This window comes from Amia ocellicauda, chromosome 7 (assembly GCF_036373705.1).
Source record: "Amia ocellicauda isolate fAmiCal2 chromosome 7, fAmiCal2.hap1, whole genome shotgun sequence".
Classification (NCBI taxonomy): Eukaryota; Metazoa; Chordata; class Actinopteri; order Amiiformes; family Amiidae; genus Amia; species Amia ocellicauda.
The window spans coordinates 9,980,561-10,124,739 of NC_089856.1; the positions used below are offsets into that span (position 1 = coordinate 9,980,561).

At 42.6% G+C, this 144,179-nt stretch overlaps 4 protein-coding genes and 2 pseudogenes across 5 annotated transcripts; 2 read left to right on the forward strand and 4 right to left on the reverse strand.

Moving 5' to 3' along the window:
• Positions 1-9,717: 9,717 nt before the first annotated feature.
• LOC136753828 (zinc-binding protein A33-like) lies at positions 9,718-10,688 on the reverse strand (annotated as a pseudogene).
• Positions 10,689-10,752: 64 nt separating this feature from the next.
• On the reverse strand, positions 10,753-12,495 carry LOC136753829 (E3 ubiquitin-protein ligase TRIM35-like; annotated as a pseudogene).
• Positions 12,496-14,072: 1,577 nt separating this feature from the next.
• On the forward strand, positions 14,073-17,435 carry npffl (neuropeptide FF-amide peptide precursor like). Its single transcript, XM_066710389.1, has 3 exons — positions 14,073-14,326; positions 16,208-16,326; positions 17,035-17,435. The coding sequence occupies exons 1-3, from the start codon at positions 14,177-14,179 to the stop codon at positions 17,156-17,158; spliced, it is 393 nt and encodes a 130-aa protein (XP_066566486.1). The 5' UTR covers positions 14,073-14,176; the 3' UTR covers positions 17,159-17,435.
• A 15,594-nt stretch (positions 17,436-33,029) lies between these two features.
• On the forward strand, positions 33,030-57,914 carry LOC136752738 (protein phosphatase 1 regulatory subunit 1A). Of its 2 annotated transcripts, XR_010817342.1 has the most exons (8): positions 33,030-33,370; positions 46,665-46,725; positions 49,921-49,958; positions 50,865-50,928; positions 51,069-51,281; positions 52,608-52,730; positions 54,361-56,902; positions 57,678-57,914. XR_010817342.1 is itself a non-coding variant. In XM_066708293.1 (7 exons), the coding sequence occupies exons 1-7, from the start codon at positions 33,290-33,292 to the stop codon at positions 54,432-54,434; spliced, it is 654 nt and encodes a 217-aa protein (XP_066564390.1). In that variant the 5' UTR covers positions 33,030-33,289; the 3' UTR covers positions 54,435-57,914. The 2 variants fall into 2 exon arrangements, 1 of the variants encoding a protein (XP_066564390.1); XM_066708293.1 differs by having other exon boundaries at positions 54,361-57,914.
• Positions 57,915-62,871: 4,957 nt separating this feature from the next.
• Positions 62,872-80,613, reverse strand: LOC136752739 (dual specificity calcium/calmodulin-dependent 3',5'-cyclic nucleotide phosphodiesterase 1B). The gene is made up of 14 exons (XM_066708294.1): positions 80,424-80,613; positions 76,649-76,762; positions 75,936-76,118; positions 75,664-75,730; positions 75,320-75,436; positions 74,812-74,952; positions 73,312-73,412; positions 70,221-70,346; positions 69,533-69,634; positions 69,301-69,421; positions 68,225-68,306; positions 67,500-67,617; positions 66,425-66,561; positions 62,872-63,934 (listed from the first exon to the last, which is right to left on the reverse strand). Exons 1-14 carry the CDS (start codon positions 80,474-80,476, stop codon positions 63,843-63,845), a joined length of 1,554 nt encoding a protein of 517 aa, XP_066564391.1. The 5' UTR covers positions 80,477-80,613; the 3' UTR covers positions 62,872-63,842.
• A 6,789-nt stretch (positions 80,614-87,402) lies between these two features.
• On the reverse strand, positions 87,403-116,367 carry nckap1l (NCK associated protein 1 like). The gene is made up of 30 exons (XM_066708295.1): positions 116,152-116,367; positions 114,295-114,405; positions 111,509-111,601; positions 111,042-111,098; positions 110,752-110,894; positions 109,422-109,512; positions 109,140-109,277; positions 108,625-108,673; positions 107,670-107,826; positions 106,396-106,452; positions 105,708-105,804; positions 104,589-104,698; positions 103,574-103,706; positions 103,013-103,094; positions 100,829-100,887; positions 100,441-100,586; positions 99,846-99,978; positions 99,433-99,552; positions 98,241-98,380; positions 97,781-97,912; positions 96,663-96,881; positions 95,244-95,374; positions 93,892-93,989; positions 93,362-93,455; positions 92,522-92,604; positions 91,689-91,769; positions 91,175-91,385; positions 89,802-89,911; positions 88,469-88,558; positions 87,403-88,371 (listed from the first exon to the last, which is right to left on the reverse strand). Exons 1-30 carry the CDS (start codon positions 116,251-116,253, stop codon positions 88,255-88,257), a joined length of 3,384 nt encoding a protein of 1,127 aa, XP_066564392.1. The 5' UTR covers positions 116,254-116,367; the 3' UTR covers positions 87,403-88,254.
• Between the last annotated feature and the right edge of the window lie 27,812 nt (positions 116,368-144,179).

A 144,179-nucleotide genomic window follows, 5' to 3' on the forward strand; every position in this document is an offset into this window, starting at 1 on the left:
GATGTTCAGACTGTACAATGCACTAGTTAGAGCTCATCTGGATACTGTGTGCAGTTCTGGGCTCCACACTTCAAGAAAGATATCGCTGCTCTAGAGGCAGTTCAGAGGAGAGCAACCAGACTTATTCCAGGTCTGAAGGGAATGTGCTACTGAGAGACTGAGGAACTGAACCTTTTCACCCTGGAACAGAAGAGACTACGTGGTGACTAGATCCAAGTCTTCAAAATCATGAAAGGCATCGACCACATCAAACCAGATGAGCTTTTCCAGATCAGCAGGGACACACGCACCCGGGGACACAAATGGAAATTGAGCTTCAAGGCATTCAAAACGGAAAACAAGAGGCACTTATTCACACAGAGAGTCGTCACAATCTGGAATAAACTCCCCAGCGATGTGGTAGAAGCTGAAAGTTTGGGAACATTTTAAAATAGACTGGATAGGATCCTTGGCTCACTTAGTTATTAATGGACACCAAACGAGCACGATGGGTTGAATGGCCTCCTCTCGTTTGTAAACTTTCTTATGTTCTTATGTTCTTATGTTCTTATGTCTTTATGGTGAGTTTATGTGTGATATTTTTAACATATTCCCAACTAATCGACGATGAAATTCGTTACCAACGATTTTTAATAAAGTTGTATCCCTAAAGTGAAGGGAGTCAAGTTGTGCCATTTAAAATGCATATCTACTAGCACATATCTTTATGATGATTACAATAATAACAATAAAAACAATCAATAGCAAATGTATTTTTATTGTTGTACATGTAACAATGTAATGCTTGTCTGAATATAAAGTTGTCTATACACGTTTAGCTATTCCTTAGATCTCTTAACATAAACATGTATGTATTACGCTACCTCCAATCATGTAAAAAATAAAGAATAAAACAGACACAAAAGTCCTTTCCACATCAGGCTCTATCGCTCATAGTGTTTTCGGTCTTTGTTTTTAAAAAGAAACACAAACCAAACCCACAATCGCTCTGCTCCTCCCACAACAGGGAGGGACTTGCTCCAATGGCCCGGTTTTACAAAAAGCAGGTTTTACATCCGGCAGGGCACGGCCTGGCACGGATTTTTGAGCCAGTAGAACCGAGGCATAAGCCCATTCCAGCCTTGTGTAGGTCTACAATCTTGTCCCTGACATCCTTGGACAGCTCTTTGGTCTTGGCCATGGTGGAGAGTTTGGAATCTGATTGATTGATTGCTTCTGTGGACAGGTGTCTTTTATACAGGTAACGAGCTGAGATTAGGAGCACTCCCTTTAAGAGAGTGCTCCTAATCTCAGCTCGTTACCTGTATAAAAGACACCTGGGAGCCAGAAATCTTGCTGATTGATAGGGGATCAAATACTTATTTCCCTCATTAACATGCAAATCAATTTATAACTTTTTTGAAATGCTTTTTTCTGGATTTTTTTGTTGTTATTCTGTCTCTCACTGTTAAAATACACCTACCATTAAAATTATAGACTGATCATTTCTTTGTCAGTGAGCAAACGTACAAAATCAGCAGGGGATCAAATACTTTTTTCCCTCACTGTATAATATTATGCATGTAATGAAATAGGCTAGTATAACACTTGTCTGTTAGCCTATGTTCTGTTTGTGTGATATAGGATTTGTGCAATTTAGTGTTATTTGTGCGTTTTATGTTAGCAATGGTATAATATTGTAATAATTCAACTTTTTTTTATATACTACAATTTGTTTCTATTTGTCTTTGTTACTACTTTGATATTTATGAGTCTTATTGTTGTGTATATTTTTATATTTATATAGTTTTACATTTTATGATTTACTTGTGTTTGTCTGAATGTCTGAATAAAAGTTAGTTAGTGCAAAATGGTGCTTTTTTTGTTGAGGGGCGAGAGGGGCGCTGAAGGAGGGGTTCGACCAGGGAGCCTTGCATGCTAGAACTGCCACTGCTTAGTACAGACAACTCACACTTCTTGGACCTAAATAATGACTGACTGTCTTGTGCTCCTGGGAGAGAGAGAGAGAGTTTGAGCTGCTTGTGCTCCACACAATTGTAGCACCAGAGTTACTGCAACTCCACCAGCTTCTACAAACAGGTCTGCTCAAAGACAGTTGTAATGGAAATGTGATGATGCTGACAGACACCTATTCCAATGTTTCATTTGTTTTGGAACAATTTAAAATTGTTTGTTTCTATTGCAGCTGCAAGTTATTAAGCACAGATCCCCCCCAAAACATTTTTGCCAGTATTGACAATACATTATGTTTCTCCGTGGTGGTGTGTTTTATCCCGTTTACTGGGACAACCCTAGTGATAAACACAATAGCATTTTTCAGTTGCATTTTTGTGGGGGGGTGAGGGGATGGATAAGGGGCTTAAATTATTGGGTGACTGTGACTGACCTTGTCTTTCTTAAAAGGCAGGACAGTCATCACCGCCTCTCCAGCTGCAAGACGAGGTGACAGACTGGACCAGAGAGCATGTGAGGCAGTGGGTCACAACAGAGCTGAAACAGAGCACAGGGGTTGCAGACACTGTACAAGGACGAGATCAATGGAGACAGGCTGCTATCACTTAAGAGACTATTTTATGAAATACAACATTGATCCCAAAGTAGCAAGAGATTATTTGGTTATGTTGTATTTCCAAACATCGACACAGAGCCAGATATTACTAGTCAAATAGGTGCTTGATAAATAGCAGCTTAAGACAACAATTAACATGGACAACAATCAACAATCCCAAACCCTGCCCCGGCCGTTACAACGCCCAGGTGTACGTCAATTCCTCTCTCTTCCTTCCTTGTACCCACGGCCGAAGATCTTAAGGCACAGCATGGCTTCAGCGGCCTGGCTACTGCAGCAGCATCGGCGCAGTGTCAGCGTGTTTTCTCTGTACCTGCAGCTTTATCAATGTGCAGAAAAAAATTATCACAGCAATAACATCGCGAGGCATCAGCTTTTATTTGAATGGGATATTTGGCGCCAAATGTAAAACAGCGCACACATTTTTTCCACTTTATAAAGATTTCCTTTTTTTTTATAAATAAATAAATGCTTAATCTCCATTTTTGAAAAATAAATATCGTTTGATTAAATATTTAACTAAATTCTAAATCTCTGAATCACAAAATAAATAGATAGCTTTTACAGAAATATTTAGTCTAAATATAAATGTTAAATGTGGAGTTTAACGTTGTTAAAAACCTGAGAAGCATGAGATAAATAAATACTTTTTATGAATTTTTGGAGTGTGCAGGTATTCTTTCCTTTTTATGTCATATGATCTTTCTGGATACCCAGCACCTTGTAAGGTTTTCAGATGTGCGTATGTATAATCTTTTTTCTAAATGTGGAGTTAAATAAATATATCGCTATCATGCAGATGCAGTAACCTGTAATGGGCGCTGCATTGCGGTGCATCGGGGGATCAAACTGTTTGATTATGTTTCGTGATGCGGTCAGGGGAGCTGGTTTTCACTGATCACTGAGTGGACACTGGCTCCCAGTAAGACTGATCCACTGAGTGGACACTGGCTCCCAGTAAAAACTGAATTCAAGACATTCACCCAACTAAGGGTGCATTGGGAGGGTCGGGGCAGGGTATATATACAGTGAGCGGCTAGCGGGGCAGTTATCCAGGGTGAGAAGTATAAACTCGCAGAGAATCGTTTGCCCCTTTGAGACAGTGGCCCACAATCACACCAGCATATTGGATTGATAATAAATAACACACAGTCCTGGTCATCAGTGGTCATTCATATTGGATTGATAATACATAACACACAGTCCTGGTCATCAGTGGTCATTCATATTGGATTGATAATACATAACACACAGTCCTGGTCATCAGTGGTCATTCATATTGGATTGATAATACATAACACACAGTCCTGGTCATTAGTGGTCATTCATATTGGATTGATAATACATAACACACAGTCCTGGTCATCAGTGGTCACTCTGTGAGAGTGGCCGGTCAGGCCTGTAACCAGATGCACTGTGGGACACTCGTGTATAAAACACTCAATATAGGAGAGATCGTGAGATTCAGACAGTTTAATTTAGAATGACTCGTAAAATATGCATTTATGAAGTTTCAACATGTTTTTAATTTCCCCAAAGTTAATTTCATAACAGAAAAACTGAGCTTTGTGAGCTGCGCTTCCTATGCACTGATGAAGCTGAAACGTTTGTTGCTTTTTCTCTTGAGCCTTTAAGACCTGATTCCACAAAAAAATGTCTGACTTTGTTTCCTTTCAGTGCTGTGTGTGGACAGGTTTTCTTCTCTTAATAACAGACACATTATACACTGGACTCGCTGTCACTGCACTACACCACCGCCATTTAAGGGATCACACACCCCCACTGCTGTGAGAGGCTGACTGACCAGAGGGGCGGGACTGGATTTGCATGTTAGCTATAGATTTATTTGACAAACTCCACATTTAACAGTTATATTTATATGTAACATTTAGATTTAACTTTTACATTTAACATTTATATTTAGCATTTATATTTATATTTAACATTTAACATTTAAATTTATATTTTAAATTTATATTTAGACTAAATATTTATTTCAAAGTTAAATGTTTAGTTTGCAAAGCCCATATTTAGGATTTAGCTAAATATTTAATCAAACGATAAATATTCATTTTTCAAAAACAGAGATTTAGCATTAATATAAAAAAAAACTAAATATGTATTGATGTGGAAAAAATCACAAGATTTTCACACGAAAAAAGTGTGCGCTGTTTTACATTTGGCGTCCCATAATGGGATTCATTTAAAAAATACTTCGACACTGTAATGAATGGATCAGTTGTATTAATCACTATGTTTTGTAAGGTTGTAGGGTTTGTATTTCTACAGTCAGTAAAGCATCTATACTTGGATTACCATTAAAATATAGTTATAGCGATAATGAGGGATTACACATATACAGTGCATCCGGAAAGTATTCACAGCACTTCACTTTTTCCACATTTTGTTATGTTACAGCCTTATTCCAAAATGGATTGAATTCATTATTTTCCTCAAAATTCTACAAACAATACCCCATAATGACAGCGTGAAAGAAGTTTGTTTGAAATCTTTGCAAATTTGTTAAAAATAAAAAACAAAAAAAGCACAGGTACATAAGTATTCACAGCCTTTGCCATGACACTCAAAATTGAGCTCAGGTGCATCCTGTTTCCACTGATCATCCTTGAGATGTTTCTACAACTTGATTGGAGTCCACCTGTGGTAAATTCAGTTGATTGGACATGATTTGGAAAGGCACACACCTGTCTATATAAGGTCCCACAGTTAACAGTGCATGTCAGAGCACAAACCAAGCCATGAAGTCCAAGGAATTGTCTGTAGACCTCTGAGACAGGATTGTATCGAGGCACAGATCTGGGGAAGGGTACAGAAAAATTTCTGCAGTACTGAAGGTCCCAATGAGCACAGTGGCCTCCATCATCCGTAAATGGAAGAAGTTTGGAACCACCAGGACTCTTCCTACAGCTGACCGCCCGGCCAAACTGAGCGATCAGGGGAGAAGGGCCTTAGTCAGGGAGGTGACCAAGAACCCGAACTCTGACAGAGCTCCAGCGTGTCTCTGTGGAGAGAGGAGAACCTTCCAGAAGAACAACCATCTCTGCAACACTCCACCAATCAGGCCTGTATGGTAGAGTGGCCAGACGGAAGCCACTCCTCAGTAAAAGGCACATGACAGCCCGCCTGGAGTTTGCCAAAAGGCACCTGAAGGACTCTCAGACCATGAGAAACAAAATTCTCTGGTCTGATGAAACAAAGATTGAACTCGTGTCTGGAGGAAACCAGGCACCGCTCATCACCTGGCCAATACCATCCCTACAGTGAAGCATGGTGGTGGCAGCATCATGCTGTGGGGATGTTTTTCAGCGGCAGGAACTGGGAGACTAGTCAGGATCGAGGGAAAGATGAATGCAGCAATGTACAGAGACATCCTTGATGAAAACCTGCTCCAGAGCGCTCTGGACCTCAGACTGGGGCGATGGTTAATCTTCCAACAACACAACGACCCTAAGCACACAGCCAAGATAACAAAGGAGTGGCTACAGGACAACTCTGTGAATGTCCTTGAGTGGCCCAGCCAGAGCCCAGACTTGAACCCGATTTGAACATCTCTGGAGAGATCTGAAAATGGCTGTGCACCGACGCTCCCCATCCAACCTGATGGCGCTTGAGAGGTCCTGCAAAGGAGAATGGGAGAAACTGCCCACAAATAGGTGTGCCAAGCTTGTAGCATCATACTCAAAAAGACTTGAGGCTGTAATTGGTGCCAAAGGTGCTTCAACAAAGTATTGAGCAAAGGCTGTGAATACTTCTGTACATGTGCTTTTTTTGTTTTGTATTTTTAATAAATTTGCAAAGATTTCAAACAAACTTCATTCACGTTGTCATTATGGGGTATTGTTTGTAGAATTTTGAGGATAATAATGAATTCAATCCATTTCGGAATAAGGCTGTAACATAACAAAATGTGGAAAAAGTGAAGCGCTTGTCATGATCCCCTAGCGGTCCCCCTCTATCTCCACTAGGGGCCGCCATTTCCCTGCCTTCTCCCTGCTCTGGTCACTCTGTCCATTAACATTCCATACACCCTTGTGCACTCGTGCTTCCAACCTCGGTTTCCATTGGCCCTGCACCTGCCTTCCCAGTTCCTGTTCCCTTTATAATCCCCTCACTTCCCTCAACGTGGCGAAGTTTTGCCAGTCCCCACTGCAATCCCGAGCATTGTCCCAGTTCCAGTCTTGTTCCCCGTAGCCCTGTACTCCTCGTGCCTTGGATTTCCCGTGTTCCCTTGACCTCCTGCCTGTCTTCCCCTTTACGACTCCATCTCGCCTTTGCCTGTCTGTCTGCCTGATCCCACGACCATCGCCCGTGACCACAACCACGTCTCTGCTTAGCCTCTATTGCCCTGATCCTCCGGTACCCAACCCATGCCTGTCCGACCATCCTGCGATCCAGCACTGCACCTGGGTCCCCTGTTCCCGAGCTCCCAGAGGGAATCGTGACAGCACTGTGAATACTTTCCGGATGCTCTGTAATTAAAATAATATACGATTATTCATGCGATTGATCACATAGAAATTAGCCTCTGTTTTAAACATTTTCATAGTTTTAAGATAGTGTAAACAGGGGGAAGCTAAAAAACTTTTAAATAACTTTGAGGGAATTTACAAGACATCCAGGACGAATATTTCATGTTTGCTTGTATTTATAATAAAAAAAGCAATGTATTTCATCAGGGCACATTGTATTCAGTCCCTTGCAGTCCTTTCCTTTCAATGACAAACATAACATTGGTTGATATGCTGTTAATTAATCTTTTAACACCATATTAACTTACCTATTATCATAAGGCTTGTAGGATGTGTATTAAGACAGCAACTGACATGGTATTTTTATTTTATATTTCAAAGGATGAGGGCAATATCTCACCAAAATGTGTCGTTGTTTATTAAAGCAATAAGTTAACAAATGAATGAAATCAAATTAATCCTGGAATATGATCAATGTGGAAGAGAGTCTGCCCATATGAGGTACTGATGCATACAGTTTTCTGGATTCTTCTACAACACTATTCTTGTATAGATACACAGACCAGTTTGGGTGGTTTAGCCTAAGTGGTTTCGCACACATTTCCCATTCCTCCACTTGGTAGCTCACTGTATCACTTTTTTTTCTCTTTATCTTTCAATAGGACATTTAGTGAAATTCAGAGCAATTTAACGTAACTCAGCTAAACACAGTAATATACACACAATTGTACCACACGTGAAGTGTAGTAACATACTGTACTGTGTGCAGTACTTTACTGTAAATTATACAGTAAACTACAGGGATATTTACAGCATTTGTTTACAGTGCACTTGTTTTCCTTCATTGCCATTTGTGTGCATCCTCTAAATGCCTGCTGAATAGGTAAAAAAATATTTGTTTTATTTTTAAGGTAGTTCTATTGCATTTGCATGTTAATGTAGCGGCCTTATGGTGTGTTTACAGATATTTAATAAACGATCTAGAACTTTTACAAGTGCACACAACATGGATTCCATATGGCACATCTATAGATGTAGCTAATAAACATTCAAAAGAACGCAATAGCGTGTTTATTGAACACATCGAGATTATGAATTAAATAACTATTACGTATCAATGGATGACACTCAATCTAAAGTGTTACCGTATTTTCTTGCTCTTTCTTTATGATGCATCCTGAAATGTCTATACTAATTTTACAACTGTAAGGCACTATGGGGTTTGCTTAGTAATTCGTAAATAAGTCCATTAATATTATCTTTATTGATATAAATTTTTAATATTTTTCCAGAGTAAAAAGAATAGCAGAAGAAAATGTGACAGACAGAGTAAGCATTTGTATGTGTTTTTAGTTGCTGTTTTAAATGTACAGGTACAACCCGGATCAATCCATTCAAGTTGACGTTGTTTCTCTGAAAGAGCAGTGTAATACATTTGCTGATGCTGTCCTCTAGTGGAATAAGTACACCATGGCACCAAGTAGTTCTGCAGCTTATAATGCTGATAGGCCAGTGATTGAATAAGAAAGAGATAGGTTTATGTCACAGTGTTTAGCTTATATATGATTATTGCTGTTGTGAAATCAGTAAATCTTTATTCCCCACATTTTCTGAGCATTTCCATGACTGTAATTGTTATGGAATAACTTTTGATGCTTGTGTTCATGATTCATTTGAACACCGAATACAGTATTCAAATCCTTATCTTCTCAGCACTCACCCTGTCCATTCTTCTTCATTCTGACAGCTCTTTGTCTTTTCTCCTCTGTGTTTGATCAGGTATCCCTGGAGGAGCTGGGCCACTTCTCAGAGGGCCTAGTGGCCATCCTGTACGGTATGTCTGTGGTTGCCTACACCATGTGTTACACATTATGTTTGCTTTAGTGTTTAACTTAAATTTTGTGTTATCCTGCAGGTTGGTGTCTCACACTCTTTAATGTTACAGTATGTTAATACTTAAACAGATGGCTGTGAGTTCCTTGTGTACTTTCTATACAGTGAGTTTGAATTTAATCTGCACTGCATAGGATAAAAACAACTTTTTATTTCATATGTATATTTATTGGTCGTTTTTGGATATACATTTTAAATCACTTTTCTAAAATACTTGGTTGTCACAATTCATCATTCAGGCTCTGATCTTCTAGTTTGTTGCAGAGTAGTGTTTGTCTAGAGCAGGGGTAGCTATCCCTGGTCCTGGAGAGCCGCAAGGCCTACAGGTTTGTGTTCTAACCAGGTTGTTAACTGCTTAATTGAACCAATTGTGGGGCTTAATTAGGCAAAATGTCCCTGTGTTCATGGTATTTAATGATTGGTGATCTAGAGAGATGTGGAAAACCTGCAGGATTGCAGCTCTCCAGGAACAAGGTTGGCCACACCTTGTCTAGAGAGTCAGGACGTCTTCACTTTCATTATTGTAAAGCAAACAAATATAATGTAATTCAAAAGCAACAGCAGATTCCCAGTATTCACTGAGCATTAGGAAAAAACAACACTGTAAGAGATCCAGGTACAGATTGACCTGAATGCAATACTGGTCCTTCTTTCTCCAAATCTCTTTAAGAATCTTTTTTATGCTAAGATTCTCGTCAAAGACAAACCTTTAACTGGTGGATTCCAGCTTGTCTTTTCACTGACTTTCCTGTTCTGCTGTTTTTCTCAGCTCCACCACCTCCAAAAGATTCGCAGAGGACCACGGTCACCACCAAACCAGAAGAATGGAAACAGCCTCTCAGTCTTTAAAGGTGCAGAGGTGTCCTGTCACTGGGGTCAGAGAATGACACCTCCCCCCTGTCATAGTCCAGCTGATCTTCTGGGGTTTCCTCTTCACAGTGAGTCGTGCCACTGTCCATGATGAGGTCTGTGCTGTGTATTTCCCTTCCCCCAGACATATAGTCCAGAATCCTTGTGTTGGGTGCAGAGTGAATGATTCTTTCCTGTTGCTAGACTGTTTGGCCACTTCCAACCACCAGTACGATCTGTCCCCAACATCAACATCCCAGCATTGCTTTCCTGAGCTGAATCCCTCAGCACCCAGCACACAACAAGACTCCTCAAACCTCTCTGGGTTGTCAGGAAGCTGCCGTCTCTCAGCAGTGAACCTCACAGTGGTTAGCTCCTCAGTGAGAGCCAGGGGTCTGCTGTATTGGGGTCCAGAGTCACAGGAGCTGAAAGAGAGAAAGGGTTAGAAATCAACACACGTCCTGCACAAAAGACATTCATGTGGCTAACTTAATTTGCTGTAATGGTAGTTAAAATAAATAAATACACCAGCACCGAGTATCTGTGAGTTCAGCATCCATGAATGCCAGAGGTAGCTATAAAATTTGAATACTTCAAAAAGCTTTTAGAATGTTTGGGCGATACACGATATATATCTCGATATTTCTTGTTTTTCTCAAAACAAGCTACAGAATAAGACCAAAGACATTATAATTCAAACAAGTCTTTCATTAAATATGCAAAACTAACAAAATATATATATAAATATTTTTTATTGCAAACACTAGTACATACTACTACAATGTTACAAAACTGCTCCAAATGACATTCCCACTCCCGGGTATTCGTGTTGCTCTGCTTTAGTCAGCTGTTGTACTTTGATTTATGTACTTACTATAATTATTCATTTACTATTACGATTTTAACTTAACCATGTTTTCCAAATGAATAGATTAAAGAAAGTGATGGCTATCACAGAATTGTGTCTGAAAGGGATGATATCTCTCTTGTCAAGATCTCAATCTTCTCCTTCATCATGCTTCTCTTTGTTCTTCTTCCTCCCTCAGTGCAGCTACCCTGGCCGCCTGTTCATATCGTAGGAACTGGTGATGTTTCTCAAACTCTTCCTTTATAGTCCTCTATAGACCCCCTGGGTCTGTAATGGAAAACATTTAGAGCATTATGATCATGTCAGTCTGTCATCTTTAGACAGGTTTATTATGGCAGGTCCTTAACACCTTTATTTATTCTGCCTTCTGAGCACAGGTTGTTTTCACTTTATAAAACGTTTCCAGCTTCTTCTGCAGGGGCTCCAATACAGTCCTGAGTTCCTTCTGGAATTAAATGAGAGTTGACACTGTACTAGAGAAACACACCACTGGACAAAACCATTCACTTCATTCAAAAACATGTAGACAGGTCACTTAATTTGTTTTAAAAGTAACTGGTGATACAAGTAGAAACTCCATAAATACCCACTGCATTAATAAATCAGAGAGGGTGTGCCCCCATGCACTCCAGTGTCCATCTAATCAGCTGTATTATCACTGAGAGCAACACTGGTTAAAATGTCAAAATTGGGCAAATTTGTGTAACAGTCTAAATATGTCAAATGTCAAATCCCACTGGTTAGATGTGCCAAGCTTATAGAGACAAATACAAATGTCAGGACAAAGGATACATCTTAATGAGACACACTGCTTTCATGGCTAGAAAGTAGAAAAATACATCAGTTGCCCTTGTAAATAGTGGTGAGGCCCGAAAAGATCTCAGCTGTACTAAACTATATTTAGGGTCACAGTGGTTGTTTAGGCCTCATTACAGGTATACCGGGGTCTAAGAACAGTGGGATATTACACAGATACACCATAAGAGGACTGACAGACCAATTCAACCCTGTGAATAGGAGTGAGTGTTCTCACCTTCCAATCCAGTACAGCCTCCTCTGTGGGACAGACCTCATGAGTCTTATGTTTTCTTGAGGATTGACAGATCAGACAGAAGAGCTTCAGTGTTTCTCTGTGCAGACTGCAGAGCGCTGCACACCCTGCTGAGGGTCTCTGACTTCTCTTCTTTAAGAAGGACTCACAGAGATTCTTTAAAGTCTGACTGAGGGGAGGATGGTCCATAGAAGACCTTCTCCTGCACACTGGACACTCCCGAGAGCCTTTCTGTCTCCACCGCTGCTCCAGACAGGCTGTGGCTACACTTCAAGACAACATGATCCTTGTAGATTTCACAGCACACAGTACAGGAGAGCTCCTCTTCAATTAAGAAGGTCAGTACACTGAGGATTACACTTTTCTAAAAATATTTGTAAAATAATTATAGTTTTAATCCTTATTCACAAACAATGTGATTTAATTTGTAATTTTCCTTTCATTTTTATTTTCCGTCAACCATCAGTTTGCAGAGTAACCCACATACATACTCAAGTGTCTTAGGGCACTTCACCAGTTCCACAACAAACAAATAAGTATTTAAGAAGCCCAATCCAACAAGAATGTCACCAGAGAGAGAAGTTACAAACAGTAACTTTGAAACTGAGCAAACTGTGGTTTCTGTTCTGCATCGATTGTATTGCTGTGGATTCAATCAGTAGAGAATAATGTTTCAGCAGAAGTGCCAGAACTGTACACGCACAATTATATATTTTCAGTATGTACTTTATATTTAAAAAAGCTTCATGTATGCTCCCCTACCCCGCCCCGCCATCCTACCAATACAGTCACACATACATAAATAGATCTTGGCACTGGGCACGCTGTCTGGGTTTTGTTCAGTGACGAGCAGCCAAATGAAGGACGACAGCCTCTGAACTCCAGTCGGCCTCCTCCTGTTTGCAGCAGTCTGGGAGTTGGCTCCAACCCACTAGAGCAGTTCTTAGCTTTCATAACCTCAGGGAAATGGTGGTCAGATGTTCAGCTGTAGGTGAATGGCTCAGAAGGCTGACCATGGATCTTGCAAATGGCTTAACCTCGGCCTTCGAGGAAACAAAACATTCGGCAGTCAGGACGATCCTGTCCTGTTGACATAGCGAAGGGCTCTTCCCCTGCTGTTGTAATCTGTGCAGTTGCCATGGCAAGTATTGTGGGTACCTGGGGTTGGGGGCGGGGGGAGCCTTTAAGAAGATTGTTATACATTAGTCACCTTCACAGCCTCCCTGGAGATGGCTTTTAGTACAGTGTGTGCCTCTTATCAGGACAGCCACTCCACACCGTCTTCATAAAAGCAGGACACAGCCAGTTTTTCAGTGCCAAGAGCCCTTAATCTTACATTTATGAAGGGGGTGCTTATGAAGGAGGTGACTCGTTTTATGATCTGCTGTGTGATGCTGAAGAGGACAGATGGATTTGTGGACCACTGTCTGTTAAGACTAAGGCCTGTGTAAGGCCTAGTCTCCTCTATCAGGAAGTCTACGGTGAGCTAGATCCACTTTCTACCCGTGCCAGTCAAAACCCAGGCTGCTAAAAAGTGGGGCATAACCCAGGTTGGTACACTAGTGGGTGTAAGGGTCTATAGATTTGGGTCACACTGCTGTAGTCTGTGTAACAGTATGGCTAGAGTCAACCCCATTCAGACAACTGTTGAGGATTTGGTGAAGGTCACAATGAGGTGATGAGAGCCTGTGGCCTATTGCTACCTCCGGACCCCGCACTATGAGAAAAAGCACCCGACAAAAGCCCTTGCTTGCCAGACACTGAGCAATGCATCCTTATAGCCCCCTGAAGGACAAGACAGCAGATTGGAGTTGGAGAAATTATTAAATGTGCTTGCGTGGGACGAGGGAAAAATCTGAAACACGCTCCAAACTGGCAGCGCACAATAAACCATCAACAGTTATTTATTTGTATTTTTTATTTAATGGCAGAGATGATGGCTTGTGGGGATGGGGCTGAGCACTAGTGGTGATGGTGGTGGTGTTATTGGGGGGTGGGGGGGGTCAGTGACGAACGACAGTTAATTGCCTGTGTTGGATTTGCCTGCGAGTTGGCTGATTTGCGGTCCATTTGACAGGATTTATCTGTTTAATAAACCTGAAAGTGCTGCTTCTCCTGAGCTCTTGGGAGAGGCAGTCAGCGGTGATGGACTGTACCTCCTGGCCTGGCTGGCCCCCCCAGAGTCCCTGTAAATGGTCTCTGAATGGGCTTAAGCCAACATTTTACAGCATCCTACCCCCCCGCCATGATTTTATTATAATCCCATCAAGGGTCCCATGAGAGACAGGGGGCAGCAGGGAGACATATAAAGAGAGGCGGGGTGCAAGGGGGGGAGATCTGAGCCGTGGACTTTAAGGAGAACAAGCGATATCCGAACACACGCCACAAACACTGCTACAGAGACAGGTATATCTCTTCTTCTTCGTCTTCTTCGACTTCCACCAGCAGCGTTGGGCATGGAGACGGGAGCCTGGCTGACTCTGATGGGGCTGGTCCTGGCTCTGGCCGGAGTGGGCAGCTCGATCAAAGAGGAGGGCTTGGAGTCCATTGAAAACCTGCAAAGCGAACCAGAGGACAATCTGACGGACCGGATAGCAGAAGCATTGGTAAGGACTTGAATGTGGGCTTTTCTTTCCATGTGTCTTGGGTTTTGTTTCTTGATGGGGAGGACATGGGGATTTAGTGGGGGGACTTGTTATGTGAGTGGTGCTAATAATATAATTACCAATGAATTGTTGTCTTTGCATTGTTAATTGATATGAGTGGGGGTCACAGTTGTCTTTATTTTTTGGCTTCCTACCAAAAGAAACCAAGCTTTGAATCGAAAGATTGACTCCATTTGATAGGGCAAGTTAGACATAATATCCTTGATTTATGCTGTAGAACTATTAGAGACCTCTGATTTTCACAGCACAGGCTCTTCCACACATGTTCAGGAAGAGACACACAACCTTCTGGTGTTTATTACCCAGCTGGATTCATTGATTGTTCAATTACACCAATGTAACTCTGTTTCCTAGGTCTGAACCTGTAAGAGGATATATAGACAAGCTGCTGTACTGGTGAATCCCTTGAGAATCCCCATTTTAAGTTATTCCAAAAGTTGTTTCGACACTACTGTGTCTTCATCAGGTAGCCTATCTACCTGATGAAGAGACAGTAGTGTTGAAACGCGTTGTGAGTGATTTAATAAAATGAAATTTGAATAATGTAAAAGTCTGGTCTAAATAACTAATAAGAGAGAGTGCGGCTACAAAATTTAATTTTATATATATATAAAAACAACTATTGTGTTCTGCATAAGCTAAACCTAATTTCTTTATAACTAGTCAATTTTCAGTTAGGATCTTTGTCATCTCAAAAAATGTATAAGGTGTCATTTCAATCCAAAATCGAAATAGGATGCATTGCTGAAAAGCTCTGCTGACTGTAATGCTGAGACAATGTTCGTTAAACAGAGAGATATTTGGAACGCAATGTTGGTGGATGCTGCCTTTTGGGGACCTTCACTGCTCAGACATGTTTATGCAGAGGGTCCCCCTGTGCTTGTCTCCAGCCCAGTGTGTTTTCTGTAGCAGATTCTTAGTGTCGCAGCTGTGTCATATCGGTGACGGCAGAGGTTTGAAGCTGGAAGGCAAGTGTGACAGGATATGAACTGAGAAGGCACAGAAGTGCGCTTTGAAACAGGAGCACAGTGTGGCCTTGGGCGTATTTTAAGGAAACGGGAGATCCATACGCAGGGCGAATGAAAAAGGCTTTTATTTGGAGCCCTCAGTGTGTTTCAGTCATAGCCAGGTGGGTATTGACTGAAGCAAAACATGGCTAATATCTTGCTTCCCCCTGCTTCTATTGCTAGTAGGGGAGATCTATTTAACTGAGCTGGCAGCTAGTTGGTGGAAACTTAAATTGGGTTTTGCAACTTGGGGTAAAATCTTCTAAATGAATTAGTGAATAAGGGAGAGGGGTTGGGGTGTGCATAGGACGATTACAGCCTAGTGAGACTCCATGTTGATGTGTGCTGGGGTTACACTGCTGAGCTCAAGTAGAAATTTCAATCCACAGCTGTTTAGGAAGTTAGCTGAGCTATCTGGTCAGAGATGCCAGCAATGGAGTTAGGAGAGTGGACTGTAGAGTTTTCACAGTGTTATGTGGAGCTCTGTCAGTGAGTTTACATTGAAGTGTCTTTTGCTTCAAACGGAAAGCTGGGGAAAATATTGTCAAGACATTCCTGCTTTAAGGAATTCAACACCAATGAGAACCTCATCTTGGAACATGTCGTCAACTAGAACCTGTAAAAAACAATCAAACAGGACATCATTATCAATCTCCATTTAATCCGAGCTCAGTGTGTTTTCCGAGCCTTCTCACTCACAGCCGCGAAGTGCCTTACCACACCCTCTGTGTCTTGTGTGAGTAAGCTTGTGGCCCCAGTGTTGCCTGGAGGTCCGCAATGCACAAGTGACTCTGCTCTCTCTCCTTGTCTGTAGGATGGTGACAAACGGATGGCGCATGGGGACGAACGCTTACTCAGCACTGTGCTGCGCTCTCTCCTACACGGACCCCTGCGATACAACCGGAGCCCTTCCTTCCTTTTCCAGCCCCAGAGGTGAGCTCCTGAAAAATAACCAGTTAACCAGTAAAATAAATCCCTCAGGAACCAGAGCCGGGCCACTCCTTATGATTTTACATTAGTGGAGCCCAGGGTTATAGGTTGCCCCAAAATTACAATTTTCTGAATCCTGGGAACACGTGTTAGTTACTGATTAATCCAGCAAGTCCATTCAGTGGTTTGACTGGTTTGGTAAATGTGGTCTTGGAGGATTTAAGGATATTCTGGTCATACTTCCAAATCTCTAAATGACTGGATTAACCAAAAGTTGATCTGCACTCTCCAGAACCAGGGATGGAGACCCCGGGCTTAATTTCTCAGTCGCTTACAGATCCAGCAATAAGAGGCTGAAATGGTACATTCCATTAGGAAGGGAATAAGCAGGTGATGAAACCCTGATCCTACCCAAAGTGTTTAACATCAGCTGGGGCATAGACACTTCAGCAGCTGGGCATTTGTGTGGAGCTCCCTTCTAGTTTTCATAGGAAACACTGAAACACTGTCACAGTCTCCAGGAACCCAACAGGTCTCTGTATAACTGTACTAGGCTCTGCTACTCCATTTCCTATCCTGAATAGTACTCTATGGGCAAGGAGATCGCTCATTTGTACAGTCGTGCGTTGTGAAGGGGGTATAGTGAAACCTGTCCCTTTGAGAGGTGGCCATCACAGAAAGCGAAGGACCCCTGACATGTCTTGTCTTCAGGTTTGGCCGGGAAAGCAGAGGAGGCCTGGGCTTGGAGGATAGGATACAGTCCCGGGGCTGGGAGACCATCCCACCCCAGTTCTGGAGCATGGCTGTACCACAGAGATTCGGGAAGAAGAAGTGATGGCACTGCAATCAGAAGGCAGGGATACCGGATGTATCCAACAACAATGATGGCAACGACAAATTCATGTCCCTGCCCCTCCTATGCCCCACCCCTTTACTATATGACCAATTAAACATCCTGACTGCACCCTGACCGGCTTTATCCCTGTCTCCCGATTGGTGGAACTGCGTCAATCTGTCAGACAGACTATAACAAGCATTCGGTAATAATAATGTGCAATTCACTTTCGAAATTTCTGACTGCTAACCCCTCCCTGACCCTGACCCCCATCCCCTCCTCGTCTCCCCCTCTCATCCTTTCCAATAAAAAGCTTTAAAAAAATAAAGACCTGTGTTTGTCTCTTTCATGGAAGACTAATCAAGTTTGAAATATATGAGCTTTATATTTGTTTTTTGCTCTGTATATTCATGCCCTCCTCAAGGGACAATATTTTAAGTGTATATATAATTTAGGATACCGTTTAATTTATTTTTATTTTACACACATAAGAAACATCTACTAATATAACTCATGCCGTGGAATCTTTCAACACATTATAAACGGTAAACAAAGAAATACACGTCTCACAAAAAATGTAACTGAAATTATTTTTCATGGTCAAAAGTTCAGCCAAAATGTATTGCTGAACTACATTACCCACAATGCAAGAGTCACTGGGACGTCAAACTCACGGCGGTGGTGGAGGGTTTGAATGGCGTCCGCATTGATTGATGTGAACGGAGGTAAGGAATTAAATTACGATAAAACTTTAAACCTTACAATTTATTTCATCCTTTAAATTAAGTTCCATTATTAATTTAAAGCTTCATCTTTAATTTAAAAAAAATATATATATTCTCAAATGAGTATATAACATACTTTTTACTAATATTAAAAATTAAACAACTATTAAAAATGCCTTTTCCTTTCGTTCCAGTTTATGTCCTCCTCTATGGGGCATAATTTGTGCCAAAATGAATAAATACATAAATAAATAAAATGCGAAATAAATAGGCCTAAATAAATACATAAATAAATAACGAAAGAAATAGATAAAAAAAGTAAATCGAATATTTGTATTTCGTTATGTAGGTCTATTTATTTATATATTTTCATTTCGTTTTGAATTTTAATTATTTATTTAAAAATGTTGTCACAAATTATTAGTATAAACCTACATGTTACTAGTACTTTAGGGAAATATTGCGTTAGGTAACTTAACCCTTTATTTTTATTTTATCCAACACGATGCAGGGCTACAGTTCATTATCTATTCAAATATGTGTATTTATTTCGGAGCAATTATGCATACAACTCAGTCACCGCTAGAGGGGGATGCAGTGCTGTCAGATTTCCCCGCCAATATGGGAGATTTATAAGTGCCCAGGAGGACATTTGGGGGCAATATTTGTATGGGAGGAAAGCTTGTGGGATATTTTTTGAAATTGGGGGAATTGTATGTTCTGTATAACTATGTTCTTGTATAGATATTGTATTACCCCCCAGTGTACAATTCAGCAGCAGCAGCCCCCGCCTCCCCCTTTATATTCTTTTAACAATATAAAACCAGGTTTCAGTAAAGAGGGGAATTTTCATTCTTTTTGAGTAATTGTTGTCCCTCACACCAAACTATGCTGGCCCTTTGCAATAATTAATTCAAGCGCATGTTTAATCATTTCTGGTGTTATGTATTTAAATGTCCAATACAGTAGGGTTTATAGGCTATGATAATATAAAAAACACAATAAACAGTACTCTTAGCAAGATGGTAATTGCATTTGAGAGTGGCTTGCAATCACACCTAATAGACTGTGAACAAGACGTGTCTAAGGGAAGTCGGTTAACATTTTATTTTATTTTATTTTATTTTATTTTAAAGTTATCCCTTTTCACATCCCTGAAGACAAAGGGATCCAGTCTCGTTTAAACCTGTTGTGTTCTGCGCAGGCTTCAGTAGATCTACAATGTATGCTTGTAAGTAAGGTTTTCCAAAGACTAACAATGTCAGGTAAACTCACAGCTGTATTGATTGTTTAACAGCGATACAAACTGGGGAGTAGAGACTGAACAGACCCCTCCTTCAGCATCCTCCTCCCTTTTAATAAATGGTATCCCCTCTCTGTGCCCCTTCCCACAGCACCCTCTCTCCCCTATTAACCCCTTATGAGGCACGGTGGCACGTTACAAAAACGTAATTTTATCTCAGGTCGACATTTACGTGAACAACGGTCTCTGTAGTGTCAGCCTGAGTTTTACTGTACATCTGATCCAAAAGACAGAGCTTTAAAAGGTTCAATCGTTGGCAGTGGAAGGGCCGGGGCTTGAACTAGGAACCTCCTAATTAAAAAAAAAAACAACCTGTGAAAAATTACATTTAATTGGAAATAATGGTGCACAAAGTATCACAAAATCAATGTGTGAGCTTCATCAAGTTCTCAAACAGAGACTATTGTAGCTGCAGTTTACCCATTTCATTAGTTACCGGAGAGAATCCCTTCAGCACGCGTCCGCAAGAGTTTTAATGTTCCCTCGAGCGACAAGTCTGACAGAACGACGCTTGTTTTTTTCCTTGTTCGGTTTAATTTCCAGGATGCCTTGCACCCTACTTTCAAGAGGCAAAGCGCACATGAGAAACCAAGTAATTGAGATGAATGACATGAAACTGGCGACGATCTCTGATGTCTCCTTCTACATGGGGTGAGTCACACCGTCTCATCCGCCCCCATACAACATATCACTCCTTCAGGAGGCCGGCACTACCTACGGAAGGGTTGTTTGTATTCCACTTCAGTGTTATACACGGCTGTTTATCCACACAACACACAACCTGGAAACCAGAGCAGATTTCTGTGTGAATCAGACACAGTGTTTTGTCAATAATACTGTTCATATTATTATGCAAATATTTAATCCTTTCCATCTCTGGTTAATGGATTAAGCTGTGATAATTTAACTTGTGTCAGTCCTCCGCTGGGAATGGGATACAAGTAATCTAGGAGCCAGGGTCTCTCATTCTTCCTGCATTTTCAGTTACTGATGAGAGTGCACAGCTGTAGTGGGGAGGATTGGGTGAGTGGGGGGGCACAGAGAGATAAAAAGGGCACAATTAAAAGACCCATTTTGACTGAAGGCTCACGAGGGAGAAGACAGAAAGTGAGCCCAGCCATAATGGATCTCGGTCTCCCTCTAGGCCTGTAGAAGCCTTTTACAGTGATGGAGCCATTTAATTAGTTCAGCTCCTCAGCATTTTCAATTTATTTCTTGTTTAGGTCTTGTGTTCGCCGGGTTTCCTCCTTCACATCATTAATCAGCGTAGTTTTCTCAAAAATGATATATTTCAGTGCGTCTCCCCTAAGATAGTTTGGTAGAATTACCCTGATTTGACAATTTGCAGGTAAAGGAAGTGGTTTAAAAAAGTCAAATAAAAAAGGGTGTCTGATTCTTAAGCAATAATCACATTGCATTAGATTAGTGGGTGATGTTAAAAGTCTGCCTTGCCCTGACACCGCAGGGTTACGTGATACCCCTGTGTATACTGGGTGATTGGTTATGTTTCAGTGCTTCTGTTGCCCAGTGGACCTCTGTTCCAGTGCCAGTTGGAAACACTGCAACTTCAGAACTAAGGACCCGCTGCACTGCCGTTCAGTCTTAAGGTGCTGATGATGTAAAGAGACCTATATATCCTGCTTCATAGGTTCCTTACAATCACCATAACAATAAAACATGGTTAAACCAGTCCAGTCAACCCTAATTATGTGCTGACACGGGCGGGGAAGAAATCAGGTGGAATGAAAAACCTAGAGCAACCATCAGCCTGGGAGACTGATGTTTATTATTTCTAATAGGGCCTGATCTCAGCTATGTGCGAAGCAGTGTTTGATGATGCCTGCAAAATAACCTGTTTATGGGAGCTGATGTTAATCTCGCCATTAAGTGTTTGAACATTGAAGCCATTTCCACTCTGGGGCGTTGTGTTGCATTGTGGGGCAGCTGCTAATGGATCCACTTGAGCTGTGTGTGGGTGTCCGCACTTCATGTCAAGTGATTGTTCCTTTGGTTATTTGAGAAGAGTTGCTCAGAAAGGGGTTGTGTTGCACTGCAGGCTGTGATTGGGCCTCCTAGTGTGGGGGAGGCGGGCTGTCAGGGTTCATCCTGAAGTTCTATTGGTTGGAACACTGGGGCAGGGAAAGGAGCTGAGCTGTCAGTTATCTTGTGACCTTCCATGTGGTTAGCTGGTTAGCTTTGCTCACCCTGATTGTCCTTGTCCCATCTCACCCAAATGTGTGCCTCTGATCACATGCCTGTCCCAGGGCACTTAGTTTACCTGCAAATAAATGACATGGAAAATGTTGCACCAAAATATCTTAGCTATAATTGGTAGAGCTTTTGAGTTATTTATTTCTGTATGAAGCCTATCTATCTATCTCTCTGTCTCTCCATCTATCTCTCTATATATATATTTGAAATCATAAGGCAAACTGGTAAAGTTAGCAGTCATTTCAAATCAGATTGTTTTAAGCATCGTATTTAGGATTTGATGGTGTGAAACAGTTTGAATGGGGCTCACCTCGCGACACTGGAATCAGGCTTAGCTGTGGGGTTCCCATAGCCAGGATATTACTCATGTCGCTCCTATTGCCTGCCTTTGTCAGTACGGCTGAATGGGCTGAGGGGCCGGACTCACACTGGGCTCTGTCTCAAGGACGGGGACAGACTGCAAAGCTCTGAGAAGAATCACAGTCTTCAGGGGTGGAAACAGAGGGGGGCAGGTATGACTATGACTCAGTAGTCATTCAGTTTGCATTTTACAAGCTGTTTAAAACCCTTTAGCATAAGCCAAAACCAGATGCTGTTTCCCTTATTTTGGGGTGCCCTTTAAGTTAGTTCTTGGTAAAGGGATATGATTTTATTCACGGAACAAAACACTGTGGGGCTGGATGTAATGGGTTTTTTTTTCTCTTTGGTCCCATACACAGAATAGACAAAACATATGCAGGAAAACATATTAAGAAAATGCAAAATATTCAAGCTATGGTTGCAGATTTGAGGTTTCCCTAGCCAGTTTTTCAACAAGGTTTTCACAGGACTTTACATGTCCAGTCCTAGTGTCCAATAATACCTAGTTGTTGGTTTCTTTAAATGTATATCGCCAACCTATACTAGTACAATGGTGTTTAGTCTCATATACTCCAATTTGCACAATGACCCCCATTTCCCAAAGCCTCAAAAAGATCAGACGGCCAAGGAAAAGTAGAGTCTTATCGGCTTCCCAGTGATCAGTAAAGGAAAAGTTGTGTTTTGGAGAGTGGGAAATCGCGGAGGGAACACAACAGCTTTTTAAATAGGGTTATTGATCAACCACACGCACAGGCACCAACCATTCTTTCTTGCTTCTTTTTCTTGACGCATTTAAATCACACAAAGCAGTATGGCTGTGCGGTACTTTGCTAATTCCTTATGTTATTTATTATTATTTGTATTACTGGGGAGACAAATACAGTTAAAGGCTAAACCAAAGCTGCATTGAAACAGAAAATTGCTTGACAGAAATTGCTTGTCTTACACAACAGCCAGTGTAACTTTGCTGTAATGAGCCGGTTTTCTTTTGCTGAGCTGCTGATGTTCCTGCTGCTAGAATTACTGATAAAAGTGTGGAGTTCATGTTGTCTGAGGCCCTGTTTTTCTTTTCACTGTATTCTTGATACTCCAGCCTTTTCAGCTCCCCTGTGTCTCTATTACAAGACATCTCCATAGACAAAGCTCAGACTTGCTCAGTACAGGGCTCCGCCATTTTTGAATGAGTGCCCTAAAACCAATTGTCCCCATTTTCTATTTGGCAATAACAATCAACATCAACTCTTCTCAGCTTGTATGAATCCAGACCTCCTCCTTTTGACTTTAAAGGTGATTTTATTAAATGTAGAGCACTATTTTGATGTGACGGCATTGTTTATAGTTAACCAGTCAGTCACATCCTTTTAGTTTTAGTTTTGTTTCATTTTTCAAAATGTGGCACATGTTTCAATTGACAATAAAATGTTCGAATTGCAATTAAGTGCCCTCTGAGATGTAATTGAACATATAGACAAACTGAGGAATTTCAGAAAATTGAGAAATGGGGCAAAATCAGGCAGAGCAGAGCTACTGTGCTCATTCTTACACAGTAATAATTCTTACTGGTATTGGTTGTCATGGTGACAGCTGATGCAATGCTAATCATCTGGGAAGGGCGGGAGGGAGTTGGACTGGGGAAGGGGGAGGGTGGGGGGTTTGTCTGTTTTATAAATATCAGCAAAGGAAATGAGGTGGGAGGCAGGAGATAAGAATAACAATGCCCGCGCTAGTTCTTATTTGTGCGCGCCATCAATCAGCTCAGGCCTTGGATTTATGCTGTATCGATCACCTGGGGCCAGGCTTGTGATGGAGAATACCACTGCTAATTACGCAAACCAGGCACTGTCATGAAAACAGGCGCCCTCCTCCTCCTCCGGCTGACACATCTCCCTCCGCTCTCGGCTTCCTTCTTCCGCTTGTAATTAGGAGTTTATGAGTTTGCGCCCACTCCGCTGGCCTGGGTAGCTGTAACTGCCGTGTTCCTGCCCCGTGTCGATAATAAAATGAGTCATGGTTAAAGTGGGCCTGGAAGTTTTCATTTAGTTTCTCTTACAGGTACTTGCAGTTTAAAATCTAACACAGTCACCTTGAATATTATCTATTTCCTCATTACGGGAATATAGTTTCACGGTTTCCTGCAGAAATTAGCATAGGCATGGCGTTCTGTTATGGAATTGTCAAGTCGGGGGGGCTGGCATTGGAGGGGGTTAGCCTTTGCAAACGAGAGTGGGGGGCGTGATGGGAGCATGTGCGCTTGTGCTTGTTGTTTTTTTTTTTTTGGGAGGTCGTTCACACATTTGTTTGGCATGGCGTCAGCGATTTTGGCAGTAACGGCAGCCTGTTGTCAAGGGCGCCACTTTGAGGACCACTGTCGGAGCGCCTGTCACTGCTCTCTCTGTAAACTAATATCTAATGCTCTTGCCGCCAATCCTGTTTTGTCTTCTCTCTGTGCTCTGTGTTCTGTGTTCTGCCGTGCCTGCAGAGGTTATATTTTTGCTGTGATCGTGAGACCAGATTCGAATCCAAACCACACAGTGACACACCCACTGCACCAAAATACCCTGTCCCCCTGGGGTTTGAATACTCCAGCAAGGTCGGAGAGTGATGAAGTCAATATTCACTCTGAGCCCTGTTACACAAGGAACCAATGGGCAATCACGATTCTAGAGCACTGACTGGCCCATCACTTCACATCCTCCATTTCCTTCTAGTCATTAGATCTTGTGCATGTACGCTCTGCACAGTACTACAGTATATATATGTAGACAGATTACTTTGTGTATGTCTTCTGCGTGTCTTTACCTGCCGAGATAATTAAGAAGAGCTTTGAGTCTGATAAGCCAAAAGCAAATCCCTCATGTTATGTAATAGCAATGATTAGAATAATAACATTTATATTTGTAATATATTGGGCGTTTTCATAGCAAAAACCCTCAAGTGAAAATAAAGACAACCAGTTTCAAAGACTCCTAAAACTACACAGTAAACACAAACAAAAACTGGAAAAGTACCTTTTAAGTGACGATTGCAAACAACAAGGCGAACACAGTTTATGCAACCCTTTAGAATTGACATCAAAGGAATCCGCTGAGTTGTCTGGCGGTGACTCGGCTCTTATTGTTTTCAGGAAGCAATTTTTCGGCTGACGTCGGAAGGGTCCAGGTCTCACTGATAAGCCAGCTGTACAAACCAGTTGTTGAGCAGACACTTTTAACAAGTAACATTTTCCTTCAATTCAGCAGACTGGAGACTTGGAGTACAGTGTGTGGGCCTGCAGAGCGAGTTTGATTGACAGCAGTATCCCATCCCCTCCTTCCTGCCCCTCCCTTGTCTGCTGTCGTGTCTCTTATGTTTGGCTCAAAGGCCATATGGCAGAAAATTAATTCAGTGGCGTTGATCAATAAGAGGGCAACACATCTTCTACTGTCCTTCTAAAAATTAAAAAGGGGAATGGTTGGTTCATGTGACTCCATTGGTAACGTTTTAATCCTGATCTATAGGATTGACTAACACGGCCAATTCAACATTCACCTACAGCGTACGTTATTTCAGATATTTTACTCTGCACCACCTTGGTTCAAGTTTCCCCCTCCTGCTCCATTTATACAATTTGAGGTGGGGAGTGGGATCAGAGAGCGGCTATAAACAATATATTATGAGATGGAAAAAAGCTGATGGAATGGGGAAATGATGGACACATAATTACTACATCTGTAACACAAAAGGCACTTATCAACATGAAGCACAACAAACCTTGTGATTGGTCCTCCTGCAGCCCTCATACTCAATAAATGGTGATAATTAGCGAGAGGGCTCTGTGGATAATGACTGTTGTATGGGCACATACAAAGGATGTTCCTACCCCTGGCCCCTTAGAGAGCTCAGCTTGAGTTAAAGCACAAAGTTACATGATCTCCAATTTCCTGTTATATAATGTTTCTGGGCTCAATTTGCTATTTGATATCTGCTGCTTAGGTGTTATTTACCCTTGTCAGTGTAGGCTGAAAGAAAATGACCCTGGGGGTGGGGGCAATCTGGGCTGCACCGCCTGGAACTGTGGCCGTGTGTCTCAAAAGTAAAGATAGCATGAGTGTTTTTGATGGTCAGAAAGAGAGATTACAGTTGAAAGGGCCAGTGGAAATCACCAGAAAAACATAATTGCTTCATTATGATTTAAGGAGTCTTGTTCCGAATATTCTTAACGAGCACGGAAGACAGAAAATAAAAATAAAAATCCTAATTGCCTGACCCCCCGAGGTCGATTTCATTAGCGGGTCTGTGCGATTGTAGTGAGCGTTTGTGTCGGGACGTTAATTTGAGCTGTTGCGTCGTCCCCTGTGCAGAACTAGGCTTGTTAGTTTTAAGGGAGCTGCCTGTTTGTCTGTGCACGTTCCCCTCCACAGGCTTCCTAGCCACATACATGCAGACATTCATGTATGTGCTGCTTTCATGCACCAGTTTTGCTGAGTGCTGTGTGTGATGAGAGAGAGCTTGTTCCCGATTTCTCCCCACACACAGCCTGGCAGCCGTGCCCCCCCCCAATCAGCACAGCTGGAAAAGCAGCGAAGTGCAGCTCATTTGAATTTCAGAAGTATGGGAGTGTAAGAGAGAGCAGGGAGTGGGAAGGTGGTGGGGGTCTGGTATCTGTGTTAGACATAACCGCCGCCGTGACATCCAGTATAGTTTCTTCCTTTCAGTGGCTGCATTTCCCCCCCCGCGACAACAGAAAACAACAGGAGGGAGGGAGGGAGGAAGAAAGAGAGAGATAGAGGAAGAGAGGAGGAGAAAAGGGGGTGGTAGAGAGAAGGAGACTGATATCAAAAGTGAGTGGGAGCAGGAGAACAGGCATCACTGTACTGTTGTCTTTAACCTTTCATGTTAAGATGCTGCACAGTGACAAGCTTCTGTCGACAGCTTCAGACCCCCTGCTGACTCCCATCGGCCCTGCGACGCACAGCGCTACAGCTGTAATTGTCGCTCCGGGGACAGACTGATGAGAGAGTTTCAGTTTTTACGTGAAGGAGTGGTGATGGCGACACATAACCGCACTGACATCCAGGTTTCACTCTCAGCCCCATTCTTGAGCTCTCCTTTCATCGCCTGTTTGGAGAGACAAAACAGAGCAATCATTTTGGCGTTAGAATAAACAGAACTGGTCCCCTTATTGCAGGCTCCTGTTGACAAGACAGAGCACAATTAACCTGGATTTCAGAATAACGAACGAGTGTCAGTATCTCTCCTGCCTGTTTATTTTATAGACCAGTGTTTTGCGCTGTACAACCCAACATAACGCATCTCACAAATTATTCATTCTGGAATATTTTTGGAGGAGTATTGACCCCTTATCTCAATTAGCAAGGACCATGAAATATTTCTGCCGAAGCACAACGTTCTTCTGACCCCACAGAGCACCACACCAATCACCAAGTTGGGAGAATGTAGAATCCATCTGTGTAGTAATGCCAAAAATGTAAAGTGAGCTTTTGGGTTTTTTCCCCTACTTTGGGAACCTGTGCCCTCTTAAAGGACTGCATTGGCTGATTATATGGTGACACTATACCCATTTAATTACCCTGTCTGATGATGGAGGCTTGTGACCTCAAACTGCTCGGGTGATGCGATTAAGAGGTGGAAAAACAGGCTCCTTTTTGTTCTGAAAAAGTCAGTTACATTGGCAGAGCTCTCTCTGGTAGCTATGGGTCAGGGGGTATTTATGGTGAATTGAGCACAGCAGAAGGGATCTCTGTCCGCATGGGGTCAGTATGGGCATTCACCTTGTGAATGGCACAGCGCACAGCAGAGCTGTAGGTAAAAGTGAGGTCCACTCACCTGCAGTCTGGTGTACCACAACCATGTGCAGATGAGGCAGAAAAATAAGCTGCATTACTTTCACTTTGTGTGGCTTTTGATGCACATCAATTCTGCATAAGATCACAGGCTGTAGATATTTTGCACTTGCTGGTATTTTTTTACACCCTACAGCTCGCAAAAGCCTGGTATAGTTCAATCCTCTGTGTTGTGGGATTTGTATGTTTCCATGGGCAATCTGTAATCCTGGCCTGCCTAAGGATGAAGTATATTATTGGGGAGTCTGCTTCTGGCCTCACCCCTTAACTCTGTAAGAAATTAGACAGTGCACACAATGGAGCAGTGGCTTCAGGCAGCTCTAGCCCTAGCATGGCCTAGCAAGCTTCCTATCTGGAATCCTTGGGCTGTTATAATCTGTAATTAATTCTGCCTGCATTATCTCTTCACCTTCAACAGAGCAGAGAGCTCTTCACAGTGGAGGGAAAGTCTGCTTGGTGCTGAACTGTGACTTTTTTATTTTTCATTCCCCCCCCCTTATTCTTGGAGAATCTCGTAGGGAAACATGGTTTTGCTTTCAGGAACCCTCTCCATTAGGCCCTGGCTGCTTTCCACCCCGGCGATCAGCAAGCAAAAAGGAAAAAGCACTCTGGCAGAAAAAGGAAGCTCTAAAAAATACATGTTGAGAGGAGAAAGTGACAATCATATGTGAGCTAAATAAAGCCAGCACACACCCACGCTTTCACTGTTCAAGAATGGGATAAACAAAAAATCACACACACACACATATTCCTCTGACGTCCTTACTAGAAGCGCTTTCAGCAGCAGAGAGGGAGTCTGAAGGGGTCTTGTTATGATTCTGATTGCTGTAACCCTTGAGGAATTCTATAAATTAGGTTTATAGGCAACTCCTGCCAACATGAATTCTGTGTCTGACTCATGCTGTATGAAGATTATAAACCGACTTAATTAAAATTCACCTTCGTTTTCAGCCATCATCACCACTTCTTTTCCAGGCCGGTCCCACAAGATGTGGGTTAAGCGCCTTAAGTGTTTAAGAATTATTTCAAAGTGCCAAAGGTATCGGACTCCAATCCTCCTGAGCAGTCTCAAAATGCCCCCCTTCCCCTTTAAAAAAAATAGACTCAGAGTAATTGTGTTGCACAGATATTCTAGTGCAGGGACGCCCAATATATGGCCAAATTTGGCCCACAGCCATACTAGGTTTTGCCCAAAGAAGAGTATGACATAAATAACCTGTGAATAAAACACATTTAAAAAATCAATCCTTTAATAAATAATTTGGAAATCCTATTACAAAAAATAAATAAATCTGATTTTGAATACCTTTTAGATACTTACACTTGTCAACTTCAAAGATCTGCTGAGGACCATGAAACAAACAAACGACACCTGATCTTGCATAATGAGAGACAGTGGATAGTGTTAAATGTGATTTTGATTGATGAAATTCTGTTCAGTGGACCTTTATTGTTATGTGCGTAATAATCCGCTTTTGGCTTAAGTGGAATTATCTGTGCCATGAACTATCTTTGTGCCGGTTTGTGTTGAGCACTTTATTGATGGGAAACACTGGTAACAACACAAAGCGCATTTGACTTTAAAATTTTTACCCCTACAGGCATCTGCCAGTCTCATTCCTTTTGCCTGGCAGCTGCTCAACAATATGAGGGCAGAGGAGGGGATGGTCAATAATTGATGATTTAATCTTTGTGGCTGACCAAGTAAGAGTGTAAGGGGGGGAAGCATGGCTCAAATAACATGGTGCTCCTCTCTCTCCCTCCCCCCCTTTCTCCCTTCCTCCCTCTGCAGATCACTTCACAGGCACACAAGTGATGCTCTCATTATACCCTGAGATGTCAATATCTTTCGTTTTGTTTTAGTTTTTGTTGTTGTTGTGGCTTGTCTCTCTCTCTCTCTCTCTCTCTTTCCCTCTCAGCATCTGTGTAAAATACATTTTTCACATTTTGATCCTTGTGCCCCAGTTAAAGGCACCAAACTGTCATTCTTGTGTTCCCCACGTTCCCTGTCAGACATTCCTAAACTGTAACCGACAGAAACACCTTTTTAAAGAGATCTTCGGGTGTCAAAAAGTGTTTGTTGTATAGACTTGTCCTGCTGTTTTGGCTGTGCTGTAACGAGGTTTTGACTATATTGTGGGTTTCCCAGGGCTGGCAATTAATATAGCTCCAGCCTGTGTTTAAGATGTCAACCAGTCAGTTAAAACAGAGACTCTAACACTTGGGCAATACGATCTCGAAGGAGTACTTAATGCTACAGACGCTATTATAATAATAATGCTATTGTACATTTGAAATATACGGCATTGTGTGTTTATTTAAAAAAAAAAAGTTCTCTAGTAAACAATCATCATGGCAGTGTTAAAGGAAGAGAATCAAATCCCACAAGTGTGTTAAGTGGAAAACACTTGTCTTGTAACCACAGGGCATGCATGCCACCTAGAAATCTGAACCCATTTCCCAAGTACTGAGGGGTTGCAAGGTGATGTCAGACCTGTTGGCAATGGTATATTGGAATCCATCTCCAGAGGAGGCAGGAGGAGCAATCTTTGAGCTTGATTTTGAACCAATCTTAATGTCACGGCTGTTGAAAGTTCGAGTCTAATGGGTCTTTCTCGGCACCATGCATGCATCCAAACGATTCTATTTTTTTAAGTGGCACAGTCTCCACAGTACAGACTCGAGAGGGGGGATTCCCCTGATTAATACTTTGAGGGGAAACTGCAATGTAGCCTCATAGTGTCAGGCAGTAATGGAAGCTTTTTTCGCCCACTTACACTGATGCGCCAATAGCTTCCCCCTCTGTCCTGGGCTGCGGGGCATCGGTAATTAAGTCAGGGGGTCACAGCGCACTAAGAGCAAACATCATTCCGCCCGCAGCGGGGTCCATGATGCAGCCACTCTCCACCCGTCCTACTGCAGAGATCAATGACTTCTGCTGGGGGAGGGTGGGGGGTGGTTACTGCTGGCAGAGCTTTTATGCAAGCCAAAGTACAGCAGGCAGAAAGAGGCACACAGCATGGGGGACGGGGTATAATGTGACTTAATGTAGAACAAGTGGCCTACCCTGAGTACCCAGTCATGCTGTGATGACCACGGCCCGGGAGGGAATTGTCTGTTTTTTTAGATCTACAGAAGCCATGACATATTAAAAAAATTATAAGGAAATGAAATACTGAAGGCAGCTGTGTTGTTCAGGGCTAGGGAGATCAGGAATGCAGAACAGGAAGTCTTGTAACACTCCCAGAAGGTGCTCCCATTGTTGGTTAGGATTCAGTTTTCCCAGAGTAAGACGTGTTTTGGATTGATTGTAGCTTCAAATGTTTTCCTTGGCTAGTGCTGGGGTCCTCGGGTTTTGATAGAGTTTATAATGGGGTCTTTGTTACATAGTTATAAATAATAGCATGGGCTAAGGTAAGGGCTAAGATCCTCAGTAAACAACGACTTTAGTTAGTGTGAGAGTTGTCTCTCTGTACAGGTAACTAAGAAGGGACACTTAGGGACTCAGCTCGTTACCTGTATAAAAGACACCTGGGAGCCAGAAATCTTGCTGATTGATAGGGGATCAAATACTTATTTCCCTCATTAACATGCAAATCAATTTATAACTTTTTTTCTGGATTTGTTTGTTGTTATTCTGTCTCTCACCGTTAAAATACACCTACCGTTAAAATTATAGACTGATCATTTCTTTGTCAGTGAGCAAACGTACAAAATCAGCAGGGGTTCAAATACTTTTTTCCCTCACTGTATTACTGCCACAGACAATTTGCTTGTTTTTTTGGAGTTGCTTCCACTGAGCCTACGCACTGAGAGTGTCCGCATAGTGCACTCTCTCTCTGGCCTGAAGGCAAGAGATTGCTGTGCAGCCCAGATCTGATGGAATAACAGCAATCAAATGGTGCAATGCTTCCTCTAACCTTCAAATATCCCCTGAAGCTCGTTTTTTTTTTTTTTAATAACTACATTCCATTTCTCACTTGTTTTATTAGTTACTGCAAATGTAGCATGTAATTCCCTCTTGAAGTTCCTGATTAGATTTTCTGTACCAGTAATGTAGTCCACATAACGTAGCCAACAAGGGCCATGGTCATCTTAGCAAATCTGGAAAGGACCAGTGGGATCAGATCTGGGGGTACTTCACTGGTCCTTCACTGCTGAGATTTCATCTTTAACCCGAAGTCTTTGGATGTGCCAATCTGAGATTTGTAACTCTGAAGTACAGTCCATGATGGTTCAGTTGCGTTTAGCAAAACATGAACAGTCTAAGGAGAACCAAAGTGGAAAATGCAAAACAAACCAAGGAAATTGAGATGTTAATGGATTTTTGATTGTAGTTTTTCAGCTTTTTTATAAGGACTTTTAATTAAAATGCTTAATCAGGCATAGGCACACCACATGGAAACCTACAGAACCAGACTTTGTTCTTTAATACAGATAAGTTGTTTGTATGTCATCTATCACAGCACAGTATGAAGCAGACCGGGAATGGTGGCAATCGTTTTCCACCAGCACCAACAGACAGGATGCCAGCTGTACCCAGAGTGTCCCAGGGAAGAGAGTGTGCCCAGCATCCTGCCCCCGCCCCACTCTCACCTGTCCTGGCCTGTGATCTTGGGGGGTTTTCTTCACTGCTGGGAAATAGATGTGCTGTCTATGGCAGCAGAGTGTGCCGTATCATTTCTGCAAATTATGCATTACAGACACTCTGCATAAACCTGTGTTCCTGCTGCCATTGTCAGGCCCATTAGTATTACCAAATTGGTGCCTTTATTGTTAGGCTCATACACAATAACGATCTCTTTGTTATTCTCTGGGACCTTTTCAGTTGCTAACGAGGGGGAGAGGGGCAGATCAATATTAAAATATGAATTAGTGAGCCGTTGCTGTTAAACAAAAGGCAGCCATAAATATTTGCAAAACCACCTTTGATTTCTTTTCACCAAATAAAAAATAAAACATTCTTCTTTTCCTCATGTGAGAGCTAATGTTACCTGTGCAGAAACAAACAGCTCCAGTTACCAAATTAGTTCTGTTTAAACAGATGAAACCAAGAACCTGAACATGTTTTTAAATTATTTTCCCCTAAGTGGAACAAAAAGAAAGCAACCTGCAACCTAAAACAGATTTATTATATGTCTTTCCTGTGTGATGCTGCTGCAAAATGCCGTTGCAGAAGCTCCAACACTAGGACTAGGGATCTTATTATTAAAGCTGTGATTCTACGCCTCCTTCTGTTTAATAACATCCAGCCAACAAGGGGTTGATCTTTTTTATTTTTTTGTGCTGGGTTTGCACTAATAGATATTCCTGGACTCCAAACAACCAATGGAGAGAGAGAGAGAGAGAGAGAGAGAGAGAGAGAGAGAGGGCGGGAGAGAGGCAGAGAGCAATAGAGTGAGTGAGAGAGAGAGAGAGAGAGAGGCAGAGGTGTGCAGTGGAATAGTGTCATAGACTCTGTATTGAGCGCCGAACGCAGTGTGGCAGAGACTGGAAATGAAGTGACTTCCACTCAGGCAAAAGGGCTGACGCACAGAACAAAGGAGAGCAAGGACTGACTGAAAGGGATAGAGAGACTGGGGATAAAGAGACAGAAAGAGAGAGAGAGCGAGGAAGCTGTTACCCAGGAAAAGTGTCCACCAAACCCCTTAACCCCCTCCCCTCCTCCTGCCTCCAGGGCACCACCACGATGGAGACGGGCAGTCCACGCAAGATCCAATTCACCATGCCCCTCCTGGACTCCCATCTGGACCCAGAGGCTGCTGAGCAGGTGAGGAGAGGGTAGCTATAGGGGAAGTGGGGGGGGTTGTGGGAGGGTAGAGGAGACTCTCGGACTATTGCAGCACAATATGATACCGTATCAAAAGAGAGTGCACAGCAGCACTGTTAATTGTGCTTAATGTATATATTTCCCCAGCCAACGTTGATCCGCATACACCTGGAATGTAATCTCCTTACAGGACGTACAGTACATTTCACAATGCATATTCTCTCACATAAACGCATCTACTGGGAAACAGGTTCCCTTGTGTATTCCGAATGATCTTGACTGACACTTTGAGATGCTCGGATGACATTCTAATTTACATCCTATATATTTTTTTTTCTCCCTCCCCTATTTATTTCACAGCCATTTATATCATGCTGTCAAAATGTCCATATTAATTTGCCAGCATGGCCGTAAGACATACAAGCTAATCGTGTTTCTCATAGGCTAACTAACGTCACAGCGTCCGTGCAGGTTCATTTAGAGAGGGGGAGTGAAACAATTTGCTCTGCTGAGGATGTGTACTGTACTTTAGTGCAGACAATTTACAACACATTTCAAGGGGTAATTGGTCTTGCTCAGCCCAGGTGGCATATTTGAATAGACATTTATTATATGAAATTAAATGGTCAAAGTTATGATTTTGTTATATCCTATCTAGGATTTTAAATATTTCTTATGCGATCTAAAAAAACATAACAGGGTTGACTCTTCTACTGCACACTGAAATTTCACAGTGCTTGTGCGGCCTCTTTGAATACTTATAATGGAGCTGCTATGAATGTGTCCTGTTATTGAGTTATTATTAATCTCTAAGCAGACACTCTTCCACCGAACGGCTTACAGTTGTGGCTGAATAGATGCCGTTCATAATTACAATTTGCAAGTTAGTAATATTAGTCTGTGTGAGGCGCACTTCTTCAAAAAACAGTATAGCAATGTGTAGCAGGGTGCTATCCCCCAGATAAATATGTACTGAAGTTAGTGTTTCATTCTTAAGACCACACATACCAAAAATACTTGGCTTTTCATGTGTAAAATCTTTATTGATCTAGTACAGTAAGATTTTTTTTAAATGACAAAAGAGTGTTTTATATAATAGTCTTATTTGAAGTCATTGAAACTGGAGGACATTTTTCTACTGGTGGAGAGCTGAAGTTGTCTGTGCAAGATTGCGCTTATAGGTACATCAGTGCAGTGGGGACAAAGAGCACCTAACGATTGAAGTAACTCCTGGCGTTTTGGAAAGACACGTGCACACACACTGGTGAATCAGGTGATAGGGAATAATGTAGTGTCTTCTCAGTGAGGTGTATGGAGTCTGGGATACATGCTGAGTCTTCAATAACATCATGTTACTTGTGTTGGAGTGGGGGGGCAAAATCACTTTAGTCTCAGTTATTTCTAAGGCTGCTGCCATCTGCAAGGATTGGCAGGAGGAGGGGTGCAGGGGGGAGGCTCTCTGGGCTTTGGCAAATAGCCAAAATAGACGCCCTGTGATTAAAGATGTGTGTGATTGCAGTGCAGATGTGAGTGGAGATTCAAACCCCTCTGTCAGTATAGTACTGCATTTCTCAGATGGCAGGTGGGTTATTCCCTGGGACCAGAGCAGAAGGCACCCCAGACTTTCCTACAGCAGCAACTCTGAGGGCTTGTTCCAATGTTTAGTGGAAAACGCGCCGGCTGTGCCACCTGTTTCAGACCACTTTATGAGTTTGAAAGCATTGCGGATATTCAAATCTGATGTCTCCTGCAGCTTTGTGATGACGAGTAGGTTTCAGCAGTCCTTTTTGTCCACCAGTCCTCATCGTGGCCAGTGCGGCCTAGCAGGGAAAAGACAGTAAGAGGTTACTTCAGGCGTTGAGGACAGTGAGAGTTTACTTCAGGCGTTGACGGTGAGAGCTTATCTTTAATGCATTGAGCAGCATTTGCAATTGAGCAGCTGCAGGCAATTGCTTGAATGAGGGTTTTCACAAGTCAGCCAGACCGAGAGAGGTGTCAGTCCTCTACATGGAGCTTTTGCCTTGCGGTTGGTGCTGCAGACTTATGGTGAGAATGCAAGCAGACAGTCTGACAGTGCATGATCTGGGCAGAACACTGATCTCAACTGTATGTGGGCCTGCCGGGGTGAGCCGACACTGGGCAATTCTAAAATGTGCATTAAAAACAATGTAAACTCATTCAGAGGGGCAGTGCAGTCTTCACGCCCTGGTACCATATTGCGAATGCCATTCATATGACATGGGATTAGTATTAATAAACTCCATAACAGGAAATGCTCTGCTCTTTCTCCCGGCCACCAACAATCAGAACCAATTCCACTCTTATTACAGGAACGGTCTCCGAAAGTGGGACAAGAAATGCCATTTCAACACCATGAGAAGTCTGTGTAATCCAGTCCCTTTCTTTCAGTGGTTGGCGCTCTTGATAGTCACAGTGCCCTGTATTATGCATGAGAGAGACTGCACTTGCAGATGAGTGGTTTTGGTCCTGTGCATTATTCTCGTATGACTTGGGACTTGATCGCAGGCCATTTTGTACCAGCCGTTTATTTTTCTGCTGAAGAGAAAAGGAAAAGAAACAAACAAACAGGAGAATGGGCTTTTAAGAACCAGGGCAGGACCTTCCCTGTAAACAGTCATTGTTCAGCTTTGCCCCCATGTGATTTGTAATAATGTCCCCTGCCTTTAAAACTGTTTGGTGTACTTGGTGTCCTGTTGCCTACAGTTTCTGGGAAACCTATCGTTACTTTAAACAAAAATGAAAAAAGGTTTGTTTTTGTTATGACATCACTGGAATCGAGGTCACTGCATCCAAAACTAACAGCCTGGAGAGACCTGAGCAATATCGATCCCCTGCATAGTCACAACCTTTCTCTGGCCAGAGCCCTGGCTTTCAAAACCTCACCACAGTGAGCGTACTTGCTCCTGATGCACTTGTCCACTATCCTTTTACCCAGTGTAATGAACTAATTAATTGGGATTTAACAAAGACAAATAAGTAGTGTGCAGAGCGTTTCACATGCAGACAAACTCCAGTTGCCTTCCTCTGAGGTTTTGAAAGCTTGAAAGTGTGAAAATGTACCCGAAGAAGCTGAGAAGCAGCTTACTGAGCCCAAGATGTATCAGTTCTTCGGAAAAAGATGTATAACTTAGTGCTGTTGTGTGCCAATTAATTCAAAGCTTGCGGTGTAATGCAGTTTGATTTTGACAGCTTAGTATGCATAAACACTTCTGCCTTTTCAGTTTCATTCAGTCTCCTGATCAATGAAGCCAGTGTATGTGAATACCTACTACGGATTTACCATATGTTGCGTTCAGTCACCACAGATTCACACATACGGTGCAGCGAGAGGTGGGGAGTTTCACTACAGAGTGTGCGTGCATATCTCCAGCTTGTCTGGAGTCTAAATGTGATTCTGAATCAGCAGCAGTCCTACGAAAGCCAATGAGGGGTGATTGGGCATTTCAGACACTTTAGGACATTTGTTCATTTTTAACAGTGTGATTGAGAGTTGGGAAGGGATCCTATCCTAACATGTAAACTGTGATCTTTCTCAAGTTGAGTGAACCGATCTCGCTCAGTTCTGAAAAGCTTTGCCTAGGATGCCTGGCTCTTTGTGATTTCAGGATATTTTTCAAGTACAATGCAATAGCCTGTCGAGTCTGTTAGATGAAAGTGTTTCATATCATACTCTGCCAATTAGGTGTCATAGAACACAAAGTTAAGGGATGTTTTGTTTTGTTTTGTTTTTTATGATCCATCAGGAGGCACAGTATTACACTAGCATTCATTACTCGATTTACCTTTGATATCATTCACTACTAAAATAAGGGATAGTGAATGTGCAGCTTTTTTTTTTTTCTTCCCTCTCTTTACATTTAGGCTGATCTATTTATTTGGCTTGTCTTTTATATTCACTGAGAGTAAAGAAATTGCAGGGAAGTTTCCAGATTCAGAGTTCAGCCGCTTTAAAGCTATAACATGAAAACATAATCTGATCCACAGGTTACCAAATAACATAAAAGACAATTTGTTGTAAAAAAGAAATTAACTTTGTGGAAATAAATTGTCGGTCATATAGAACTGGAATAAACCAAATCTCAAAACCCTTACGCCCCCCTCTCTTTGAGTATTTGGATATTGCAGATTGTTTTTATTGAACTTCTGCTTAACAGTATTATAAAAAGTGTATTACGTTGCACCGTATCGCAGACCTCTTCCAGACTTTCGTGTTCAGTTGGTCAGGCTGCTTTGTGTGCATGAGGACCGAACACACACTGTCAGGCTGCGCAGGAAATTGATTCTGGGTTCCACTGCTTCCTAAAGACCAGAGAAATCAAAACATCTCAACAAGGCTTACAAAAGCAACAATGCTATCTTGAGAAGCAGCCGTTCCTAAAGGGCTCTAAGGTAGGTGCTCTTTTACAAGTGGAAACTGATTGGAAATTGAGATTGTAGTTGTTTTCAGGAGATTTGTCCTGCTATAATTGCCGTGGTAGTTGGTCTGAGTAATATTAGCTTCGCCCTCACCGTACCTGACCTCACCATAATCATGTCTTGTTTGTTTTGCCACTTTTCCTTTCAAGGAAATGCATTAAACTTAATGGTAGTTCTTGTATACATTTTAAATATAACCCTTGGCATTTGGATGTTTTAAAGAATAATCTAAATGGTGGCTTTTGGAACAACTTGCGTTTGACGGAATGCGTGTGAGAGACGCAAAGTCACGTCACGCTGCAGTCTGTAACCCACAGAGCCCTGCCATAGTAAGAATTGGTGGAGTATTTCCTCTTTCTCCATGTCTCTTAATATCAATGACTGTCTGTCATAGGCCCTGCATAATTCACGGCACCGGGTAACCACATATGAATGGATATGTGTCTGCTCCTTTCTATACTTGGTGTTTTGCCCCAGTTGAATTACCTACCTCTGTAGTCAGCCTGCTCATTTTAACTTGGCAGGCCTTTGTACTTTGCCCAGCAAAGAGCATGGCCTATATATGTGGATGTTCACAACAGTTATTCCTTTCTCCTTGAAGATCGTTACATACCCTCTATAAATACATACACAGAACTGTATTTAAAAGCATTCTTCTGGATGGCCAGCTCCTCCCTTTTATCCACTTCCTTTGTCGCTTCCACTGAGAGGCGGGTTTTAGATTTGGCATACAGAAGACGCAAGACATATTAAAGTGCGTCTGACACTCTTTTTTTAATTAGTTCCCTTTCACCGCTCTCACACCAGTAGTGAGGAGAAGGGGATTAGCTGAGCTGTGTGGAATTAGCAGTGTAAGACGTAAGAGCCGCACTGTGCTTGGAATATATGCTTTCACATTATACTGTTATGCTACATCTGCAGACATGCTGAGCTTTCAGTCCTCCTGCGGTAATAAAATAGTTATTTAAAAGGGAATTATTCCCCAACATGATCTGTTTTACATAAAAAATTCCAAAGAACAGGCTAGACATTTCAAGTGTACATTTACAAACACTGACCCCTTTTCGAAGCATCACTTGAGCACTGCACTGGTCAGGACTGAATAACTGATTTGACATATTCTCAACAAACCAAGGAATAATGATGCAGGCCCATTCTCCCAGCTGGGAGAGAAGTGACTCTCATGCACTGCACTGCACGTATGTACTGTGACTCATAGTTTGCACAGTGAAAAGAAGAGTTTAATCAATAATGCCCGGAACACCATCGCATTACAATAAACTACTGTCCATTTATCGATTGACTGATTTTTCAAGCAGCTTTTCCGTAATCCATATTTCCCTGGGACACCAGAAGCTTGCCTCCTGGCTAAGATTATATATCCGAGATGAAAGAGATCTATGCATCTTGGTTGTGTATAGATGTGCTTCCTTCACTGCTGATGCATTTAAGGGTCTTTTGCGGCCCTGCTCATAGAAAGTTTGCATTCACTTAAAGATTAGCCCTTCAACCTTTTTATTAACCTTTTTTAACACTTCTAACACTTCATTTAATACTATGGGCAGGCTTGAGGACTTCTGAATCAACACCTGCATTGGGAATGTTTAAAAACCTCATTCAAAAACAAAAAGGGTTACAAACACAGGGGCAGAGGTCAGGAAGAAATCGGTACCCTGAATTTCCTTCACCTGTTTCCCCTGAAACCATCCAAAAGAGTCTTTCCCCTAGCCCTGCTTTCAATTCCGTGCTGTAGCTTTAATTTGAGATGCAGATACGTCTCATTCACATCAGTGATCAATCGTAGTTTACTCACAGTCCATTGTCACCATTGTTGGGCCTGAGATTAATTATGATCCCTCTTCAGGCTAATTTTGCTTACGGACGATTGCAAATGTCCAATATGCTCATTTGTTGTTTCATCTGTGACCGTTCGTGTTATTGTTATTCTGCAGCCTGATAGTAATTGGACAAAAAACAAATGCCATTGGAAGTGGATTTCAGACTTGCAAACACTACTGTCATTGTCACTTTTTGAAATTCTAAACTGACCCCCAGGCCAGCTTACTTCGCACTTTGTGTCCACTGTTCCTCGATCCATTGCTGAGATTGAAAGGGACCTTTTTTTGGTTGATCATGACCTTTCCTGGCCTTGACTAATTAACGCCACAGCGTTGTGTGTCCAGACAGTTACTTTGTATAGATTCAACAACTGTCACACAGCCTTTGCAGTTTTGGAAACTTCTCACCCTGAAACGTAATCCTGTCATTTTACGTCCACCCCAAACCGGGGGAGTGTAACAGACTCATTACCCGATTCAAACACCTGGACAGCAAATTAGGTCATTGTCCGGCTGTCTGAGACCTAAGCGCAGTGTTTTATTGCACCTCTGAAATGGCACTTCAAATGCCAGCCTCCTTCTGCAATGAAAGTCACAGCTGCAAAACAATCTCAGACTCCCCTGCTCCCCCCTGTTGATTTAAATGGCACAGGAAGCAGGTAAATGTCAAGTGAAACTGTTCTTGAGAAAAGTCCTTATAATCCACAGTCCTTATAACACCGAAAAACAGAAGCTCCCTATATTGTGCGTCCCCTTTTCCAGACTTGTTTCCTTCCCTCCCCACTGAGAAGCAAAACTCCCTTTTTGGACGACATCACCCACAGCAGGTGCCACAGCAAAAGGCCCTCTGCACAATCTCCCTCAAGGCAGTTGAGTTGCTCTCCAACGTGCCGGGGGGCTATGGAAATCGAAATTAATTCCACAAGCACGACAGATTGCTGCCTTTGGGTTAAAGACACAAGCCTGCAGCTGGTATAGCCTGAAATAGATCTTACTCATGTGCAACAGGAGTCTCCATACCATTATGTGTAAGCTGGCCATTTGGCTGTGAGTTCACCAGGGCACTTTTGAGACACCAGGGAATTTTTAAGTTTCAATGGGAGCACATTCCACCTTTGCTACATCGAGTCCTGCTGCAATGCGATAACAATGATGAAAAAATGGCCGGGACTATGACGTTGATCATTCACTGGGGGGCAGGAACAGTGCTGAGTGGATTTAGTGGATTCATTTAGCACCGCTATTGATATCTGCGAAGGTGTAATGCCTGGTCTACATTCATGTCTATCAGTTTGAAGGGCAACTTTCAAATCCCGTCCCGTCTCAGTGTGTCCCGCTGACAATGGAGTCGTATGGTCACCCTGCTGCAGTGCCTGTCATCAGCGAGCTGTCAGCAGGGCTGGCCCGACCACTCCTCTCACCCAGCTACCCTGCTGGGACATCCTCTTCGGCTCAGAGCAAAGTCTGCAAGATCACACCACTATCAGATGTCAGGGCCAGTGACTGGAGCACAGGGAGGGTGCATGTGTCTCCCTTCGTGTGTGTGTGTGTGTCTGCCTGCCTGCCTATGTGTGTGTGTGTGTCTCTGCCTGCCTGTGTGTGTGTGTGTGTGTGTGTGTGTGTGTGTGCCTGCCTGCCTGCCTGCCTGGGTGGGTGCGTGTGCGTGTGCGTGTGTGTGTGTGTGTGTGTGTGTGTGTGTGTGTGTGTCTCTGCCTGCCTGGGTGGGTGTGTGTGTGTGTGTCTGCCTGCCTGCCTGTGTGTGTGTGTGTGTGTCTCTGCCTGCCTGCCTGCCTAAGTGGGTGCGTGTGTGTGTGTGTGTGTGTGTGTGTGTGTGTCTGCCTGCCTGCCTGCCTAAGTGGGTGCGTGTGTGTGTGTGTCTGCCTGCCTGGGTGAGTGTGTGTGTGTGTGTGTGTCTCTGCCTGCCTGCCTGGGTGTGTGTGTGTGTGTGTGTGTGTCTGCCTGCCTGGGTGTGTGTGTATGTGTGTCTGCCTGCCTGCCTGCCTGCCTGCCTGCCTGGGTGTGTGTGTATGTGTGTCTGCCTGCCTGCCTGCCTGCCTGGGTGTGTGTGTATGTGTCTGCGTCTGTCTGACTGTGTCTGCATTTGCGTGTGTGCGTGGCTATGTGTGGCTGTTTCTCAAAATGCAGTTGCTCACAGAACGTCAATGGGGGGCGCGAACGAGAGTGGGGGGCAGAGCAATCGCGCTTGTGCTTTAAAGTTTTGTTGTTGTTGTTTTTTCCCTGATACAGTTAGGTTAAAAGCTCTTACTGGTCTAATCTTTTGGGAGCTCGGCAAAATGATTATTTTGAGCATTCACTGCCTTACCTTATCAGTTTAACCCTACATTTGCTGCTGGATGAAGGCCTCCCCAAGATGCTGCTCTTCTTTCGATGCAGCTCACACCAGAGACGTTTCTTCTCCTTTACCATGTGGTCGTCGTCTTGGTAGTTTTTAATCTCTTGTGATATTTTCTGTAACTTTTTGCCTTGTGTCCAGACCATCGCCATTTTAATATTTTAGCTCATTCCATGTTTTCACACACCTTTGTTTGTTCTCAGATCCATAGATTTTGTTTTTCTGTCTCTTCTTATTCTTCCCAGCTTATGTCTTTTTAAGCTTCTCTCTCTCTCCCTCACAAACACACACACACACACACACACTTACTCTACACTATTTCTGACTGCCTTTAGACTCTCTTCCCTGTTTTTAAATGTGCACAGCTCATGCCAGTATCTTTTATTTACTCCCTGAATGGTCCCTGGATACTCAACAGCCTTTTTTAAATTAAATTCCCGTTGGTTCAGCTAATAAAATCCGATCTTCTCTCTTCTGTGTGATGCAGCCCCTGAGGACTAAGGGGGGTGGGGGGAGAGTATCTCGGAGTATAACAGCTTTTCACTGTCATTCCCATTACTATGCATGGTCTGAATGTGGACAAAACTGTCTTAAGGGATTGGAGGCTTTAAATTAGCTATTGCCTAGTCTGAATTGCACAGGAATTACACTGGACTAATTTAAGAAGCTGGAAAAGTGGGATTTTCAGGGGGGTTTCAAATTAAAATGTAATCCTCGCCCCACCTCTAATTAGGCCCTTTTGAATCATGATTGAGTTCTCCTCGAAAAAAAGGTACTCGGTCAAATACAAAAAAAATGATCCCGTGTTTACCAAGTCTTGTGCTCACCTCTCTGCTCACGCTTCTCACTGGCAGCTGAGGCTCTTTTCTTTAGGGGGATGTCCTCTGTTCCACCTTGCAGTTGCAGGTGTTTCTGGGTAATGGGCACACGGCTGCCTGTTTGTTCAGTTTTACACATGCAGGTTCACCGTGTTTTTAACCAACCTGGGCCCGGGTGTTGTTTTTCGTGTTGACTGTATTCTGGCTCCCAAACAACGTCCTTGTCCCTGTCCAAAAGCCGCCCCCCCAGAAAAAAAGGAGAATATGGCTAAGATTTTGTACAAAGGACTAACCGAATCCTCCCTAATTAGACTGCAAGTGTACAGGGGCTTAGTCAACCACTGGGATCTTCCTTTGTGTGTGAGAAAAATACATTTACCGCCCCCCACCTTCCAGGTAGTGCCAAGGCAATTGTGGGACACCCTCACAGTCAGCAAACTACATAACTCCAAACTATAGGGCCCCATGTCGTCTTTTTGTCTTCCCTTTGATTCCATTTCCTCTAACATGTCTTTCCTAAAGCAGGGACTTCATTCGCAATAAAGATCTCCATCATGCGTCAATAAAACCTTTTTTTTTTCGGTCTTTGTGTGTGTCACTGGGAAATGAGCCGTCACTAAGTCAGCACGCTCAATTAATCTTATTAGAGAGCTAATACATACTAACTCCGCTCCCCAAACAGTGACTTCTGTTCTACAGAAAATGAATGGGAGAGGGGAGCTGGCTCTCTATCATAGGAGCACAGAGGGATGCATCCTTTCTGCCAGTACAACCCTAATGATCTGGTGCCTTGAAGTGAACATTCTGGATCCCATTTTGCATTCTTCAGTTCTTCGTGTGTGTGTGTGTGTGTGTGTGTGTGTGTGTGTGTGTGTGTGTGTGTGTTCACACATTGGGCCTGTGTATCAGTCTGTGGGTGTGCGTGTGTGGGTGCACGTGTGTGGCTGTGTGTGTGTGTGGATGTGTGTGGGGCTGTGTGTGTGGTGTTTGGCAGTGTCTTTGGCTGTGTGTGTGGTGTTTGGTGGTGTCTTTGTCTCAGCCTCGATGACTGCTCTGCAGTGAAGAGAAAAACAAGCAAATTACAGCACAGCCTTCCGATCTTCACACTTGGTCACAAGGAACAGAACCTGACCACTTAGCAGCTCTTTCCCTTTTGGTTTTCATCCCCGTGCTCGTTTGCTGGAATGTTCATTGTTATTTGCCTTCGCCATTCACCCGTAAAACTTTCCATACACTGCGTGCCAATGGACCCCATGCCTTTTAAATGCAAGGTACGCTCTCATATCCTGTGTTGATCTAGGCACAGCCATCAATTGAGAAACACACATGCTACAGGAAGAACACAACCTGAAGTCAGATGTCTGTCTGCAGCTGCTTCAGAAATGATTTCTGTGCTTTGGAATTTCGCTGTTAATAATGAGATTTCTACAGTTGTGTACTCTTGCTCTGGATTCCAGTGGCAGTCATGTTAAAGACTGTGTTATTTATGAAACATCTGTTTAAAAACATTCTTTAGATGATCGGACTTTCCTGATCTGGATATAATGAATATCAATAGAGCTTCCGGTTTGTGAAGCTACAGTGTAATCTTGTGTTTTTTCTGTCTGTGGATAAAATGCTGCATATACACACCAAACCCAAAGTGAACACAAACAAAATGTTCCCCAGTTCAGGTGTTCCATAAAATGAGTCTTTATGATTAGTTGATCTGCCAATAAGGCTCAATGGCGCAGATCCCAGTTTCATTAAATGTATTAAATGTATTTTCTGTCCTGTTGCCTTTATTTTTACACAATGCGCCGTTTTTAACACATTTAAAATTGTAATATGAGTAGACACAATGCTTACAATGCTTTCTTATTGTAAGGTAAGAAATTACTATATGCAGTGTTGTTGTTTAGATTTAATGGATTAAAATTGACCTATTACACTTTTAATACAACTTTGTTTTTTATGGATACATTTTATATTTACCTATAGCCAATGCATTTGTGACACAATGTTGGAATCGTAAGGTATCGTTTACTGGCCAAAAGATCAATTGTAAATCTGCAGTGTTGTCTTTATGTAAATTATAGGTTCAAAAGCTTTCAAATGAGTTTAAGTGAGTTCTATGTTGTAAGGTGTAGGAACCTCCCCTTTAATTCCAGGGGTTGGGTTGCCTAAATTTTAGGGACACCGGCCTGCCCACATGTCTGTGTATGTTTCAAATCTCATGTCTCCTATGTGAGGAGTTGCTCCTCCCGTGCTTGTCTGAAAGCCCTGCAGGAGTTTGCAGCATGGCCAATCTATTATTTACTGCATTTTTATCTGGCAGTTCGTGCAAAAATAGCTTGGCTGTTGTCACTCAAACTGGTGCATTAAGCAGGCCTTGCTTGTCAAAATGTCAGCAGTTTGTGTACTCCCAGGGGGGCTCCCACTCTCTACCCAGTGATGGGCAACATGGTTTTAAACCCCAGAGTGTGACTCTGACAGACGGTGTTCGTTTGTAGAAGCCTTTACAGAATTTTTACCGTATTAAGGCATGGAGTTTATTTTCCAGGGGTGGTGGAAATAGGTCTGCTCTTCTTTTCCACACTGCTTTCATGTCTATGCAGCAGTGGGCTCTGCTGTTGGAGAAGGTGTGTGTGGGAAGGAAAATAAAGTGATTAACAGGATTCAGTTTCAAGTTTATGCCTAGTGAGGCTTTGTTTGTCAGAATCTCAACAGCATTGTCCCTTATTTCTCCTCATCTAAAAGCGTTGATGTTTTGGTGCTCATTTGTACAGTGCGGATTTATACAGATGTTGCCAAGGGTAACGAAATTGTTTTTCATTGTGCAAATACAAATGGAACTAAACAAATGTGGCTTTTGGGGCTATTGACTATTGGATGCTTAGACTAGGACCTAAATAACCTCTGTGCTAGACCGTACCTACTCAAGTCCATTTCAGCCTCTGGTTTGGCTGGCTGAACCACACTGCACAATCCATGCAGTGAAGATGTTTTTATAATGCCCCCCCCTGCAATAGAGTGTATGATTCTTCATTTGTCCACTATAAACCAGTGCATCGGTAACATTTCTGCCTCACACAGGGCTCCCTCATACGTTTGACTGCACAGCTTTCTTGAGAAGTATAATAAGCAGTTGCTGCTGTGTTTGTGATCACAGAGAGAGTAGCCCGGTAACGCTGCACTCTCGCTTACATTCATAACTGTGTCTAAACAGAAGATGCACAGACGAATGACCGCAGAAGCTAGATGGAAAACTGAACAAGGCAGTTATTTGAAATCCCACAGACTGAATCATTCCAGCTAACGGAGCGGAAAGAAGGAACGGCATTGACAAGCATCTCAGTCTTATTTGGCTGTGGCAGGAGCTTTAAAACTGGGTTTAAAGCAGCTCATCAATTTAAAGCAGTTCACAATCCGCAGTGATAGACAAGTTTTAAACGACTGGAATGTGCTATTAACACCGTGTGGAAGACAGGGTGGGGATACTAATACTACACTGAGAAGCATCTACCAGAAAACACAACTTAATTTTCCACTGTATTCCTGGCATTTGTATTTCTTGCTTCACCTCCCTCTCTCGTCTTTTAATACACTTTGTTTTCTGTCTCCTCTTCTGTCTCACTTTCCATAAAGGAATGTTTTCTGCCCCACCCGAAATAGTTAATAGATATTCTATATAAAAGATCCTAATGTTATGCAAATGAGAAGCAGGCTGCCTGTATGGGATTCTCTCTGCCTTTCCTTGGAACTTCAGTGTGGTGTTTTCTTAACAGATTGTGCGTCTCTGCCCCAATGTCATTCTCGCTACCTTTCTCTTTCTTTCTCTCCTCTAATCACTCTCTTTCCCTCTACAGATCAGAAGAAGGAGACCCACTCCTGCCACTTTGGTAGTGTCCAGTGATCAGTCCTCCCCAGGTAAATCTCTCTCTCTCTCTCTCCCCCCCCTTCCCCTCTCCCTCTCTTGCTATCTTTGGCTCTGAAATCATGCATTCAATGCAGTTCAAGAAGCTTTTGTCCAAATGATGAAACCTGATCCATTTCCACAGTGATTTATTGTAAGGTCATTCTAAATGGTGGCCACAGCATTGGTCTGTGAAGTGTGGTCCCAGAGCTCCAATCCTAGCCAGCCAGCTACCGTGCTTTTCCCCAACAGCACCACATTCCAGCTGCTCCTGGGGCATTAAACTGGGGTTACAAACTCATTTTTTTATTTAAATAATTGATCAATTGCAATCCAATTACAGCAGTTTTCTCTTTCACAATTCAACATACATATGCTCCTATACACTACCCCCCCCCCCCCCATTTATAACCATTACAGAATATCCAGCTTCAGTTCCAATACTGTTCAAATGCAGATCAAACCAGTTTATTTTACTTTGTATTTGATCTTGTATGTCAGTGTTATTCTATTCGAATTTAATAAAATATCACTGGGATTGTAATTCAGACTACCAGAAACTCTTGTAATTGTCCTTTTAATTGGGGCCTGGGTCCTGCCTGTGAACAAACTCCCAAATGTAACTCTCCTTACTCCACTCAGATTCACTACAGTTCTGCAATGTCTTGGCTTTTTTTTCTTTTCTTTTTTACAGTTGTTCAATTGTAACACCACTATCAACAGAGATTCTGTGTGTTTGTATGCGTTTGTGTGCATGGAGTTAGTGTGTGTGTGGGGGGTGGGGTTATGGTGTACGGTGACAAGAATCTGTCTTCCTGGTGGGCTTTTCTGAATGAGATGAGGAACGTCAAGAAAGATGAGGAGCAGACATAAGAGAGAGGGAGAGCGAGAGAAAGAGAGCACTCCCAAAGCAGTGACTCAACCGTAGTGTCAGTGTAGACCTCTCTGGGGAATGCCAACCCACTCTTTCTTTCTCTCATCTTTTTCTCTTTTGGAGGGGATTATTTGATCAGGTTTGTTTATTTTTAACCAGGATGCGTGGGTGTGCAGCTATATTCATTCAAGGAAGGGTTGCGTCACTCACTAGATAGAAGGTATGCTTCTCGAGCAAGATGCTTGGGGGGCATAAAAATATACACCGAAAGAAAAGAAAGCAGGACACTTTTGAGGCCACTGTCTCTGTCATAGGCATCCTCACCTGGTTTACAAAGGCCCAAGTGAATGTACACATACATAAAGGAAGAAAATAACAGATGGACTTTGTTTTTTTAATTAGTTCAATGCTCTGTCATTCTTAGCACTAAGCCAGCAGGGGTGGAGTGTGTACATGTATTTTGGAGGAAATTAAAATCTCCAGCCAGTATGCTACAGTGCAATCAAAGGGTGGAGCTTGATCCAGGAACACTCCCAATGGAACAGAGCTGGTTCTCGTTTGAACCGTCTGATGTTGAATATTTTGTCTTTCCCGTGCTTTTGAGTGGATTTGCACAGATGCACAGCAGATTTTGAAGTGATAGTTTAAGTAGACCTTTGGCTGGTGATGATAGGCACCCCTGCGAATATGTGTGATCGTACACAGATGCAAGAACGTTACCGTGTTCATTTGCAGATGAGGACCCTGGAAGAGGCATTCACTACATTATTTAATGCTCCACAAATTAGTCAGTCCAGCTCTCGCTACTCTTCTATTCCCGCTGGCGTGTCTGAAGCCACAATCGTCTCCGTAGTTCTTCCCTCACATCAGCCTGCCCCCGTTTAATCTTAATCCAACATTCCTCCTAGCGTGTGGCAGCAGAATCGCTCTGCCCTCCATGGTGCTATCAAGTCAAGAACACGTAGCTATGGATCAGTGCTTTAAGTGCACGCATCCTTGGCTTTAAATGAGTGAAGGTCGTCTGTCATGTTTACGAACAAGGCTGAACAGCTGTGCTTTTCCTATTGCCTGGAATCAAGTCAGGTGTACAGATTTCTGACGCAGTAAGCTGGTTTAGTTATAGTTTAATAATAACGATAACTTGCTACCAAAAATATCAGCTATTTATTTGGAACTTGCAGACCTTTAATGTAGCATTCTGTTAGTCGTTACTGCACCCTATTCTCCACAATATTACAAAACCTAAAACCAGCAAGGACCCAATCGTAAATTCACAGCTCAGCAAGTCATAGCACGGGGAGGTTTTTGCTCAGCCAGTGTAGACTAGTCTGGGTACTCTACACACATGACAGGACTGTGTTATTAACCTAGCTACCAAGAACACTGCTTCTGTAGGGGGATATTAACCTCCACTGACACTGCCAAGGGTAGAGCTGATGAAATAGCTTTCTGCTCTTGACATTCCTATCCTTCATTGTATCAGAGCTCTTGACCCCAGGACTGTTGGGTAGGAGAGAATATATATATATCAACAATAGACGCATATAACCCCTAATCAAGGTCTTTGTACCAGAGAGCAACTAGGAACAAGATTTGCGAAATGATACTGTAATTCTCTGGTGTCGTTGTGAAAGGTAAACACACTTTTCTTGTGTTTGCCACTGGACGGGTTAATCGGGAAAAAGACACATGCAGACACACGCAGACGTGCGCACACACACACAGCACACAGTATCTGGGGATGTTTAGGTTGCTTGGCAACACAATGGTGTCCTAGAAAAGTTTAAAGGCCCAGAGCTGTGGGGAGGGTTCCACTGGTATTTGTGTGCAGATCCGAAAAGGGAACGGGACGGATTTCTTTTCAAGAGCAGTGTTGGGGCGCACAGAGATTTGCATCAGAGCTGATGAACAGAGCCCCCTACGTTTGTACATTTTGCCTGGCTTACGGAAGTGGGGTCAAGTCAAAAGAGGTCAGGGTGGTGTAATACAGTTTCCCCTTCGTCTTCCCCTTGACATTGCCCCTCACCCTGGGCCTGATGGGAGCTGCGTCAGGGAACAGTCACCATCTGGACCCCCACAAAGTCACCCTCCCACCTCCACTGCCCTTTCCATATTTATTAATGAATGTATTAATTTATTTCTTGTGTGTGGCCCATGAAAAAGCTGAGTGTGTTTTTTCCTCCAGCTGTAACCCTTGGAAAAAAGGCTGCAGGAGGCTTCCTTCTCCTGCCAAAAGCCCCACAGCCAGTCCTGCTGCCAGCCTCTCTGTTCGTATGAGGAGGATCAATCTCACCATCCCTCATTCCTAATGCTTCTCCCCTGTGCTCTTTTGCAGAAATAGATGAAGACAGAATCCCAAATCAGTTATACAAGGTACGGTCCATCTATCTGTTATCTGTCTGTGTCTGTCTGGTGATGCTGAGAAGGGAGATGTGTTCAGCTTGGCAAGGGAAGACCTGAATCACAGTGAACAAAAGAAAATGAATATATTTGAGCTTTCAGGGGAATGCAAATTATGTATTTTTTTCTAACTGACCAAGATCTCCATGGCGATAAGGGCCTATATTTGTGAAAGTGTTTTTTTTTTTTTTTTTTTACAAAAAATGTAACATAAATATCCAAAAGAAAATATATGTAGAAATCTGATTTTGTTAACTGTTTGTTAAATATTTGTTTACTAAGCTCAGCTGTAAAAGTTTAATGGATGTGACCCTGACGGTGTTGTTGATACTCATTCAACCAAATGTAATATCACTGCTTAAATCTTGGGTTCCTTGTTTGCGTCTTCATTTTTTGTAACTTTGGGAAGAAAATAGTGATCTGTGTTTTTTTTTTTTTTTTTTTTTAAATAATTGATCAATAGGCATGTCTTAACTATTTATATCTTGTGAGGATGGAGTTATGAAGCTATTTATGGAGGAGTGAGGATGTGAGTTATGAAGTGAAGCTAACATCTCTTTTGATGTCTGTTAGTAGCTGCACTGTTTGATTTGCAGTTTGTGAATTCAGTGAAATATTACACAGCTGTGCCCTTGATTAGATCGCCACAGTTTGCACATTGAGATACACAGGATATTAAATCAACTTAAAATGTAGATATATAATTCCTTTTCTCTCTTTTTTCTTCCCCCTAAATGATTTTCTGCCAGAGTATAGAGAAACACCTTTGCTCGACACTACTGATTTCTGCTTCACAGTATGAACAAGAGGTTCTTCTGTATGCAAAAAGTTGTGGGTGTGTGGAGCTAACTTGCCAAGTCCCGTGTATCTGTGTTTCAGGCGGCCCTGATGAATTCGCCTCGGCAGCGAAGGAAGGGTGCTCGCGGCACCCCCACCATGAAAGGTACGCTATCGCCACAGAAGCTGCCTTTTATATTATTTGCTTTCCCAGTGCACTCAGATGTGTGTCAGTTCAGCACCGGACAGCTCCTTTGAGAGCTTGGAGGTTCCTGCCTGGCTTGACTCCTCTCTCTCTCCGGCCAGAGCTACAGTTCCTGGTTGAGCACCACCTGTATCGGCAGCAGCAGCAGCAGCAGCACGGAGGGGACGAGTGCTCCTCTGAGAGCTGCCTGTCGGACCGGCCCAGCCCCGAGTGCGGCCAGGGCAGCACCGAGTTCCCAGAGGATGAGGGCGGCTGGGATGCAGAGGAACGGATCAGCCCGGAGAGTTTCGAGAAGCTGCGCAACCAGATGGAAGGTGAGGAACATTTTGTGTTGGCCTCCTGAGGAGAGAGGCGCTGTTAGGTAGTGCCGCTCGGTTTCCGAATTGGGCCGTGGCACTAGCTGGTTCTGGTCTGGGTGGAGGGCCGTGTTGTATAGTGTGTGATTAGGGGTTAGTGGAGTCTGACGCACCACAAGCTTGGCAGCGACCCACTTTAAATACTGTAGGGGTGGAAAATAATACAGGTGTAGCTGCAGTTTTGTACAACGCACATTTCTACTGCGGGAAAGAAGGGATTCTGTAGCCAGCCGCGATGGGCAGACTGACGAAAACCACAGTGAGCAGACAGTTTTATACAGTAGAATAAACAAAATGCTGAGGTTGGTTGCTAATCTAGTTTCCAAGCAGATTCAGGAGAGTAATGTTTTCTGTGCTACTGTTTTTGGAACGTGCGGCTGGTTACACATAAATACTACCTGGTACGGACTGATGTGAGGCTTCATGTATGCTTCCTTGGTTCCAGCTCAGACCAGGTCATCAATAGCAACATTAGCTCTGATTTCTGAAAAAATTGTTCCGATGCATTCAGCCCTGTTTACCTGCTGACAATCACCTCTTGTCTCCTCTCTCTTCACTTCCTTCCTGCCAATCAATTGGGTGGGTAGAGTTCTGCCTCCTCTTTAATAGGTACCTAGACATCCTCAGTCCCTTCCAGGCCCAAAAGCATAGAACTTCAACATGTTAAATTGTCTGCCTTTTTCCACCCAATGGTAGACTTTTTTTTTTAATGAAGCTTTAAAATGCATTAATGCTAATTTTAATTAACATCATTTGTATGTGCCAACTTACTTTTTGATGCATGTTCTTGAAAAAAGAATCAGGAAAAAACTAGGTAAGTGCTAAGGGCACAAGACTTACAAAACTAGAAAATGTGAGAGTTAATTTAAATTCTTATTCTAAGATGCACAGACCCACAGAGACCAGACTTAATTGGCTTAGAAGTAGTTAAAAAACAACAATGCACAAACACAAAAAAACAGATCCTTTTCAATGTGTCCTGAATGTATCCAGCTGGCCAATATGGGCAAGGTTGTGACTGCCTGATTTCACACTGGAACTCAGATTATACTGTCTCTCTAAAGAGGCCACTTAAAATCTGGGCTGTCCCTTGTGTATCGCTTAACCACAGACTTTGCCAAAAACAGAGACAATGTCCTCAATGAAAATCAAACAGGCAGAACAGTATCTTCTTTGTAGCCGAGAGAGACGTATCAGCCTTCCAGGAAAACGTTGTGCTTGTTTAAAAAGAAGCACAAAAACCGAGTAAGCTGCCTCCCACCATGTCCGTCTTTCTCCCTACAGCCCCTCACAGCCAATCGGAGGCCAGTGGAGGGGCGGAGCTCCCGTCCAGTGTGTCACCAAATCAGGAGCAGGAGGAGGGGGGTACCGCCACCATCACCACGGCAACACAACAGACACCAGCAGGTAAAAACCCGTTTCCCTGAACAGTCTGAACTGCACCCCTCACCACAGCACCGAGACCCCAGTGCCGATATTTCTCAAGATTGATCCCAAGCTCCAAGACGTTTGAAAATCGATGCTTCACTGATTATGGGAATGTTTTCTGTTATTTTGTATACAGTCAGGGACAAGTCAATAAGATGATAGTGCTCAGTGCCTTGGGTTGGCTTGCTAGCAGTGCTTAACAAAAAAGCTGTCAAGGCAAGACGGAAAAAGCAGTAAACGGGCTTAGTTTATAACGAACCACCCCTGGTGCCAGATTCAACATGCACAAAATCAAATCACAGTGATGAACTTAAAAACACTACATAGAAGTAATTATTAGTCTCCCAAAAGTAGTGTTCTTAAGGAGTATTTGGCAACCCCTTTACTTTAAAGTCAGTACTGGGTAAGCTGAATAAACAGACCTGTTTACAGTGCTGACCGAGGTTGGGCACTATTTGCCTGGGGCATCTTCACAACAGCCCTGAGCAGACTGTGCTCAGGGCAGCTATAAATGCCCACAGAGTCTGACACAGTCCCCAAGGTGTGCAACTGTCTGGCTCAGCCAGCTAGGCCTCCCTGCGGACATAGCCAATCAGATGTTTACACTACTGGAGGCACGACACGACAGATGAACAGCAAATTAAAGGCCAAGGGAATCTCCCCTGAATTCTGGTACATGGGGAGAAATACACCAAAGCAGGAAATTTGCCATAGTCAGTTCCTGTGATCTGGCCATTTTGAGGTGTGCTAGAGGGTCAGAGGTCCTATATACCAGCAACCCCCTTCCACCCATAGCAGCCTAATCCACTTCTGTAGTTAGCAGGGGACTGTCACTTCAGCTGTGGAAGCACTTTTGGGACTTTTTGTCTTGGTTTCAATGCTCTGGATTAGCTCAAGTCATTGATTCTTCACTGATCCTCTTTTAGTATACCTAATAATTAGAGCAAAAGGGATTTGACTGTCCTCTCTACAGAATCATTGTAATTAACGGTGCATATTTGGGAGAAATGCTTAAAGCACTAAGAAACAGAGCAAAACAAACAAACAAAAATATGGGTTTACATCAAAGGTGACTGGATGTATGCATTCACTATTATTATTATTATTATTATTATTATTATTATTGTTTTTGGCGGTTAAGAAACACCAGGACGGCTGACACATACTCCAAGACAGCTGTTTGCAATGCGTTTTACTGTGCATAGCCATTATTCTTTGCTGTAAATGACAGCTGCAGACAACACAGTTGACAGTGTAGTGGGAAAAGGTGGTCTGCAGACTTTTCTTCTCTTCATTCAGCTCAGAACTGCTGTGTGAATGTGAGGTCAGGAAGATAGTTTGCCTAAAAGGAACAATAAAGATCAGTTCTGTCATACGACAGCCTCGTTAATTTACTTAATTATGGTTTTATAGTTCAGAAGTGTACAATTAAGCTGGAATTAAAAAATAATAACTAGGATAATTCTTAATAATTAAGATAAGAACTTACCTTGCTGTTTCTGAACAAAAGCATGTCACTTAGCAGGTTGTGCGAGCCTTAATGACTTTAGTGGACTGTAGGTAAGGTAAATAAATGAATAAGTAAATCCTTATGCCATTGCTTTGACAGGAGGAACTAAAACAGACTGCCCAGTGTCTCTGGAGGAAGAGAAAAAGAAGGACACACAGGAGAAAGGAAAATAAACTGCCCCTGCATCAGCTTTCTGTTGTACCAAGAAGCAGAAGGAAGATGCACAATGAATGTTTTACAGACTTGGTTTCCGAGAAATTCACCGTTTATCTCCAACCACAGCACCCCCCTCCCCTACCCCCCTCTAGTATTTTCCTGTGGCTGGAAAAAAAAAGCCCCCCAGCTTTGACTCCTGGATCATTTAAGAACCACGCAGAGAATGAATGTGAAGCACTTTTTTTTCCTTCCTTTTAAAAAAATGTAATCTTGGAAAAATGTTCATTATTAACTATAGCTCTATAAATTTAGCAGATTATGAGTTTAAAAATGACAAAACTTAAATAACACAGGAGTTCTTGACGGTCGTGTTTCAAAATCAGCCTCACTACTTTATTTTTGTTATCAGCAATGGATGTGTCCACATTTGTCTTGGAATGGAGGATGCTCTGAACCTGCTCTGAGCAAACATGATGTCATCTATCACTTAAAAAATAACAGAAGAGTTATAATGTATAATGATAATACATATTATGAATGATATATTAGGCTGTAAAAACAATATTCAGGAATGCTTTGCAATAAACACTAGGGAAGCCCGATATGCATGACAAATAAAGGATAGATCAAATAATAATGATCTAGACATAAACCTTCAACACACAGATTATAAATAGACTGAAGTGCCTCTTTGCTACAGTCTGTACACACTGAGCAGCTCTCCTGCCAATGGAAGTTGCTCGTCCAACAGCCCGATCAACACATTCATGCAGCTCCAAGCGACAGAGACTGTCCCCCCGATTCCAATAGTCTCACCGGGGCCCTACCAATAGTGCCCTCTTGCAAAAGCTTATGATACCCCATCTGAATCCCATGAAGTGCCTGGTGAAATGCTGAGTACTGTTCAGACCTGGCTCTTACAGTTGATGTCTCCCAGCTAATCAGAAACGACTGAAGGCATCTTTCACAGCAGGGCCAATTCCATCATTAAAGTGCTGACTGGGATCAGAGTCCAGCAGTGGGACAAATAGGAGCCAAGATTGACGAGCCCTGGAGGGAGGCAGGGTTTGACTTGGAGATGCAGTGGTAGATCTACCAAGCACTGGTGAAGACAAATGTGGAAATCCTTTTTTTCTTTTTACATATTTATGTTGATTAATTAAACTCCAAGTAATACCACTTTCTCTGCCTCTTGTGCGGGGTCCAGCTTTTCTTCACATGCAGTCGCTATGACGGTTCACAGCAGAGCAATAATCCTAATGCAAAATATACAGATATACAAGCTTATATGCAGGAATGCTGTTGCACTACAGCAGCAAATGTGAATTCAATTAGGGGTGGATTACTGCAGAGCAATGCCTGCTCAGTAAAGCTACATTTTACTGTATAGTCTATTGCTTGAATATGCTCCGTGCCATTTCCAAGCGCACACAGGTTTATAGTGGAAAGACGAACAATGCTGTGCCCGTGGGGGAGGGTTAATCTGGTAAAAGCCTCTGTACAGAGATCTGGTGTGCCTTACAGCCTTTAGCAACTTCACCAGTGTGAAGACGTTGGTAGTCTCAGATGTGGTGCTAACTGGCAAGCTCACAAGAACAGTTGTCTGGGGGATTCATTTTTTGTCTATGTAAACAAAACCAGCGATCTCCAGACTATATGGTCCAACCTGCCCTCTGATTAGAAACCTCGATTGACCACCCCCCAAAGTCCTCGCATTGCTTTACCTGCTTTCACCATAAACCTGAGTTTATTTGAGAGCGCATCTCTGTTTTTTTAATGGGATACTGTGCAGACAAAGATCACAGTTCTTCTCGGATCACTCTTTAACAGCAGGAATCCGGGGGAAAATAAAAAAACACAACTGTAAAATAGCCATAGTGACCTCTTGCAGGTTGATTAAACGCCAGCAAGAACAGGGAACAGGGTGTTTCTCTGTGTCGATTTCTAATTACTGACTTTTCAGTGTCTTCGTTTTGTATATCCTTCTGCCTGTATATCTAAAACCTAATGTTTTGAATCATGACATTTAGAAAGTCAAGTGTAGAAGAGGAATAGGGGGGAAACAGAAAATAAATCCCCAACACTTCACTTGGTCAGCCAGTTGACTAACATTGATTGCATGATTTTATAATGCCTTCTCCTTTCAAAAAATAATCGCTCAGAGCACTTAATTTAAAGTAAACTTGGATTTCCACTAAAGTGTTCTGTTTACCAGCGCAATATGTGTTTCTGCTCCTTTTACCATTTAAAGAAAGTGCTCCAAAATGTCTTGAGTTGAAAAAATAAAAAACACTTGATTGTCAGCAATCGAGTTAACCGTGGTAGCTTTCTCTGCAAATATATTTCTTTCTCATTTAGATCACAGATTCAGTCATCCTATCAGAGGTTTAGACTGGCTAGCCCCTTAAACCACATCCCAGTGCAGGCTTAGGGACCATCACAGTGAGCCATCATTACCAACAGAAAACCCAGGGAGGAAGGCCAGGTAAGAAAGTTTTAGTATTAGTCCCTTAGTGAGGACTAGCCTCTCCAGATCTTTAAGAATCCACTTCTAGTGAACGCTAGGTTCCCTGTCATCGTTGACTGCACAAAGCATCGGAGTGTAGAGGGAGAGCTCTCAAATTAATTTTGATATCTAGGGCTCTGTACTGAAGTTCCCAATTCGGCAGGGCAGTGTCTATATGGATCATAGAGTAAAATGTATTTCAAATATATCCCATTTATTTCAAATATACTAAAAGGGGGGCAATTTGGCATATAAAATAGAAGGATCAGGCATTTATGTGATATATTAAAAGATATACGTTTGTGGAATGTTAAGCTTCCACTTTAAACCATTTGGTAAACTGAAAAAGCCTTTAGACCGCCTTGATGCTTCACTACAGCCCACAGATATCCGTCAAGATTGAAATGACCAGCAGAAGAAAGGAAATTGGGGCAATCAAAACAAATAGATCTGGAAAAGCAACACTGTGACAATAAAATGACTCCCCCCCCTCCCTGCCATAAAGTTTAATAATGGCAACATTTTATTTTACACTCGGCAGAACAAACACTGCTTTTACTCAGATCACTATTACAAGAGATTGAGTTATCCCTGACAGCAAACGTATGTATCTTGTTTGCTCTGTTTTAGTTTTAGTGCAGGACTGCTTTTTTTTTTTTTTTTTTTTATGATTTCCAGCATGACAGAAATACATGCGTGTTGTAATTCTTGGGTTTTGTGTTTATTTAGTTCTTGTTTTTTTTCTTTCGTGCAGATGGGGCAAAACCCTTCATTTATATGGCGGTTTATCAACTTTAAGCAGAAGGAGTTTTTACTGTGTCAGGAGCACATAGGACATCCCTGTAATAGATGATAGCAAAGAAAATGTTTGTATGAATTTCTGTATATGTATTACTATAGATACTGTCCAATGATAAACATCTGTATAAAAAAAAGTGTTCTTTTATGATGAAGATTGTTTTAAAAGAAATACAAACCTTAATATCTGTCACTTCTGTCTTGTTTGTCTTCCGTTTGGTCTTTGTGTTCCTGGTTCAAATACAGTTCAGTGTAACACTTAGGTTGATAGCTGACAAGCATAACAATAAAGCGCTCAAACACTCATTTCCTAATGAACAAGAGGGATTAAAAAAATAGCAGAACCTATTGGGTAGTAGTTATTAAGTATATGGTGCCAAATCCAAACAGCCAAATCACCGCTTTGTCTCGTAGGAAGGCCATTATGGATGCTCAAATAAATAAATAAAATCTAGCAGCATGCTTTCAACACATTTGTAACGCTTGAGAACACTGAACCAAAGGCATCGTTCCTCACACTTTGAAAGTCAGTGCTTTTTCTTTTTTTTGGCATGTTTTGGTCTCACTTGACAAAAGACAAGAAAAAACATCCAAAAGCCGTGGGGAATATGTGACTTGGCTGATTTGTATCACCGTGCATAGATTGTAAGTGGCCGCAACAGCATCGCTTCCCTTCTGCAATCAAGTCCGAAATGTACAAACCCACCCCTTGTATGCTTTTAGCTCCCAGGTACACAATTTGCTCAGCAGGCGCAGCGTCCTCGCTTTAGGGTTTCATTGGCAGACATGCGCGGTGTGGGGTTTGATGGCAGGGCCTGTAAAAATAGACATCTGAATTATTGAGAAATGACAGTGAGCTCGGGCACACTGAAGTTGTGACAGGGCTGCAGGTCTTATTGATCCAGTCACCAGCCTCGGAAACAGGATGATTAAGTGCCAGCGTACCAATATACTATTTTGAGTCTTTTAAGTCCAGTTATTCAAGTGGGAATTCGACCGATCACACTGAAGACTGCAGATCCAAATTGATCTCACCCTTCAAGCACACTCTATGAGCCACTGGGAAAGCTTAGTGCAGGTCTTGAAGGCTACTGATAGCTTCTAGGAGAGGTGTAGGTTTTGACTTGAATCACAGTAGCAACTGGCAATAGAACGGGTCCGAGTTGTTAACGAGGCAACAAGGTCAAGATCTACGTAACGCAGACATTTGTCGAAAATGTATTGAAGCTGGTGGATTTCAGCATTGTGCACTGCAGCTGCTTCGAGTTTGCGTGTGTCCTTTGTGTTCCTCCATCTTCTATTAAATTGATTCTATAGAAGCAGTCTTGAGCCAGCTGAACCTGCTTGAAGTAAGAAGTACATTGTCCTCATGCCATGCTGGGGTCCAGCTTCAGAAACTGCAGCTTTGGATCATGTCATTTACAACAGAGTGTCTGTATAATGCCTACTGGAGAAGCAATGAAACCATACAGCTTGGTCACAATAGTAAATTTTATTTGCAGTGTGCTGTATTTCAAAACTTGTTCACTTTTACTAAATACTCCCTGTTGTGTCCTGTGATCAAGGGAGCTGTGCTAATGTTTGTTCTGTCGTTTAAACCCAGACTGCTTCATTCCATCCCAATGTTGTTGCTGTTATTATTCTTATTGTTAATTTGTGTTTGTTTTGACTGCCAAATCATTTTCCACAGTTATTCTCTTAGCATAAAACAGCCACGTGGTCCTTGCTTACCTTGCCTCCATGTTAACCCAAGAGAACTGATGGAACAAACAGATGGATGGCCCGTCAAATCAGGGGCAGAACCAAATCAAAACCTTGACCAACCGGCATATCGCAAAATGACGCAGCTGTGCCCATTCGCGTTGTATAAAGCATAAAGTATAGCGATAGGCTACACTTTGTACTTTTTCTAATTTGCAGGTGGGTCACTGTTTTATTTGCTCTAGGGTCTAAAACAAACTGTTTTTCATTGAAAACTCTAGAATACGCGTAGGGTAAACCCTCTCCATCTCTCCATAGAGACGTATAGACAACCAACCACTAATGCCTAATACCTTATATGTTGGGGGGGGGGAATATGGATTTTACTGTCCCTCCCTTTTAGTATACAGCTGCCTGACCCTCTTTCCCTCTCAGTACAACAATCATTTCATTTCTCATGCTGGCAATTGCCAGGATGTGGCGAGATCTTTATATTAATTACTTAGTGTATCCATTACCTTATCCCTGCTTGAGTGCACGTTGGTGATTGTCTACCCCCCAGCAATACAGCAGGCATTTCCCCGACCAGAGCAACCTGCCTGGCTGAGCTGACCATGATCAATGTCCCTGAAAAGCAGCGTGTGTGCTTTGATGCTTGGAACAACCTCATTTAATGGAGCCCTGGATAACTGGGTAATCAAACGTATTTCTTCCACTTGGGCAGGCAATCAATGGATTTCACCCTTCAAATACCCAGGAAAGAATCTGGTAGACGTACACTCTTTAGGCCAATGTCACCCAGCCTCTCTGTAGAAGTGCTTCCCATTGTGGCATGAAAACCAACAGCGGTTCCTGTAGTACTCAGGATATTTTTTTAAGGTCTAGGTCTCAGTGGCTGAGGACTCAATTTTGAGGCTGAAACTGTGTCGTAAGATCCCACGGTCAGACTACTCTGCAAGAATCAACTAGCCACTTGTTTGGTTAAATTTAAATGCAGAGTTGTTAAAAAAAAAAATTACAAGGTGGTGTGCCTGATCAACATGCTGCCAACATCCGCAGCAATGTGGAGTGGTGGTCAGGGCTCTGTATAAATGGGTAATTGAATGTAATTGTAAATATGTACATGGATAATTATATATAAACATACTTGTAAAAAGTGTTAGTTGCCCAGTATAAGATAAAGAAATATAATAATGAATTGTGGCTGCAGCTTCTTTCATGTATATTTGGTTTTGTAGGTGACCAATCTGTAAAATAAGACCTGGAATTTTGTTTGAAACATTATTTGCTGTTTCTAGATTCTTTGTGGTTTATTTAATTCATATTTCTTGAAAAAAAACACATATCAAATCCTCATTTGTTTTGAAAAGAGCCCTTACTCTGTTCATGTGGTGTATGCATTCCATTACGATTATTACTATGATTAATACAAATAATAGCCTTAATAATAATATCTGTTTTATTAATAACACTATGCACACACTGTACAGTAATATTTTAGATGGTCTTGGTCTCAACTCTTTTGATTTTGACATCTTTGGATTCTGTTTTGACTCGAACTCTGACAGTTCTGGTCTTAGTCTTGACTCAGATTCGGACAGTCCTGGTCTGTCGTACTCCAATAGGGTGGTTTTGACTCCAACACTGCTGATGATTGATGCGGTTGTTACCCTGTGATGCTTGTTCACAGTGAATGTAATGAACAAGGTTTAATAGATATTCAAAATGCTCTTAAGTTGACATTCTACAACATGCCAATTCAAAAGCCAATGGGACATTTTCCTGTCCCATAGTATGAATAATGAAGCCATCCCCTGTATCTCTTACATCCTTCAGTTATAATTATTACAAGCTGCATATCCACTGCGTTTTCAAATAATGTGACAGAAATTCCGTTTATGAGTTTGACCCAAGTTATCAATAAGATACTCACTGGAGAAGAATCAGGAAGGGTTTATCTCTGGTCCTTATATACAGTGAGGGAAAAAAGTATTTGATCCCCTGCTGATTTTGTATGTTTGCCCACTGACAAAGAAATGATCAGTCTATAATTTTAATGGTAGGTGTATTTTAACAGTGAGAGACAGAATAACAACAAAAAAATCCAGAAAAACGCATTTCAAAAAAGTTATAAATTGATTTGCATGTTAATGAGTGAAATAAATATTTGATCCCCTATCAATCAGCAAGATTTCTGGCTCTCAGGTGTCTTTTATACAGGTAACGAGCTGAGATTAGGAGCACTCTCTTAAAGGGAGTGCTCCTAATCTCAGCTCGTTACCTGTATAAAAGACACCTGTCCACAGAAGCAATCAATCGATCAGATTCCAAACTCTCCACCATGGCCAAGACCAAAGAGCTGTCCAAGGATGTCAGGGACAAGATTGTAGACCTACAAGACCATCGCCAAGCAGCTTGGTGAGAAGGTGGCAACAGTTGGTGCGATTATTCGCAAATGGAAGAAACACAAAATAACTGTCAGTCTCCCTCGGTCTGGGGCTCCATGCAAGATCTCACCTCGTGGAGTTTCAATGATCATGAGAACGGTGAGGAATCAGCCCAGAACTACACGGGAGGATCTTGTTAATGATCTCAAGGCAGCTGGGACCATAGTCACCAAGAAAACAATTGGTAACACACTACGCCGTGAAGGACTGAAATCCTGCAGCGCCCGCAAGGTCCCCCTGCTCAAGAAAGCACATGTACAGGCCCGTCTGAAGTTTGCCAGTGAACATCTGAATGATTCAGAGGAGAACTGGGTGAAAGTGTTGTGGTCAGATGAGACCAAAATCGAGCTCTTTGGCATCAACTCAACTCGCCGTGTTTGGAGGAGGAGGTATATTGCCTATGACCCCAAGAACACCATCCCCACCATCAAACATGGAGGTGGAAACATGCTTTGGGGGTGTTTTCTGCTAAGGGGACAGGACAACTGCACCGCATCAAAGGGACGATGGACGGGGCCATGTACCGTCAAATCTTGGGTGAGAACCTCCTTCCCTCAGCCAGGGCATTGAAAATGGGTCGTGGATGGGTATTCCAGCATGACAATGACCCAAAACACACAGCCAAGGCAACAGAGGAGTGGCTCAAGAAGAAGCACATTAAGGTCCTGGAGTGGCCTAGCCAGTCTCCAGACCTTAATCCCATAGAAAATCTGTGGAGGGAGCTGAAGGTTCGAGTTGCCAAACGTCAGCCTCGAAACCTTCATGACTTGGAGAGGATCTGCAAAGAGGAGTGGGACAAAATCCCTCCTGAGATGTGTGCAAACCTGGTGGCCAACTACAAGAAACGTCTGACCTCTGTGATTGCCAACAAGGGTTTTGCCACCAAGTACTAAGTCGAAGGGGTCAAATACTTATTTCCCTCATTAACATGCAAATCAATGTATAACTTTTTTGAAATGCGTTTTTCTGGATTTTTGTTGTTGTTATTCTGTCTCTCACTGTTAAAATACACCTACCATTAAAATTATAGACTGATCATTTCTTTGTCAGTGTTCAAACGTACAAAATCAGCAGGGGATCAAATACTTTTTTCCCTGACTGTATATATATATATATATATTACACATGTAACAGCCACACACAAAACCCAACCCCTTTCAAATTCCCTGTACATTCATATAAAATAGAAATGAGTTAAGAAATGATACACCGAGGTGTCCAAAGCTGGTGAATTTGATAGTGGGTGATGTGGGTGAGGATCATGGTTAATGTTAACCACTTATTGTGGTTGAACAGGGACATCACATAATTTTGTTCATGCAGGATATTATTAATCAGGCGCCCTCTACACCGGATGCAAGTCAGCTCTTACAGCAGTGATTCATCATGTGTAGTGCATCATAATGCGTGACCGGAGATTTGCTCAGCTGGCTGTACTGTACTGACAACTGACTGACCAACTGACCGGCTGAGGGATGTATACATCCGCCACAGGGTTTGGCGTACAGAAAAGTGGGAGAAATCAAATCCATGTAGGTTCTTGCTCAAAGCAAAGCACAAATCCAGCAGATATCAAATAGCCCTTTAAAATCACCTCCTTAACTGGAGTGGATGAAGTGTTATGCTATGAAAATGTGGAATGTATACATAAATGGCTTAGTGAATCCCCCCCGGCCCTTTTTACTTTTTTAACAGTAATTTCATCCCATGCATCACCCCTAAACAACCGCACATTTCTTAGTCACGCATCTGTACCACAAGAGTGTGACACCTCAGTCACGGCTTAATGACCTCGATCCCTACTGTTGTTTTTGTTTTTCCCTAACCAGATTGGCTCGAGGGAGTCGTCCTCTTGACAGCGCAAGGGCGAGTTTCAGTCCGGATTGGCTCATAGACCCCAGTCTGATGTAAAAAGAGAGTGACAGGCTGTTTAATGTCAAGCTGGCTGTCTGTATCCAAGGATGTCTGCCATGCTAGTCTTCGCAGTAGCTCTCTGTGGGATCTTCCTCGGAGAAGTCTTCCTCACTGGGAGAGAGTTCTTCTATGGAGCTCTGGTCTGCTGATCCTTGGGAACAGATCAGAGATGGGTGGTTAGAACCTCTGGCCAGTTGCATAAAACAGCTTAATATGGAAATCCATATTTATTATATATTTATAGTGCGTAGTGTGGATAGTTTGAATGCTTTGTACCGGATCGCTCAGCAGTTCTGTTATGGTAGTATAGAGTTTAATATACAGCTCTGGAAAAAATGTACATTGATTTCTGAACTTGGAGTGGTCTCTTAATTTTTTTTTTAAGGAGTAGTATGCATCAGTAATAGTATGTAACAGTATGTATGTTAATGGCTGTAGTATATTGGTAGGTATATTCATGTTGGATAGGTTGTAAGGGTCTAAAAGTGAGAGGGACAGAATCACAGGCGCCTCATGCATCATATTCCTACTGAACTCAAGTACTTGTCTATTAATTTTATTCAGTACTGATGCAATAGTGGTAGTACAGTTTTGTAGATGAGCTGGGACACTGAGAAGATATGGAACTGGTCTATTTCCAACAGTTCTACCGGGAGAAAAACATTAAAACTATTTATTTTGGAGAAAAGTTTGTCTTAAAGTTGTACAAGTTTAAAATAAATGGTGTGGATATGTTCATAAAGCAGTAGATGTTTCTCACATATATAGGCTAGTGTATATTACAGAAAATAATGCAGTTTCAATATCAACAATAAATTAATAGTCTAAAGCATTAATAATAGGCTAATAATAGTCCTATTGCAGTGGTCACTATTTTTTCCGCGGGAGGGGGCGATTCAGTAATTGGTAATAATGCATGCCGCTCAGTGGCAGGGAGGGGTGGGTACAAAAGTAATGCAGTTTCAATATCGACAATATATAAATAAATAGCATTAAGCTTTAATAATTAATTTAATGCTGTACATTAAAGTTCTGTATTTGCAGTGGAAATGTTTTTTTTGTTTTTTGTTTTCTGCCGGAGGGTGTGCAACAGTTGAGTAATGCAATTTCACTTTCGACCATAAACGAATAGCCTAAAGCTGTAATTAGTAATGTAATCCATTAAACATTAAACACAAAACTCGCCGAGGGGGAGCTCAATCACCCAGCATTTGCTTTAGTGAGATGGAAAATGGCCAATCCTAAGCCCCATTGCCGGCAACGTTTGCCTGCTGTTTTCCTGTTGCCCCCCATTCACAACGGGTTTGAATGCGGGAAAATTGCCGGCAAAGACCCATTCGCACAGAAAACAGAGATCCGGGAAGAGCGCTGTGGCCCTGGGGCCGAGCCGCTGCAGAAGCCCGTGGGTCCGAGAGCAGAGCCGGGCCGGCACTGTGGACTGTCTGTACAAGTGCGATCATCTCCCCTTTAAAGATATGGCAGAAGCAGTAAAATACTCCGAGATGGATATTTAGGAGACGTCACACTACTGTGTTATTGTATATTTTATATATAGGCAAAACAATGACCATTCTGCAGCGCCACGCTGATTATAATATCCACAGATATAGCAGCCTATTGTTGTGTCTGTATAACTGCATACAGTGTGTTTAAATAGACAGTATTCACACTGTTGTCATCTGATTGTGAAAATGAATGGCTTTGCTGGTCAGATCTGCGCACATCCTGCAGCGTGACCACACCCTGTATTATCTGGTTGTATCAGAAGTAGTCAAATGTGTTAGACTATATCCGTAGCAACTTTATTAGTATTATTTATTTATTGGCAGACGAACTTATCCAGGCTGACTTAGAAATAATAACATTACAAAGTGCACAACTACAGTACAGTTCAACGCATAATGCAATTTACAAAATCAAATGTACACACGTGTATAGGAAATATATAGTAAACAATACAATGTAGTCATATGTATTGTTATTGTTCGCGTTATGCTGCAATTTAGTATGCACTAATCATGTAAAATGTAAATATCCGTTGTTTTATCCTCCGCCATGTCTATGAACCCTGTCCTTTTCTCGTTTCGGTCACAAGTTCTTGTTCAAAGGCGGCTGGACCTCGTCGTGCTGTGGTCGCACACATGCGCCTCTTCTGATTGGTTGCATCAGTCAGCTGACCACTGCGTCCACACACAGGGACTCGACGCTGAATTTGCCGGCGGTCATATTCCGGCTCCATTCACACAGACACGTTGCCGCAAAATGCCGGTCATTAGACTAGGACCCTTGCCGGAAAATTGGCGCCAACGATTTGCCAGCAATAATCCATTCACACAGACCTTGCCGGCAATTGTTTCAGGAGAATGGGGTTCTACATTAACAAAGGCTGGGAAAGGAAAATGTTAGTTTTTTTTTTCTTAAGGTGATACAGTATGCAACGTATAATTGTGTGTTTTATTTAACCCCGTAGGCCTTGTCAATCACACAAGCCTGCTTGGATTGGATGACAACACGGCAGGGCGGGCTCTGGTGTCTCACCGATAGAGCCTGGAGAGGAGACGCGTCAACACTGCGCATGTGGGACACACAGTGACACTGACGGCCATCAACAAACTGTATGTATTTCAAGGGGGACACGTACCGTTGGCTGCCCGCTCTTTCCATTTGAACTTGTTGTCCTCCGTGTGTCGAGTCCACGTCGATCGGAAGCTCACCAGCTCGGCCGTGACGTGGGCAAGACTCCACTGCAGGCCGCGGGAGCTCTCCTTCCACAGCGAACTGCCGGGGACACGGGTTTCTTAACATAGCAGCTCGCTGCTCTCAGGGGTTTTGTAAGGCTGTAACCTATGATACCCATTTTTGTCAAATGCCAAACCAAAAGAAACCGAATTGCTGTTTTAACTCATTTAGAATGTCAATGTAATGTAGTGTAGTGTTGGGAACGGACATTAAGGTAAGTAAAATTACATATTTCTATACAAATTCGTGTTTTTAAAGAATTAAGATGCATCATGGTGTTCATGATGAATGCAAAGAATGGTGTAAAAATATACCTCAGTTGTAATTGCAACGCAGTTCCACCTGGTGGCACTGTTTATACAATAATACAGAAAACAATACAGAAAACGGTTTTTGTATCACTCATAGATTACAGGCGGGGACAGAACATCATGACTTTATGTGGTTACACTGTATGTCAATTGAAGTAGTATTAAATAAAGGTAGTTCTTGTTATGTTAGTACGACAGAAGTAGATAAGTTAGTTGTACATTTAATCACCTCCAACTGTTAGAATGATAAAATGGACTTGGCGCTTTCCTAAGTCATGTTAAACTGTGCAGTGACAGCAACCCACAAACGGATATACTAATATCTGTATCAAACAAATTACTGTTTTAATACTTTTAAACCTTTTTTTAATTATGATTTACTTTTTAATACTTATTTGGAATCAATCACTAAACTTACAGTACTTTAACCCACACACTGAAGTACTTTACGTTATTTTGGTGTTAATTCCAGTCTTTTTGTACCCATTTACACATTATACAATATTAACTGCAGGGAAACATGTTATAATTATTATAGGCTTTGGAATATATATTTATGCACTCATTGTTGTGCTTTACACCCGCCCTTTACTCATCCTCACTTCCATAAATGTGATTGTGTAGTAAAAATGTCAAGTGTGGATGTATAATGTGGCATCAGCAGACCTGTATCTCTGGCAGGGGTCAGGCTGGGCAGGATTCTCCTGGACCAATGGGATCACAATCTTTTCAGCCATTTCAGTCAGTAAGGAGAAGATTGGGTCCACGATAAAATCGATAAAACCTGCATAACACAAAGTACAAAATAAACAAGAGCTACACTACTGTACATGCTGTAATCGTTTTGTCCCCCGTCCCCCCCCCCGGACACACAAGCAGTAGCAAGCCCTCCACGCTCCTCCATGTCGAAAATCTTTAACTGAGACAAGGAGCAGTCAAGCATCTTTCTTGCTAGCTGTTACAGAACAGTGCACAAGGGGATTACGTTTATAACAACATTTTGTGAATCTTCATCTGTGCTAATTAACAGTTTGAAAGGAGAGGTCAATACAGTGAGATGTTTTTCATTTTTATTCCACTTATAAATAAATCCCCCCTCCCTTCCCTTCTTACATCAGTGTACTGTTTTATAATGACACTAGTTTATTGTTGTGGTACACCGAGGAAAACCATTTAGTTTTCTCAGAGCAATGTAGGATAAACTGACATGGCCCAATAACAGCCGTGCACGCCACGGATTTCTACCTAATAAGGGAACTAGAGCAAAGGGGATTTTGAACACGGTTGTATAATAATAAATAATGACAATGTATTCAAACATCGGGCTGCTGCAAATGCCAGTTGAAAATGTCTCGCCAAAAACAATGATACTGCACAGGCCGATACATTACCTATTTGGGACTCGGCCACCAAAGTTGTCTTTCGATCGCAGAGGGGAGAGAAAGGAAGGCCCAGTTCAGCCTCCTTGTCCCCCTAATAGAAAAGAACAAAACTGAATCAGTCGCACTTTATTAAAGTTAATATCTTTAATTCCTCAGCATTCTCTGCGGTTGAGCACATGTCCAGGGTGAAGCAAAAGTCACTATACAGTTGTATACATGTATTAATACAGTTCAATACAAATGAATTATGTCTTCAGACACCAGTTTAAACACATTTCTAGAGTGTTCAAACTGCTGGCCGTCAGCGGAAACATACTGCAGACATCTATGTAGTCATTAATGGTTACGAATGCATGTGTCACATGATTCTTAATGGTTTGCAGAGTACGTGTTTGTTTTTGTTTTTTGGCATGAACAAAATCAACCACAAAACATTTATTTAAATGCATTAATTACTAAAAATAGGCAACTGTATAATGACTTTTGCAGTTAATATTGTGTATGTGATACCAGTCCGTTGAAAGAAAGAAGGATTTTTTTATTGTTGGTATTGGTATATTCAAAATAAGTGGAAATGCACTTGAAGTCAGTCCTGGCTGAGGCCTAAGGCAGGTAATTGTTCTGTAATTGCACTGCTTAGTCAGATCCTCTTCTTAATAGTCTATTGATGTCAAACTACAGTACATAGCCTCTTAGGACTTGCTGAACTACAGCAGGGGTTGCTCTGAGTCATAAGGAAAAGACGCTGGCGTCTGGACCGTTTCTCCTGCACGTACAGGGCCTGTTTTTCACTGAGGCGTGAACACAAATTGTGTAACCTCTGCATTCCTCTCAATAGTATCATGTTGGAAATTACACATAAGCTTAAAACAAGTGAAAACTCTGAACTACCCATAAATTGTTAAGTAAAAAGAAAAATGTATGCAATTGTGGTTTAATTTATTCTCCAAGGCCATTTTGGTTCTAACTATTAATCAAACCCATAGGGTACAAGTTTGTAATTTGTGACTCATGGGTAGGTAACTGTTTTGATTTGGTTTGGTTTAGGCCTTTGACCTCATTCATGTGTATCCCTTGGGAGATACCTGTCTGAAGAACTCCTCCATTAGTGACTTGGTCCAGCGGGCATGCAGCGGCCAAGGCTTGGTGGGGTGACTGATGTCGGCCGTGTGGAGCAGAAGAGACAGCGCCTTGGCTTTATCTATCCTGTGGAATGACGATGACACTGTGTTTTACAAGATGTTATTATGATTCCCAACAATATGTTCTAAGGAAGCTAGGCTGTGTCCTGATAACTCCAGGAAGTGAGTTGCTTACCTCTCCTGCTGCTGTAGACACAACTTCATGGCCTTGACCTGTAGGAGGTGGGAGGACATGTCTGTGGCCAACACCATCTCTATCACCAACGCACGCAGCTCCCTGTCATCAGCACAGACAGAGGACATAAGTCATGACCAGGTGCAGGACATGTATAATTACACACTGGAGCTGGCGATGATCCCCTTTATGAATGGGTGGACAGTATTCCTGGGCTACGTGATCTTTGTTTTGGTCTGCTACAGAGGGCATGTTCTGCTGGAAATATATTGCCCAATGAATGTATCGGATGCGATTGTTGAGTATAATTACCTTGTGCCTGATCCCACACATTTACCACAAAGGTGGAGTGTTGGGTGTCACCCAAGAACCATTTCTTGATTGCAGAAGTTTGTTTTTTAGTAGAGATTATTATTCTTATTATTTCTTATTCTTATTATCATTATTTAAATGTATATAGTGTTGGCAGTAGAATTCTTGGGGTTAGGGGAAAGTAAAAATGCATTATGTCCTTCTCATGTTGTGGGGCACTTTTTCTTTTGATATATCCTGCTGAGAAGGTGCTGATGCAAAGCTAGCCGATATGGCCGTGCTGCTGGATTATTTTCACGTGGCGCCTGTGTAGTGGAAGTGTCTGGACTCGATAGGAGGAGAAGGGAGAAGGGAGGAGTACCCCGCTGGTTCTTACACCCATTCTTCCCGGGAGAGGTTGATGAAGATGTTCATGTGGTCTTCCTGCAGCAGGCGGAAGGCGGCGCTGACGTGGTGGCTCTCCATGACGGAGCGGTCGTTGTAGATCATGGCGTAGTCGGACCTGCCAAGGAACAGGGGGAGATGGGGCTCAGTGTGGGCACGTCAGACGTGTACCACTTGGAAGATGAATTTAAATGATTGATTCTGTTTTTGCCTTAATAGAACATAGATTTTATTTTAGATCAGACTGATGATTCCATACACTCTGTGAATTGGGTTTACAGAGCCTTGCTAGACTCCTTCTTTCTAAATACCTTCACAAATAGTGCCAGTATGTGTAATTGTATTGGTATGCATGATATATACAAACTGTAATAATAATTTAAAAATAATAGCAAGCTTTTGGATTGTACAGGGTTGCTTTTTTATTTTTAAGTTCCCCTTTCCTGCTGTCCTTTAAGTTACTAGAAAATTGGATACGACTTGAGAGTGAAAATGTTGAAGGCAACTCTTAGCCAGTTCCTCTTCTTACGTGGGATCTTAGAACTGGAAAACTAAATTAGTTGTGTAATTAGCGGAGGGGGTGGGCAGCTTCCCTCTGAGCAACTGCTTAGCGGAATCAGGCTAGTGACGCTCTCGATGAGAGATGGGCTCAGGGGAACAATTTAATTAGAATCTTAAGCAGGAGTTAAAATAGATTGTTAGATTAAATAGAGAGGCCCTCAAGAAAGAGAACTGAAACACTTGGCTTGTGTTTCACTTATTGGGAACAGGTCCCCCCCTTTGTAAAGCCTTGTACTAACACCCCCCTCTGCCTTTCTCACTGGTAAGGCTCTGGTTACGCTGCGCACTGTATTTGGAGGGTGGTTTCTTTGCTGTCCAGCTTCAGCACAGCGACTGCTCAGACTGCAGAGTGTCATGTCTTACACTGAACTCATCTAAACAGTTCTGTGTGGGCATGTCAATCAATCAATCAATCGTCATTTATTCAGCTCTCACTTGCACACTGTGTGTCTGGAGGCTCTGCTAATAAATACCAATAATACATTAAAATCTAAGAGGAGACTCAAATGCTCAGAAATATCAAAGAGGAAAAGCCTTCTCAGATAACTGGGTGTTTAGGTGCAATTTAAAAGTTCAGTTTTGGAAAGGGCTCTGATGATGCTGGGTAAGGCAGTCCTCAGTCCAGGAGATTCATTTCCCACCCCTTGAAACTTGGGCAACTTGAGTTGAGAAGAGGAACAGACATACATTGTATTTTGTGATGGTCAGAGATTGGAAACCTTGCTCAAGGACTTCAAAAACTACCAAAACTATCCTTTTTGAAAAGGGGCACTACACTGCAGCAGGTTTATTTGAGATTGGGTTGGTTTATTTTTGTCACCTGCATTAGGAACATTAGCAGACACATTTAAGATAAACAAATTAAAACTTCCACCAAACTTCATGTTCTTGTTGACGACTCTTGATTATTTACAATGTCCTAAACACTTAAGAATTCTAGTAGGAAAAAGAAAACACAATCCAGATTTTCTGTTTGGGTGGTAGTGATGTTCTTAGCAGATTTGTGTGAGGGTTACTAGCAGTGACGAATCCAGGGCTTGAATCTAGTCTCGGAAATAACATACAAACACAATCAGCGCCACTGACATGATCTTTGCTGGCTGGTTTTCTTTTGAAGTATGTACAGTAAATAAACCAGAGAGTTAAGTTCCCAGGAGGGAGTCTTCGAAGGGAAGAGGTCAGCTCCAGCCTAACATTTTTGGGACGTTCCCAGTTAAAGGAGTAGAATCCGTGCCTTGAAATGTCCCAAAAGAATGATTAGTCACTGTGCGTCTGTACCTACCTATCCGTAAATATTAGTTTGTTGTTGTTTGTTGTTTGTTTGCAGTGCTTTTCCTTAAATAAACCCAATAACTAGAGGCACTCGTATAATTATTTAATGTGAATTAAAGTATGAAATTTTGACGAGCCTTGATCGAGGCATCTGTGGTAGATCAGCTGGACGTCCTGTAATCATCGATGACTTTTACAGAGCAACTAGAAACTAATGATATGAGAGCCCCCCTTTCACCTTGACATCCACTGAGAATTGGCCTAATGTTTTCTTTCCAAAAATAAAAAGACAACATGCCAAGAGACCGTCATCTTTGTTACAGGACCTCGAAGGGAGAGAAAAACAACAAGACACAAATTCCACCGGCCAGCTATAAATATGCCCTGTGAAAGCTGTTTGCTTAAGCTGAGCTGTTTTTTGGAAAGTTGAGCAAGCTTATTTAAGACTAAATTAATACTAAACATCGACTTAAAACACAGTCTTTGGTAACGCTTGACAATAATGGGCAGCACTTCTTAAAATGTGAATCCCACAGGAATTCATAAAGCATTACCCGATATTGAAATTGCCAGTGTATTCGAGTCGTCGCTTCACATCTTTTACGTGCTCTCATCTTTAACTAAGCTGTACTCTTGTCTGGACAAATGTCTCTGTAGCAAGCTGTAAGAGCACATCGTTATGATTAGATTTGATAATTCTGGCTCCTGTTAATATTCTTCTGCTGTGATAATTGTCTGGCTCTGTGCTGTTTGCTGGGTTGTATATAGTGCACCTATTGAAGGTGGAGTCCAATTGTTAAAGAGACCTGTAAAAAGACCTGTTAAAGAGACGGTGCAAATTGTGTGCAGATTATTCTGAGTATATTAACAAAATGGAAAAAAAATACTCTAAGCAGCCATCTCCACACACTGTACTATTCCTGCAGATGAAAGCTCAAGAAGGCGTTGTCTCGTTTACAGGCAAGCACCTGGTGCCTGATCATGTACTTATTAATTTTATTTTAAGATATGGAAACTTTTTTTTAAATCAGGAAGTGCATTATTATTCTGTGCATTTGCTTTCATCTTCAGTGTTTACAAGCTGCTTTATGAAACCTTAAAAATAAATCAAACGGCTCATTTCAAGTCTCATTTCCATTTCACTGGTTAGTTTCCCGGAGATTCAGTCTCTGCCGGCCACAAGAGGAAGGAGACTCGGAGCGACTGCTGCTTCAGCTTGCCCTGGTGGGCCCAGAGTCTGGGAGTCTTACCTTGTGTGGATGTGAAAGTTGTTGGTGGTCCCGGTGTGTTCGTAATCGTGGATGGCGGCGGCAAACAGCACAGCCAGGACCTCCAGCTCGCTGAGCCAGTGCTGCAAGGGGACGAGAGACGACACTGTCAGGGCCTATTGAAAGGGCTGCTGGGAATTAGTACACGACACTGCAGTACTCATTGAGTTTACACCGGCACTGAGTTGTGAAATTAATTAGCCGTCAGTTAAATCCAAAGTGCTTCTCCAATCGAGCAGTTATGAAATAAGTTAATTCTGAAATTAAATTTAACATCAAATGTTTCAGTTCCCTCCTAAAGTGTCTCTGGTGTTCATGGGTGTTGCACAAAGTCCCTCAGTTCATTAGTCCCAGTTGAGGGAAAGGGTGAACGTATCCAGGGGCTGTTTAATATTCCAGGTGTTTATAAGTGCTAGGCCATGAGGTTTAAGAGGTTTAGACTTTGGTTCAAGATTGTTGTCAATTCACATGGTTTAGTAGAATGGAACTTCTGATAGGGGTGTTACATTTTTGTAATTAATTTTCCCATCTTCCCTGTATGGAATCAAATACTGCTTTGAAATGAGTGACACTGCAGCCATAGAAATCGGACAGCCACTCCACTAACCTTGAGAGACAATTAGTGAATCTGTGGTAATGAGGGAATCGAAGTTTGGGGGATAATTCTGTCCTGTTGATTAACACAGAGAGGTCAGGGACCCTGTTTGCTGCAATTAGGTTTCTTACAAAGAGCCCAGCCTGAGAATAGTTAAAGCTGCTGCAGGTCTTCAGCAAACCCCAACTCTCCAAGACTAGAGACCATAACCCTGCTCTCAGATAGCTGCAGGGTTTTGCACTCATCCTTTCAAATGAACGAGCTAGACCAATTATTGTCTTAATTAGTAAAAATCAACATGTTTTTTCAGATCTCTACTCATTCTTCATTTTAAGTGACCTGTAAAAGCTGCAGGACTGTGTCTCTTCAGGGCCAAGGTTGAAGCCTCTAATCTAGAGTGTTCTTCATTCAAAAAGTAATGTTCTCCTATTGGTAGTGCAGTGTATAATGGAGTTTTAAACTGAAATTCGGGAGAAGTACAACCCTAATCCCGCGCCTGACTTCCCAAACATAAGTATCCGGCAACAAACTCACTTTCCCAGCATTTGTCCCTTGGCTCATTCCACCTAGAGGGATGGGATTATGATGGCCAGGTCATCCTTTCCTTAGTCAAGCGAGTCTGGTCCAAAACCAACACTGTTGACCTTTTACAACTTGCTTCTGAGCTCTTGAAAGATTAACTAGAAGGTTTTTTTCAATAGTACAGTTGGGAATTATTGTATTTGCCTGCCCCCCCCCCAAATAAATAAGTAAATAAGTAAATAAAATAAAGGACACTGGGAATAGCAAGACTTGAATCTTTATAAATTAATCAAACTGCTGTGCAATGGGAGTCTTATTTATAGCCTTGTTCAAGGGGACTGGGAGAGAGGGAGCTGATAGCGTACCACCAGGCCAGTGCGTAATAGCAGGCAGTGGACGGTCTGTGTGACGTCTGCAGCGTGGACCTGGCCGTGGTAGGGGTTGCGGTGTTTGCTGTAGCCTTTCTCCAGGTTTCCGAGGAAGGACATCAGGAATGCGATAGGGATCTGCAGCACAGACAGACCATAAAACCATTTCATCACCAGAACTCTGAACTGAAGTGCCCCCCACTCGGGCGCGAGGGAAAGACTGCATTTCGTTGACAGCAGGCTATTCTCAAGACATTTTGTTAATGAATAAAATGTGAGGCAAAAACTAATGTTAACTGACATGGTTGAGACTTAATTGAAGGGAAAACAACATAAGGATTTTATGCTGGTATCTGGTCTCCTTGGTGCATTGGTATCTTGATAACACTCTTGACATGGTTTCATCTACAGTGGGCTTTCGGTCTGTAACCTCTTGTGTCTTTAAGGTCTTTAAGGTTGTTTTGTGTTAAATGAGGAGATGGCAAACAGTGACAGTGGCACGCACCTTAAAGCGGGTGTTGAGCTCGTATCTGGTGAGCAGCTCAAAGACGATGGTCTGCAGCGTGTGCCCCTTGCTGGCGGCGTTCAGTGCGTACACATCGAAGTTCCACCGGTCGATGTTCTGGAATCGATTAGAACACCTTGTGAGAATCGCTCACAACAAGTCAGCCGAAGACATGGTAGCTATCTTCATGACCGGCGCAGTATTCAACACAGTCGGGCACATGTATGGCTCACAGCGGAAGTTTTTAACTTTGCCCTTTTCAATTTCACGTAAAAGTCTCACACAGTTACTTGCTTACAGTACCTGCTTGTGTAATGGGGAAGACAAGAAATTCATTTCTTTACCCGGAGGCATTGAATGACGGCAGAAGGCTGGTTGGGAATGGCTGCAGTGTAGGCTTTTCTGAACATCCTGAAACAGGTTAAGAAGACTTAATTAAGACTTTGCGAGCAAGTAAAGGTGAAAACAAATGGATTTTCACACATATTAATTGAATGCTTTTTGCTGGAGTTCTAAACAAGCTTGACAAATTCGCAAACCAGTGGGGTAAACTAACAGCACATATAGAAGAGAGTCTTTGTAGGTGTGAGGTCATGCAGTCTCTGGTGTCACTCACCTCTCCACAAAGATGCCAGCCTGCACCGCGTGGACGATACTGCGGAATTTGGGTTTCTCATCTGACCGCCGGGCAGGTGGGCGGGCCTTTTGGGTGAAGGTCGAGGCCAGCCAATCACGGACCTCTGTGGGGACGGACTCCGAGCGGATCTGGTGCAGGTCATCTTCCATATCTAGCATCTGTCTGCCAGCGAGGCCCGAGACAACAGGTGCAGTCAGCATATCAGACAGCCATGGCGTGAGCTTTACTGAAGACTTGGGGATGTTTAAATTAAATGCTATATGTGGTAAATGACTCGGACACGTTTTTTAGTGCCATGTGTTGGAGTAAGAAAAAGGAAGGCAGATTTAATTGTTCAGGAGTCATGACGCAGACGTTTGCCTAGTCTGCAGGGAGTAGTGTTTACAGGAGAAACAAGCATATACAAGCTTGATTTTCAACTTTGATTTTGCAAATGCTTGTGTTGATAAGATCTTATGGTAACTTTTGTAAGTTGTTCTTGGCACAATCTGCAGTATTTTATCTTACCTTACCCTTTCAACTGTGATGCATTAACATTAACTTACAGAAGTTAATGTCAATCAGTAGAGAACTGTTAGGGCAGAATTGATATTGTGCTGTTGCCACTCCTCACTGGTGGTCCCCATGTTTTTTACTTGCCTGAGCCAATAGAGTGTGGCAAAGGAGATATAAAGGGGGAAGAAGGTCAGTACCTGGTCTCGTCAATGTAAACAGCTTCTAGGAGAGATGCAGTGTAATCCAGGTTCTTCTTCAGATCTTCAAAGTCAACATCTTTTTCATCCAGCTGCTTCACCATGCACCGTAATCTGTACACACACAAACACACACACACACAGAGGAAAAACCAATTCAACTATGATCTCTCAGCTCTCTGGTGTGTATCAGTCTGGAAGATTGTTGAAACGTGTTGATCAGTGGGAGGGGTAATTGTTATTAGCAACCACCTTTTTATAAACGAAAGCAGTAGATCAAAAATGTAATCTCAATCTCTGATTGTATTAACACTGAATGGTTCAAAAATGTATTTAGGACTTTAGGAAAATCAGATTGAACATGTTTTACTGTCATATAGGTAAACGCTGACATTTATACGGGAAGCTGACCCACACTGTACTTAACAAAACAAAACAAAAACACATTTATTTGTTTTTTAGAACGGTTCCCTGTAATTTTACCAGCTGTTGTATTTTTGAACTTGACTTGCCTTGGATACAGGTTTTGGCTTTGGGATATGATATCTATGATAATATAACAATTGACATGCAGGTATTGTGAGCATATACAATACATATGAGGGAACCCGCAGAGCTTCCACACAATACAGGCAGTCTGTGATAAGTATTTGTTTAGTATTTTTCCTTTCCAGATGAAAACGCTCTGATGTGAGTGTTTACTGATTACCAGACGGTACGAGAATGCTTTGGCAACAGACGGAAGCAATTTGCAGCTCTGTGGACTCTGTGGGATATTTGCTGTCTGCTCCTCCATAATTGTTGAAGCACTGATTTGGAAGTTATTTAACACTAAATACCATGCTGTGTGGGGAAGGTGGTAGCAGCAATGCATCATTAATGTCCAATTTTCCATGACGGGAGAAAGCTTGCTGTCCAGAAGCAGTACAGTGTCTTTATATCACCATCAGTACTGTACGTGTCTAACGCTGCCAGCCTGCACCAAACAGAAGCTTCTAGAAACGATTAACAAGCTGAATTTGCTTCCGAACTCACAGAAAAATACCGTTATGAAGTATTGCAACAGATGCCATTTTGCCTCCAAGTTTAATAAAACCAACAACATGAATTTGTAGTATTTAATGAGCCATCTGTTTAAGTCCCTGCAGGACAGCAGTTGTGCTAATGTTTGAAGCAAGAACATGCAAGCTTTTATTTCACACCAATTTGTGCCTTAGATGCATCACTCTCATTAGCCCATCACAACCTTATCCTTATCTAAATCAATGACCTCTTTAACTTTAATAAAAAGGAGATGGTAGTTTTGTGTCTCAGTAAAAATGTGGTTACATCAAGGTTTCTCACAGGAAATGCGAATGTTAGTAGCTCTCTGGTTGGCGCAAGTCTTTTGATATTGAAACCACACATTTTACAGCTGACTGACAGAGAGCAATGCGGAGTGCAGGAAGCAGTCTTATATGTTATTATCTTACGTGTTACTTTCAGGACTTCTCATCATGTGTGAGCCAAAATCCCAAACTGATTTAGTTCTGCCCCTAATAATGGATGTTTCTGTTGAATTAGAGATTGGTATGTTATCAATTTATTTATCAATTTTTATTTGTATAGCGCCCTTCGCAGGGTAACCACAGACTGGAAAACATACAACAAAGTACAGCAAAATAAAATACATAAATACAATAAAGTAAAATAAATAAATATAGACCTGTAAACAGTTTACATGATCTAATGTGACCCTACATGACCCTACCCTTGGCACAAAGCTGGCTGGATGGCACCTTTTGAACTGCCTGACTAATTTCTCTCATTTATATGAATTATCATGATTTATTTATTTGCTTAGGGATTTGTATCCCAATGGCTGTCCAGTGCATTAGTTCTTGGTTCTTCAAGTATTGGGCCTTTATCATACTGCTCTGCCTAGTTATGTTATGTTATGTGAGCGAAAGGTTGTCTGCTAATAAATACATTACAATATAGTTAGACGCTTCTATTGGTTAGCACTTACAGTCATATTGAATTGAAATGATTGCATTCATACAAAGAAGGGAGACAGTAATAAGCTCCAAGCAGGTAGTAACCCATTCTTAAACACGATTCAGAGATTGTATACTGGATGCTGTATTAGAAAGCAGTTGGACTCTTCGAGGCCTGATTTTGACTGAGCCAATCTAAAGATATGAAGAACAAACCAAGCAAAGCAGAAGTGGGAGATGAGAGCTGGTGTCTGGTTTTAGTGTAGGTGTGAAGCAGACACTCTTTGTAAATGATGTTCCACTGAGTTAAACAGGAACTTAAAAAATCAAAAACAAAACAAAGCTGTGTGGTCATAGGAACCACCACTGTCAACTGCTGCTGTACTCGGCAGAAAGACAGATTTTCCTCTGAATGAGAGATTGAAAATACGGCATTTGAGATTTTAATGCTGAGTCAAAGGAAAAGCATTCTGTCCTGAAGTTTGCAGTGCACCAGCTGTGTACAATGTACTGAAACTATTACTCCAAATCTGTATTTATGCATCATATATGAAATCATAATTATTCTTGGCAGTAGTAGTAGGTGTAGTATTTGTATAATAATCTCATATTAGCTGTTTGTCTCCCAAAGCGGTTGAAAATCTCATTGCAAGTCATCTAGTGTGAATCTGTTGGTCTTGCAGGGGCGTTGTTTGGATTGAGCCACGCAGGTGCACACCGGTGAGTATCCTGTCCCTACAACATGGGAAATTCCTGGAACGTGTTCCCTTAAAATCAACCGGAAAGCGGAGGGAGGTGTTGCCCGGTGATACGGGTGGAAAGCCCCTGCCAGTGATGGCACAACAGGCAGCGTGCGAAAGTTTAACCCACCTTGTTGTGGAGCGTGAGCTACATAGAAGCCTTCCTCTTTTCCTAAAGCTCAGAATCTTAACCTTAACACTTGCCTGGAAACAAGGTGATCCGTCCATATCCTGAATGCAAACTCTTAATCATCAATACAGTTATCAAAAGCTAGCTGGAGGGGTCAGAACTCTCTGTCCACTCATGTTATACAGCTTAACTTATACAACAAACCGTTATTGAATCCCAGTATTTTGTTCCTTAGCTTTAACCCCACCCCCTTTTTGGGGAAAATATTATTGTCAGTAATCTTGAGTGTAGTAACCAGTGTCTCAATATCTGTCTTCTGTAAAACATATAACTCCACTACGTACATACTCCCCATGTACTTATTGGAGCCACAGCAAAGATAATTTGAAGAAATGTTTGGAGACTTCACCCAGCATAACTCGTACCAAAAAATCCTTACAAGACTGATGCATTATCTCACAGCTTCCTAACAAGGATGTTCATTCACGCCACAAAGTACAGTAGTTGAGTAAATATTTATTGGAGATGGTGCTGGTGGTGAGAGGCGTAGCGACTAATTTATCTATTCCAAATAAATTTATTACAGGGCGAGAAGTCTTTCCTTTAAAGCCTCTTGATCCGAGAGCCCAGTTCACAGAGCTAAACCCATGCAGGAACTCTGATGCGCAGAGCCAACTGTGAGAGAGAGACCAGTGTCATGAAAAATTACAGAAGATTTAGTGACTTTTGTTTTACGAAGCAGCAAAAGAGCTTGGACCAAAGATAGTATACAAACGCACCCCTCCTTCCCTCTATAACTTTTGTCCAAGAACCCAGGAAAGTTAGCAAGATAGGACAGTAGGACAACATGCTGAAAGTCAAGACAGGAGTGAGGTGCTTTGAAGCCCCACTTACCCTAGCGCTAGATTGCCATTCCCTGCTGAACTTACCTGCAGATGGGAGTCTGGAGGTGTTTCTTGCGAACTCTCACAAGCTCAGCCATCAGAGCTGAGAGGAAATGGTGTGCGTCCCGAGTGCGAGAATGTGTGAGAGATGGAGCCGCACAGACGAGAAGGAGACGGAGAGAGAGAGAGAGAGAGAGAGAGAGAGACAGACAGACAGGGGGGGGAGAAAAGTGCTCTCAGGATATGACAAAAGTTGTACAGTCCTGAGACACTGCAAGCACGGAAAACAGCCGCCCACCCCTCCTGGCCCCTGCCCTGCTGTGATTGGTCAGGGGCATGTTTGTGTGTGTCTGTGTTGTGCAGGAGCGAGAGGGGGTGGAAACCAGTCATGCTACTGGGATTTTTTTATTTTGTATTAGTATGTTTATTTTATTTTTTTTAAAGTAACATCTATTCAAAATCTAAGATGCACAGCTTTTCCATCGAAAAACTCACAAAGGAAGTGCAGTCTTGATTAGAGCAATAAAAGAAAAGCCACATCACACCAACTGCTATAAGTAACCTTTAAGAACTCCCTCAGGGCTTTTGTCATAAGCAGGTTGAGGGCAGTTATAAAGAGAATTAAATCTGTTTACTGAGTTGATGGCTCCATTATGTCTTTAAAATCCTCCAAGATATATAGGTAGGGTCAGTTAATCAGTACCAAGGGGTTAATGCAGCATTTTATATTTCAAGACATACATGTTTTGACAGCTGAAGTTTGTAGTTGAATTACTTTCTCTCAGTATCTCACTTCACACATTTTTTAAGATGAATATTTCTATTTATCTTTCATTTATTTGCATATACTTTTAATGATTTTGTGACTCAACAACCGTAAAGGAATGCAAATGTTCAGTTAGGTCAGCCTTCATCTTCCTTCTTGAGAAGGGCCTTTTAATGTATATGTCAAGCATGTATTATTTTCAGTTCTCACAGTTATTTTGTAACATTGTTTTTGTGGCGTATTGTGGTTCTAGATAACAAATTGCAAATTGTCATCTCTTTGAAAACTGGATTTGTGTTTCTTTATTTGATAAGCTTTTTCATCTTTACGATGGTGGGAATACATTTGGGCACCCCAGGAGGCATCTCCTTGTTGAGTATCAAGTCTTTGAAGCCAAAAAAAAAAGGATTTGTTTGTAATGCAAAATTCATGATAAAGGGAACATTTTTTGACAACACATTTGAAGGAAGGTTCAAATGTAATTAAAATATAGGCCATTTTGTGTGTGTTTCTATTTTCATGTTTCATATTATGTAGTGCTTTGCGTTTTGCATGGTTGTCATTTCTACTATACTGCATTTCACAGTGAATTTTTTTTTTTTTTTTAATACACCCCACCGCTGTGATACAACCATTTCCAATCGCACCAGACACACACGTATCCATCCCTCATTGCTTGGACCTGGTGCAGATTACCATGCAGACAGCTTATATCTATTCAATTTAAGATGTCAGTAAGATTATAGTTCCTGCAAAGAGATTATACTTAATTGTGTAGCGAGACAGGGGAATAGCCCCTTACTTTATGAATCACCGGGTGCTGAAGCCAGCATAACCAAGAGATACCTCCTCTAACTAATTTACTGAAGCTGAAATATTCACAAATGTAAATAACAATCTGCCTTATTGGCTGCATGCAGTCACACACAGAATAAACCATCTGTAGAAAGCCAGAAGAGAACTCGATGTGAGAACGCAGACAATGGTGGTTTGTAGTAAGCTTTTAGTGCAAACCTAACAATGATCTCTAATAGATTGAAATGTTGATCGGTTTATGTGTACAATAAAACTTGTGTGGAACATTTTTGTAAGTGTTTTAACATTTAATTTTTAATGATTATTTTACCTGGTACTTTATAAGATTGTGGATGTGGGGGTTTCTGTATCTCTTAACTCAAACATCATGAACAGGGTTTGATAGACTTGCTCTCCATGCATTTGCCCCTGATCAATACTGTGAATTTCTCCCACAAATAACAATGACTTGTCAAGCACTGTACTTGATAACACATGGTGTACATCTTGCTTTAACCAACAATGTATCCAAACTACCCACCACCCTCAAAATAATAAAAATGTTAATGTGATTATTGTAACACGATCTGTACCATATTATTTCAGATTGAATTTTAGTCTTTAGAGTGTTTTTTGAAGTGTTTTCTTTTTTCTTTCCTTTTTTTCTCAGCTGCTAGGTCAAGTTGACTCCAGTTCCCATACTCCCAACTGCTTTTAGTTTAAGGAGTTGATGACATTATTTCAGTCGGAAAAACCTGGTTAAAGCCTAACCTTAATGGCTGATGAGAAAATTCCGTACAGGGTTATTTATAAAAATTCAAACACTGGGAAATTATCTACTCATTAAATGGCTTCCAGTTGCACTTAGTTTCTTATACTTTAGTTTCACATCGGGACCATCGCTGAGCTTCCAGACAAAGCTTTCCATATCCTGGTCCTGGGGGATCCCCGAGTTTTCCTTCCAGGCAAATTTTGAAATGCTTTGGATTATTGAGGCCTTAATCTAACCATTTTCTTAATTATGATATGTATTTATTTTATTATTTTTTTCTTATGCTATTAGTGTACCAAATAATGCTACTTTAATGTGGCCTTTTTCAGTCAGACTGGTGTAAACCTGTATGCCTTAGCTGTGGTGGCAGTAGTAGCCCTGGTGCCATGTAGCAAGGCCTCTTACCCCATATAAACGCCTATAAAGGTATAAACGCCTCATTCATTTCTCCATTGAAGCAGCCATTTCAGACAAGGGTCAGTTATTTTGAAAATACAGTGGCAATGGCTTAAAAAACAACCAGAAGAAAACTTGAGGGCATGCTATATCTGCGGTATCCCCCTCCAACCACTGTCGTGTGACACAGATACTTCTGTGGCTGTCTGGGCAGAGATGGTAAACTTTGCGTTTGTGCTTTTGGTAGAAAAGCTCCTGAAATAATCTCTGGCCTGCTACGTAAGCCTATGACCTCAACGAAGGGCGCTGGGGTCTGTCTCCATGGAGTAGAGTTCGTAATACTGTACTCCAGAAGTCCCCCGGGCACCACACCGGAGAGGCAGGCACGAAATGAGGCCTACAAGGAGAGCTACCAAGTGAAAGAGGCCACCCCCCCGAGACCACCCACACATCCTCTTCCATCTCATCTCAAGAGGTCCATAAATACCTACCCACACTGACATAGACATCAGCCTGAGCAGTACATGTGCAGACAGGGGTACATTAAGTTACCATTCATATGTGGTTACCTGCATGCTGGTGCAACACTCCCTGCTCAGATCAATTAGTGTCTAAAACCGTGCAGTGTTGCTAACTGAGCCCCCCTGAGAAATCGTGCCTCTCTTCATTAGGTGAGATCATTTATGTTCCACATGTCCCCGAATATTATTGTTACCATGTTGTATCCTTTTTTTCCTTCTACTGCTGCCTTCTGCTTGCTTCAGTTACTGTAGGCAAAAGGAAATTATTTGCAACAGTTTTTACAATCTTGTGAACTTTTTTTTTTCCTTAATCCGCTAATATCACAAACACATTGCAGATTATAGTCCTAATTAAAGCGGATTTTAAACGACAGGTTTAGGGGATTTAAAATGGACTAGATCACATAATTATCATCTAGCCTAGGTTTTAGGGTCAATACAAGAGGAAGTCTTATTTGCATCCCCAGTGATGTTAAACCTTGGAAACAATGATCTGAGGAGAAAGTCTGAATCAGTGTGTTTTCAGGTAATGAATGTCTTTCCCCCTTACTTTTGCACCCATACACATACACGTGTGTTGGGTAGGTTTTAGCTGTTAACCTGTTTTTTGAACACACATTTGTAAGCTTCTTCCTCACTGACTATTTGAGGTAATAATGGCCTCCATAAAGGACTGACACTGAATGAGACTTTGAAGGCAAGGGAAAAAGAAAAAAATTAAAAAGAAATGCATCCCAGATTCAAAAGTATTTACAGCTGCTCTTCCTTCTAACACTACTTTTAACATCACATCTTGCAAATACTCCTCGCCTCCATTCTCCCGGTTACTGTGAGAGTTGCATGCCCTCTGGTCTGCTATAAGGGTCTCACTCCAACAGCTGACATAAGTGGTACTATATATTTTGATTTATTTGTATTTGTTTCGTCAGTTTTTGGCCTCTGCTCTAGCTACTTCTGCAGCCAGAAAAGCTCCTTTTTTCCATTCGTAAGCCGATCCACCCCCCTCCCCACTCTTGCCCCACTTGCCATTACTGATGTCACTGATGTTTTTGATATTGAGAAAGCAGCGATGACAGTCTGAGTAGTGGGCTGAACTTGTATCGGGAAGGCATGGGAACCGAGTGAGTATGCCCAGACGCTGTTACTGCGCAAGGGTAACCTTTACTTGGCAAGCAGACCTGGCAGGATCACATGACCCCTTAGTCTTAGTGAGGGAGATTCCAAGCAAGTCCAACATTACATTCATTAAATTACATTCACAGAAGGTTGTGCCCATGAAAAATTATGAAGAAAACGGCCCATTTTGGAATGTTTCTTATACACAAGTATGTTGGAATCAGGTTGAAGGGCAATAATGACAGGAAATTTTACATTTCATTCATAAATAGAAAGCTAAATCAATGAATTTAACATTTGCTTATAAGAAGTATAGTTTGTATTGAGTCCAGGTCTAGTAGTAAAATTACACGTCAGTGCTCAATCACAGCTGATTCAGAGGCGTCCCTCGTTTGGCACACAAGCCCTTTAGTTTTATCTTTTACTGAGACAGCAGCATACGCTAAAGCCCTACAGCAATGCAGGCAGAGCTGTACTTACATAGTGAAGGTGTTCTTCCATGTGCTCAGGCTGATGGCAGGATTCAGGATCCGAGGGCAGCCAAATCTCACCTCCTCCGGAGCCACAGAGTTCATCCCTCCTTCCTCTGTATCCATGTCGGTTTTTTGGCTGCTCGGCGTGCTGTGCTGACTGATCTGCTGGTGAGCTGCACTGCTACCAGATACCGAAGCCTTTTACCACGCTGGGAGACAGAGGTCCTTAATGCAATTAATATGTTTCCTGCTGCTAATTAGAAATCGCAGAGTTACCTCACTGTGAAGTCAGGCAGGGGTTATGGGAGGTCAGCCTGCAGTTCCACAGGGACACAAGTTTTGATTAAAAAACAAAAAACAAACAAAAAAAAAAATCATAAAACCTGACTAATAATTGAACTCCCGCGTACTACCTCCATACTTTCGTAGAAAAACCTCAAGCTAAAGCAAACCACAGGATTAATGACACTATTTTTTCCAGCTGCTTGACTTTTAATGATTACATTTCCTCTAATATGTTTCTCTGTGCAGATTCGGCCACCCCCGTCAGCTGTGCACACACTCTTGCCAGAGCAGCGTGTGTCTTTCTCGTCTCGGCTCCTGAGCCCTGTGTTCTGGTCCTGGGGGAGGCTGGGATGCAACAAGCTATGGCTTACATCACTGTAGACTCAGCCTACCTGGGGAGACCTACCCAGGTTTTGGGGCGCACAAGCCTCTTGCTGTAGGACTGTCAATGAATAAAGACATATAGGGGTGGCGTGCTGTTACAACTGTATCAAACTAGCTATTGCAACTTTTTTTTTCCTAGACATGTGGAATTTATTCCCGTATTTGTCTGTAAAGTTAAAGTGTGGATGTTTTTTCGACACACAAGATGTCCAGGGATACATAACAGGTTATACATTTTTTAAATTTAACAGTTTGTGCTTTTTACACTTCTTCGCCACCGTTTCTATGAGAGCAGGCATCTTGCCGAACCTGAAATGGATAAGACTATGGCGCCATGTCTGCCATGCTAGTATGCTTCTTGATAAAGTCCCCTAATTTTGCTGAAATCATTTTTTTTTTATAACTGCGTGGTGTGTACACATGCCTTCATTTTATCCCTCACGTTGTACCTTCATGGGCTCCTGCTTCTGCTGGTTAGAAGACCCTGATCTCCTTCACCCATATTCGCCACACCTCTGACACTTGCCACTTCATTTTGTTGAACATTTTACCTCTCCCTGCCTTCAGGATGCTAGCAATTTTAAAAACTAACAACTGCATGTTTTAGTCCCCTTTAGATGCACCATTTAGCCCTGAGGTTTATGATCATTATTGTGTTAATAAACGAGTTCGACCCACATTTGTCTATGAATCACAGGACAACAGATGTTTTTTTTTTGTTTTTTTTGCTACTCTTTTGTTTCCGAATGGAGGAAGGAGCAGACTGGGGATTGTGTTTCTTCAGTAATAAATCCCCTCTTGGTTCCTCTCCCTCTCTGCGTCACTCTTCTCTCACTTGGGGGGGCTGGTCTGCTATTTTTATCCCTCGGTAGATATTCAGACAACCTGCTTCCACCCTCTGCACACCTCGTTAGAGCCGAGCCCCTAATGAGCACACACCTGCACAACTGGCACGTTAGCAGCACAGTCCCTGACGTGGTAACCTGACTCAAAGAGGGTGGGGGGACCTGCTGGAGCTACAGGTGCATCCGCTCAGACCGGGAGTTTGATCACCTCGGTGTTAATCAGCAAAAATTATCTTCTTTGTTTACCACCCTGACCAGTGGATTGAGTCTGATTCGCATAGGTGGCAGGGATGGAGTATCGCTGTTCAGAGTGACTGGTCTGAAGATGATGTAGGTCTTTGGCTAATTCATATACACCTGTATTCATGGAAGATGTGGATGCTAATGATAAAGAAATCACATTAAGAAAATGGAAGATTGGAACACTGGGAAATTGTCATTTTTAATGAGGGATTGTTAGATATATGATATTTCCATCCAACGTAGAAATATATTCTGATATATTGTCAGTATTATGTGTTCTTTCAGATGTGCTTGTTAGTCTCTGGAAACAGGAGGGATTTCTTTATACAAAGTGTTGTGCCTGTCCAGAATTAACTACCTAGCCAAGTGGTTGAAACTTTAAACTGTTAACGTCAGTCACTTTTTAGAAAAAAAATGCAAAAACTGAAAACATCACAATACCTCTGTTTATTAGTAAAAGAAAAAAGCTTTGTCATTAACACACTGTGTACAAAAATTGCTGCAGATAAAATTACCAAGACAGTTGGTAACATAAATGGGTAGGCTGTATGAAAATATATTTTTAATTTCTTGGTGCATTTACTATGAAGCTGATTTTGAGAATGTTGTTAGTTCTTCCAAAATTAATTAATCTATAACGTAGATTATATATCTTGCTAGGATTACAGTGATACCAGTGGCAGTTGATTTGGAAAATGCTTAAAAATGCATGGAATGCTTTATCAGAGATAGTAAAGATAGTTCCCCATCAAAAATTATATTGTCTATCATGTGGAAAAGTACATGGGTGTACCTTATACTGCCACAGAAGCAAGACATGCACTTTCTCTTACATTCTTACAAAACTGTTGAAGATTCATTCGAGCTACTGTAAATGCATCTTCACAGGGAGTAAATCATGCATGCAGTTGCAGAAATTGCATAATTCTGCTGTTACCTGTGCAGGGTTGACTTGATCCAGAGGTGCACTTCTTTGGCAAGTTTTTAGGTCTCCTCCAGTTCATGCAGTAGGTTGAACAGGGGCAGGACACTTTTTACTCTCATATCCTTCCAAACTCCAGTTCAGCCTATCCATAATTTATTTTAACTGCTCATCAGCAGCAGGATCAATTAAGTAATTAAGGGTTTTATGCAGAAGGGTGTTCCTGTGCTGCCCCAACGCCCATTAGGGTTAATTCAATGTAGTTTCTCGCGTGAAAGTCCTTCTGTGCACTGGGAAGAAAATGCCAGGGTGGCCTCACCCAGCTCTGGAGGCCGACTGCTGGGGTCTGTGGCTCCCTTCACCCTGTGGTCAAGATGAAGGCCTTGTAGACTTCCCTGTAGGCATTGCGCAGTAGGACATAGGGGAAACAGCTCTCTAACATGTCCTGGGTCAGGAAGGGCGACTCCTCCACAATCTAAGGAGGCAAACACACATGGTTACAGAGATGCATGTATACTTCTGTCGATGTTTAGCTGCTGTGAAAGTTTTAAGATAAAGGAATTGTTTCTCACCAAGTGCAGCAGGAGGTAAACGGACTCTCGGTTCTTGCTCTCGATCCGTTCCAAGTTCTGCCCCAGCTGCAGCAGGGTGGACGATGCCACCTGCCGGAGAAATGGGTTAGTAACCAGGCTGAGGTAGTTGGAAGAATAGGAACAACAGAAAGTCAAACAAGCATCCCCATCTCTCTCTTTGTGCAGTATCTGTGTTTAATTTCTTCTAAGACAATCATTTAATCTGCTTTCTCCCTGTCGTGCCTGTAGACTTTGGTGCTGCTATTGTCAGAGGTTTCACATCACCTCTTGGTTGTAGACAGGGTGCTAAGGTTGCGACCATGCAGACCGACCAGAGTGAAATGGCTTTCTGCTGCACCAGTTTGAAGAGCTGCACCATTTTGAATCGTTATCAAAGATCTGATAGTCTGTGGTAAAGAATTCAGCCAGCAAGGCCTGATAACAACAGTTGAAGTTAGCTGTTGACTGATGCAAGTCTGAGGTGCAAGTCAACCTCATAAGGGCTGGGTTTTTGGACTTTTAAACTCAGATTTGTCCATGTGTTAGCTCTGAGACACATAGGTGATATATATTGAAACAATGTACAGACTGTGTTATCCTAGTTATTTCCTCAGTACTGTGTGTTTCTGTTCTGGTTTCAAACAGAGAAACTTTATATATGTCAAAACCTGACTGTATGTCAAAAATTGACTATAGAGCATAGCAATCAGTTTGAATGTGAGCCTAGATTACATACACCACAAAAGACAAGCCCTATTTATAGCTGGATTGCTGGTCCTACTATTTAGGTGCTGAATAAGAACTTGTTTAATTTTGAGAACGTGGAGCACACTAACTCCATTCACTAGTGTGTGATCTGAGCTGGTGCCATTCTGTCCTGTATACACTGCAATAAATACATACAGACATAAAAAATACCAGCTTTGAAAGTAAATGTCTCTTGTTTGCTCTACCAGTGGAAAAAATAGTAACAAAAAAAATAGATTTAGAATAAAAATGAAGTAGCAGATCCCATTTTCTGTGTAGTTTATGACTTCAAACCCTTTTTCTCCAACTGGAGTAAAGACAAAATAAATGTATGTTTCATACAAATCTCAAATAAGTAAAATAAATCACTGAGAACAAATGTACTCACTGATGATACTACAAAAGGAATTTCTTCTCAAATTGTTCTCAAAACAAATGCTTCCTCAGCTCCCTCACAAAACAACTGTAGTTTTTGACAACCAATTTTAAGGCTTCCTAATCAGGATGTGAGCAATTAAAAGCAGTTTGAGAGTATTTTCTTCAGGATTTGACCCCAGGTCCAGGCCGACCTGTCCTGTGAACCCACCAGCAGGAACTCTTTCAGGTGCTCCTCGATGTTCTTGTTGAGGGTGGTGAACATGGCCGCCACCAGCTGGTTGATTCCTGTGGCCAGGCAATGGATGTTGTTGTGGTGCCCTGTGGAAGAGATGAAAGACAGACTTACTGGGACTGCTTGAGCTGTGAACTACCAAACAATATTGTGCCCATTCTGTGCCCACAGCCAGTGTGAACTAGTGGACCTCAATACAGTATTTCCACTGAAGCCAACAATGTCAACAAAAGCCTTGCTGTAACTGAGTGGGCATTATTCCCTTTATTTATTTATTTAGTGTTGTTTATATGCTTATAGAAGATCAATGACAAGTAATTAAGAATGAGCCCTTCGGTCACTGTGTGGACAATTGGGTACCATGTGGCAGAAATGCTAACGACATGTGTGAAGGGGATGTGTGAAGAAGACAAGGTTAACAGGATATTAAAATAAAAGTATTTTTTGTAAAGCTGTGAGTGCTGGGGGTTTCCAGATTTTTAATCAGTTTGGAGGGTTTGGAGGGTTTCATGTGATGTTTCTCTGAATTGTGAGATTTCTCTCTTGGTAGAAGATTGTTCTGCTTGTCTGGACCAGCGGCAGCAAAATCGATGGTGCTCTAAACAGAGATGATACCAGGAAGTTTGCTTGTGTATTAAAAACAGAGATGCTGAATGCATAGTTTCATAGGAGTAAAACACGACTGTTGGGTTGATTAACTGGAGTTACATTAAAACCCTGTACTGAAAATGCACAGCTGATATGATTGAGAAAGTGGCTAGTTAAAAAGATTAACAAAGAGATTGATAACCTATTGTAGATGTCTTCCTCCTCAAAGCTTTCTCATGCAAATCAGAGGAAGTCCCCCTTAGCCCAGGGAACAAGTGTAAAGTTATTTTCTGTATTTCTGTAATGTGCATCAAAAAATAACTGACCACAGCAGCAATGAGATAAAATCTCTGACTAATATCGATCCATTTTTTCTCTGCACGAAAGCCGTTGCAATAGAGAAGCAATTGCACTTGAATTTAACCTGAACAGAGACATATTTAAAAAAATAAGTAATCACAATTCTTCCAGTTTCCCAACTGAAAAACGTAGACATGGAAGGTGGTTTGTTTTCTGAGTGAGTGGGAAATGCCCGGTCCTATCAAAGTCATGCTCCCAGACTCTGGAACTTTCTCTCTATCAGCAGCATCTGGAATATTTCATGATTTAAGATCAGGATCGAACCAGGCCTGTGATGATTATGACTTTTATTTACCTGGTTTGTAAGTGCCTGGAAACATGTTACTGTGTATATGAGGTGCTGTAGAGGACCTTTTTTATTGATTGATTTGATTGATTGATACATTGAGTCCGTAACTTGCCTCCATATTCCCGGCTGTAGTAGGAGTTGGCGTCCAGCGCAAGGACAGGCAGCGACACGGCAATGTACACGAGCAGAAGGCAGGCCAGCTTATACTCCTCATCTGTAGAAGAGTTGTCTGTGCGCATGTTGGCCAGAGCGGAGACGAGAGCAGGGTCGACTTCACAGGGTACGCCTGCCGCCGAGGCTAGCTCAAACACATTGAGGGTCACCTGCACAGAGAACAACAGAGCGTCACTGCCTGACTCTGTGCCATTCCCTCTTATTGGCACTCCCACTCACTTACCACAAAACTGAAGATCGATTTTTATATATATATCGGAGCATGACTTAGTGTTACTAGGATCTTGAGCTTCCTTCTAGGTATGTGGCGAATGTTGAAACAACCCATAAGTATGGTGTGGCAACAGACTGCTTTAAGAGTGGGAAGCAATATATTGCATTTCTTGTATAATAAAGGATTTACAGACTTTGCAACCTTTTGGGTGGAGAGGAATTTACAAAATATGACTTACCTTGATGTCTGTTTCTGGAGAGATGAAATCCTTCAGACACTCAATAGGTCCAATGAGGAAGGGACAGTGGTTTTGCATAACCTGATGAGAACAGCACAGCATGTGTTTAGCACAGGTAAAGTGTTCCTGTTATTCAGTTCAGTTGTTAGAGACATTTATTAGTGACTTAAAGTTTAAACTTTTTAAGAAGATGTTTGCCTCATAAAAAGTACTTTTTTGACTCTACTGTCTCAATCTGATGAAGACTAAGCTTGCTCATATCAGATTCTGTTCTCCTCTGCAAAGTCAGTTTAAATTAATAGTAAGAGACAGTCTGATGCTCTGAATTTGAGCTCAGTAGCCATTGACCTGTATAGAAAGCAGTTTCTGTAGAGTAATGTCAAATGGTTAAGCTATTGTGATAAGCAGAGCTGAGGAGCATTATTGGATCTTTTCAATTTAGACACTATCAGAATGTGTCTGATGATATTAGAGCCATTTACTAGTGAATTAAAGTTTAAACTTTTTAATAACACTTTTGCCTCAAAATGTCATCTCTTCTACCATCATTTTATTTACCGTTGTGTGGATGAATTTGTTTGTATTGATCTTATGACCATTGTGTATATATGTAGACATTTTTATGTTCGTAGTTGATAAACAACACAAAGTGGCCTTGTGTACAGGGGCTCTGATAAAAAACATTAAGATAATAATAATACCAATTTATGGAGGATCTTGGATGATTAATGAGCATGGTAAAGGGAAGAGGAAAGTCTCTGATTTATGGCTTAGCTATTGTGGCCGATGCTGACGGAGAGTTGAACTGAAGACGGCAGTAACTTAGTATATACCTCTCTGAGTGCATCCTGAGTCATGGCCCTGAAGGACAGGATCACCCCAATGATGGTCATCCTCTTCAGGACATTTTCAGATGCTGCAGGACCAGAGCAAGGGAGAGTCAGGGCCTGCGTTTACATGCTGGTGGTCAGGTCATGACATGGGGAGGGGCACTGCTGATGGTTATGGTTAGTTACAGTCTTAAATAGGTGATGGAAAAAAAGTGACCAGTCTAAAGTAAATAATTGTGAATTACTCTATACTCTATACTCTCAAATTGGAATCCAGGCATACCACCTACAAAGAAGATTTCTTCCCCATATTTCCCCCCAAAGTCTTTTACCTAGCCTTACCTCAGTAAACTGTGTGACAAGTAAATATTAAATCACTATTCAATTATTATTAAATAAACAAAAACAAAACATGGTTCCGCATTGACTATGCAGTGGACCCAATAGGAAGCTCTTGTTTAGGAGTAATTCCTCAGCTTTTTTTGACTCTACTGTCTCAATCCTGATGAAGACTAACCTTGCTCATCTCAGATTCTGTTCTTCTCTGCATTTGTATCAGTCGTTATGAATTAATAACAAGAGACGGTCTGATGCTCTGAATTTGAAACCCCTATTATTTCCCGGACATGACAATCTACTCATTAGCCGCTTCTGTAGAATAACGTCAAACGGTTTAGCTATTGTGATAAGCAGAGCTGAGAAGAACGGGCGGCTCATTCCAATCTAGACACTATCAGAACGTTTTTGATGATATCTCCACACATGCGTTTCTGAAACCGCAGGAGCCAGCATCCTGTTGTCTGTAATGTTTCTCAGGTACATCTCGCCCAGTCCTGTACATACCCGGCAGTCTCTTCTTGAGATCGGCCATTTTCTCTGGTTTGTCAAAGTTGGACCTCATTTGAACCAGGATATCCATGTTCTCAATCACAAGTTTCTGAAATCCAGCAAGAAAAAAGAGGTGAAGCGAGGAGAAGGAAGGAGTCTTTGTTTCTCAAATGTGCACACACACTCTTAGTTGTTTTAACCTTGAAGTGCTACAGCTTAAGACTGTGGGAGATTGTTATTATATAGTTTAGCAAGTGCATCAGTACAATATAGGGTAGGAGGTGTGAAAGCCATTTGTAAAGAGAAGGCAGTCAAATGGCTAAGGATGGGAAACGCGAATAAGTTGTAACAGCATTGCATAAAGGAGACACAAATGCACATGGGACCTTGGTGAATAAAAGATGTGGCAGTGCCTTCTTCACCAGCTGCTGTCCTGAAGTCTAATCATGCCCACAGTGTTGCAGTGGTGGGATGTGGGGGAAGTACCACTGTGGAGCACAAATCCTGACAAACCAAAAGGAAGGTCTAAGGCAGTGAGATCCTACCTTCAGCTCACTGACTTGCGAGGTAATGTGCCACATTAGATTTTCGCTAAGGAACTTCATCCCATAGGGCCCGATCAGTTCTGCCAGGGCCTGCAATTCTACACACACACACACACGCACGCACACACACAAAGTGAGAGGTACAAGGATGCAGTTCAGTCTTTGTGTTTGGTCAGGGGGCAATGTTCAGGATTATAATGAGCACAACGTTGCTAGTGAAATGGCAGCGTTAGTTCAGGGTTTTCGTGTTAAAACTAAATTGATTCATCCATAATTAAACGCACTGTGACAAAGGTAATGTTTTTAAACTAGCCCAAAGATTATTTTGTTGTAAACTAATTGTAACAATCTGTGGGTTTTTAGAAGTACATGCATGTATACATGTATAGTACATATATGGGCAGCCATGTGGAGTAGCAGTTTGGGTTCTGGACTCTGGAGTGGAGGGTTTTGGGTTTAATCCCAGGTGGGGGACACTGCTGTTGAACAAGGAACTGTACCTAGAATTCTCCAGTAAAAACACAACTAAATAAATGGGTAATTGTATGTAAAACAATGAATAATGTGATATATTGTAACAATTATTTGGTGACTACAGGCCTATTGAACTGTCTCAATTTTATACTGGAAGTGAAGTCCAGCGCAAAGCAAAACATAAAGCTGATTTATCTGTGTCTGCGCTGCGGTGCGAGTTTACAGACGTGGCTTTGTTACCAATGCATGCTGCGCTCTCGGCCTAGGAATCGAGCCCGTGTTTTGTAATCCTTGAAAGAAGATGATTAAGCTGGGATGTGTGTTGCTCTGTCTCTGGAGATGGAGGAGTTTATGAATCAAAGCATCGACCCCATACAAGCGGTGTGGGCTTCGGTGCGGATTTGGATGTGGGGCACTCTGAACCCTGCGTGGTTAAGCTTTGTAAAGGGAGTTGCAGTGCGTCCCCAGAGATGCCGTAGCTGGGCTTGGTGCTTAACTCCAATTTATGAATGCAATTTATATCCTTCAATGACTGCCTGAACCAAGGAGTCTGTGGATTGTGAATCACTGGGAGTCGTGAATGTGGGAATCCTCTAGCTGCAGCCTACAGGTTTGTTCTCCAGTTAATGGATGCTGAATCGTATTGTAATTCACTGCGTAGGTTTCAGATACGCGGCCTTTCTTGGCATCCCTGAGCCAGGATGCTGATGCCTAGAGTGTTGTACAGTTCCTGGAAATGGAGTTGCTCAGGCAATTTAGTTTGTACTGTGGGAAGAACATACTTGTAGGAGCATTGTCTCATGCTGGAGCTCACATGAGAAAGTGGGGATTTTTAAACCAAAATAAATAGTGGCCCTACAGCTGCATAAGGCTCTCACCTTTGATGTCGGAGTACTCCTGGGCACTGAAGCTGGTCTCGTTCTCGTTGGACTGGTTCATAAAGCAGCGCATGTTAGGGGAATGGATGATCTGGCCGCTGCTTGCTTGCCGTAGAAGGCCCTCCAGGTACCTGAGGGGACACCCACACGTTAGGAGCCACTACCCCTGGGTCCCATCAGGGAGTTAAACTGGCAGATGAACCTAAAGATGCAGGGGTCCTCGAGAGTCAGGGTTGAAAACCACTTCTCATATGCAACCGTTCTGTTAAACTATCTGTAGTATGACTGTAAATGTAATAAACTGAGTAATTGTCGTATTATGTTGAGTTATTGCTGGAAGCCGATGTTAACACTGCAGAGGATTGGAGACGGAATACCAAGCCAGATAAAGTTTAGTGGACACTGACTGTCCATACAGGTGTCCCAACTTACACCACTGTCCTGACAGCTGTGTAACATTATAACACAAGTCAACAACCTGTGTTCCATAGAAGTTCATCAGTACTTTTTCCAGAAACACAACCTTATAGCTGTAGCTCCATATACCTATAACAACCTAATACATTATAGAGTATGAACCCGCAGGCTTTGTATTTATACAATACAGCACTTTAATTGCAGTTTTGGGATGGGTGGTTTGTTTTCTAATTATGTAAAATACTCCTGCTTTAGCAGATGCTTGAACAGGTGTCAGATTTGCCAGATTAGATGCAACGTCAGCCGAGTACTGCAGATATGAATTGTTCAATTTAAGGACAATTGACATAATAAAAGTACTCCATCTCTTTTATCCCCATAAAGACGTCCAACACTCCTTTAACAGTAAATTAGCCTTTTCAGAGAGATTCAGCTGTTCATAATATATCTTAATTCAAAAACTTCTATCATGCCTGAATTTTCCTCACAAGCCTATTGAAGTATAGTACAGCTTTATAGGGTTCCTTTTGCCCTCCTCGACATAAAGTACTGAATCTCATATCTCCATCAAGACGCCCAGCACTCCTTTTACAGTAAATTTGCCTTGTCAGAGATATGTTCCAGAAGTGTGATGCTACCAAATATGGATGTGTTTGTGTCCATCATATTGTGCTTTTTTCCCCCTGTATATGTAAGTATCTTTATAAGGAAGAGTGACCGCACACGCCAACGAAAGACTTATTATTAAACCGACAAAGTGGTGATAATAGTTTTAATAATTAAGTCATTGGATGGACTTTTGGAGTGTGTGGTCCCTTTTTCTATGCACTTGTTCTTGAAGCTTGGGCCTCTGTAATTTTGGTTGAGCGCAGTCACAAGGACAATTTTTTCCCAAACTGGGATCTAAGGAAGGATATTAACGCAGCAGGGTTTTCTGTTTGTAGCACACGCTTTGAATGCTGGAGAAAGGCAGCGGCGGGAGCCCCAAAGGGAGACTGGTACCAGTTGGTGTACAGGGTTGTGACAGTCTGCTCGCCCTGGCTGTCCAGTGGCTGAGTCTGCTGCAGCAGCAAACTCCTCAACATCCGCGTCACGTCCACACTGATGTAGCGGGTCAGGATTTGCAGGGATGTCATGTAGGCCCTAACCCCTGCCAGCAGGTCAGAGGGCCGGGAGATCGCCTGTGTGGACTGGTTGTAGTCAGTCATCCGCACGATGGTCCTGAAACAAAACATGACAGGCTAGGTTATTTTTCGCGCCTTTTCGTGGTGCCCACTTTTAATTTGTTTATGTATTTATGTATTTATTTATTTAATTTAATGATCAATCCCAGTTACCAACAATCACATTCATTTGACTAACGACACCATATGTTGGGTTTATTTGATTCAGACAAGTCTGTTTCTTCCAAGAACCAAGGTGATAGAAACCTGCTAGACAATAGAAGCACAGGCTGATAAAGAGAGCACTAAAAGAAGTAAAAACTTACTGCATATTGCATTTGACTACTTACTATATACCTGAAGTAATTCAACAGTAAACCTTCTGGAACATGTGGCAAGTGCAAAATGTGAGCCAGGTTCTAAGTGCATTGAAGGATGGCTGTAGTAAGACCAGAAGCAGGTCGAGTGACAGGAACAAGCCAAAGGATAGCCAGAGAAGACAAATTTGTCTTAAGTTTTGACTGAAACCAGAAGAGAGTAGCTGGGCCTGTATAATAGAGAGCTGAGACTGCGTAGCGCAGCTGAAAGAGCTTTTCCCGATTCAGTTCCTCCCTGTGTCTGACTCTTGGCTGTGTGTTTGCACTGTTTTGACTGTAGTTTACCATACCCGTGATTCAGTGAAGAAGATCGGTTGTATATAAGCACACCAGACCATCGTTGCAAATATTTAGATATGCTTTTCATCAGAAAGACACCACAAGGAAGTTTGTGACATTAATCTTCCAGCGTCCTGACTTCACATACGAGACCAGCCTCTAGCAAAGGAAATGTTGGGCCTGTATGGTTTCATTTTCCCAGGCTGTGAGAACAATCCATGTCTTCTGGCCTGGCCCCAGCTGCTAAGACAGGAGAAGAAAAGTGAGGGATGAAGAGAGGAGAAGAGGGAGGGAGCAGTACCTGGCGAGGCGGATCTCGAGCTGAGCAAGGAGGAACTCGGCAGGGATGATGGTGTGGTCCCACACTGTGAAGTGGTGGGAGTGGCTGAAGGAGGCACACAATTCTGTCAGGGTCAGGTGCAGTTTGTCCATACTGTGAAGAACCGTGAGAGAGAGAGAGATTCAGATAGAGAGCAAGATAGAGGGAGGGAGAGAGGTAGAGAGAGGAAGAGAAACTCAATTCTTGCCCACTCCCCTGCTTCACACAAAACTTGAAAACTTGAAAACTTACAGATGTCTTCCTTATCAAGACTTAAACAGTTTTTCCAGCACATTTCTGTGCTCCTGAGGCATAAACACAACAACAGCTTAATTTTTAAATGTCCACTATGGCTGTTGAAGTCTGCTGAGTGTTTCCTGCCATCGGGAGCTCAGAGAGTTTTCGGGAGCCTCAGTAGGTCAGTCACTGGCTGCGTGCTCACTTGGTAACGATGGCACGGTCCTTCCTCTGGCTCTCGGTGCCTGGCTTCTCACTCTGCACCTCGTTCTTCCTGGGGGTCTGCTTCTTCTGCTTCTTGTTGCGAGCCTTGCTAATGGTCTGTGCGCAATGCTTGGGCAGGAGCTATAGAGAGGGGAGAGGAGATGTCGGCCACGTCTACAGGAGACACGGCATTGGGTCCTGCATGACGCACGAAGCCGAGGCACAAGAGACTACTGTCTTTGCGTAGGCCATGCTTATGTTGCGTGCTTGGTGTTTAATTTGTCTAGGTGTTTCTTTATACCCTAAGACCTTATTCCTTTACATGGGAAGCTCTCAGTAGGCTAATTGAGTAACATTGTGCAGTCACATCTCCCTAGCCAGTGTCCTTTCATAGATGAAGACACTGAATCCATGAACTGGTATAGTTATTTGGAAACTGTGGTGGAAATTCAATTCAACACATCTGGGTGAGGACGGTTTGTCAGATGCAAATCAAAAACGAACATACGGGTGGTGACCTTTGTAGAGCCTCAATACAACTCTTTGACTGACACAGTCTTGCCCAGCTAGTATAACACAGCTGTGCGATGGGATACAACAAAAGGTTATTTTGGCAAGTTTTTGCTGACGGCGTTGTTTAAACACGTACGTCACGCAGTCTGCCCCCCCAGGGCCCAATCAAAAAAACAGATTTTCTTTTGATCTCGGTGGCTTTCCTCCTGGTAAAACTTGTTTAATAAACAGAAGCGGATAGATGTTGTCACAACTTCATCCCTTTGAGGAACTAGTGCCCTAGACAATTCCCACCCCAGTTGGCGGCAGACTTGCTCCTAAATGGAGTGTGTGTCTGACTTAATTGGCTCTGTTAAATGAGCGGGGGGGGGGTTGTCCTTTCTGAGAGAGAGTGCAAGGTCTGTTGTGTGAAACGTAGAGGCTGGGGCTTCGAAATTGCTGTCCTAGTAGAGAAATCTTTAGAATCGGGTTTAACTAGTGCTTAATGTGGGTTAACTTCATCTGTATAGCTTTCATTAGATTAGATTGTTATTGAAACACACTCTGATTATGGGAGCCATTGTTTCTCACAGTATCAGAATACAGATTATGACAGTCAGCAATACCCCTCTGAGATGCACAGCCCCTACCCACAACACACACACACACGCACATGCATGCTTCCGACTCCGGTGCCATACCTGGTCACTAAGGTTGCATTGTTCGGCACATATCTCCATGATGACATTGCAGGTCTGCTTGGCGATCTCCTCCAGGAAAGCGATGCAGTACTTCAAGCTCTTCTTCTCCAAAGCTGAGCCCTGTGCACAGGAGACAGCCAGAGAAACACAGGCTATGTGACTTTCCAAGGCTTAAACTGTATTGCACTGTGCTCAGTAAGGAGAGCTGAGCTGCCTTTGGTTTCGTACATGATGGATGGAAGTATAGGGCCTCCAGCATCAGTGAAGCATGATGCTTTACAATATGACTCCATGCCTGAAATTGACTGTGCTTTACTGCATTGTATATTTTAATATAAATTATTCTGTACCATACTGTCCTAAGGATCAGTCACCAAATAGTTGTGCCTGCCTTGCTGGCACTCTCTACTGACCTCCTCTGGACACAGTGGGTCAGAGCACTGGCTGAAGTGGGAGCAGATCCACGGGAAGGCGATGAGATATCGCTGCATCTGCACCTCCTCGCAGCTCTGGTTGAACATCTTCTCCATGATGCGTGGGTAGAAACTGCAACAGGGAGAGCATCCGTTTCACCCCAGCCCAACCGTGAAACCAAGCTTTTCACCTGTTCTCAAGACCATCAACATCTTGCTTTCACCCAGGGCAGATTGTTTGTCTGTCTCCGGCAAAGTGAGCGATTCAGACAAACGAATGTAGTTGAGAGGACTGTAGTACTTTGAAACACGTAGCCCCACTTGCTGGGCCTGTATGACAAGAGACTGGTTTTGCCCCAGTCACAGATGGGTGAAATTAAGATTGGGGATGTCAGATCACTCATTAGCAGTGTTTCATCACCTGACTACGTTTTATTTTTTTATCTTTCTTCTTAATTTCAGTAAACTGACATGGCAGTTTCTTGCCATATGGGCTTAGCAAGTAGCAAGAGTAATCGTATCTGGCAAATATAAAATATTGAAATTGATCTGAAGAAGCTGCTATGGATTTTGTGGGAGCGAAGTGGAAACTGACCATAAGGTGGAAAGGTCTGAGGTTTCCTGCAGAAGCCCCTGTATGTTGTCCATCATCATGGTGTGGAAGGTGGTCATGTTCATGAGCTTGGCCAGGTCAGGGCTCTCCTTGAGGCTCAGAGGGGCCTTGGAGACGCTGGTGTATGACTGAACCAAACCAAACAGCACAAGGGGAAAGGCATATCAATATTAAATTCTTTTTGCTTTATGTACTAAACAATATGTCAAAAAGCATCATAGCCAAGTCCCACGTAAAACCCACAGCTGAATTTAATCTAAATGAACAAAGAAAGAAATAACATGACTTGGAGTAAGCAGAGGTCTTAACAGTCAACAGTTTTGATCCAGAGTGATCACAGGGAACATGATTGACCGAGAATTGATTCTACCTGGAGCCTCAACCAGTCTAGTCTGAGTCCCCGGAAGTCGAATTCCTCTCCGTTCTCCACTGTGTGGACATCAGAGAGTTTAAATTGCAATCAGAGTTAATCAATCAATCAATCAATCTTTATTATGTTTAAAGCGTAATGTGCACAATTCCTTTAATCTCGGTTATGTGTCTTTGTGTTAGTCTATAATGTATGAGTAAGACACAAAACATTGCGCTTCTTAAGCCTGATCCTATCAAAGGCCTTGTTGGACTGGAGAGCTTAAAGTGTATAATGCAAGAATCAGTTATATGCATTTTTGTGTTGATACAATGTAAAGTAGTGTACCACTCTTCCAGTTTGATCCTAGCACACAAGCAACTTTCATAAATAAATACATTTGAAACTTACTAAATACTGGCGGATGTCAAACTCTGGCATGTGGGCTCCTTCAGGGTTTCAGGATGCGTCTTGTTGTAATTTCCTGGATAGTGGAAAAACTACAAAAGGACCGAATTTGCCTTCCAACTACAGTGTTAGTGTTTCACGGTCTTATTCCTTGATAGTAATTATAGTTTCCGTAGAAATTTGTATAAACACGTGTCTCCACTGCGCATTAATCTCCCGTATTGTTAGAAAGGAGTAAAGAATAAGTTAGTCTTATTCTTATGCAGGAAAAACAGTGAAGACTGAGTTATTCTTTACTCCTTTCTAACAACAGGGGAGATTAATGTGCAATGGAGATTTGTGCAAGCAAACAATCCCACATTCAAAAAAGGTGAAAAAACCTGTAATCTGCAGCGATCACTGTGATTGAAGTGTATTCCAGGTTTTACATCACTTGAATCATGCCACGCTGGTTTCTATGAATAGGCTAATGCACCATAATGTGTATTACCCTGTGTGTTTGTAAGGAACATACTAACTTTCTTATTCCAGGCCAGTCTGCACAAAGTAAGGTGGAGCTGCCACCTACAGAAAAAATCTAAAAATTGTAAGACCATTTATATGTTACACTCAATTTCCACATTTTAATAATAACCGAAACCCTGGAGACCCTGATCAGCACCTAAGGAGCTAACTAAAACAAATTCAGAGTAAAGCTTATCTGTAAAGTTGTTTTTTTCTTCTTGTATAGAAAGCGTTCTGTGTGTTACAGCAACAGTAGAGTTCCTTGGTGCTAATAGGGGGTCTCGAAAAATGTATTTACAGTATACTATAAAATGTGTATTGCTTTCCTGCTGCACTTGTTTTCATATTTATAGTCTGTGTCGGTGTTGTCACATACACAACCATCACTTCGCTGGTTTTCCCCCACGGTTATTATTATCATGTGAAAATTGAGTGTAACATATAAACAATTCTGTTAACATACACAAATGTGTACATAGGTCATTTTTGTGCTTCTTTGTGTGGTACCTACAGAAGTACATGTTTTAATTTCAGACAAAACTTGATGAGCATTATAGTCATGCAAAGTGTACTTGAATAATAAAGTTGCTGTTTAGCTTGTGAATACATACAATAATAACAAACATTACTATGCATTAGCTTATTCAAACCTGCGCAGACGAGGGGCAAGATCAGGTGGTGATCATTTTCCAACTTTTTTGAATGTGGGATTGTTTACTTGTTTTCAGCTTTCCAACAACAGAGGAGATTAATGCTCAGTGGAGATTGTTAGTGCAAGTTTCTACAGAAACTATAATTACTATCGAGGAACACTAACACTGTAGTTGCCGCGGGGAAGGCAAATTCGGTCCTTTTGTAGTTTTTCCACTATCCAGGAAATTATAACAAGACGCATCCTGAAACCCTGAAGGAGCCCACATGCCAGAGTTTGACATCCACCATTATTTGATAAGTTTTAAATGTATTTATTGTTTTAAAGTTGCTTGTGTGCTAGAATTGAACTGGAAAAATGGCATATAACTGATTCTTGCACTGCACACTTTAAGCTCTCCAGTCCAACAAGGCCTTTGATAGGATCAGGTTTAAGAAGCGCAATGTTTTGTTGATTATTTTCTCCATGAGATTTATCACTGAAGTGAGACAAGTTTAATTGTTGTTTAGCTGAATTGAGGTGTGTGTGTGTGTGTGTGTGTGTGTGTGTGTGTGTGTGTGTGTGTGTGTGTGTGTGTGTGTATTTTTTATTTCTTACTGAGCTTGGCAGTTATCTGAGAGGCTTCCATAATTCTGACTCACCTTGCTTAATCGTCATTCCAGACAGGGTGGACACGAAGGAGGTCATCAGGACGGACTCTTCCTCAGGACACACGTACAGGGTCTAAGCAGGGACAGATGGACAGACCAGGTAAGTGGCCTGCTCTATATGCTCTATATTGTCCTCACTAATCTTCTTGGGGGGCTCTGTTTTGCAATTCTAAGTGGTAGTTTCTTCAAAATAGCAAAATAGCATGGGACACTGTATTAGGCTCAGCAGAAATCACATTTAAAAGGTTCTTTGTGAAAACTGTAAGTCTGCTAATGAATAAATAAATTAGAATTAAAATAATTAACTCCAGCTTGAGCAATCTGGGCACCTGATGAATACAACTGTGACAAAACACAGAGCACAATCACCCTATCGCATCCATTTTGGGTAGCCAGGCCTAGGATTACATTCTGCAAATACCACAGGTAGGGAAAATTTGAAAAATATCACCACGATCCTGTAACTCTCCGTCAGTGACCGTACAGAGCCCAGAACGCTGTCGCTGTAGCACATTGGTGTCAGCAGTCCGCTCGGTGGCCTCGGTGCCGTACCTGCATGGTGTCGTTGAGGGCCAGCGCGTCGAACTGAGCCAGGTACTGCAGGTGGTAGCGCTGGATGATACGGCTGTGGCGGCGCATCATTGTCCTCAGCTTCTCCATGTAGAACAGCAGCTCCGCCATCTGCCTGTAATGAACAAACAAGCATGTAAAATGCTCTGTGCTGTGATCGGTTGCCCTGTTAAAGCCCACAGAAGCCTTACCTTACACAGTTCCACAACATGCCTAAATTAAACCACTGGGCCCAGGGGTCTGAGTTTCAAATTACTCCAGTGAAATGATTGACTGGACTAAATCAACTCCTCTGCCTAGCACTAAGGAAGGTGGGGGATTTGGACTTGGACAAACCCGTTGGGCTGTGGCCCTCAAAGCAGGCCTGGCGTCTCCTGCCTTTAAATGCTTTTTTTACACAGATACAAATTTCAAACGTCCCCTGCATTCACACTCCACTTCTTTACAGGGTCGACACTGGATTGCATTTAGAGTAATTGGTAATGGTGTGAAATTAAATAAACACTTTTTTTGGAAGGATCTTATTTTATAATAATTCATATCCTCAAATTTGCATAGACTGACAGTTATCTGGTCTGCGATGATTTTAAACTGAGCTTGCACAAAACTGGCATATATTAATTGTGAAACTGTGCCTCAGAGCAGACAGTCCGTCACTCGGTTTATATGGGCTGCAGTACTTGAGGCGATGACAACACTAATATGGAATTAGTGTATCCTCGGATACTGTGCCAGGAATCCTTGGTCCCACCTCCCCTGTCCCCCATGGCATTGTTTAGGAAAACTGTCCCGCTTCTTCAAGGGTTTAAAGCTGTTCAAACCCAAATGCTCTTGTTTGTGCTTTGTTTGTGTTGGCTGTGGTTTGAAGTGTGTTTGAGAACCGGAACGAAACATCTCAAAGACTGACAGAGGGTGCCCCAGACTGGGCTGTGTCTGAGAGAGAGAGGGAGAAAAAAAAAAGCATGCTTTGGGGAGGTGACCGCTGTTTTTCACTCACGAGTCCATGTAGTCTTCTGGGGTCTTGGTCTTGGGGACGTTCTCAGAGTGACGGACAAGCCAGAGGATCTCGTCACGGGAGAATGACAGAGCCATGAAGACAAACAAGGCCTGGATGGAGAGGAAAAAGGGGAGGGAGATGAACGGCTGAGATCACCAAATACGTTCAACTGCTGTGTTACCCGCAGAAATCTACAGCTTGTGGGTTTGTTATGGACGTCCCCTTTGATGATTGATTATGGTTGCCTTATTGTGTGGTGACAGGATGTGCAATATTGGACTTTAAAATTATTTGCAAAGAGTATCACTTCTGGCTAACATTAAAGGTGCCAAACAAATCTAAGGTTAAAAAAAAAGAGAACTGCTCTGAAAAGAGCAAAGCAATAATAATCTTTGTTTTATGTAGCACCTGTCATGAATAAATCTCACAAAGTGCTTCACAAAGGAGTACACTGATAAAATAACAGTAAAAACAGGCATATCATAAATCAAGAAAACCTAGTAGTAGACTGCACCATTCGAGAGTGAATACAACGATGCAGTTGGAATAGGTGAGTTATCAAGCAAGATTTAAAAAGAGACTTGGAGACACGGATTACAGTGTAGCAGCACAGGAGGGAAAGGTCTGGTCACCCATGGTGCACGGCCTGGTCAAGGGAACAGCTAAATTGCCAGCGTCAGAGCAGGGGAATCTTTCCCCCTTACATCTCTGACCTACTCACACAGTGCAGCACAACCAGGAGTATAGTGAGTGAGTAGGTCAGAGATGTAAGGGGAAAGATTCCCCTCCTGGCTTTGAATGTCAGCTACAGCACTTTGCAATAAATACGATATTTGACTGGTAATTCATGTAAGGATTTCAGTAAAGGGGTTAAGTGATCACCAGAGTGAGACCTGTACATACTGGAGTTTCTGAAATGTATTCTTAGACACGCCAGTGGATTAGGCGTGACAGTAATCCAACCGGGAGGACACAAATGCTTGTGGGATGAAACTGTGTCTGGATCTGAGCTCCATTTAAAGTGAGTTGTGCTGCGTGGCCGTGCTCTGGGCTCTGTGCGGATGCTCACAGTAAAGAACAGTGACAGGGAGAATGTTTCGTAGCTTGAACTGGAGTCACCTTGGGTGCTAGAAGCCCTGGCTCGTCTTCCAGAATATTGGTGAGCTCCTTCAGCGCGCCCCGCAAGTAGGTCCGTCTGTCTCGGTGGATCGCCCCACTGCACCCGGTTTTCATATGGAGGAAGGAGAAATTAGGCAAAGGAAAGCATATGTACTGTAACAGTCCAACACTGTTAAGAAGAGAATCACAGATCACTTGTATGGGACATGATTTAAGGTCCATATCCTGTGGCTACTTTTACAAGTTTAATATAGATTAGATTTAGGCAGAATGACTGACTGTTATTGCAATTTCCATATATAGATCCTGGGTGGAATTGTTTCCAGTAGTATATGTAACCAATGCAGGAACCATGTTTTTAAACCTGGACAATGCTCTTCCCATATGGTCTTGTTTTATAACTGGTTTTAATGTATACTATTATATATTATATATATGATTCTAGTTATTTAATACAATTAAAGTATATTGGGCCGGATTAAATCAAAACTTTGACCCACTAATAGAAAACTACAGAACTGTTGTTGGCGTCATTTTCAGTAAGATGACACTTTCTTCTAATAAGAAATGTCACCGCTATGATGAACAGGTTTGTAGTTTGCTGGGTCAAAGCTTTGATTTAATCCAGCCCATTGTAACAATATTTATACTTAGAGATTAAACCATTGATTCCTGTTGAGAGACTCACCAGCTGATTATGACGTTTTCTTTAGCTTCTTTAATATCTGCGATGCGCTTGTTGTATCTGTAACGAAGCAGAAAAACTGGGAATAAGTTGTGTTGCACCACTCTTTATTGTGAGCTACCTCTTGTGGTAGGAAACAGTACAACATCTAATTAATTTCAATATGTTGCTTTACATTGATTTCTACACAAATGTAGAATGCCATGTCAATGGGATTTAGTGTCCCTGAAGAACAAAGCACATTTTTTTCCCTGACATTTTTCACTCAGAGGAGAAAAAGGTGGCAGGGAACTTGTAAGAGACATGCATACAAATTATAGCTTGAATAAACTGAAATGAAATCAATAACTTCAATGGATTTGTATTGTGCCCTCACTTATTAGAACTAATCGAATTGGTGACCCCGGGTGTCCCATGAATTGATGTCAACAGATCTGCTTATTATGGCAGCATAAAACAACTGGCTGATGAAAACAAAAGGAGTTCATGAATTTGTCTGCCTGAAAAATGGATCCCTTGAATATCGCTAATATCTCAGGTGTTTATTCTGCATATACATTATTTACTTCTAGATTAATAGAAGTACATTGTCTGCTTATGGTGGGGTGCGTTACTGTTCCAGATGTGTTCTAAACCAAACAAATATTCAACTAAAGTAACGGCCGCATTGATCAGCCAGATTGTCCGTCTCTGCCCTGAAGCAGTCTTGCTTGAACAGATGTGTTTATTCTGTCAGTAAAGCTGAGTGTTATTGCCATCCGATATGTGCTGCTGAGTCACTGTGCCAACAAGACCCACATATCTCTAAAGAGGAGGTGGTGGGGTGTTTATCACTGATGCTTTGTGACCACATAAGACACCCACAGAATGTTTTGACCATGACTGGAATGAAGGGGCACTGTGTTGCAGCTGTTTGAGCTGATAAATATTTGTAAAAAAGAAAGATTTGAAACTATACCAGATGAGAGAGGGTTCATTTCCAGGTGTTGCAGTCGGGGCACCACTATTCAGGTACAGCTCCGATAGCCCTTCCTGTTTCTGTACGCACGAGCTTAGCTAGTGAGAAGTTCTCTGTCTGACACATTTTCAACAGGATCTAAAGCATCAGCCACTGGCCCTGACTACAGGGGTGGCGGTGGCTGTAGTGTCACCTTATTCTTAGAGCTGAGAGTGTACTGAAGTCATGCTTTTCATTGGCCAGTCAATATAAAGGGTGTAAAAGGGATCCCTTTCAATTTCACAGCATTTACAGCCCAGTTACAGATTCAGTACGGTACCCCTTGAGAGTGTCGAAGAAATCCTCAATGGTCTTGTGGAAGAACAGCACCTCGTCCCGGATCAGGGAGACGCACATGCCGCTGCGCAGCGCCATCTTCCACAGGTCCTGGGAGGGGGGGTTGGTGTTCAGGCTACTGTGGCACAGCAGGAACCCCACTGTGGGGGATGGGGTTGGGGGGGGGAGAGACCAGGTTAAGTTTGTTAAGTTTGTGACAGAGACACTTAAAAAAGTTGTGACTTGGATTTTGTGGAGACTGTAGCTGTCATCCTGTAACTCGTCCATGACAGTGAGAGCTGTGAAACACTGTAGCATCCTCAGGGGTAATACGATGCATTAAAAGGCAACAGAAATATACAAAAGCTGCCTTATTGCGTCATGCAATATTTATTATGGTTTCAAATGACTGGCATTTTTAAGACAATTCTGTGTCAGATTTATTTGGCTTTTTTTACATTTGTACTGTAGGGTAATTTAAATTGTATAAACCTCTTACTTGACCCCATTTATTATCCTCGTTCTATGTGTGCATCATTTAGTGATGCTGCATGGCCCTTATAATTGGTCCAGGTTGCAGTGAGATTTAGCGAGCCTTTAATTGTGATGGCAGGCAGAAAACGCTGCCGGGGACAAGGCAGGTTTGGGCAGAGTTAGGAGATTATTAAAGAGCTGCTTGTGATCCCTGCTTTCTTTCACCGATTTAATGACATGACGCCCGAGGACAGTGGGAAGGATGTTTTTGTGAGTTGCTGCTTCAGAGGAGACTACATTTGCAAATGGATTACAGCAGAAGTAGCAGAGAGAAAATGGGGCAGAACTTGGCTTGTTTTGTGTGAGAGCATGACACCAAGACCCATTGGTTCTGAGTGGGCCAACAGGGCAGTTGTGTAAGCAGGCCAGTCATAGTTCTGCAGCACACAGCTGTGGCTGAAACCCGTCAAAGCTGAGGTACTTACGGATGATCCAGCGCTCCATCACTTCCATGGCCAGGTACTCGCACGGGATCTGCCAAGAAAGCACACATTCACAATGGTGGTCAGCTGAGACCTCCAGAGAAGGGGGTGTACTTGAATAATGGAAGTGGTAGGAGGATACTGTTCTTATGGAGGTAGGCAGGCTGCTAGTTTCCATTTTCCTCTTTAGTTTGTTTTGATGTTTCATTATTTATCACATTTCTATTTCTTATGTATTACCCAGTGCCCTTGCTGACTTACTACACTATGATGGGAGTGCATTTGGTTGGCCATGGCTCTCAATCCAAGTGGACTTTCTTGGATCATAGTAAATCATGCTTTTGACATCAGGTGTAATGGTGCTGAGGAGCATATGAGAAAGCTCTGCATTATTGCTGTACCACTTGGGGTTTCTTTACTGTGTTTCTGCAGGTTGGGACGCATCAAATGGATCAAACTCTTAAGCAAATTGAGTGTCTTCTACCTGGGTGTGTTTTGATCCGATCTGATTGTCTCACCGTTTCGCAGCTGACGGGGCCCAGCATGGTGGCGGGCGCACTGAGGAGGCTGAGGAGCTGGGCACCTCGCCAGGCTTCGGCCGGGAGGTTCCTGCGCGGGTACACTAACTGCAGCGACAGCAGGGCCTCGGTCACCGACTGGGGGGGAGGGGGAGAGAGAGAGTAGACACCGCATATTTCAGTTAGCAAATCAGCCTCTGCTTCCGATGTTACAACTCTGCAACGAAAGGGATTTGAGGAGGGGGGGAACAGGGGCACGGGGATTTGACAGGGATCCCTCACCTTGGTGTGTGGCCCAAACTCCTCTGTTAGCTTCTTCCAGGGGTGATCGTACTCCAAGAGCATCTGCCCCAACCGGGGGTAAGCGGGGTCCCTGCAAAACAGAATCACAGAGGACAGTTCATTGGCCAGTTCCTTTTGCAGTAATAAATAAAAAATGATTCTCATATTATTGGTTGCCATCCACTTTCAGGTCGGTACTTGTGCAAATCAAACCAAGTGAGATCTTTTACCCAAGATACCCTAAGATCTATAGGTGTGATACAAGCTGGCTTTTCTCAAATGATGTATTTAGATGAAAATGTTGCTATGGAGCTCTTCAAGTTCCATTATCTTGTCTTCGCTTCAGGGGGTCATAAACCACAACACATCGCCGAGCTCTGACCGCTCACGTCAACTACCTGTTGACGTGCAGGAAATCGGTCTGACATTTGAAATCTGCCCCCCTGTACTTCTCTCCCTGCTCCACGTGAAAAGCCTCTGTTTGAAAAAAATCTAATCAAAAAAAAAAAATCGTGAAGGAAAATTTGCTACCAAATGTCATTGTGCCGTTTCAGCACATCCTTCGAAAAGGTCACAATGGGGGGATCGCCTCGTGTTGCAGTCAATCATGCCGTAATTACACAGTGGCATTTATGAGTAATGGGCATTTCTGAAAAGTGTGGCCAGCTCAGCATCGTAAACTTGTACAAAGCAGCCTCTTGTTTTTACAACCGAGGTCAGAGCATAGAAGAAGGGTGGCTTGAAAAGGTCTGAGCCTAACATTGAGAGGATACACCAGACTTGGCTAGTTTTGCAGCTGCTTCTCATGTGAGGTGTAAAGAAGCACAGAGAAACTGTTGTAGCACCAGGGAGGAATGGAGATCTGAAGCTATGGGCAAAATAAGGTAATACAGTATATCAGACCATTACTGATATGAGACTTGCTGTATTCAGATAAAGGCTTCCTAACATGACTGAACTGACACGTTCTCCCAAAGCACTTCTGTGACAGTGGTATATGTATTCAGCCTTTCCACTCTACATCAGGGCCTGCAAATCTCTCGACCTCAAGATACCACCTACTGCATTTGTTTCCATTCTGTGCAGAGTCCGCAGATTCCACCCCCTTCGGTTGTATTCCATAAGAGTTCACTACTTTTGTATCCGTTTGAAAGTGTGTGACAAGTATTCTCAAACAGTGTAGTTGCTAGATTTTTGTAAATTATTCAGGCTTTGCGTTTTTGCAGCTAAACCACAAATGTGTAGTGATGCGGATACGCTTGTGACATGAGTTTGACAGCCTGTTTCTGTAATGGCCACCCTCAGAGGGGACTGAGCGCTCGTTGCTCACGTATTTCCGTTGGACATCTCGTGGGCACAGTTGTACATCCCCACCAGCACTTTCTTGTCATCGATGCGAGATAGCATGATGATAACGGAGGTGTAGGTCACAATCAGGTCCAAGTAGTTCTTGGTGAAGTCAAAGTTCAATGTCTGGAAGAAATGACAGAGAAGGGGGAAACGTTTTTATTTTTATTTTAGTTCAATTTCTAAAACAAGTTCTCGATGAGGAACCGCTTGGATTGTTCTCCGCTTGTAACAAGTTGATAACTGCTTAATTAACTGGTCATCAATACTCACAATGTTGAAGAAGCACTGGCACGCATCGATAGTATTCAGAAGTTCATACACGTGATCCTAAAAAAAAAAATTAGTTATAAAAGAGGATAGCAAAGGGAGAGCCTAATGAGGTTATACACTAAGGCATACCTTCTTCAAATATTGTCTGATCATTAATTCTGTCAGGATCATTCTTGTTTATTTAATATTTCACTTCTCTTATGGGTGACTTTTAAGTATCTGCTCATGCCAGATGGCGCACTGTTTGAGAAGCAGGTTGCCTTAGAGAGAGGGGCAAGCAAACCTAAGAAGCGCAGTCCATAGCATTACATACTCTGTCTTCACACCTGGTTAGTGATTCCCATAATGCTAACAGCAGGTGATTTTATGTTTAATATTTTTTGTTTAACTCTGATCACACTGCTTGGATAGAGGGTCCCAACTGAGGGAGGATGTCAGGTCCTACTGAATCCAAAGTGACGCTTTACCCTGAACTCCATCACATCCAGGAAGGAGTGGTAGTAGCTGGTCAGATGCTTCAGCACATCGGATTTGTCCCTCTGGATGTTGCTCAGTTGTTGCTGCGGTGTCGAAACGAAAACAACAGGGGTTAGAGCGCTCGGTGTCTCACCTGCCCCAACACTGCTTTCAAGTCGCCAGAGCTTGTTTCACTTCTGCCCTGAGGTGTTAGTGAAGTCACGGAATGACTGAACATTTACTGAACTGGATAAGAAAATCTATATATCATTACAGCATCATGATCTTTAGGCCCCATGGACAATGAGAAGCCGCCTCTACAACTTCTAGGGTTGTGGCCGCCCAGGACCAGAGGTTCTCACTAGGTTGTAATGAACATTTTCCCCGTTTTTTGTTTTTTTTGTTTCATTGCAGACTGTCACTGCAGCACTAGAGAAGAGCTAACACAGCCTCAGAGTCTGAAGGAACGCTCGGAAGATAGTTAATTACCTGTCCCCAGGGCTTTGGACACAATGAAATTCAAGACCTTATCTTTTACGACTTCAATATATGACTCATCCTTTTTGCGCACAGTGAGGAAAGAAAAAAATGTTTTTTTGGCTGGGAATTGTCTCTGACGCGTTTGGCAAGCAAATGATCACCTCTGCTTACATGAATACAGAAGCACAGCTAAACAGTCTGCCTATAGCCCAGGGGCTGGCGGGGAATGGAGATCTGAAACTATGTCCAAAACAAGGCAATACAGTATATCAGACCATTACAGATGAGTCCGGCTGTATTCAAACAAAGGCTTCCTAACCTGACTGCCTGGACATGTTCTCCCAAAAACAACTGTGTGACTGCGGTGTAAAAAGCAGCCTTTCTAGTCTACATCAGTGCCTGCAAAACTCTCGATCTCAAGATACCATCTACTGCATTTGTGTCCATTCTGTTCATTGTCGACTGATTTTTCTGTCCCTTGATTGTATTTTCCTTGTATTGAAGACACCAGGTGTATACATATTCAAATGCACCTGACTGCTTTGTGTCACTGTGTGCAATGCTGTAGCACAGTATGTCTAATTTGCATTCTAGACTCCAGTGATCTCAGTTGACACACCTGTTTATACTGTCCCTGTAATACCACAGCCAACATCTCCTGGCCATCTCAGCACTTTTATGCACCCTCTGATTGTCATTTGTTATAGCTTGTTTGGACAAGGATAGGTACAGTGAGGGAAAAAAGTATTTGATCCCCTGCTGATTTTGTACGTTTGCCCACTGACAAAGAAATGATCAGTCTATAATTTTAATGGTAGGTGTATTTTAACAGTGAGAGACAGAATAACAACAAAAAAATCCAGAAAAACGCATTTCAAAAAAGTTATAAATTGATTTGCATGTTAATGAGGGAAATAAGTATTTGACCCCTTCGACTTAGTACTTGGTGGCAAAACCCTTGTTGGCAATCACAGAGGTCAGACGTTTCTTGTAGTTGGCCACCAGGTTTGCACACATCTCAGGAGGGATTTTGTCCCACTCCTCTTTGCAGATCCTCTCCAAGTCATTAAGGTTTCAAGGCTGACGTTTGGCAACACGAACCTTCAGCTCCCTCCTCAGATTTTCTATGGGATTAAGGTCTGGAGACTGGCTAGGCCACTCCAGGACCTTAATGTGCTTCTTCTTGAGCCACTCCTCTGTTGCCTTGGCTGTGTGTTTTGGGTCATTGTCATGCTGGAATACCCATCCACGACCCATTTTCAATGCCCTGGCTGAGGGAAGGAGGTTCTCACCCAAGATTTGACGGTACATGGCCCCGTCCATCGTCCCTTTGATGCGGTGCAGTTGTCCTGTCCCCTCAGCAGAAAAACACCCCCAAAGCATAATGTTTCCACCTCCATGTTTGATGGTGGGGATGGTGTTCTTGGGGTCATTCCTCCTCCTCCAAACACGGCGAGTTGAGTTGATGCCAAAGAGCTCGATTTTGGTCTCATCTGACCACAACACTTTCTCCTCTGAATCATTCAGATGTTCATTGGCAACTTCAGACGGGCCTGTACATGTGCTTTCTTGAGCAGGGGGACCTTGCAGGCGCTACAGGATTTCAGTCCTTCACGGCGTAGTGTGTTACCAATTGTTTTCTTGGTGGCTATGGTCCCAGCTGCCTTGAGATCATTAACAAGATCCTCCCGTGTAGTTCTGGGCTGATTCCTCACCGTTCTCATGATCATTGAAACTCCACGAGGTGAGATCTTGCATGGAGCCCCAGACCGAGGGAGACTGACAGTTATTTTGTGTTTCTTCCATTTGCGAATAATCACACCAACTGTTGCCACCTTCTCACCAAGCTGCTTGGCGATGGTCTTGTAGCCCATTCCAGCCTTGTGTAGGTCTACAATCTTGTCCCTGACATCCTTGGACAGCTCTTTGGTCTTGGCCATGGTGGAGAGTTTGGAATCTGATTGACTGATTGCTTCTGTGGACAGGTGTCTTTTATACAGGTAACGAGCTGAGATTAGGAGCACTCCCTTTAAGAGAGTGCTCCTAATCTCAGCTCGTTACCTGTATAAAAGACACCTGGGAGCCAGAAATCTTGCTGATTGATAGGGGATCAAATACTTATTTCCCTCATTGACATGCAAATCAATTTATAACTTTTTTGAAATGCGTTTTTCTGGATTTTTTTGTTGTTATTCTGTCTCTCACTGTTAAAATACACCTACCATTAAAATTATAGACTGATCATTTCTTTGTCAGTGGGCAAACGTACAAAATCAGCTAATACTTTTTTCCCTCACTGTAGGCTACTCATACTCACACTGCTCCCCCTGAAGTCAATGTTGGGGAATTTCTTGTTGATGTATTTGACCGCCGTCTCCATGGACTTTTCTGTGAGACACGAAGGCTTGAGCTTCGGGTCCGAGCACATCTGTGGAAATGGGAAGAGTGGAGAGAGAGCAAGTTCAGAGTGAAGCAATTTCACAGGCTACAGCAGCGTCCGCACTGTTAGGCAATTGAGGAAGATACGGTTGGCTGTTAGTGGAACCAAGAACGAGCCTAAAGGGGCTTGTGATCAGATCTCTCCCAACTCGTGCAGCTGTGTAGCAGTCTGCGCTTTGTCCTGTGAAAGTCACATGGATAAAATGTATAATTTTTAGCATTCCTACAGTGGAATCAAATGACGTACCACAGACAGGGCAGCCACAGCAATTCTGAACTGATCAATATATCATGGTGATCTCAGACAGTACAAGGGCACTGTCTGTGAATTGCTTGCGGTGAGACACTGTAGCTTGGTCACGTTGCTCTATAATGACTGATATATAATTATGTATTAGTGCTTGCGTATAATAACTATAATGTGGTGCGGAGAATAAATACATCTAACCAGACTCCATGTGTAAGTATTAAATACTTCTCGCTTAGCAAGTCATGGAACCACAGACTGCATAGCTGGTGTTTTTTGTTTTTTTTTATTCTCAAAATCTGTCATCCAAAATAGCCTGGGCCAGTATATTCATTTCCTGCAGCAGCAAGACCAATCATGGTTAACGCTGCAAACAGTGCTGGGGGTAATTTAGATGTAGCACACATGCCTACAAGCCTCTGCATTTCTTAAGCAGCAGCTCTGGTGTCTGTCTCATCGCTGTTCTTGTGTTTTGCAAAAAACTCTGAGCTGCAGCTTCCTGTCTTCACTTCCTCTGTGAAGGCCGGCCGCTGTGCACTGTGCACAAGCCCGATCTCAGCCTGCTGCCAAGACACCTGCTCCACTACATCGCAGCACAGAGTAAAACAGCCCAATTCCACTACAGAAGTCAACCTAAAGGGGGACGACGACACTTTCTTGTGGGTCTGTTTCAGGTTAACGGCATGTGATACGTTCTTTCCTATTCTAATAAGTTCAGCACATGCAGGACACAGCACTTGATACAAACTGTATTGAAGCAGAGAGTAAGAGAATTTACAGTATATGGAAGTAAGCTATATATTAAAAAGTACAGATATAGGCCTTGTACACTTATGGCTATAGGCAGGGATGAAGACCATTGGGTATTGATGATAATCATAATAATAACAACAACAATAATGAAAAAAGCATTTCTGCCTGATGCGTAGTCGTATTTTGGCACATCACTATGTATGTGTCCCCTCTGAAGAGACTGAGGGGAAACTGCTGGGCCTTTGCTGTTTAAATAGAGAAGTGCCAGCTGAAAGAGAAACTCATCCGTTTCAGTGTTTGAAGTGTCGGTTTGTGCTGTGCAATTCGGGAGTGGAAGTGACTGTTCCCCCTTTCACCCAGCTTGTGCTGTGCTTGAGCGTCGGCAACTTCCCCTTCAGCTGAGGAGGCCCTTGTCCCGTTGCCCCTCCTGCCTGCGCCTCGCCTTCCCCTTTTTCGAGCCGCATTTACGGTCCTCATACTGTAGTTTGCCCCCCCTTTCACTGTTCTGATTGCTTATCGGAAACAAAAGGACATTCTAATGCACAGCACGCAAAACAATGGGAGCAAGAGGCTTTGAAGTCACACTGAGCCTGAACAGTTTTGTGTTTTGCTCTGTGAAATCAATTGGACATTTCTCCCTCAGAAGGCCACCATCTGATCAAAACTGCCAAGCGAGGGATGTTAGTGACTGAAGTCGCTAACCCCATGTTTATGAAGCAGCGACACCGCTCTCACCTTCTTGATGTAGTTCATGCGCACCAGCACCCCTTGGCCCCTCTCGTTGAGGATGGTCAGCTTCTCGGCCAGTTTGTGCTGGTAAGTCATTGTCCTGGACATGGTCAGCCAGGGCTCCTTCTGAACCCCTCAGGCCAAGCGTCTCACCCTGGGTCAGCAGTGGCTCTTTAGCACGATCGTGTGATTTCACTCCACCCAAATTGGGAGGGAGGGGTGGTGTAGATTGTGTGTGTGTAGGAGGCGCAGGGGGGGTGATAAGCTCAAGCTCAAGCTCTTTCGCTCTCGCTCTCATTGGATGATCATCTAAACAGGATGTGCTCCTTGCTTTTCTCATTGGCTCGCTCACTAACCCCCTTATTGGCCAGTGCGTAAGGAGAAGTGCAGAAAAACCACGGAAGCACAGGGACTTCCTGTTGGTGGGGCTGAAGCTGTCACAATTCGTTCTCCCTTCTGCTCTGCTCTGTCAAAGCATCTCCCTAGCTTGCTGTCAGCAAACACTTGCAGCCATTTTGGGTGCTCTGAAGGGCAAGTGGGTTTGGTTTGACTATTGGCTCAACTGAACTGAATCATTATTAGTCAGAAATCTGGTTAAAACAAATCTCTGAAAAACAAAACAATCCTAGAAAAACTAACACTTGAGAAATCATGAGCTTATTCTCAGCCTTGGAGTCATCCTGCATTACTGTTCTCAGTCCCTAGATGTCACCATTGGCCTGTTTTTGGTCTCAAGGCCTTCTAAAAAGTATTTGTGGCCAACTTCCACCCCTCAAGTGTCATCCTTCCACAGTCCTCCAGGCGATCCCTCTGCCAGGTCACACTCCTGACTCCTATTGGAGAGCCAACGTGCGTTTCAGCTTTTGATCAAAAACAGGTTCTTCACATGAGAGGGACACCCTGGAATTTGAAGGAGGCCACAAGTCAGTGAGGTTGGGTAGACATCTATGAAACAGCCCGCCATGTCGGCATTTACATGCAAGCTGCATATTACCAACACCTAACAGGAGGAGAAATGGAAGAAAAAAACAAAAACTCTCATGTTTCAGTGTTATTTTTTAAATTTATTTAACTTTCCTTGCAATAGGATGAGCTTCACAACCCCATCTTATAAAGAGGAACAAATAAAAGGCAAGACCAGAGACTCCAGATTGAGAGGCAGATTGAAGGGAAGAGAAAAATGTAATTTAGGATAATTATTTATCCCTTGGCTCGGACATGCATGCATCTTATCTTCCACACCCAGCTCAGAAAGGAAGACACTTTGCGTTCTCATGATCTTTAATGCCCACTCAATTCTTGCGGACTAAAGCGGTTGGAAATCATTGAGTTTAAAGCTTAATGGTCAACTCAGATGTTCCGAGTTGTACATTTATGTCCACCTTGGGCCAGGAGAAACCGGATTGCTTTTTATCTTTGTGAAGCCACATCACCAGAGCAGAATGAATAACAGCTTATTAATTTAAAGGGTCTAGGGTCCCCTCATGTTTTCCGTCTGTCTCCCACGTGTCATTCGGGGGGGCAGAGGATCGGGTGGCAAAATCTCTGTTCTCTGAGATTAACACTGTGGACAGAGACTGGCTTCCAGCTTTGCCTTCCCTCTGCTCCTGCTCTGCCAGCCAATGTGGCACGAGGGGATGATTGACAAGCGAGTGACGAGGACTAGATACACCCCCATCTTCGCAGCTAAATGTCCACTAAAAGGACATTTCAAATCAACAGTGAGAGAGTGGGAAGAGAGAGGTGGAGGATGGGTTCACAGGAAGACACTTCTGGGATCCAGATGTGGGGAAGCTGTGGAAAGGGTAAGGGATGGGTACGGGGAGGGGTGGTATTGGCTGATCTCAACTAACAACTCATCCTACCCAGCCCTTGCTATTCAGATGCAATGTATTTATTTATTTATTGAAGGTTTCAATACTCTCACAAAGCCTGCTGGGTTACAATCCCATGTTGAATGTATCAGCTAAAATGGTGCTGCCAGGAAAATGTTATCAGTATAATAACAAAAGCAGATGACCCCCCCCCCCCCCCGCTCCTCATACATGGGGAAACTATAGTTTTTTTTTCTTCTTCCATTTTAAACAATGCTGCAGACCGATCAACCTCTTCAGCCCAAACTCTGAAATTTAATTTGTATTTTGGCCATTAACTACATGACTCGCAAATACTTACATACATTCAAGTTTTTTCCCTGTTTTACTGCACCTCGTAAAAGCATTAAAACTTGTTTTTTGTCTTATGATTTGTACCAGAATTAATGTAATAATAAGTCATAAACTCTTCTATGTGACAATTTCTGTAAGCTGTTGGTGTTGTCCAAGCTTGGGGTTGGTACAGTTTCAGGCGTAGCCTTAAGTTCTGAACATCACCGGGGAAGGGTATAGCCTTGAGTTTAATAGAGTAAGTGATGAAAAAAGAAAAAGGAAAAGGAAAATCATTCCAGGTTGGTCATAATTTGTTTTATAGGGATGTGTGTCACCACAATGCTCTGTCGACACGTGATAACAATATAATACAAAGTTGTACAGTGTCTCGTAAATCCTGATGGACTGTTTAAGTAGGATTTGTAACCGGAGTTTGTCATTCCTTTTTTAATGTTTTGTTTTGTAAGTGTTATTATTTCCAAAACCTGACTTATCTGTTGGTGTTGCTGGAGAGAGCCTTGATCTCTCTGTTTCCCCGGTGGATAAAGGAGGTCAGCCACACAGACTAGCACAGAGCTTTTCACTCGGGGGCTCAGGGTAGTTCTTCGCTGTGGCCCTGCCCCCCTGGGAGTTTGGTATGTCTTCCAGTACGTTCGGTGCGTCTGGAGGCCTGGCTGTGCCCTGTTTGGTTCCGGTCAGCCCCCTTGGTGGGACAGCTGATTGAGCCATAAAAATGTTATTTTTACAATTTCTGATCGGTATCAAATGCATCAGTACATCGGGGACGGGGGGGTGCTGATGTGACCCTGTCTCTCCCACACTGCTCACACCATGCGGGGCTCTTTTTCATGCTCAGAAGTATTTAGGGGGCCAGGTAACAATCACCCTTCCCATTCACTAACTACGTCAGCTTTTGAAGAATTAAAGAGGCTGGCATCGTTGAAGGCAGAATTTGTCATTCATTGCTAGCCAGCCAGTCTGTGCATCTGATTGCAGTGTAAGATGAGATGTCGATTTCTTAAGACCTGCTACTCTCTCTAATCCAGTTGCCATTTCCTGTGTGAATTATGTGTTTCTCACATTTGATTGAAATGAATGAATAAATACATAAATGTCCAACCTTTAAAAAAAAAACAAAAAAAACGCTACTTTTACTGTGCAAGATAAAATAAGATGTATTTATATTTAAAAAATAAAAAATCTCTCTCTGGCATCTTGTTTTCGTACATTTGAAAATCATGGGGGAATACATGGCCTTCGCTGCTTTAGTGGCAGAGAAAGTAAGATCCCTCATAAGACTACAGAGTTCAGGGCCACTCTGCGCTCAGCCCGGAGCCAGGGACAGGTGTGCGCTTGCGTGAAATCTCGTTGGCCTGTCATGACAACAGCCTGTTACCTGGAGCAGTTCTGGCTCAGACGGGGGGCTGCAGGAGGCTTTGTTCTCAGGCTGGTGGGTTTAAACCTCAGACAATCAGCTGGGATCCTACCTTTCAAATACACTTAACGGGAAAACAAAATAAAAGAGTTATGAGAGAAGGAATTTTGTGTCAGATAGACGGCACAAGAAAACATCTGGTTGAGTCATTGCCTGTGAGGTCTGAGCTGAGGCACTCTGGGAAGGAAAAGTTAATCGTTTATCCTTCACATTGTTGTCGCTCCTGGCTACGTTTACATTCGTTTCACAGTGTCCACCCTATTTAAAGTACAGCCTTTCTCAGAGACTTGTATGGAGAGTTTTTGCTTTGATGGTTATACTTTCAGCAAAATAAAAAGAAAACCAGGAGCAGTTTCTTACGTAATGCTACAGATAACGTACTGTACTGTGCAGTGTTGTGCCAATGTGCGGTACAGAGCTGGGAGATATAAAGCTCCTTTTTGTAGGATTCAATCAGGGCTGACAGGACACCGCTGTCCAACATATCACGATACACACTGGCACATAAAAAAAGGAAAAAGAAGAGATCTATGTGACAGTCCATTCCCAGCAGTAACATGTACATAGCAATTGAAACTGCAGCTGCCAGACAGAGCCGAAGCAGACAGGCCGCCCCCAGCCGTGTTCAGTATGGCACATGTGCTGCGTGGGACTGGGTACACAATGGATTTGCAGTGAAAACATGGCACTGCTTTGTTCTAAGCCTGTATTCATAGCGTATTTGTATCGGTTGACAGCGGGGCAAAAACCCTGCTTTTGTCGCTCAATTGCCTTTTTAAAATTGTATTACTGAACCCCCCAGTGGAGCGAAACAATCTGCCCCATGTTTTCTGAGTTGAGGGGGGCAATATAGTGGGCTTTAGGTAAACTGGGTCTGTTTACACAGGTTTAAAACACTCACAAGCCTTCCAGTTTAAAACTAGCTCTGGAAGTGTTTCATGTGCAATATAAAGTTGGTTAGATAAAAAAAAGTAAAAATGCTACTTAGATTAATAAACTGGACATTTGAGGGTCCCTAAGGAGCTGGAGAAACACTTTCCTAAAGTACTTGTAAATCTAATTGAGGTCAGCATTATTTTTCATGTTGATTTTACAATGTTGGTCAAAGTGGCTGGGGAGATGTTGATTGAGTTTTCCCTTCAAATCCTTTAGTTGGTCTTTGTCATTCTCTGAAGATGTGAGCCCGGCTCGTTGGTCTAGTCCTGCATTAAACCTGTACTCAGGGCTCGCAACTGATTTTTTTCCTCACTGTCCTGGTACCGTCCCGAAGTGCAATTTCAATCGTCCCAAACTGAACTTGACCTGTCCCAAAACTCTAACTTAGACAACAATATTCCATGGAGATATTCTGCCCTGTTAAACAACACAACAGTATACTAAAAATAATGTGTTTCAGTGTGTTCCCTTTCACTTTCTCTGCATCACCCTCCCTCTTCAGTCATTGAAGAATGGTCACCTTGACCTTTTTGAGCTCCACCACTTGCTAACGGCCCTCTCTGCCTTAAAGTCCTCAGTATCTGGGCCATGTACGGAGATCAGTAACAGACTGTTCATCTTGCTGGTGGACAAGCTGGATCTCCAGTCTGACTTAATGCGCTTCATGGCCGAGAACCCTCGCTCACAACAGGATGAGTTCATGGGAAAGACCAGCATGATCTCTACCATTACCATTACAGAAACACAGACACAGTATGTCTTCAAGTATTTAGTCTGATGGGCAAATAAATGGGCAAGTATTGAAACTCACCTTCAAGGCTAGAAGAGCCAGCGTGGTTGTCTGCAGTCCATCACACACCATCTGAAGAGTGAGGCCATCACGATGGAACAGCAGACTGAGCTCCTTCAACTCTTGGAGGACATCCATCATCAAATGGATGAAGAGCAGCATCTTGTATTGTTTCAAAGTATGCTGACCGCTTTTGGCCCTCCCCTTCATGGCATCACTTGCCTCTCTGTTGTTGATGTCACTGGCATGGTTCTCAAAGTGAACCACAGTAGCTGTGTAGTTTTGCATTAGAGAATGAAGTGCTCGGGATGTGTGTGGCAGCCACCTGGTGCCGTCCATCTTGCTCAGCTTCAACAGATCCACTGCCATAGCCTTCCCCGCTGCTTGGAGCTCTCTTGTGGCCTTATAAGACTGATGGTATTGTTTGTAGATACCGTTCAGAGAACGTTTTAGGTCTGCTTGCATAGGCAAGGCCTTGACACTGTCCAGGGCAACAAGCTCAAGGTGATGTGCCACACACCAGATGCTTACCACTCGCACAGCTCTTGTTTAATCTTTGCAGCAACTCCATTGTTGATCCCCAACATGACTGAGGCCCCATCGCATCCAAACCCCATCAAGCGTGTCTTCAGGTCCTTCTCTTTAACACCAAGATTCCTCATGCCACTGAGGATTTCATCATTTCTATACGTTTTTCCTATGCCCAGCCCATTCATATGGTGGAGCTTCACCAGCTTGGGAAAACTTGTAAAAGCATCCTCTTCTTTAGCAATATGGTAAGCAATGCAGAAGAGCTTTACTTGTTTGTCTTTAACTGCCTGGTCCATCTTGCCCAACGTCTTTGTCAGAGGGGCTTTTTGCAGATCTTTCTGTGCTGCCAGAGCCATCTCACAATCTTTATGCACTATTGTGTCAGCATGCTCTTTCACGGTTCTCACCCTAATCTTGTTCCCGCTGACACCATGCAACATGGTGTTTCCATTTGCTTTTGTTGGTACTGCTATGCAGGTTTCACAGTACATTAGGGCAGCCTCATGAGCATAACAAGCAAATTTGAAGTCCCTCTTCCAGTCTGGCAGCCATTCACTCCTCCTTTTGGCCTAGTATCTCCTGCTGTTGTCATTGGGCATTGATGCCACCTATCAATAGATAAACAAATTAAATGGCAGCACTGTGAAGTAGTGATTAGGGCTCTGCACTCATAACTGGAAGGTTGTGGGTTCAAATGCTGTTGTACCCTTGAGCAAGGTGCTTCACTTAGATTGCTCCAGTAAAATGCCCAACTGTATAAATGGGTACAAATGTAAGTCGCCCTGGATAAGAGTGTCAGCTAAATGACAGAAATAATAATATTAAAAATGAATATCAAGTTATTCAACTTTAATTCATATACAATAGCTGCTGCATTGGTGTAGCCTAAATTGGCATGCAGTAACTATTAGAATGAATTGCAGTTATGAATTGAGTTAAAATGACAGTCAATTCTGATAAAGTTAATTGGAAAATATAATGTAGGATTATTAACATTAACAAAACATAACAAAACATACATTTTGATTCTGTTGTAACTGCATTGGTGTAGCCTAAATTGTAATTCCTCTTGACACCACAGGGTGGTATCAGTGTCAAATCAAGATGATCACGTTTGTGAGCTATGCTGGTCATTTAGCTACCTTGGCATAGCTAGATAGCTTAAAAGTTAGCTAGCGTGGTAGTTGTCATTACCTTGGTGTATGAATTGTCACGTCGGCAGTTGCTGTCGTAGTGGCACTGGCGGCACTGGCACCTGTCTCCTCTGTCTCTTCCACTCTCACTCTTTTAAAAAATCGCAGAAGTCCACCACTCACCATGGTTGGTTCTCTGATGTTCCCGGCTTGTGGAAAATTCCTTCAGTTTATGAATTGGGCGCGAAACGCCAGAGTGCGTTGAATTGTCGCGTGAGTCTCACAATTGGGTTCCAATAGATTCCAACGTCAGATTCCACTAGCCTGGATGACGCAATCCACATATTTGGACAGTGAGGAACAAGTCAAAATTGTCTGTTGTATGCCACTAAAAAAACTAATGTTGCATATATTTATTACAGTGTGCATTCCTTTCAGGTCAAGTAGATCATACAACCATATTCTCTTGATACTATACAGACAATTCAAATGTCACAACAACTTTCAGAAAATGCAACCTCAGCCTGCAGACAGGCAGGAAGAGAGTGAAATTCACATTGTAATATGCCTATGTCCAACATTATAATGACTTTCTTTTCTAGAATAATTATACATTTACATAACCTAAATAATTACATAACGATGTCTAGCCAGACATTACTGTTTGAAACCTGGATGTTTTACATAGCCTACCTTAGCTTGCTTTTAATAGCCCATAGCCAAAATCTGACCATAGAACTAATGCGGATTATTTTGAAGACTTCCTGATTTACCATTGAAATCTGCATTTCTTTCGTATTCGGTTTACAACATGTTTATTGGACTGTCCAAAAGCAGGAAGGCACAATCCTATAGTTGTATCTTCAGATCTTTCCTCTTTCAAATGTTTTAACCGTTCGCTACAACCTAGGCCTATTCATTTGTCACATCACATTACAAAACCTGCTCCATCCAGTGTGCATTTGAGAATGGTGTTCTCCCGATGCGCCGCCATCTACCCGACAAACACATTGCAGTGCTTGTAATGTCAATTAATTGTTCATAGTTAATGAACTTTTAAGCTAAATGTGATGATCTGTTTCATCAGCCTTGTGTTTAAACATATTAGTATGGAACCACTGGTGTATGCATTTTATATTTTTATGGCCTATCGTCCCGCAAAGTCCCGTCATCCCTAAGTCTGTGTTGAACCGTCCCAGACATATTTTTTATCGTCCCCGGGTTGATGCTAATTTCGAACCCTGCCTGTATTGCGTTTTTTTATCTGCTATCTGCAGACAGGGAGTGTCTGTCTATAAATACAGGAATCCATTTGCTACTCTTTGGTGCAGGATGGGGTCACACAAACACATTGGCGTCGGCTCAAAGGCATGGATCTCTGTTGTTCTTTGAAAAGCATGCCAAGAACTTCCACTGTGGCCCCTTCAGGAGTTGAGTGAACACCTGGGATGGAGTAGCAGCGTTTACGCAGCACAATGGCAAGGGGTCATTTGCCCTGTTTCCACTGGCCACGTTTAGGTGCACCTTGGCCTGTCCCTTTGAGTCCAGATGTTTCCACTATGGCTTAGGTGCACCTCCGCCTGTACCCACACTAGTACCAGGACTTGCTAAGTTAATATCCCTGGTTTCTGAATGGAGAGTTGAAGTTAAAAACAAAACAAACGGGCATGTAGTGTATTTTCTCTCTCTCATGAGAAATTGGATAAATTACCTCATTGCACCTGCAGGCAGGAAGGAAACTCCTTTTTCATTTATGTATATGAAGTCCGATATTAATTCATTGCTTTTTGAACAAATTGTCGGAACTCTGTAAAGGACAAAGTTCAGAATCCTACAGCAGCAGCTATAGCGTTTTATGTACAGATTCAGTGCCAAAAGACTCTGAACAGGCAGTCAAAGTCTGTATATTCAACTAATCCTTCTATTGTTGAAACAGTAGATTATAACACTGCTAAGAATTAGCTCAAATAATTTAAATTTTCCTGTAAAGAGAAGAGCTAGAACTGCAATTTGTGTTTTTGAAAGTAACAAATGCCTCTTTTTATTTTATTTTTTTATTTTTTATAAATGAGTTAGTTGCTGCCAAGACCTGCACTGCAAGAATGATAATGGTTAGCAGGCCAATATTACCGGAAGGGGCCATTGTGTTTCTGCTTGGCTCTCTGCAGGAGGGCCATTAACACACAGGTGCATTGTGTAATTGTACATTGTTCATTCAAGTGTTTTTTATTATAATTATTACTAATGCCATACTATGTGGTAGTATTGATCTCGTTCACTCAGCAAATCACCAAACACCTGGCACGAATATTAATTCTGACCAATTTAATCCAAATCAATCACCAAATAAATTAGCATATTATGGTTTTTCGAGAAAATGAAAAACCAGGAGTGTCTGTGGCAGTCCAGTACCAAGGTTGCTTAACGCTGATAACGCTCTGCTCATGATAACTAGGATGGGCTCTGTATAAAATCTAATTCCTGACCTAGAAAAACCTTATTTTTCCCTCCATAACCCATAATATCAGCACTGCAGTCTGTCTGTGGGTAGTCAGTTTGGGAGTTTAAATCTGCTCCTGCTCTGCCAGGCAATGCCAGGCCAGGCAATGTGGCACGAGGGGATGACTGACAAGCGAGTGACGAGGACTAGATACACCCCCATCTTCGCAGCTAAATGTCCACTAATTACCGGGACATTGCCAATCAACAGTGAGAGAGTGGGAAGAGAGAGGTGGAGGATGGGTTCACAGTCAGACACTTCTGGGATCCAGATGTGGGGAAGCTGTGGAAAGGATAAGGGACGGGTATGGGGAGGGGTGGTATTGGCTGATCTCAACTAACAACTCATCCTACCCAGCCCTTGCTATTCAGATGCAATGTATTTATTTATTTATTGAAGGTTTCAATACTCTCACAAAGCCTGCTGGGTTACAATCCCATGTTGAATGTATCAGCTACAATGGTGCTGCCAGGAAAATGTTATCAGTATAATAGCAAAAGCAACAGACCCCCCCCCCCCCCTTAATACATGGGGAACCTATAGGTTTTTTCCATTTTATACAAACAATGCTGCAGACCGAGCAACCTCTTCAGCCCAAACCCTCTAATGTCATTTGTATTTTGGCCTTTAAATGACTCGCAAATACCTATGTATACATTCTAATTTGGCTTCAGGTTTCAGAGTTATATAAAATCTGCCACTTTTTTGCCCTGTTTTACTGCGCCTCGTAAAAGGATTAAAACTTGTTTTTTTGTATTATGATTTGTACCAGAATTAATGTAATAATTAGGTTGTCAACTAAGATAAGTCATAAACTCTTCTATGTGACAAATGCAATTTCTGTAAGCTGTTGGTGTTGTCCAAGCTCCGGCTGTAGCGGAGGTGTTCCTGCTGGTGTCCGAGGAGAGTTTGTTCCAAGTTCATACTGAAGGTAAGTAATTAGCGCTTTTCCACCAACATGGTGCCGGTGCTGGTGCCAGAGCTGGTGCTCGGCCTGTGAACCAGCCGAACATTTTGCGAACTGGCCTGCATTTCCACCGGTTTGGGAACCGAACGCTGACGTCACTGGATGTGGGCGTTCCCAAGCATGGAGTAGAAGTAGAGAAACACGGCAGTAATAATCAGCACCGAGGTGGACTGTGTCCTTAATTTGCAGCTCCTGTCTTTGAAACCCTATTCAACCATCACAATTAAACTCATTCAGCATCTACAAACAGCACAAATACATTGTAAAAACAAAACAATAAAACGCGAGATCACATGTAGACCGCAGAAACGAAAATACAACTAAACGAATATGCATAGATAACTTTAATTTATTTATAAACTGACACAAAATACGTGTTTTCCCTCTCATTCCTACACTATGAGGACGTTTCCATGCTTCATGGATTTAAAATGCTAGATTAATTTCACATTCATAATCACAATAATAAAATACAGCCTATATAAAACATTAAATTGAATATTATTTATCCTTCCCTTGTTCATAGGAAGTTGTCCACAGGTGGAAACACTGAGGTTTGTGGATTAAGGGATTTACACTGATTCGCTATTTCAGATGCTTTTACTGTATTGAATAAAATACAAGTTAGAGTTAACATGCATTCATCACCGCGCATACAGTTCATTATGAATATACACTGCTCAAAAAAATTAAGGGAACGCTTAAATCCCACATCGGATCTCGATGAACGAAATATATTAAAGATCAAAATCTTTCCTGTACATTGTGTAATTCGTTGAGAACAAAATTACATAACAATGCTCAATGGAAACCAAAATCACCAACTGATTGAGGGCTGGATTCAAACTCACACCGAAAATCAAAGTAAACAATTGAAAGCACAGGCTGTTCCAACTAGCGTGAATTTCATCACAGCAACTCATAATGTAACTCAGTAGTGTGTATGGCCCCACGTGCCTGTATGCACTCCCGACAACGTCTCCTGATGAGACAGCGGATGGTGTCCTGGGGGATCTCCTCCTAGACCTGGATCAGGGCATCAGTGAGCTTCTGGACAGTCTGTGGCGCTACTTGGCTGCGGCGGATGCACTGATACATAACGTCCCAATGGTTCTCAATTGGATTCATTTGCCAACTCCTAACTAGTTAGTTGACCTGGTGAGACCATATTGTTACTAAAGTGTCTCTCTCCTCGACAGACCTCGAGACGACTTTACCCGCCCCCCGGCCTCTGACCTCACAGGTTCCTTGGTTCCCGTGACGCCTGGAACCAGTTTTTTTGCGGTGGAGAAGCGTGGAACGGTTCCAGATTAGGCACCGGCTCCAAACCAGCACGGGCACCATGTCGGTGGAAAAGTGCTAACTGAAGGCCTTCTTGCCAGGGGGTGCGTGGTACAGTTTCAGGCGCAGCCTTAATTACTGAACATCACAGAGGAAGGGTATAGCCTTGAGTTTAATAGAGTAAGTGATGGAAAAAGAAAAAGGAAAAGGAAAATAATTCCAGGTTGGTCATAATTTGTTTTATAGGGACGTGTGCAGAATGCACTCACCACAATGCTCACTTGACACATGTTCTTTGATAAGGTGATAAGAACATAACACAAAGTTGTATGGTGTCTCGTAAATCTTTTTAGTTTAGAGAGCCCTGATGGGCTGTTTAAGTAGGATTTGTAACTGGAGTTTTTCTTTTTTAATGTTTTGTTTTGTAAGTGTAATTATTTCCAAAACCTGACTTATCTGTTGGTGTTGCTGGAGAGAGCCTTGATCTCTCTGTTTCCCCGGTGGATAAAGGAGGTCAGCCACACAGACTAGCACAGAGCTTTTCACTCGGGGGCTCAGGGTAGTTCTTCGCTGTGGCCCTGCCCCCCTGGGAGTTTGGTATGTCTTCCAGTACGTTCGGTGCGTCTGGAGGCCTGGCTGTGCCCTGTTTGGTTCCGGTCAGCCCCCTTGGTGGGACAGCTGATTGAGCCATAAAAAGGTTATTTTTACAATTTCTGATCGGTATCAAATGCATCAGTACATCGGGGACGGGGGGGTGCTGATGTGACCCTGTCTCTCCCACACTGCTCACACCAGGCGGGGCTCTTGTTCATGCTCAGAAGTATTTAGGGGGCCAGGTAACAATCACCCTTCCCATTCACTAACTACGTCAGCTTTTGAAGAATTAAAGAGGCTGGCATCGTTGAAGGCAGAATTTGTCATTCATTGCTAGCCAGCCAGTCTGTGCATCTGATTGCAGTGTAAGATGAGATGTCGATTTCTTAAGACCTGCTACTCTCTCTAATCCAGTTGCCATTTCCTGTGTGAATTATGTGTTTCTCACATTTGATTGAAATGAATGAATAAATACATAAATGTCCAACCTTTAAAAAAAAAACTAAAAAAACGCTACTTTTACTGTGCAAGATAAAATAAGATGTATTTATATTTAAAAAATAAAAAATCTCTCTCTGGCATCTTGTTTTCGTACATTTGAAAATCATGGGGGAATACATGGCCTTCGCTGCTTTAGTGGCAGAGAAAGTAAGATCCCTCATAAGACTACAGAGTTCAGGGCCACTCTGCGCTCAGCCCGGAGCCAGGGACAGGTGTGCGCTTGCGTGAAATCTCGTTGGCCTGTCATGACAACAGCCTGTTACCTGGAGCAGTTCTGGCTCAGACGGGGGGCTGCAGGAGGCTTTGTTCTCAGGCTGGTGGGTTTAAACCTCAGACAATCAGCTGGGATCCTACCTTTCAAATACACTTAACGGGAAAACAAAATAAAAGAGTTACGAGAGAAGGAATTTTGTGTCAGATAGACGGCACAAGAAAACATCTGGTTGAGTCATTGCCTGTGAGGTCTGAGCTGAGGCACTCTGGGAAGGAAAAGTTAATCGTTTATCCTTCACATTGTTGTCGCTCCTGGCTACGTTTACATTTGTTTCACAGTGTCCACCCTATTTAAAGTACAGCCTTTCTCAGAGACTTGTGTGGAGAGTTTTTGCTTTGATGGTTATACTTTCAGCAAAATAAAAAGAAAACCAGGAGCAGTTTCTTACGTAATGCTACAGATAACGTACTGTACTGTGCAGTGTTGTGCCAATGTGCGGTACAGAGCTGGGAGATATAAAGCTCCTTTTTGTAGGATTCAATCAGGGCTGTCAGGTATGGTGGCTCGTTGAGGACATGAAAAAAAAAAAAAAAAAAGCCCCTCTGGTTATCTCGTGATCGCGGATTATTTGAAAGGCATAACACAATTTCTGTCTGCTTTAGCCTTGATGAAAATAAAACCGAATGTCTTAACTCAGCACTGCCCCAGTCTCAGCGTTGTCTCATGAAAATGTCAACACTTCCGTTTTCTCTGATAGCAAGAGGTAACGTTATCTCCAGAGGGGCTTTTTTTAGTTTTTTCTTCATATCCACAACGAGCCACTGTAGACAGGACACCGCTGTCCAACATACATGATACACACTGGCACATAAAAAAATAAGGAAAAAGAAGAGATATATGTGACAGTCCATTCCCAGTAGTAACATGTACATAACAATAGAAACAGAGCCGAAGCAGACAGGCCACCCCCAGCCGTGTTCAGTATGGCCCGTGTGCTGCGTGGGACTGGGTACACAATGGATTTGCAGTGAAAACATGGCACTGCTTTGTTCTAAGCCTGTGTTCATAGCGTATTTGTATCGGTTGACAGCGGAGCAAAAACCCTGCTTTACTCAATCTTTAGGTAAACCGGGTCTGTTTACACAGGTTTAAAACTAACTCTGGAAGTGTTTCATGTGCAATATGAAGTTGGTTAGATAAAAAAAGTTTAAATGCTACTTAGATTCATAAACTGGACATTTGAGGGTCCCTAGGTAGCTGGAGAAACCCTTTCCTAAAGCACTTGTAAATCTAATTGAGGTCAGCATTATTTTTCATGTTGATTTTAATTGAGCATTGTGGAGCCCTTGGTCCTTCCCATAGTGATCTCAGTGTGGTATGATGGGCACGCTGCCCTTTGCCGCTAATCTCCAACTCCAGGCAGAAAGGAAGGTTTCTGGGAACTGGTTCAGGGAGGCATATGGGAAGGTACTGAGGAGGGTGTGGGGTGCAGCAACGGTTGACTGAAGACCAGCATTTTTTTATTTTCATTGCAAAAAATGGCAAAGTGTCACAATGTTGGTTGAAGTGGCTGGGGAGATGCTGATTGAGTTTTCCCCTCAAATCCTTCAGTTGGTCTTTGTCTTGCTCTGAAGGCTCGTTGGTCTAGTCCTGCACTAAACCTGTACTGTGGTTTTCTATCTGCTATCTGCAGACAGGGAGTGTCCGTCTATAAATACAGGAATCCATTAGCTGCTCTTTGGTGCAGGATGGGGTCACACAAACACATTGGCGTCGGCTCAAAGGCATGGATCTCTATTGTTCTTTGAAAAGCACACCAAGAACTTTCACTCTGGGCCCTTCAGGAGTTGAGTGAACACCTGGGATGGAGTAGCAGCGTTTACGCAGCACAATGGCAAGGGGTCATTTGCCCTGTTTCCACTGGCCACGTTTAGGTGCACCTTGGCCTGTCCCTTTGAGTCCAGATGTTTCCACTATGGCTTAGGTGCACCTTCGCCTGTACCCACACTAGTACCAGTACTTGCTAAGTTAATATCCCTGGTTTCTGAATGGAGAGTTGAAGTTAAAAACAAAACAAACAGGCATGTAGTGTATTTTCTCTCTCTCATGAGAAATTGGATAAATTACCTCATTGCACCTGCAGGCAGGAAGGAAACTCCTTTTCCATTTATGTATATGAAGTCCGATATTAATTCATTGCTTTTTGAACAAATTGTCGGAACTCTGTAAAGGACAAAGTTCAGAATCCTACAGCAGCAGCTATAGCGTTTTATGTACAGATTCAGTGCCAAAAGACTCTGAACAGGCAGTCAAAGTCTGTATATTCAACTAATCCTTCTATTGTTGAAACAGTAGATTATAACACTGCTAAGAATTAGCTCAAATAGTTTAAGTTTTCCTGTAAAGAGAAGAGCTAGAACTGCAATTTGTGTTTTTGAAAGTAACAAATGCCTCTTTTTATTTTATTTTTTTATTTTTTATAAATGAGTTAGTTGCTGCCAAGACCTGCACTGCAAGAATGATAATGGTTAGCAGGCCAATATTACCAGAAGGGGCCATTGTGTTTCTGCTTGGCTCTCTGCAGGAGGGCCATTAACACACAGGTGCATTGTGTAATTGTACATTTTTCATTCAAGTGGTTTTTATTATAATTATTACTAATGCAATACTATGTGGTAGCTACAGTTGTGAGCTATGCATGGTATTTAGACTTTAATGGATAGTAGAAGACGGAAAACATTTTTATATATACATTATATTTGCAGAATTACATATACATACAGTGGGGGAAAAAAGTATTTGATCCCCTGCTGATTTTGTACGTTTGCCCACTGACAAAGAAATGATCAGTCTATAATTTTAATGGTAGGTGTATTTTAACAGTGAGAGACAGAATAACAGCAAAAAAATCCAGAAAAACGCATTTCAAAGAAGTTATAAATTGATTTGCATGTTAATGAGGGAAATAAGTATTTGACCCCTTCGACTTAGTACTTGGTGGCAAAACCCTTGTTGGCAATCACAGAGGTCAGACGTTTCTTGTAGTTGGCCACCAGGTTTGCACACATCTCAGGAGGGATTTTGTCCCACTCCTCTTTGCAGATCCTCTCCAAGTCATTAAGGTTTCGAGGCTGACGTTTGGCAACTCGAACCTTCAGCTCCCTCCTCAGATTTTCTATGGGATTAAGGTCTGGAGACTGGCTAGGCCACTCCAGGACCTTAATGTGCTTCTACTTGAGCCACTCCTTTGTTGCCTTGGCTGTGTGTTTTGGGTCATTGTCATGCTGGAATACCCATCCACGACCCATTTTCAATGCCCTGGCTGAGGGAAGGAGGTTCTCACCCCAAAGCATAATGTTTCCACCTCCATGTTTGACGGTGGGGATGGTGTTCTTGGGGTCATTCCTCCTCCTCCAAACACGGCAAGTTGAGTTTATGCCAAAGAGCTTGATTTTGGTCTCATCTGACCACAACACTTTCACCCAGTTCTCCTCTGAATCATTCAGATGTTCATTGGCAACTTCAGACAGGCCTGTACATGTGCTTTCTTGAGCAGGGGGACCTTGCGGGCGCTGCAGGATTTCAGTCCTTCACGGCGTAGTGTGTTACCAATTGTTTTCTTGGTGACTATGGTCCCAGCTGCCTTGAGATCATTAACAAGATCCTTGTAGTTCTGGGCTGATTCCTCACCGTTCTCATGATCATTGAAACTCCACGAGGTGAGATCTTGCATGGAGCCCCAGACCGAGGGAGACTGACATTTATTTTGTGTTTCTTCCATTTGCGAATAATCGCACCAACTGTTGTCACCTTCTCACCAAGCTGCTTGGCGATGGTCTTGTAGCCCATTCCAGCCTTGTGTAGGTCTACAATCTTGTCCCTGACATCCTTGGACAGGTCTTTGGTCTTGGCCATGGTGGAGAGTTTGGAATCTGATTGATTGATTGCTTCTGTGGACAGGTGTCTTTTATACAGGTAACGAGCTGAGATTAGGAGCACTCCCTTTAAGAGAGTGCTCCTAATCTCAGCTCGTTACCTGTATAAAAGACACCTGGGAGCCAGAAATCTTGCTGATTGATAGGGGATCAAATACTTATTTCCCTCATTAACATGCAAATCAATTTATAACTTTTTTGAAATGTGTTTTTCTGGATTTTTTTGTTGTTATTCTGTCTCACTGTTAAAATACACCTACCATTAAAATTATAGACTGATCATTTCTTTGTCAGTTGGCAAATGTACAAAATCAGCAGGGGATCAAATACTTTTTTCCCTCACTGTATCTATCTCTATCTATTTGTATGTACAAAGCTTTAAATTTGTTTTGAATTATGATGTTAACTTGTGTGAAATGTGTCCCTGCTGTGTTGGAGGCTGCTCTGTTTGGTGCTCCATGTTGTGACAAATTCATATTGCGCAGGTGTAGCTAACCTTGGTCCTGGAGTGTCACAATCATGCAGGATCTCGCTCAATCAGCAAATCACCAAACACCTGGCATGAATGTTAATTATGACCAATTTAGCCAAATCAATCACCAAATTAATTTGAATATTATGGTTTTTCGAGAAAATCAAAAACCAGTGTCTGTGGCAGTCCAGTACCAAGGCTGCCTAATGCTGATACCGCACATCTGTGTTTCAAGGATGCTCATGATACCTAGGACGGGCTCTGTATAAAATCTCATTCCAGACCTAGAAAAACCTTACTTTTCCCTCCATAACCCATAACATCAGCACTGCAGTCTCTCTGTGGGTAGTGAGTTTGGGAGTTTAAACCTCCATCCATTTCTGTGAAGAATCTGATTATGTGACTAAGAGTTCCCAAAATAATCAATTGACCAGAAAGAAGCGTGTTGTGAGGAAATGCTACCAAACTTCTCTATCTGCAATACTAGTTGTACTACCACACGGTGGCAGCACATTCTGGTTTTGGGTGGCTTTTCCTCTACCGAGAGAGATGGGCCAAAAAGTTTGTATTGAATTCCACAAAGATTGAGAACAGCTGAAAAGTAGAAAATACAATTATTTCTCTTATAGGTGTTATGACACATGAAGGAAGACCAGTGCTGAACCATTTTACACAATCACACAATCTATTGAAATACTGTCTTGAAAATTAAGTGAAGCATCTAGTTACCTCCTAGTTTTTGTATACATTTATATTTCTTAGTTACAAGGGTCAGCATGTGTGGATGGCATGAATGATCTTGTTCTGGAATCAGTAGCTTATATAGAGTTCAGAGGTTGGTGAGAGCGGGAGAAGGAGAGGCCTGCTTGGTAATGGGGTTTCCCGTCCCCTCAGAGCACAATAAAACCTGCCCAGAGCTGGAATGTGTCCAGTTGCCATAGAAACAGTCGCTCTCCACAAATGCTTCGTAATTAGTGAGCTTTAGCCCCACATCAGCTGATCTTTAAATGGGAGAAACTCCCCACCCCCTATGTCTCCCTCTCTTTCTCTCTTGCTCTCCTTCTCATCTTCTAACTTTTTCTCTCTCTCCCTCACTCTCCCCCCTCACTTTCTCTCCTGGCTGCCATTTGGGGCCAGTTTGCCATCAGCCCACTCTCATGCCAGAGGAACTAGCTCCTCTCTTCATAAGTCCAATGCCATCTTGCTCCTTCCTCACAGGGTTGAGTATCAGCCACATGCATGAGCTTCTTCAGCAGGCCTTCTGAGGAGCAAGTCCAAGCTCTTAGACCCACTTGTGTTTGGGTCTCCTCTTTTCTTCTTTTAGTGCTTGGTTGTTTTCCCCTACCTAACCCATGGAAGATACAAGAACTCTTTCATGGGCTGTAGCTTGGACAATCTGCCTTTTTCTTACCTCCCTGGATAAGTTACATAAGTAAATAAATGGAGGCACTTTCCTTCCCTGCAAAGCTGAGCGTCCCCGCAAAGGAGCGTGTGTGGCGATCTGCCGTGCCGACAGTAGGTGCCGCTGTCATCCTTCCCTGGTCCCCCATTCTGGAGCCGAATGTGGCCTGTCTATGTGGCCATTGTATCCCCCCCGGTAAAGATAGCATCTCCTGAGGCCGGCCCAGACAAGGGCCCCTGTGTTCTCACCCATCCAGCCATGAATGAAGAACCCTGGCTTTTCACTTTCTCCCAAAACCCGACTCTGACTCCTCTCTCTCCAGCCTTCCTGAATTCCTAATGCTGTTTATTTTTTGCTCTGTGTTATTTTGGCAGGTCAGATCCGGCTTCCTAAAAGTTTTCCAGTCATTCTAGATGGCTTTTTTCTTTTCTTGCAGAGATGCCTTACATTGTGAGAGAGTCCGCTCTGTTGCAGCACCATTTGGACTGAAGGGAAAGAGATGGTACTTAGAACATACCATTAGAGCTGTGCAAGGATAAATCCAAGGCATCGAGAGTAACCCACAACTGAAAGCCTAAATGTGTTTGGCCAATGTTAGATCAATGTCACCATCTAGCTGGGCAACCAAAGACCATCATTATGTTGCAAACGTGGATTGCATTATTCCAGCAACACTGAACTAGATAATGTGACAATAGTACTGCTGTGAACAAATGCATTGTCAACAACAACAAGAAAAACACAGCACTGGTTTATCATTGCAAGGTTATAATAATAAATGCATGCATTTCTACATGGCCGAACTATGAACTGTAATCTGCTGGCCATGCCGCTGATAGACAACTGCAATCAGCAGCCCGTCAAACCACTATACCCAACCGTTGCTGGTTATTTGGGAGAGACGATGACAGCTTTAGTAATTTAAGTAATCTAAAACAGACAGAAGGCCTCCCCTGACTGCCTTGACCCACTGACAGACATCTGGCCGCGTTCCAGCTGTGCGTATGTGTGTGGTGGGGGGAGGGGAGGTTATTACGTACCGTTATTCTCAGAGTTGCATCAGAGATCGCATCACACACTATCTTCTGTGCTATTAAGTGAGTCATCTTTAAAAAAATGGCAGGAAGCAAATGTTACTGCAAGGCTGTGTTTTTAAGGCATCCAGATGCATCTAGTTAGACTTTGATTTACTGATAAACACCATTGTCAGGAACAGATGTACCAAGTACTACATCTTATCAGCACTAAACCGAGACGAGGCGATGCTTGGTTCGGTCACAAAGCCTAGCTTGATGAAGGTGTGAACCGCAAACAGTAAAACATGAGATAATTGAGGTCCATCCATAGACCGTCCAAACTCCACCTGCGCTGTATAGTCAATTGTGCTTCCCTCTTAGCACCACTGAGTACTGTGTTGACTGTCTGCGGTTTACTTATTCAAGCTTCATGCTATTCATTTATTGTCAATATTGAAACTTGCAGGACCACAATTTCCAATCAGTGCGCCAAATCACCCCCTTCCGAGGAAACAAATTGTGACCACTCCAACTACAGAACTTTAATGTTCAAAGCATTAAAGTGCATATTAAAGCTTTAGGCTATGAAGTTATTGTTGATCTTGAAACTGCATTACTGAACTGTTCTCCCACGGAAGGGGTCAGCGCGCCACAATCTCCGCCTGCCACGGTAGAAATAGTGCTCAACCCAACTACAGAAATTCAATCTACAATTAAATATTGTAGCTGTTGGTTATTAATTTATTGTTTTATATAACTGCATTTCTTGTCCCTTGCCCGCCCGCATCCCGCAGAACAGGGTGGGTAATTTTCTTTCACCGCATGGGAATCACCCCCCACCCGTGAAAAACTTAGTTACCCTCCAACCTCAGAACTACAAAGTACAGTGCATTAAATTACATATTAAAGCTTTAGGCTATGAAGTTATTGTTAATATTGAAACTGCATTACTTAAGTTTTGCCCCCCTTCCCGTGTGACGGCGTGGGTAATTTCCGGCAGAGCATTGTAAACCCTCTCCTGCTGCAAAAAATGTGACTAGAGAAATGTATTGTACAATGTTTTAAATTCTGTATTTTAGTAAATGGTTATTATTGTTTTGTTATAATTGAATCTGGGTTTGAGTTTAAGTATTTTCCGTGTCAGTGTATATATAGAGAGAGTCAGTATTGCAAGTTAGTTAGTAAGTTAGCAAGATAGCATTTTGTATTTTTGGGTGGAGAAAAGTGCCATAATTATATTATTTAAAGTCTACAGCAGTTTTAACGTTTGAATCTGCACATATTATTTTTATATTAATATTGTAGCTACTAGCAAACCTTCCCAATTGATCCTGGTAAAAGAAACCTGGACCAGAAAATGTAAAGTTCAGCCACAGTTTCTAAAAGCCAAACATTTCTATTCAAGAATCTGATGTTAGTTATAAAAATACATTGCAGGGAAGATATGTTGTTTTTGTTATTGCTATCATGTAAAATTTCTATTGTCCTTTTAAATTCCAATGCTCTAATACTTTTTGTTTGTGAATTATCTGTTTTACACAAGTGGAGTGAAATTAACTTTTTCATTTTCTATTTTAAACAAGTACTGAGATAAAGCACAATTAAGTTGTTTAGCAGTTTTTCTCTCAACCAGCTCATCCTCCATATTGTTCTATCACTATTCCATCAATACTGTATACAATTAATAGACAGTCTTTATAGTATATGAGTTCAGTAGCATGAGGCGCCTCTGCTAATAATAATAATCACTCTGTGCTACAGATCTGCCCCATGCCCATGACTCTGGCCCCTCACTTTTAGACCCCTGGCAGCACTCCTTGTTAAATTATGTTAAATTTACCAGTAAACCTGTCTCAAGGTGTCTAGGCCAATATGAAAAAGGGACCAACTGTAGAACCATGATGACTTGTAATAGTCTTTCTCAGTATCTAAAATCTACATGGAGTGATGCAAACTGCAGTCTCTCGTTACCCCACTTTCTCATGCTTTCCTGTGAAGCACAGTCCTGTGTGCAATGTCAATAACATGGACTGCTCAGGCCTTTTTGCCATTTTTTACTGTTTCCTCTTAAGTCTTAACCAATTAGTACTGTTCAAGAGCAGGAAAGTGGGACCAGTAAGGACAGAGGGGAAAGTAAATGTGTACGCTTCTTGGGAAGGGAGAGGCTTACCCAGCACGAGCCTCCAACCAAAACTACTGAGCTGAAATAAATGTTCAAATCTAAGCCTGCTTCCGTGAGATGAAAAATGCTTCAGCAAAGACTACTGTCAGGGATTTAAATGTAATGCTCATAAAACTTCTCAGGCATTGATTTCTAAGGTTCTAGCTGTTTTTCAAAAGTAATAGTTCTAATATTTTTGTAACGTATTGTCACCTTACCGTACAGAAATATAAGTTGTGTTTTTGCACAAAGATTACTTATAATGCCATGGATGTGTTATGCTATGCTGAGATCTTTGTTCTTCTGGGTTTTTTCATTGTTGAAACAGTGTATGGATAGCAGAGACTTCTGTCAGCACCGGCCCGACCCCAGGAGGGACACTTTGCTGTCCAGGAAACAGGATCTTCAATCTCAGCTGGGCGGCCATGAAGTGGAATAAATTGTTTAAATAAAGTAAAATAAACCTTTCCCCATTCATAAGAGGAGAAGGTCAATGCAGTGTGCCAATCGGAAGAGCTGGTCCACCCAAGCCAAATTATTTCCCTGTGATCGCTTTCCAGTGGTTCCGCACGTCTGTGCATGAACAGGGATCTGGAATTTCGGCCCCGTGATTGCTCTCGGTACAACACACTGTCTCCCGCGCTGCGCTTTTCTCTCCTTCAGCCCCTCTTGGGCTCTCCGACATTCCCAAGGATATTGATCAGGAATTGAGATGAGATACTCATCAGATTATGCTGTGTAGACAGATGGCATACATTGTAGGCACTTGGTCTTAATCTTGGAATTTCATGTTGAGTCCAGTCTGTTATCTGTTGATGTTAACCTTGAGGCAAACTGTTTGTTTTAAAGCTATTACAACAATTTTAAATGTATCTGTAACTGGAGTTCTTGCTGTACTTAATTTCACTCCACTTGCTTTGCTAGAGACAATCACTCATCCAGCAGTGAAGGAACAGTGAATGTTATTATCCATCTTTTCGAACCCCTCTGTGTGTGTCTTGTTGCAAGAGGTGGACTGAAGTTGGAGAACCCCAGCCATGGTATAGTCAACCAAAACCGAAACTGGAAACTGAACCGCTTTCATTGAATTTCCAGGGCTGATCCCATTGTGGCGCTGTACCCTGAGACATGGCTCTGAGACTTTCCTTGTCATGTGACTTTCCTTATCGCCCCCCCCAGTCAAAATTCAGCTGCCTTCTTTTCTTTGCTCTGGAGATTGTGATCGGAGGCCTCTCAAGCAGGTTCTTCTCCTATTTTATCTAATGTTTTCCATTCCTGGGGCAGATGAATGGCAGCTTTGTCCCCCTGCCATCTTGCTTTTAAGCCCCCTCCATCTTCCACAGGAAATGAGAAGTCCTGAGACGGGTAGTGGAGTCGGTCGAGGGAGGGGTGTTGAATCTTTGATCCAGGCGAGGCTGTTTCTGCACACTGACGGCCGAGGAGCCAGCTCAACAATGGTGCTCAGTGTGAAAGTCTATCACAGAGCTCTACGCTGGGCCGATCTCTCCCTCCCTCGTACCGCTGGCTCAGGAATCCACCCTGCCTGTAGAGAGGCCTAACCTCCTGGAGCTGGGTCATTTACAGTAACACCAACATTGCGGCACCACAGGGGGGCATGGGGGGCATTTTCCCTCTGTTCAATTTGACTTTGCCTCCCCACTCCCCCTGCTACCCTGCAGGGAAACATGAGCCAAAACTGTGATGGTGCACTTGGGTTTTCACAGGTTTGTTATACATGTATGAAGGAATGAACACAGTTTTGTGACACTGTGCCATTGCCGAGAGTCAGTTTAACCCCTGGCATGAGTGTAAACACATGCGTTCAACAATTATTTTGGGGCGCACCATCATGAGTGCCACCAAGTCGTTACCCTCTGCTTCACTGCCCCCCCTTCACTTTGACCACTGTCAAAGAGTTTGCGCCGTTTTGTGAATGTATGCCTCGCTTTCCAACTTTTAGGGACATTGCTAGAATCAACATCTGCAGCATAGCTTTCTGAGGGAGCACAAGCGGCCTAGCTGTATAAGATGCCTGTAATGGGATAACAGTTCACACAAGCTCTCTAATAGGACACAGCTGCTTTCTAAGGCGGCAAAGTCCAGCTCAAGGGTGTTTGCTTTTGTTGCAGAGCCGTTTTATTTATTGCCTTTTCTACAGAAAAATGTGCGCTGTATTGACTTGTGTCCCTCGCTATATGAGTGTTCATTCTGGTTTTCCCACAAGAAAATACCACCCCAAGAGCTCAGAAAGTGATCCCTCTTCAGCCCAGCACTGTGTGCCTCTAAGAGGTTGAAGAATTTCAGGCTTTCTTTATAATGCAATGTCCCTGGTGTATTGCCAGTGTGCTGAAGAACTTACCACAACCTCCTCCACAAGTCCAATCTGGAGAAACTTTTAAAGGACTATAGAACATGATGATTGGGCCCCCACCATGTGCAGATTAGCACAAACCTTTACTATTGCCTTCCAATGTGCTGCACACAATCCCAGAGTCTTGCATCCCACCCAATTCCGATCATTTCATTATTTAATTTGTATACTTTTTGGGCCAGATCACCTTTGACGCATCGCCTCATCAGTCCAGAGGACTGGCATAGCCAAGCTGAAGATTATAACGTCCTTTTTTTTTTAACTGTGTCTTAAAAACATAACCTTACTACAAAGCAGTTGTGGGAATTTTGGTTCCCATTATTGATGTTCCTCTGCCATCCAGGGTCTTATGGACACTGTTGAAAATGTACCATTGCGGTTCCTGTCAGATAATAAGAGAACATTTTAGTAGAAGTGTGGGACCTGGAATGTGTGGGTTTTTGGGGTGCCTTAAACCTCACCTATGCCTTCAAACCTTGCTGCTTCACCCTTGCTGGGGCTCAAACCCCCCAAGGTGTGTGCTCTTCTGCTTCACCCACCCCCTTCTCTGAGACTTCTACCCTGGAACACAATCTGTAAAGACCATCAGCCTCTTGGTTTCTTCTGCTTTTCACATGTCTGAAGCTCAGAGAAGCAAAGCATCCATGTTTTCTTCTGGGAGCTCTTTCCACCCCCTGCCTCTGAGTCCGTGGCATGTTTTCACAGCACAGTAGCTGATCCGACACTGGCTGTGGTGACAGATTGACTCTAGGGGGCGGGGATGTCGAGTCAAACTCCAGAGAGAGAGAGAGTAAGAGTGAGAGGAATCACCCCCTAAAAACAGTCCCCTCACCCTCCACCACCAGCCCAGCCTGTTTTTCTAAGCCTGCTAAGGTCAATCACTGAGCAGCAGGCCGGTCTTTTGTGGGAAAGTGGTGACATCTTCACAATCTTAATATAAAGCAGAATAATACTGCATGGCTTCCCTTAGATTACAGCAGTGTTTTTCAGGCCTACTACAACAGCACTGCCCCAGTGTCTGCTGGGTTCTGCTTCTGTGTGAGCTTTGACGCTACTCACTCAGTCTGTCCCACAATTCAATTTGTATTTTTCTTTTAGATGTTTTATTAAGTAACTTGGTTGGTAGTTTTTATGAGATAAAACCCACCAAAACTGCTGAGGAAAATTATTTGTGGTTTGAACTCAAGAAGTGTGATAAAAAGACCAATTATTTTATTATCCTTTACGGTCAATTCTATTTTAATCCCGAATATTTAACGCTTATTAGTTTTGAGGAGCAGTCCACTTAAAACACATCACTTCATGCATCTATGATGATCATACACAATAAATCCTAAAATATAATTAAAAAAAACAATTTAGGTCTAATACTTAACCCAAGGGACTTGTCACAACCTAAAGAAAAGCTCATCAATGGCCAAGACTTACACAACTTTATCGTTATAGTCTTGAAGCTCATTCTCAGTCTTTTAACTTACTAGCTCCTACTAACACATGGCACGTGTATAAGCGATTCAGTGTTCGAATGTGTTCATGGAAGTGAATCGCACTCCCAACACCTAGAGCCCATTATTACTCTCCCTCAGGTAGCTTTTTATTAATAGCTAGTGAACATATTGCACACTGTGCCCGTAGCGGCTTTGGGGTTTGCCTTCAATGCACTGTACCTGGCCCAGCCCTGGCCCCGTCCCACAACCGCTTTTAGCTTTGTGAATGCACTCTTTGGCAGAGGGGCTCAGTATTGGTTTTGCGGCTCTGTCTTCGGTCACTGCCTTCCTCTCATTTGGAGGCATTCGAGTGTGCAGTTCCCGATCCTGTCATCCAGGGCCAAGAACAACAGGGGGACCCTGAGCTGGGAGTCAGGCGAGGAGAAGCAGCTTCCTCTCTCCCTCTCCCTCTCCCTGCTGGCTGCCCCTCTCCCAGTGGACACTCCTGTGAGTGTGTGTTTAGTCTGGGCCTGCAACAAAACCTGTCTGTGTCGGCCTGTTGTTTATTCATTACGGCACAAAGGCCTCGTATTCCTGGAAGGCTGGAGCGAGGTGACAGTAAGGGGTTGCTGCTGCTCGCTACCCAGGCTGTACCTTTCGCTAATGAGGACACATGGAGAGTGAAGGCTCCTCGTTTACGGCGATTATTTTGCATTAAACTCTACATTTTCTAAAGCACCAGGGTCTATAAATAGGGACAGGAGCTGTTTTGATGTTGTTGTACCCCTTAACTATGATTTGTGTGTTGCTTTCAGTGTTTGTTCCCATGTGTGATAAATAATAAACAAGGAAAATTGATTTATCGTTTTATAAATCGTTGTTAAATAGGCACCTTTGTTCATATCTGACACTGAGACCCTGTTTTTTTTTGTTTTTTGTTTTTTGTTTTTCTGTACACCGTCATTGTTGAACACAATCTTCAAACCACGGAACTAAAATTAACTAAATGTGTGTAAACCGCTTTCACCTACATATTGGTTACAAAACTAAATGGGCACTAAATCTGTTCAGAACTGTACTGTGACAATCTTCTGCAGCGGGGCCACCGACTTTTTCAGCATCGAGAAAGTGACTCAAGTCCTCCAGTGGAAAGGGTTTACAGTGCCAGGGTTGCCCAATGTAGAGGGTGCCCCATGTGACCACAGTATGAAAAGTACTGATATTGTAGTAGATTTTGCTGACTCATATATTTGATTTGCATCACATTGCAGCACTTCTTGTTTGGGTCTTTTTTATCTTTCTTCTGTCTCCTTTTTACAACCCAGACTGCATGAAAGACACCCTTATCTGCTGTTGCTGTCAAGCCTACTGGCCACCCCTAGTGCCTGGTAACCTTATTATGGATGGCCTGTTCCCAGACTGTGCCTGTGTGTGTTTGTATTGTTAGTGGGCTAAAATTAAATTTAATAATCTTAATAACTCTCATATCTTTGGATCATCTTTGAATTTCTGTGGGACTTTATAAAGAAGCTTTGTGGGGCAAAAGGGAGATTGCACCAGGTTTTAAAATGCAGGAAATTGAAGGAATATTTTTGTTTCAGCCGGTTTGTTTTAGTCTTCCGCTGTCCGTGTGGGTGTCTGAGGTGTCGGATTAACCTGCGTTTGTGCTGGAATTTAAGGAAGAGGAGGTGGTGGCTGGGAAGGGGGAGGCAGGGGGCATGGTGGGGGTCTTAAAACAGTGTGTGTTTTAATTTAGTTGGAGTGAAGTGTGTTTTGCTGTAAGTGACATAGAAGATATACTTGCAGAATGAAACAAGAAAAATAAAGCAAGGACATGTGTTCTGACAGGTGGGTCTGCTCTATACTGGAGACTAATACCAGACTGAGCATAGAGGGGTGGGCAACCAGCTAGTAAGATGAACCCCATATATACCAACCCCCCCCCCACAATCGCACAAAGCTATAGAGACGCATACACACAATCACACACAGATTCAGAAGCAGTAAAGGGGCAAGGCAGAAAACTTTTCCCAAGATGAACTGTGGCCTAACTGCAAGTGACAAAGCCTAATTCAGCAGCAGAACAATCTAGAAAACTGTGACTTTTCATTGGGACACAAAAGCCACTAAGGCACACTCCAGTGTTTCCATCTGTACACGTGGTGTGATATATGTATACACATGACACAATGTCCATCAACATTCAGACCTTAAGACAGCA

Bases quoted from the DNA above. Each gene is read 5' to 3' on its own strand.
- npffl (XM_066710389.1), top strand. From the start codon at position 14,177: ATGGAGACGGGAGCCTGGCTGACTCTGATGGGGCTGGTCCTGGCTCTG. The intron at 14,327-16,207 runs GTAAGGACTTGA...CCTTGTCTGTAG, and splicing joins ACCGGATAGCAGAAGCATTG to GATGGTGACAAACGGATGGC. The intron at 16,327-17,034 runs GTGAGCTCCTGA...TCTTGTCTTCAG, and splicing joins TTCCTTTTCCAGCCCCAGAG to GTTTGGCCGGGAAAGCAGAG.
- LOC136752738 (XM_066708293.1), top strand. From the start codon at position 33,290: ATGGAGACGGGCAGTCCACGCAAGATCCAATTCACCATGCCCCTCCTG. The intron at 46,726-49,920 runs GTAAATCTCTCT...GCTCTTTTGCAG, and splicing joins CAGTGATCAGTCCTCCCCAG to AAATAGATGAAGACAGAATC. The intron at 51,282-52,607 runs GTGAGGAACATT...TTCTCCCTACAG, and splicing joins GCTGCGCAACCAGATGGAAG to CCCCTCACAGCCAATCGGAG.
- LOC136752739 (XM_066708294.1), bottom strand. From the start codon at position 80,476: ATGGCTGAGCTTGTGAGAGTTCGCAAGAAACACCTCCAGACTCCCATC. The intron at 76,763-80,423 runs GTAAGTTCAGCA...GTGTGTGTACAG, and splicing joins CTCCAGACTCCCATCTGCAG to ATTACGGTGCATGGTGAAGC. The intron at 70,347-73,311 runs GTAAGACTCCCA...GTTCCTTGGCAG, and splicing joins AACTTTCACATCCACACAAG to GTCCGACTACGCCATGATCT.
- nckap1l (XM_066708295.1), bottom strand. From the start codon at position 116,253: ATGTCCAGGACAATGACTTACCAGCACAAACTGGCCGAGAAGCTGACC. The intron at 103,707-104,588 runs GTGAGTGAAAAA...TGTTCATTACAG, and splicing joins CCAGAAGACTACATGGACTC to GCAGATGGCGGAGCTGCTGT. The intron at 91,386-91,688 runs GTAAGTCATATT...TTCTCTGTGCAG, and splicing joins CTCCAGAAACAGACATCAAG to GTGACCCTCAATGTGTTTGA.